Source organism: Enoplosus armatus, chromosome 16 (assembly GCF_043641665.1).
Source record: "Enoplosus armatus isolate fEnoArm2 chromosome 16, fEnoArm2.hap1, whole genome shotgun sequence".
NCBI classification, from domain to species: Eukaryota; Metazoa; Chordata; class Actinopteri; order Centrarchiformes; family Enoplosidae; genus Enoplosus; species Enoplosus armatus.
In genome coordinates, this window is record NC_092195.1 from 5,336,796 (window position 1) to 5,480,974 (window position 144,179).

A 144,179-nucleotide genomic window follows, 5' to 3' on the forward strand; every position below is an offset into this window, starting at 1 on the left:
ATCTCATTGTGTTTAAACTCCTTCTTCTTTGTGCACATGGTGAAGAGTCTCGCGGCTGGTGTGTTCAGTCATCTTGTGTGTGTGGATGCAATGCACTTTTTTTTTTTGCGACATGCTGAGAGCTGTTGTTGTGCAGTTGAAACTAAGTCATAAAAGACAAGCCATCCACATGGGAAATATCCATTTAAAGCTGTAGAAATCTGGTCCCCCAGTGGCCTTGAGTACAGCTTCAAGTTTGTTGCACTCATCTCAAATGTCAGCACGGCAAAATCAATAAAAGAAAAAAGAGGGCCGTTTATGAAGGAAAATATCCTTTATTTTGATTGTTCACGCTGCAGGGAAAGGGATTATTATTTTTAACCACATCATACAAAACTCATGTTTTGTAGTGCTGGCAATGGCAGCGAAGCAACCATTAGATTCATGGTGACAGATTGCAGAGGCCAGTACCTCAATCTGCCAACTCTGCTTCTTCTTCATCATCCTCCTCTTCCTCTCAGACCTAAATGTTCCTGTGTTTCCTCTCCAGTTCCATTTGGACCGGCTCAGGCTCCAGGTGTTTGCTCTTCCTCTTACGACTGAACACAAATGTCCTTGTTCTCTGTCTTTGATTTGTTTTTGGACTGAAGGTCTCCCCACCTCTCCTCCTTTTCCTCTGCGGTCAGTGTGGGAACTGGACCGCCAGGCCCAGCCAGACTGGGTCCCACTTTAAAATCTGCTGGCCGTCAGTCACTCGGTTCTGAACTGAACCAAAAATGACTTTATCTGTCTTTAATTAAAGGTAGAGAAGATTGTTTAGTTAGGGAAGCCAAACACTTATCATGTGATATTCCATACTGGGAAGTTTCTGTCTCAGATGGATCATGTTTCTAACAAACAAGCACACTCAATCTTGAATTCATTACATATCATTTCATTCACATCATTTTTGTTCTTACGAGAACTTTGAATAGCTCTCAGTGCAGATCTCAACTTTAAAGGAATGGTTCAACATTTTGGGAAACGCGCCTAAGCTGTTGCCTTATATACCATACAGATGGTCTCTTTAGTGGTATCGATTCTCATCCAACTCTCAGAAAGAAAGCAAATAAGCAATAGCATAAGCATGAGACTGTGTGTGACTGTGTAAGACGGAAGTAGGCTAATAATCTAGCTATCTTCTTGACATCAGATTAACTCTACGGTACCAATATCAACTTCACACTTTGCTGTGTTTATATCAATTTTTACTCAAAACACAAAGTCAAATGCTTATAATCATAAGTCATTTGATGGTCTTGTTCCAAATGCACTCCAAATGAAAGAAAACCGCTAATCTTTTCTAATAGGCTGCACTGTAAGCTTGTTCTAAACCATGTACAGTATTGGAGGATCTACCCACAACTGAGGACTTAGCACAGAGATCACTCTCTACTGCGGGATATATATATATATATCAGTTTATATCATTAGACACATGGAAGGATTACCCCATGATTGGAATTCCATATACACCCCTTCTTATGGATTTGACACATTGAACAGCATGTGCTGTTGCATTACATTCATCGTAACGTAAGCTTACCTCATAAAGTGATTTACCTCTCTGATAATAGTTGTAATACACGTCCACCTGCAATTACACACACACACACACACACACACACACGCTCACAGCTTCCCACACTCAATACTTCACCCTGTCTGCCACGACTGGTGCGGCCTATCAATCAGTGTAAGCTGACAGCTATGGCTAATGCTCCCCTTTTATTTAACCGTGCTTCATAATTTACCATTAGATTACTGCGTTTAGATCATATACGGCGTATGCTGTGCTGTTTGCGGTGCTGTTTAATTGTGATGTACACTCTGAGCCACAACACACTCTAATTCTTTTGACATTTTGAGGCATTTACTAACAACACATACCTTCTGCGCTTTGCATATTTGACATGAACGGCGTTCGAGATTACATGCTGATCCAAGAAAATGTGCTGGAAGGGATCTAATTATGTTGCTGTTTTTAAAGATTGAACACAAGGCTAAATGTTACCTGAAAGCCAAATACAATATGTGTATTTGCTCAGTATCAATATAAGTGATTTGCCACAACATCTGCGCATCGGCAGGTTAACAACTTTGACAAGTCACACTTCATAATTGGCAGGCCACAGCTTGCTTAGTTATTCAGCGATAATAAGAATCTCTCTCTCTCTCTCTCCCTCACAAACACTCACGCACAACCATTTCTTGCAGATGTTCAATAGAAACAGTGATTTAAGCCATCAGCTCGGCCCGCTGTGCCCCCCGCCCCCCACCCAACTTCAGTAAAACTTGAGTCAACATCAGTAGAATCGTCATCGTTGTCATCAGCAGAATTTCTGACTTAAGGGGAAGCACAATGCCACCTTAACTCCAGCAAACCGTGAACTTTAATCGACCTCTGGGTGGGCTTGGATCTATCATCTTAACTGAGGCGATCCGGAGATGACAGCCCCGCACATCCATCATGAGAACTGCTCAGCCCTGGCACACATAAAACCTGAAACAGCACAGAGTCGGACTCAATAGAACAGAAAAAGTTTAAATTTGATAGGTGCTGCAGTCCAACTTTTCCCGCCCTTGCAGGACATAAATCCAACCCGTATGACTTTGCTTTGACTTTTATTTATCATATGCACCCAAAACATATATATGGAAATATGCTGTTCCTTTGTAGTGCCCTCTGTTAAACTTCACTTTACATTTTAATACTTCTCTCCATTCTAGCAGGTCTATTTCTTTGTTAAACCCCCTCTGTTCTGGCTGCTGTATCCCTCCATATAGAAAGGTTAAACACACCTAAGCAGAGGCAGTGTGACTGATGCTGGGGCTGTTTCTAAATGTTAATGACACCCTCCGGGCAGAGCGCTGTACACCGCAGTATCCTACTGTAGAGTTATAGCGTGGCGGTTATGCTATAGTGGCTCCATCTGTGCACGCACACATCAGAATTTGTGTGCTAGAGCAGACACACACACACACACACACACGGGACGGCCCACTGTACAGCTGGCACGCAGCCAGTAGTCCTTCCACTGAGTGGTCAGGGAGAGAAATCAATCAAACATGGCTTGTCAGGCCCCTGAATCCATTATGGCAGAGAGAGTGGTGAGGCTTGAGTAAACAGGGATGACAAGGAGACACAATTAGCAAAAATTCAGGCTGTTGTTAGTGGCAAGCTCGGGGATTTGGTGGTCCTGCATGGCCTAGTTTGGCCCACCGCGGCTTAGCTCCGTCAACAGGCTCGGCTCGCAGCTTTATTGCTGGTAATTCACTAGCCCTCAGTGTTTTATGCCCTCTCTCTTTACAGCCTAAGCAGGCCAAATCCATTTAAATAAACACCAGTGCTGTAGAATGATGGCTGAGGTGTTTAAAAGCGCCGATGCAGGACTAGCACATACACTGCATCACAGCTAGGGCCATTACGGCATTTCAGGCCAGTATAGAGTGTAGAAGTATTAGATCAGACGCAGGAGATCTCATTGAAACCGAGAACCTCTTTGAATTTATATACCGTACAGTAGTGGTGTACATGACTGCACTGCGCTTATTGTATAGTCTGCATTGGTCATACCTGAAAATATGGTATAACACAGCGATCTATATGCAGAAGTGCTTCGCTTAAAATCATTCAACAACCTGCGAAATTAGTGGCAAGATTTGCCGCTTGGATCAGGAGAGGAACTGATTTAGAAACAATGTGCGGAGAGCTCTCTGTACCAGTAAGTGTGCAGCCATTACTCATACGTAAACTCATTACACTGGTCTAATAGCTCTGTCTCATGACTCTGCCTGTGCCTGCCTATATGGAAAGAACATTAGAGTGGCCTATGTATGGGACACAGCGCTGGAGTTCATTCATTCTTCTCTATGGTATGGATCAGACAGATAATTAACTGCAGAGACATGAAGTCATTGTTCAGTTAGAGATATGGGCCCGGTCTAATAAGAGCTCACACTGTGGAGTGGCCGAGAGAGAAAGGGACGGAATTACAGCTGCTACCGTCTGGTGAATGACCTGCACTGTCTCTCTGCACTGCATGTCACATCCTGCAGTCCCTATATTGTAATATTACACTGCACTGTGCTCACTTTTAAAGTCCCCTTCCACTCAAAAATGTGTTTTACTTATTGTTACTTCACTTGGATGCTTGACCTTGTCTGTGCGTGATGAATGATGTATGAGTTTGACTCAAGAAGGTTGTTTTCACATTCATCATGCTGAAGGGGAAAGTTTCTCTGCACCCTCCAGCCCACGTACGCAGAGTATGGACTTTTCAGTGAAGCAGCAGACGTCTTGTGTGTGGCAGTTAAAGCTGCCCTGTGAAATGGGTTCTTGTAAACAAACAAAAGTTCTGTTCACCTTCAGTGTTTCTCACCCCAGCGCATTGTGTGTGGATCCTTGAGCCCTAACAAACACTTCGAATGGATTTCTTTCCTCCTAAAACTTTTTTCCATACAATTTTCTTTAAATATTTTAAATAGTGCATTGTTTACTTCCATGTTTGCTGGCTTGCAGTCTTCTTCTTCACTGCCTTTGCTGGTGCATTGCTAAACTTCTTTGCACATTACACCACATTGCACCACTAACTGTTGATCTGTGGGACAGCGTGTAACCGTCTAAAAAACTGTGTGCCCTCATGCATGATAAGACAAAACCTCTAAACTTTTGAAATGAAAAATATTTGCGCTTTCATAGATGGATTTTGTATTGTAATGAGATAATTCAACTTTTGGAGTTAGAAACCCATATCAAATACAATCAATACAATACAATTTAAAGCATTTTCATATGTCTTAAAACTTTTTTTTCCATTTGTGAGCTTTGAATTGTAGTCTCAATTTTGCTCAATTTAAGTAAAGAATTTGTCCACCTATGATACATTATATCCCCATGCATAATATTTGAATGCTACTTTGTGGTATTATTGAGTTTTTATTTAAACATAACTGTTTTGTTTGCTGGTGTATCAAATAGCTGATGGTCATTGTCTCAATCTTATGTCTCATCTGCTGTCTAGTGAAACCAATGCAATGTGGCACAATTGATAAATGAAGCGATTGTGATTTTGACGTACATTCAAAAGAGATGGTGTGAGTGTCTAAAGAAGTTAGAAAGAGGGAGAGAATAACAGCAAGTAAAAATAAGAAGGATATAATGATGTTCTTCCTTAAATGGAATTTCACTTTTTTTAGAGCCGAGCGAGTTCCCCTCATAAAGTCAGATTTATGTCCCCTGCTCTGGTGTTGTCTGGGGCTCCCACACAAGGCCAGCCTGTGCCTGGCCTGACCCATAAATCCTAAACTCAAAATTTTTTGAATGGACCTCTGTGCTGGACCCGGGAGCCCCTGTCTGCAAGGCTGCGGAGGGAGGCCCCCCAAATTACAGAACCTCCACAAGCAGTCCAGTAGGAAAACAACTGTGAAGTTTATCACGTCATTCCAAGAACTGCAGGGAATCCTCATACTACAAGGCTGTAGAGGAAAGGCATCTAAGTTTATTTGGTATTTGAGTGTATTTGGTGTATGTATGGCTGTATAACAGGCGATTGCATGTCTCAGAGTGCATGGCTGCTACACTCGATCTGTCCCTGCGGGATAGCGTGCATGTGTGCTGGTCTCAGTGGAATAGCTAATGCATTGTATGTATACACGTCTGTGTGTGTGCATGTGTGCTAGAATATTTATCAAAGGACAACAGCACAGACTAAAAGCATCAAATAAGCAAAGACAGCATACTTTCAAATGCATACTGTCATGCATTACATTGGTCCCATAGATTCCCATCCTCTGTACGATGCTAGAGGCCAACACACAAGACAGAGGCAGGGACAAGTGGAAGATTATTCAGAATAAGATATAGCTCTCTGTGGGAGTCCTGAGAGAAGTGAGTGACAGCATCAGAACAAATCGGGATGAAATGGTTGCGTCATCCCATCTGATAGCCGTCTCTATACTCAGTATCCTTTCCTCTCACATGTATGATTCATATAGACGCATGAAGGATTTCTTCAAAGCTCTCACATGTTTATGGGTCCATAACATCTGACGCGTTCATGTTTACGCTCCCAAGCCACATTTGACATTTTCTGGATATGATGAATCATTAATGATGACCTCAATAGGCTTTCACATCTTTGGCCCACAGATCAATAAAGTGGTTAGGGGAGTAGGTCAGCGGTTCTCCAGAGGTGTCTGTCAGTGTGTGCATATGTGTGTGTGTGTGTGTGTGTGTCTTTGAGCGTGCCTCCAAACAGTCACACCCAGCAAGCGACTGTAAAATATTGGTGCTAATTGGCGGCCAAGCGTGGCCCTGTCTCCGGCGTGGCGCTCCGGGGTTGGCAGAATTGCGGCTGGTTTTCCAAGTTTTTTTTCCAAGCAATCCCTGTCTGTGAGGCTGTGGGAGTTCCATCCATTATTGATCAGATCCAAGGATGAAAGCAGGAATGCTCAGTGGGGACTGAGCATCTTTGGCCCCACACAGGAAAAAATAAATAAAAAACAGCCTTGACCGCCAACTCTGAGTGAAGAGAGACAAGGAAATAGCTTTTTTAAGTCGTATTGAACTCAGCCTGAGAACCGAACTGCCGGGAAAGCAAAAGCAAATGAGCCGAATTTATGTAAAACACGTCATGTGGTGTGAATCTTTACTCACCCCTAACATTTAGAAGCACAATCCTCAGTGAGATTTTTTGTACCCAGATGATGACATTGTGTTATGCGCTGCTTTGCCAGCCTTGGCAGCCGCTCAGCTCAGTGCTGTTCAATGATTCAGCTGTGTAGAATTGACCTCCACCTCACCTTGGCAATACTCCCCAACCAAATGGACGTTTGGCAGCCAGAACACACACTGGATATACAAGCATGTGTGCACGCCAGTGATAACACACACCGACTCGCAGAAATACACAGACACGCACACACACACACTCTGGGAAAGGTTACAATGCTGCTTGAAACAAAGGGGCAGATGGTTGACAATGATACAGTGCCAGCACTGGCAAGGTGCTTAAAATATTTTCTGTTTGTGTGTGCGCATGGATATGTCTGTATACATCTCTCTGAGGTAGTTTTTACAGGGGTAATGTACGCCTAACATCAGCCTAAACTTTTCCCAGCAGTGTGTTTTTATGATGCAGATCTGTGTGTTTGTTTTGGCCTGTTAGTGCGTCTCTCCACAGCCAAGCAAAGTGCTCTGCCAGAAGTTGCTGTTATGTGCTTTGAAATTTTATAATGAGCTATAAACTCAACCACCGCTGGTGTTGAATCATCATTTAAGGAAATAAGGGCTAATTTGCATGTATGAAACAGTTTTTGGGAAATGGAAAAAGCTTATGAAAATGCATAAAAGTGAGATTCTCTCATATTTTTCTATATTTACTTCCTATTGAGATATTTTTTGGGACCCAAACAATTTTAGTCCTGGTTGCCGACACCAAATGTGGGAATGGCAGCCTCCGCCACTAACAATGAAGACTACTGTATAGAGAGGTAGTAACTGAATTTAAATACATTGAATGGCTATTGCCGACCATAAACCGTGTCAAAAAAATGAGGTTTAAAAAGGTTTAATTCCTCTCCTCCAGCTTCTGCACCTGACTTCTCTACATGAATGAGACTGTCCACTCCATGTCATTGGCATATTCAATGGACATCCACTCTAATCTATCCTCGGTCGTTAGCCCTGTCTGCGAGGCTAATCATCATCTCCTCTGGCTCAAGTTAGCCAGAGAGAGAGCATCACCAGAATGAGACAGTTAAATATTCATGTCCCACTGCGGTGTAATATCCTCCTCAATGATGTTTGAACCTTTTGACCCGAGGTAATCAGCGGTAATCACGCGGTCACGCCGAACAGTGATGAATTTGATCTGTAGATGGTTGAGTCTGATGAGCTTTTGACACCGCTGAGCGCCGCGCATCCGGCAAAAGCCCAAACTATGATCGCCACATCCAGCACACACACACACACACACACACACACCAGACGCTCAAAGGCAAGCGCTCCTGATGACAGACAGTTCATTTCACCCCCAGGCTTGTAGGTATGACATCACTCAATTAATAATGGAGCAATTAATTATGACCTATTAGACTGATGAATTAGATTAGATAGAGAAGAGGAATGTAGCCATGTGATAATATTACACTAGGATACATTAATGACTTCTTGGGGAGCGAGGTGGGGTGGGGTGGGGGGTTTATATGTGCCAGTTTGGAATGACATACAGTCAGCTATCTAATTATATCAGTGATAAATGGTGTTATTGATATGATAATGATTCCTTGGTAATAATCTACCGTTGTAATGTGATTACACTGAAACTCGTGGATCTATTTTGTGAGACTTTGATGTCTCGCAACGTGACAGAAGACGCCATCGTAAATGAAAGTTTCATATTGATGACACACTTGGCCCCGTGGAAACCACTGGTGCATTCAAGGTATCTTTGAAGCAGCTGTGTGGAGGGTATGTAATGCATAAAGAAATGATATGACTTTTAAATATGTATGCTGTTGTTCCATTGCACTAGAAAATCAATGCAAACATGGCATTTAACTTTAATCTCTGTTGGTATGACGGCATTAAAAAATGAAATGAAAGATTATGTTTCTTGCGTAAACACATTTGACGTTTTAGACATTGCTGCTTAAAACTAAGTAAGTTTGATGTATGTGTGTTTTTATTCTACTAGAGAAAAGGATAAAAAATGAACTAGAAAATAAGACTAAAGTAAAAGTGTCAACACATCCCACTGGCGTTGTCTCCTGACATCATGGAAAACATCAGGGTCCAGGGTTCTAACTGAGGCAGCTGCATGGAGGGTTTGTAGCACATGAGGAACACATGATGTGGCTTCAAATATGTATCCTGTTATTCTAACTGTGTGAAGACTAAAGAAACAAAGGAACTTGTATTGATAAACTCAAGCTTACACAAAGCCCTGTGCTGCATTCCACTGACATCTAGTGTCAGATTTGGGAACTGAGATAACATACTGTGTCTGACCCTGGTTTGTGTCTGAGTAAACCCCCCCAGACACACACACACACACGCACACACATGTTATCCACTTGCCCATACATCAGTGTAGTCTTATTGATCTGCTCACTATGACCTTGAATGATCGGACAAGTGGAAGCGCCGCGTTGGAATGAAACCCATCCATTCCCTCTGTCTGCTATCTGCCACTGTAATGACTTGAGGGAAGACGGGGAGCAAAAGGAGCCCATTGAGATGGACCCCTGAACCAGTCAGCTCTGCAGCGGCCTTATGTCGTGGCCAGCCTCCCCTCCAGGCACAGTCTGTTCCGGGTAAAGGACGAGAAGTGGGTCAGTCTGTCTGAGATGCGAGAGATGAGACGTGAGCTGGGTAACACTGTATATCGAATCATATAGATAGATAGAGCTCAGTCCTTAGCAGGATTATGTAAGTGGATTTGTTCCCAGGATAGGTCCCACACCTGAATACAGAATATAGTTTATTAAAATGATAATCAGTAGATGAATGACGAAATTTATCCTCTTGGGGCGAAAGATGAAGAGGAGCCATGCTCCAGGGCCATATGGAAGAGGTAGCTGGGTGTGTTTCATCCTCTAACATGCAGAATCTAACAGGATATGTAAAACATTTTCCCCTGCAGCAGAAACATGACTAGCACAGTTAATAATAATGATCTTATCCTCATTTCAAGTCACTTTCATGACTACTGAAATCTGTATGTAGTGTAAAAAAGTAAGTCCCTGTGAAATTTTATCCATGATGTAAAGATTCGGAGGGTGGTACTCTGGCCCAGGCCCCTTTTTAATCCGGGTTCACTGACTCTTTGTATTCACCACACGACATTTTCTTTTTCATGTCATTTCAGAGACAAATGTTTTACCTTTAGCTTTACCACATTTACTTGGCAGCTACAGTTATTGGCTACTTTGCAGATAAACACATATAAAATGAAAATGGTCAGCTCATGAAATATGACACAGACGTAGACAATCACACGAAAAGGCCAGAACCAACAATGAATTGATCCTACTAACAAGTATTGTCTTTGTATCCAAAGCCTGATATATCGGATTCCTCTGTGCCATAGAGCTGCATCAATGAGCCACACCACTGCACTGGGTGACATGTTCCTTCATTACCAGTATATAAAGTAGTTGAAATTAGCCCCATCTTTGCCAGCTGCAGCATTGAAGTGACAATTCTGAATAATGAGTACTTTTACTTTTGGTACTTATGGTACTTTTGTGCACTGTGGTATTGCTACTTTTACTTGAGTAAAAAAAAAAATCTTCCACCACTGCTATTTACTACAGTTTGAGTGACATTTGCTGGAAAATACAAAGCTGCTTGAGCTGTTTGAAGGAATTACTCAGCCTTTTTGCAATATGAGTCTGTACATTTGTGACCCATCATTTAAGATTTCCATCTTCAGTGGGAACCAATGGGCTTGGGCCTGAGTGCCACAGACAAGGGAGGGAAGTCAAACAGTGGTGAGAGATGAACTCATGCATTGTTGGTTTTGGTCTTTTAATGGGATTTGCTGACAATAAGAAAAATGTAGAATTCACCAACCTTTTCCTTTAAAGTGCCATTTGCACAATCCAACATTTGAATATATAATAGCATTTGGCCTGAACTTTTGATACTTTAAGAACATTTAGCTGATTTTGTACTTTTACTTGCGTGTAATGTGAGCCTTTTACTAATAATGGAGTACCTAAGTAAAAAATCTAAATGGGTATCCCACCACTGACCACAGAAAACAAATCAATCACAGCCCCGGTCGAAACGTTTCTCAACAGAAGTAACTGTCTAAGTCTTGCAAAAGTATAGATGTATTATGACAGCTTTATTTTTGCCTTATGTCTCCTCCAGACTGTCTGGAAATCTAATTACAGTGAATGCTGCACATGCACTGCTTACAGTATTTTCAAAAACAGACTTTTCCCTCCTGACAAGCCCAAAATGAGAATACATTTCAAAAGGCTTTTTAAGAAAAGGTTTTATAGCCCATATTGAACGATAACGAGCAGTACGGCCATGCAGGCGCACATCAATACACAGACGATGCGCACACTCCTCTGCCTCTTCATCATAGGATGTGACACCTGACGGCCCATTAGTTCCCAAAGTGCTATTCTATTCTATGAATTCCTCTCCTTATAGAATATTTAGACTGTGTGTTTCCCTCCGCTTGTCAACATGGGATGCATTATTCATGTTAATGTGCCATTATCTGACGCTCTGCGTGATGTAACGCAGCCATTCCCTGGCCCCGCACCCACAAACACATCCAGTGACCTTCTGAACTGTGCACTGCCATCACTATGCCTGCAGCACTGTGGTGGCTCCGCTTCATATGATACACAGAGGGAGAGGAAATTTGTGCTTTACAGAGGCTTTATTGTGCAATTAAGATGTACGCTTACTAAAAGCACAGCTACATTGAAGATAACAAAAGATTTGAGGTTTTAACACAGCATGGGTGCATCCGTAACAGTGCGCCTGCAATACCTGCTTTTAAGAAAGAGATAGAGCAGCAGCAGCAGTGAATTCAACCAGCTTTTAATTATGCAATTAAAAAGGTATGTCTGTATTTGAGATAGAGTGATGTATCCTAACTGTATGCTTTAAGAGAGATATGACACAAGGGAGAAAAGAGAGGGAATTTGAGTTAACAAGCCTTTGGTGCAATTAAAAGATAAGTCAAAGCCTGCCCGCAGTTGAGATAGAATGAGAGAGCGATTTTGAGTTTTAATATGCCTTTTGTGACTGCATAAGATATGCCTGGGTTTGAGATAGAGAGAACAAAAAGGAAAAAATATATACTTTTAACAAGCTGTAAAACGGTAAGCTTACAAAACACACATGTTTGAGAAAGAGGCAGGGAGTGAATTTAAAAAACTAGTTTGACATTTTAGGGAATACACTTATATGCTTTCTTGAGTTAGATGAAAAGATCGGTACCACTCTCATGTACATGGTGAATATGTAGCAGCGGCTTAGCTTAGCTTAGCTTAGAGTAAAGACTGGCAACAGAGGGAACCAGATAGAATGGCCGCGTGCAAACGTAAAATCTACCTACCAGCACCTCTAAAGTTCACTAATTAACATGTTACATGTTCGTTTAATCAGTACAAAAACCAAAGTGTAAAAACAATAATTTGCCAACTTAATATAATACGATTAAACAAACAAGATATATCATGTTAATCAGTGAGTTTCACAGGTGCGGGTAGATGGATTTTGTTTCCTTTGGACTGAGCCAGGCTAGCTGATTCCCCACGTTTGCAGTCTTTATGCTAAGCTAAGCTAACCAGCTACTGGCTCCAGCGACATATCTATTGTACAGACATGAGAGAAGCATCGGGTCTTCTCATGTAATTCAAATGTACAAGTGCTGTTTCAAAATAAAGTGAAAAGAGAAAGAGAGCAGAAGGGTGAAGAAGAAAATTAGGTAGACTGTAAAGTTTATCCTCAAGTGCGAATGTCTCAATATTTCAATTAGCACTGAACTGCCAACTTGTCAAAAAGCGTCTTGCAGTGCTTGCTGGGATAGCGGCCACCATCCCTACCACCCTGACAAGGATTAGACAGGTGGAGAAAATGAAAGACTGTCTTCTCAGTCATCAAACCTAAATGCTGTGGCTTTGGAAAACGGTGTACACTTTCTATCTGACGAGCCAATGAATGAAAGGCTTTTCACAACTAATTAACATGATGGCTTGGATGTTCCACGATACTGACAGTGGCTTTATAGGCTGGTGTGGGCTGATGCACAGGTTATTTTTAAGATACCAGACAAGCACAATGCATAATTTATCACACCGAAGGATAACACGCCCAAGCTGGTGAATAAAGGAAGTAATAAGGGCAGCGAGGCATGCAGCTGAAATGACTGATAATGCTTTACAACCAATTCTAAATAGAGTAGATGAAAAAAAAAAAAAGCCCTGTTTGCACATCATCTTAAAGGGAAGTGTAATTATCTATCAGCCAATCAACACCTAGCACTCACTTCCTGTGTCTGACCTCGCTGGACTCGTAACCATGGAAATTTTTTTTCTTTCTCTGACAGAGCACAGCTTGGTCATACAAAGACCTGCTTGTGTGTGTGTGTGTGTGTGTGTGTGTGTGTGTGTGTGTGTGTGTGTGTGGAGACGAACAACAAACAAGAACCGTTTTCCATGTCTTTCTCTCACCAGGGCACCTTGGAAACAGTCTTCTGCCTTTCATGGCTTACCATACTGTGTCCAAATAACAAATATGCAGGGATGATGAACCACTACCCCATGCTTACACACACACACACACACACACACACTTATTCTGCCTGGTAGCAAATGTTCTTTTCACCCACAGATCGGGTAAATATGTGAAAATGACAGTATTTGTTTTCTTTTCATTTGGGATCTGTTGTGACAGTCTGCATAAATAATGCATCTTCAGGAAACACTGAAATATTTACAGAACACATATTGGCAGGATCTGACAGCGGATAGTGACTGTGTGTGTGTGTGTGTGTGTGTGTGTGTGTGTGTGTGTGTGTGTGTGTGTGTGTGAGGTTGTTTCTTTTAACATTATTTCAGCTACGCACCATGCCTTGAAGTGAGCCTGCCTTTAATGAGAGCTGCTGCTTGCAGATGCAGAAATGCTTCTTTAGTTTGGGTTCCCAGAGGCATTATCAGTTATTGACAGTGAATGCAGCACTCAATTTAGGTAGACTCTCCCGTCAGACTGGCATTTGATGGACAGTTTAGAGACTCTAGAGTTGTGCAAAAACTTACCTCACATTACAATATGTATCTCATTGTTGGTGAACAGTTCAAAGGACTCAACCATGAAACTGAGGGACTATTGCTCGTAGATGAAATGCTTTTCTCCTGTGCTGAATTTAGAAATTAATGAAAGAGTTCTGACTGATTTGGGTGTGCAAACCCTTTTCATACTTTTAGGACAAAAACGTACCTTCCAAATAAAAGGAACATGATGGTATTTCTGTAATATTCCTAGAGAATGTTGTATTTACTTATAATACTCAATACTAAGGTTGTGATAATAAATAGAGCGATCTTAATCGATAAAAAAAGGATTCAAATAGAAGCGAAAATGTATAGAAAAGAACAGCAACAGGGGGAAAAAAAAGAAAAGGTAAAGACTAAAGTAGCTATATAAAAAAGCTGAGAAAAGAATTGAAGTGTTTGTTGCTTTTGATTTTTGGGGTCACTGTCATGTTGAAACAGGTTAAAAAAAAAGTTGGCCGGCTCGCTACTTAGAGATAGTTTGCAGACGACAAGGGTTAAAGGCGAGGTCACTCAGGGAAAGTTAGAATCAATTCAAAAGCACCTGTGGCCAAACACCAAAAAGCCCTCCAGACTAAACAAATTCCAGAGGGATGATATCTAGGCAGGTGCAGAATGTGCCGGGAGGGTTCAAACAGCTCATCCCAGCTGAATGTGCAAGACCCAGACCATAAGAGCGGCAGTAAATATATAGGCAGTCTTAATCTGGCTTTCATATAATACCACTAAATATTCCTTTAGGCGTGGTGGTGAATCCACGGCACCCAGTGATGAGTGGCTGATGCTTTAATCTCCTGTGGTATATAGACACATTTTCTCTTTTATACTTTGTTCCTATAGCATTTTAAAGTGTTGCTGCGATTGCGCACATTGTGTGTCATCTGGTCGATACTGATTCACTCATAGTGTGGATGCTGACCAGAAGTCAGTGGGTGCAAAAGTGAGAAACCCCCCATCAGAAACCATCTGTGTTAAAGACATGTTATGGGTTAACAGACAGGAGCCATACATTGTCAGGTGCCATACATTACACACTTTTTTCTTTTTTTTTTTCTTTTTTTCTCTCCATCTACACGCATGCTCAGTTGTCTCCGTTCGGCTGATTCGCATCAGCAGCAGCAGCGTTGGAGATCAACCGGTCCGACAGCACATGGATCCCCAGTGAGAGGAGCGAGCACTCCGGCCAGGGGGGGGGTAAGACTGAGTCCTTCGGTGGTTGTAAACTCGGTTAGAGCGGAAAGAGGAGCTGCAGTTGTAGACAGACTGAGTCGCTGTAGATGAAGTGTGGACCGGACCGAGGCTGCATGGCCGCGATGAGTCACTGGAGTCCAGGGCCGGCGGTTGGTTTTATGTCTGCGCTCAGGTGAAGTGACCACCGTGCCCTCTGACTCTGGATGTTTGGAAAGAAAAGTCAGACGTTTTCTCGTTTTATTGCGAGCTGTTAGCATTAAAAAAACGTGACAGCCTGTTGCATTTTCAGCTAGATGCTAGAATGAGTCTTTTTCTTTAACTGGGCTCAGTCTGGACTAAACTGGCCCGTGAGTCAGGAGGAAAGTTGGGGGCAAACTTAGCAGCACCATGGACAGCGCCCTGGTGAAGCAGCCTTTGTGGGACTGAGGAATGTGTGTTCATAGACCAGGAGAAGATACCGTGCCAAGGCTTAGACCAGGTTTGATGTGTTTTATGATCATGGAAAGAAAAATCAGAAATCCATTTGTAAGCCACGTGAAAAAAAAAAAAAAAAAAAAGAAAGAAAATAAATCACATTAGTATTTCAGACCAATGGGTTTGGTGACGCACCCAACAGCTTAATCCATCATAATACCCACATAATATACACTGAGTCACCAGTCAGTGCTCCACATATTTATCCAAAAGCATATTTGCATATTAATTGGCTCTGGTGAAAGTACTCAGATTCTTTAATAGTTACTATTTGAAACGTGTAAAAAAAATACTCGATTACCAGTAAAAAAAAAGAAAAAAGTCCTGCGCTTAGAATCCTACTTCAGTAAAAGTGCAGCACAAACACAAAGTATTATAAGCAAAGTTGCCAAAAAACCTACACACATTGGTATAATTGTTTTTTGCCTTTTCTCAAGCCGCTGGTTTAAATTGAGACAATGTGTTGTATTTTATGAATTCACGGTGTGTGTTTTAATGAAACATCTTAAAGTATCTACGAACTATTGTTGCCAGATAAATAAGTGGAGTAAAAAAAAATACATTTACCTCTGAGCCGTAGTGGAGTAGAAGTATAAAGTAGCATAAAATGGAAATACTAAAGTAAAAAAACAAGTACTTAAAAATACTACTTAAGTACAGTACTTGAGTTACAGAGCTACAGTCATGAAAACAAAACGCAGAATGCCATAGCAGAGAAGAAGTTACATTGGTATTAGTATCATGACCAGCTCTGAGATGTGCATCCCACCAAATTCATCATAACGGCCTAATGGCCAAACAGTGTGAGTCACTTAGTGATGTAAGAAGTATTTAGATCCTTTACTTAAGTAAGAGTACCAATACAATCATATAAATGTACTTCTTTTCAAGTCCTGCTTTCAAAATGTTACTTAAATTAAAGTATACACTTGTACTCATTGGCCCTGTATTGGATCCAGTTATTACTGATAGAGCTGGAGCAACTTTTAACATTGTTGGGTTATAATGCATCATATTTTATAAAAAAGTAACCAGTTCTGTAAGAAGTAAAAGTATACAAATATAAAAATATAAAAGTATATTGACTTATGACATGTTGTGAGGTGGAGGTGTAAAGTAGTACAAAATGGAAATGCTCAATGTACTGGAGTCACTAATCAGTACAATCATTTATTTAAAAGCATGTTTACAAATGAGGTCATATGAAGTTGAAGTCTTCCATTGAGATGATGTTAGTTATCCTTTTCTTGTGAATTTCATGCTTCTAATTGTGTTGACATTCACCGTGAATACAACCAGAAAGGTCAGATCGTTTCCTTTATAAAGGAAAACTAAGCCAGACAAAAATGAATGGGATGTCAATACTATAAAAATGACGCTGTTGTTGTTGTTAAGTAGATGAAGTCTGGCCACAACACCCTTTATACATGTTTTGAATGCTGTTTCTGAAAGCTTTGCTCAACACGGTGAGAGCACAATCTGCAACAGATCATTTCGGACTAATTAGAGCCTCGTGAATGAAATGAAAGATTTTGGATATTCTCTTTATGTGTTTGAATAAGCTCTCTTCAGCTTGGTGCTATTACACACAGGTTCTTTTGCTGGCAGAAGAAGTTTACTTTCTTGCATTCTTGTATTAGTTTTGTTTATATCCCCACAATTTCCGGTTACAAGTAGCCAGTAACCAGGTCTTGTAAACCCAAATCACATGGACTCACAAAAAGCTTGTTTAATTGGTCAGAATTGGGTAACAAGTCATCCTGTCAGATTCAATCTTTTGGCCTTGGAGGAGGGGTACAAACATAACATTACCTGAGCAGGATGGTCTCCTTTGGTGATTTGTTTTTCAGGGTTACGTTTCGAATGGCAGTCAGGCTAAACGCACTGTACAGTACAGAGTGAGATCAGGCATGTGTGGCCGCTTAGAGATGCAGTTTGAAGGCAGAGAATGAAAGAAATCAATCAAACCGCCTCAGGAGAATAACAACAGAGGGACATGTGTGCATATGCGTATGAGGAAGAATAGAGTGTGCACGCACTTGCATTCGTGTGACTCATCCGTGGGTGGTAATAGAGCCACCTCAGGGCCATGGCAGCCGTCAATCGTTCACCTGCAGCAACAATAACTGAGGCAACCTGACGACACAGGCCAAGATTTATAACCAGCCGCTGAAGGAAGGGAGGCTGTTTATTGAGGGAAATCCATATTCAGCAGATAAACTGTGTTTGTGTTACAACAGCCTAGCAGCTGACATGTAAACATATCAATCTGGACTCTGAATATGTATTACCCACAGTGTGTGTCTGTATCTGCTACTGCAGGTGTACAAGGTGTGATGGCGCTGTGCTCCGAGGCCTGTGTCTCTGGCTCAGGAGGAGAGTCCTCCGGGAGTGAGGTGAGATTCACTTTATTTGATTTTATTACAGCTAAAAGGGTCTCATAATCAACATTAGGCAGATGTACAGAGGACATCTAACATGATTTGGTAACACTTTAGGTGACGGCCCACAAATTTCAATGTAAATATTTTGTATATAAGGGTACCTTATAGAATTTAAAAGTGGTGAACAGGGGGCTTCTTCATTTTACAGCCCACATACCCCTGACTTACCCTATTATAAGGAAGCTTTCTCACATATTTGTACCATCAGTTAGAAGTAACGGTCATCACCTCAGCGGGTAATGATAGATTTCCAGAATCTCCTACCAGTTGGATGACCCCCGTCTTCTTCCCTTGCACTTACATATCCGTACCGGTATAAGTATTTTATTGATACCCCGTATGTACTAAATAATTACACTATTTTGCGGGCTGTAGCCTGAAGTGTTAGCAAGGCTTTCTTCAAGCGTGAAAGCGAGATGATGCAGGCAAACGTAACGTGTGCACAACGTCCCTCCAGGCGGGTTCTAGCTGTCTTCAGTTTGGGGTTCGCTCCTATCTGCACCACTTCTACGAGGAGTGCTCGTCCTCCATGTGGGAGAGAGACCCGGAGGGCCGGGGCTTCGTCCAGAGCCAGAGGTCAAACCGTTGGTGGACGTCAGCAGTCTGGAAGGTAGAGCAGCAGTTCTCATCGCTCGCCATCAATTCTCCTCAAATTACTGTCTTTATATCCACTTCGACAACTTCACTGGCACAACTGTAAGCTAAAATAAGTTTTCAAAAGCAGGAGTTGGCCTTTTTTTGAGAAAGTAAGAACGAACAATTCACAAACATTTCTTCAAATTATAATCATCTATGAAGTCCAAAATGGGAACATAATAGTAAATAAATCAATAACATCCTTGAAATAGTCTGCATATCAGACATTATAGCAGTCATTGTGTCTGTTGGTGTCTTTCTGGCATTTCTTGCATTGTTTTGTAGAAAGACATATTGTGTATTTACCTTAATCAGTCCTACTCTGATATTTCACATCACTGATAGATATAACACAATAGCGATTAAATCCACCACTGGGATCTGTTAATGTCCCATGAGGAATCCCACAGGCACACAGGACGTGATCCACGTTACTTTTCAGGTTTGTTTGAAGCGTTAAGCAAAATTCCTTGGGGAGACGGGAGGTCAGGTACAATCATTGTTCACAGAAAGTTAAATCAACTGTTCACTGATGAAGTACAATCAGTGGCTGATGTCCCATAAATGTAGATTTCTTGATGTCCCATGGTCTTTCAGTCCAGTCCATGTTTCCCATTACCCTTACAAGCTTTTGAAACTGAGCATTTTATCGTATCATTCCCGAGCTGAGTCGAATGAAAAGTTGTTTCAAGCCTTTGGTTGATAGACATTTTTTTATAGTCCCAAATAATAATGCTGGCCTTTGTGTTATATTCAGTCCCTTGGACTGTAACTATAATGATGTTACTATGACTGACTGACTTCAACTGGATCCATTATTAGTCTGTTCCTTGGTAACTGGATCAATCAATTCAATTCAAGTGCAATTTTGAGGCTTACTGTGATTGATTGCCTTTAGTGCACCCCCTTTTCAACAATCATGAAGATTCGGTTTTAGAAAAGGTGTACTTCTTTCCTTCAACCTTATTTTGAGAATTTTTATCCCTTTCCGCAGAAATTAGACTTTAGACCAAATTCCCCACACACTGCTGTCCTTGCCACTGTGGCCGATTGTATTCACCTGCCAGCGGTGAGCTTCACCGGTGTAAATAACTCTCTCTGATATACTCATGTAGTATAGTGCATACAGTGCATTTTAAACTGTTGTCTCTGCATGATGAACTGCCAGCAGGGGTGTGGTGGTATTTGTAAAGGTGAGGGATTGCATGTAAGCCCCCTGCTCATTTGGCAATTTGGATTTTTTTCCTGCATCACATATAACAAAATGACCTTTCCTAACAAGAAGTGAAGAGCGCTGAGCAAAGAGTGCACCCTATAGAAAAAACGAGCAGGACGGCACAAATTACCACTTCTGGTTTCTATCTCTGTCCCACCCTCCCTCCAGGTGTCCTTGGCCCTGGGTCTCCTGATCCTGACTGCGGGTATTGCCAGCCTGTCAGTCAGTTACTCCACTCCCCATAAAATTGAGTCGTTCGGAGAGGGAGACCTGTTCTTCGTGGACAGCCAGGCCGTCAGCTTCAACAGGGGGCTGCACCTCAGCACTGAGGCCGGGATCGGGCTCTCCTGTCTCGGCTCGGCCCTGGCGGCGATGGGGGTTGTCGTTTGGATCCTCCCCCGGGCCAACTTGAAAGAGAGGCTGTTCCACAGACCAGGGGAAGGGGAAGGGGAAGGGGAACGGAGAGGAGAGTCTGGGTCAAAGTGGAGGGGATTTAGGGTTCCAGGGGATGTGGTCACTAAGCCACCAGGTATAGTGGAGGGGAAGATACCCGTCACACTGTCGAAAGTGGAAAATGTTCAGCCCGCTTCTTAAAAAAGATCTTTGTTGAGCTACTTGGTGTACAGGCTTTTGTTCTAGTCCTGGGGCCTCATTTACTTGGTCTAATTACTGTTTTTGCAGGAAAAGAGTCAAAGTCATTTTAGCATACAAATTGTTCAAATGGAGGTTGTTGTGTAACATGGGTATCACACTTAAACATAAAGGTCTGGACAGGATTTAAAATGACGAGGATTTGCACTGTTGACCGATAGCAAGCCGACAGTGCTGACCTTTGAGTGGACAGAGAGCCGGAGAGTCCAAAATAGAGTTGTCGTAGCTTATTAGCTGTGTGGCACCTTCCACCGTTATTTAACCTCCTCTGTTGGAGTAAAAAAGGTTCTTTAAAAGAGGAATGGTTTACAGACAGTTATGAGACAGGAGTAGATTGTATGTCTTTTAATTATAAACTATCTGAACTTATTATCCCGTTAGTTAGCCAGTCCCTTACTGAGCGGTAGCATGGTCTTTAGCTTGGAGAGCTTTTTTATAAATTAATATTTATTTATAGAACGCATAATGCAGAACAGTAGAGAGAAAATAGAGAGAAGCTCTGGGAGCTGTGGCTCTCGAGTGTTAGCCGGGCTGGTTAGCGAGTTAACTGTTAGCTCACCAGCTACAGCAACAAGTAGCCCTGCGAGTACGCGGACGAGCGAATGTCACATTGTGGTGTGACTGCAGCGGAAGACATAGACACGGCTCTTTAAACACCGACCAGGATTTAAAAGCACAACTTGATCTGAAAAGATCATATATTTTTATAAATCCAAATTGAAATGTATGAATGAGGCCCCAAGACTTCAACCAGAGACCGCGTGGCTCTCCGACACATCCTACAGGATGGGGATATAGTTGTTGACCATAGACTGTGTTCGTGCAGTGCTCTAGTGTTATATTTTAAAAATACAGTGAGTAATGTCTCAAAGAGAACAGAATCCCAATGACTGATGGTAGAAAATTATGTGTTTTTATCTTCCACTATTTTTTTATCAAAAAAATTTTAAATGGTGGTAGTACCTTCTTTTTAAGTAGTTAGACGAGGTGGTGATATGGCATGAATCACGTAGAAAACTAGTTAGACAAGGTGGTGATATGGCATGAATCACGTAGAAAACTAGTTAGACAAGGTGGTGATATGGCATGAATCACGTAGAAAACTAGTTAGACAAGGTGGTGATATGGCATGAATCACGTAGAAAGCGTGTCCATTCATATATACATATATAGACAAGGATCATAGGACATTCAGAAAGGTGCTCACATGCAGAAGGGGTTAAGGATAAAAAGAATCATTAATAATTCTGTACCTACATTTTCACACATGCTCACCACATGTACAGCCACTTGCACTCATCCGCTCACCCTCACACCCACACACACGCACAAATTCGTGCTCCATTGACAATATCACCTATTTTCTCCCCCACTGTAATCGGGCTCCGTAATTGCCTGCAATCTGTGTCTCTAGGCAACAGTTGGGCTTCAAGTGCTCTATTTTCAACTCCGAACAAAAACTCCTTTCTGATTGGCCCGGCACTCCCCCTCTCTTTACTTCCACACCAGTCAGATTTTTTGTTTACAGGCACACACAGTAGTAGCGAGTGAGTGGTAAAGCGCTGAGGTGAGTGGAATCTGCACCGACACCTTAGAGGCCACGTTGTTTGATAAGTTCCTCCAGTTTAGTTGAATTAGTTTGAATAATAGTGAGAACAAGTTAAAAAAACAATAGAAAAATACAATAGAATAATCATGATGTCCTGATTGGTTAACCTGATTGGATGTTATTATTGATGTTTCACTGTTTTATTGTGTTGTTGGCTATGATGAAGATAATGGAATAAAATGAGGATCAAGTGTCACTAGTGCAAAATTAATTACCAAAATTAAACTTGTGATCTGCATACCTAAATGTGTTAGGCTTCGTTCGTGTTTGGTTCCATTTTATCAGTCTGTCCCACCGTGGGAAGAATATAAACATATTCAGGCTGTGCCTGACAATTTCTGTAACCATTATGCCTATTTTTAAACGATATCACCAAAATCAGTGGGATTTATTTATTTTCTGAATGTCTGAACAAAATCCTGTGTTCAGTAGATACAGATACATGCTCAGTAGTCATGGAGTATCATATTAGCACGTTATTATATTCAATAATCGGTATCGTTATTTTATATTTACATTTTATTTTTATAGTGAGCCATCCCCATGACCACTGAGCAGCTCTATCTGCTGTTGAAAACTGAGATGCAATTGAAAAAAGTTCTTAAAAAGCTAGAAAGTGGACCTTGATTACAGATTTTGAAGTATAACCCTTGATCTTTCCTTGGTTTAAGCTGTATAAGCTGACCTTCTGGACCAAGCAAAAATTAAACGTGTTTTGGGGACAGGCCAACTAATTTCTAGCTATAACCTTTTAATCACTGAAGGTATTAAACTGCATACTTCAAAAGGTGCAGAACTATCAGTACTGCACAGTAAATTAAACAGTCAACAATAATTGCCAATGTTTTAGGAAAGAATGACTTCAAGCAGTCGACAGTCGACAAGAGCAGCATGTGTGTAGCTGACGTAAAAGCAAAAGTGAGTGTTGGATTTACAGGATATAATGTATTGCTATAATTTGCCTGTGAGATGTGACATGTGAGGTGTAGCTGTGGGTATGTGCAGGACTGTGTGTGTGTGTGTGTGAGCTGTGTTTATGTCTGTATGGGTACATCGTGTTACTTTGGGGAGATGAGTCACAGCTGTGGGTGTGATTCATCTCATCTTGTCTCCCAAGTCACACTCTAACAGGAGGGACACCTAACGTTCGCTAATCGAGACAGTTCGTACGAACACACACAAAGACACACACACTTGCTCTAGGTCACAACTTCTCCTCAGAATCATATTTGTTTTGCAGCACTTTTGGCTATATGCTGCTGTTTTGATCCGAAACATGTTAATGTAGAGTGTTTTTATTTATAAAACTCTGCATTTTGGTTGTTTTCAAGCTCTGGCATTCTGGAGGTTTATGTGACCTTTGCAGTACACAATTATTTAGCATTGTAAATTATATATTATTATAATATCATTATTTGCTTAAAGGTCAACCTTAAAAAAACGTCCTAAAAATATAAAATAATTGTAAGAAATGTTTGTCTGCATTACACCTACAGTCTTTTTTCTTTCTGTAAAAAAAAAAAAATGTCATTAACACATCATGCCTGCATATGAGCTAGCGTCAGTGTCATCACAGGTACTATTTTCTGTCCTTGTTGTCAACATGCTCCTCGCACACTCCGAGCGCATGTTTGCATGGCTGATTTGAGCATGCGGGGCTTATTAGCAAGTGTATGTAAGTGCATAATGAGATAGAAAAGTGGAAGCCGTGGCAGTGTTTCCTGCGAAGATGGAGGCTGATACGCTCCAGTAACTGCAAAGCTCGGAGTGTGAGTCACACTGCTGTGGGAGAGAACCGCACAGCCGAGGATTGGGCTGCAGTCTGCTCGGCTGATTGGCACACCAATCCATCCCAGCGAGTGTGTTTGTGTGTGTGGGAGTCTGCTGCACTGATGTGATACTGTAACATCTCATCTGCTGTGGAAAACAGATAGGAAGCTGGAATGTCTCTCAGCCAATGTGTGGGGTTTTGGGCACTCTTCGTACAAAAACACGTGTCTATTGCCAGTCTGGAAATAATAAATCAGTCCATATTTTTTTTATTATTTTTAATCTTATCATTATTTGACCAGGAAAGCTTGAGAAAAGTCATCATCATTAAGCAATGTAAAGCATATCAATAAACATGGTGTACAATGGCTAATGTGCATTTAATTTCAGTATACTGAAATTGTATATATAATTGTATATGTCTATGATAAAGACTGAAAAGTACTGAGTCAAAATGTGTTGCCAACAGATTTTTAATGAAAACAAAACTTGTGTAATGCTATGACACCATGTTGACATATTTACAGCAGAGCCTCAGTGGAGGTTAGTAGCAGAGAGAACAATTCAACTTGTAGAATCAAAAAGCTGCTATTTTTCACCAAAGCACTCCATTTTTACACCAATGGCAGACTGCAACACAGAGCAGTCACAGCACATGTTGTGTTTCAAGTAAGGCGTGTGTTTATGAGTGTTGAGATGTTTTTGACAAAAATGTGTTCATTTTATTCATTAAAATATGTTTGATGTCTTGCACAGAGATTTTGTTCTAATATAGACTAAGAGTCTACAGCCAAGCTGGCATTATCTAACATGCTAATAATGACAATACTAATATTCTGATGTTTCCCATGTTCACCATCTTGGTTTAGCGTGTTAGCATGCCAACATTTTTGCCAATTGCCAACCAGCACTAAACACACAAAGTACAGCTGAGACTGATGGGAATGTCATTAGTTTTACAGATATTTGGTCATAAACAGAGAGATGGAAAGTTAAGGGATCACCAATGTTACTACAATTCATCTTGGGGGGGGGGGGGGCATGAATGTCTGTATCAAATTTCATGGCAATCCAACCAATAGTTGTTGAGATATTTTAGCCTTGACACAAGTGGTGGACCAACTGACTGATCACCATGCCTTCCTTAGAGCCATGCCGCACCTGTGGCTACAACTCAACAGGTAGAATCAAAATGCGACAACCACAAGATGGAGAGATGTTATTCTACTGGTCTATTGGAAATAATGACTTTTTACACCAGTTCTACCCAGTGCTGTCACAGCACATTTTAAGAATGTGATGTTTATGGCCTCAAAATATGTGTGATGTCATACACAGAAATACTGTTCAAACGCATGAAAAGGTACAAAACTGAAATATTTGCTTATTGTCAACCAATCACAGCTCTTCATGCTCACTCTTCTGCACTGTTTGTTTTATTTAAGTCACATGCTTGCAGAAATCATACATTAGATTATATTTTGGGAATTCCCTGTTGCTGTGCAACACGAATGAAGCACGAAGTTAAGTCAGACAGATTCGTGCAATCACCAATCACATTCTCACAGGTCGATGAGGTGGTGTTTATCATCTGACTATCATTCATGCTGCTGCTGCCTACTACTCACGGCTGCTATCCTCGCTGCCGTCTCCACCCTCCCGCCTTCTCCTCCTTCTCTGCTAGTTTCTTATTACCATACTTAAAATGGCATCTGTTGCCTTGTGCATTTATGCGTCTCTTTATATCTCAGTGATCTGAATCTGCTCATGTGTGTCCTTTGAGGGATTTTTTTTTGCTTCCCTCAAAATCTTGTTGCTTGGTTTCATTTGGAGAGCAACCAAAGGAGTATATGGTATAAAATGGTATTAAACATTTTAACAGTAAGACAGATCAAAAACACACAAGCAGAATATTGAAATTTCATTGAATTTGATAAAGATGTAATATTTTTTTCCTTTAAAAGGCAACGTCCGACAAATGTGACCATTGTGAAGAGCTGGGCAGGGAATATGAGTCACACAAGAGAAGGGAGGCAAAGAGACGGGGGATAGCAATGGGAGAATCACTATCACTCTCATTTGTCATTACATGCCTTCAGGCTGAAATTAGCATTTTCTTTTGAAAGAACTAAACATGCACATAGCTCCATTACAAGTGAAGCAACAGCAGGCAATCACATTACCAATGAACTCATCACCATTCTAGAAATGGTTATGGTTGACCATGCTGATGTGTCACACATCACGACATGAAGAGATGTTATTTCCCTCTGCAGCCACAACTCAATTTAAGCATTTGCAATGGCCAAATTCTTATCTGGGTAGCGCAATATGCCGTCCATTTCCATGAAATACTCAAGGCCGTACACTGTATGTGTGCAGGAAGTTGACGGCAGTAATATGGAGAAAGTCATGTCAGTTAGTGAATGTTTCTATCCAGCATAATTTTACTGTAAGAGTTCTTCCAGTTTTGCACCCAAGTAGTACAACATGTACCATTTTAGACAGTATCCGCCCTCATATGGACTCTCTGCACATCCAAGATGAAGTTCTCTACATCCCACAGCCAATCAACCCTTGCTTAGTTGAGGCTCTGAAGATGAAACCTGGTGGGCAGACCAACACCCTGTTTCATCAGTCAAAAGTCTTATTACAAGAGCACACCCACCCACATCAAAAAGAAAAAAGAAAATCTGCAAAGCAGAAAAAGTTAAGATATTTATAGCTGATATATCTTCCAATAAGACCATTTATTTTAAAGAAATTGAGTGGAAATATCAACTATAAAGTCACTGATTATTGAACTTGTTCCTGGAGTAAATACACACTGAGGCTGATCCTCTTTAAGAAAACGTATTTTAGAGTAAATGAATGTTGATTCTGTACCAACCTACATTCTGTTACTCTGAGCAGCGTGAGGTTAAACCCTAATCATCATGTGGCTATTTTTAAAGTGATGTTGCTACAGCTGAAAGGAAATGAAGTTATATCAAATGAAAATGAACAAAACAATGTTTTGAATGTGAAATGTTTTAAATGTGATTGATGTTAAGACGTGATTTATAGCCATGCTAGTGGCATGGCTCTAGGGATGACAATGTCTGTCGGTTGGTCCACTGCTTTGGTCCAGATTCAAATATCTGAACGACTGTTGGATGGATTGGTGTCAAATTTCTCCTGACTTTTCCTCTGGTCCATTACTTTGATTTTGACATTCCTTTTGCTAATTAGCAAATGTTAGCATGCTAACACGCTATACTAAGATGGTGAACATTATACCTGCGAAATATCAAGCATTGCCATTGAGAAACTAGTCCTCCAAATTCAACGACACAAAACAACATTTGTCCTTCAACAAAGACACATACAAGCGTTTTCAGTACAACTGAAGTACTGAACTGTTTTCATTTCATCTTTACAAGGACAACGCACATTAATCAATATTTAGCATTGAGCTCAAAGCACCACTGTGCCAAACTAGAGCCTCACACGGCGACTTGTGTGGACTCTTATTAAGTTTGAGTTTCAAATGTTGAAAACTATAAACTAAACAAAATAGTTTCACTGATTTGTACATGTGTAGTTCAAATTCAGTCAGTCCATTACTTCTGTTTTGTTGTTTTGTCATGTTTTGTTTGTTTGTTTGATACAAATGCTTTTGCCTGTCAATGTTAGGTATGGAACCATAAGCTGAACAACAAATCTGTGCATAAATTAACACTTTGCATTTCTACCAGGTGTTTCTAAATGGTAAATGTACAGTTAAGGTCTCATTCACACCGATGGCAACCAAGCTGCTATGCAAGGTGCTGGTCTTCATCTGGAGCAACTTAGGGTTCAGTGTCTTGCTCAAGGACACTTCGACATGACGGGGGCCTTCGTGCTAACCACTGTGCCACCATGCCACCCATTTATTAGACATCTTACACAGATACATGATGTAACAAGAAAGAAGACAGATAGGACAAAGTTAAGGGTACTGAAAATAAAAAAAATTCAGAGCTCAAGATCTTAAAACCTTCCAAAACGTAGATGAAACCTTATAATTCTACTGTCGTGATATTGCGCCCAGACACCCTCTGTGATTGAAGTAACAACTCACTGCTTCTCTGGAGGTTGTCAAAAGTAATTCATTGAAAAGCAGGACGTCGCTAATGGAAGAAGAACCGTGGATTAGACGAGTTGAGGGGAAGTGGGCATGAACCTAAAAAGTAAATTAAAACACTTCATCACAAAATAACTCCAGGAATACATTAAACACTAGATATTGATGATATATAGCATTGTCGGATGATCTAAGGTGGATTTTAATTTCAATTTTAATAACTTAATTTTAATAACTAGCAAAGGTCTTGCCTTTTTTTTTTCAACAATTTCCTCTACTGTGTTGATCCATCTTGGTTAAGTATTTATGAGAGGAAGGTGGTAATAAGGTAGCTAAATTCAAGGCTGCAGGTATGCAAAGACAGATCTTAATGAAGTCATATTGGTGGTAAGTAGCATTTTGAGTGGTTATTGTGTCTTAAAAGAATTGGCTGTGTAGTAAGTGGAGGGCTCCCGTTAATGTCGAGTTATGTTGCTCTAAACTTATTTCCTCCTTTTTATATAGACTCACAAGTCGTAACAGCGTATCTGGATAAGCAGTGTTTGCATAATACTCATTTACAGGCTGTGAGTGTAAATCTATGTGATATTAAAGTAGGTATGTAAGATTGCTCCACTTAGTGTGACAACAGAAAGCAGCTCTGTCGTCCCTGATAAGAATGATGAATGTAAAATAAGGGGAGGGGAGGGTATAACAGTTTGACAGCGTTTCCTCTCCTACAGTATATTTAAAGATTATCTCTTTTTCACAATGTCAATTTAAAGTCAACTGACAGGAGAGCCCAAACATGGCACTCACCTAATCAAAAGTTTGCGTTGCGCAAAAACTTATTTTTCCCCTCTCTTTTGTCTGAAACCCATCAGGAGATTTGGCACAGTCAGACACCTCTGCATATTTGCAGTCACCATTGGTTTGTTGAGCATTAAAAATGTTAATTGGAATTTTTAAAAAGGAAAGAAAATATCGCATTACCATCCCACCTCCTCCAGTCACAGGCTGTCAAATTGCAATATTCCAAATTAGATTGTATTTGGATAATCTTTTGAACTGTAATAGGTTTCCAGCCAGCAGGCATATTACTATTGGCACATCATTATTAAACAAAAGTGACACCGAACCATCACTTTGCAGGCGGTGCCAGATAAACGTTCGACACCGTGCAAATAATATTAGTTCTGCTTCCAGAGTCACTGGCTTATCTCTGGGATGCTATATTGGGTTCATATCCCTGTCGGCTGGCGAGGGCCTTCTGACGGAAGTGTCTAAATTTATGAGTAGCCCATATGTGTGAGGTGCATGTATGAATAGGCTGCTGTGTGTGTGCACTACGTAACGTGTGTGTCGCACATTAATGCTTTTATATGTAAATGCTGTGTTTGTGTGTGTGTGTGCGTGCGTGTGTGTGTGTGTGCGTGTGTGGGTGGATAGATGAGTGTGTGCCTGCTTGTGGGTGTGTGTGCAAAACTGGATACATTCATATGTAAATAGGCAGTGTATGTGTGCCTGTATATGCAGACGCGACCCATATCATGGCATAATGAGATCCGCCACTGTTGGTTACCCTCAGACAGTGGTAATTATGGCTGCAGTGAAAGGGACTGATGCTGAAGGCAGGATGGACGCTCACACACTAACACATTCAACCACACACAGGCCTCAGTCCCACTGACAGCCTGCTGCAGGCAAAATGACGACCTGTCCATTTAGCACCGGGATGGGAATGGGATGCCGCAAACTGGATGTGATAAATTAGACCTGCATCCGCTTTCTAATCAGCTTTACCAAACCTGCATTCCTGTTATAACGTTCAACACCAGAAAGATACAGGACACTGACAGCGGTGTCAAGTCAATAAAGAACTGACAAAGAACCATCATATCAGACAGCATGATGCAAAGAGCTACCAATAAAAACAAGAAGTGTGAAAAAAAGAAAAGCTGTGTAGTTTCTTTTTTCAGCCATCTCATGGAACTCACTCAGTCTGGTGACACTTCCAGGAATGCCAAATTGAACATTGCATCTTCTAACAGCTAGTAAACAGATCTAAGGAGGATATAAAAGGATATACATCTGGTTATATACTATCCTATTGAAGACTAAACCCAGCAATGAGTTGATTCTACCAGCAAGTACTTTCTGTGTAGCTGACGCTTGATATATCTTATTTCTCTGTTCCATAGAACTCCATCGTTGTCTAAAGACAAAAAACACATCAGTGAGCTACACTGTGGGTGACGTGTTCCTACATCTCCATGAACATAAGAACTGGAGTTTCTGTTGAGTCAATCTCAAAGACATCACCCTGCTGCTTTCAATGCTCACTAAAGCACCAAATGTTTATCAATTCACAGCTGAAAATAGTCCCCAAAAGTTACAGTAACATCTACAATGTCCAGTCCAGTCTTTTAAGGAAACTACTCCTATTGTTTAACATTGAAAGTATATTTTTGTGACATATTTATATCTTCAGTAGGAAGCTGGGAACCAGTGGGTTTGGGGAAGGGTGCCACAAACAGGGTATTGAAGTATTGAGACAGGAATGGTTATGGTCTGGTATTTGCTGATGATAACAAACATATAGAATATCTCCAGCTTTATCCTTTAAAAGAACATGTCAGCTTTAAACTTCACAGTGAACATTAAATGTGAGGTTTATTCAAGTTCTATTAATGTCAATGCAGTTTAAGTGCATTACGTCATACATCAAAATGATGCTGTACTATAAAAATGTATCTTAAATGGGAGGGGTTAAACAACTCGAGCACATGTCTGTCAGTTGTTTTTAATACTGTATGGAAATGAATGGAAGTGTTTTTTTTCAAAAATCAGAAAAATTCTGGTTTGCAAAACAGTCAGCAGTAATGTATAGGATTCATGATTTGTAGTAAATGGGTGAAAACATGAAAAAAGATACGCTCCTTAAGCAACTGCACTCAAAGGGTTTGTGTGCAGGCCTGGAGTGTCCCGTCTCCATTTACAACATTTGTCATCACTGTAATTGTCCTTGTCCTGGTCCTGGTGTTCCTCCTCTATTGAGAGCCCAGCCTGCTCGCTGATGTTGCTCACAGCCTGTTCTACCTGATAGGCTCTACATCCTGTTTGCACACTGACAATCGCATCGGCCAATTTCTGATTTATTTTCTTGGTACTCGCCTTGAACCTTTCAGCCACAGTCTCGCTCTCTTCACATCTCTCCATCTCTGAACACAAGTGTCGCCTCCCTGCTTGTCTCAATGGCTAATGGAGTTCATACAGCACAGTGTCTTTTATTGTGAAGGCTCCTTGATCAAGTGCATGTTTCAATGCCACATATATGAGGCAATGAAAGGAACATAGAGGAAATACATAAGGGATGAATTATATTTGCATGGCAATATTCTATGGGCTCAACCCATTGACCATCAATATACAGCACTCAGAGAGGCGACACATGCACATTTTCAGCAGCGTTACACTTGGATACCTTTTTAAATGGCTGCAGGTTGAAAGGGTTCCTTGACATAGGCCTTTTTTTTTTTTTATTCCAAACCCACTCACTGAGCGTGTTAACACTGCTAGCTTAGTGTGTTCCCAAAGAAACAAACATATCAAGGTGCTGTGATGTACATGGAAATGAAAAAGCAACATGTAGTTCTGTAAAAAGCAGCATTGCCTCTGGTGCTCGCTTTTTGGCGGGATTTTAGTAGAATCGCTGGGACTCAAACAGCAGGGTGCCTCTTCCTTTTTCTAAGACATCAGGTTTTTTTGGGGTCTTGCTTCCGACACAAAAACAAAAAAAAATAGACATGTTTGGACATAACATGGAGGAGGGATGTTCAAAAGTGAGCAGGTTGGACTATGAAAACATGGAAGTGACTCAGAAGAATTTGATTCAAGCATGCATCCCTCCTTCAACACCTACATCACTCTGCTTTTGGAGCACGAAACCCTCATGAGGGAAAAGAGGAGTATAGTCTGTGGTGTGAGGCCAATGGCCCGAACACGACTACAGTGAGAGTGTAAAACCTCCACAGGCAGCCCACAGATGTCGTGCGGCTCTTTACACCCAACCAGAACCAAAAGTGAGATGAATCAACATCTAATCGCACCAAAGCTGCTATGTTGACTACTTTTATTAAATGTACAGCGTACCATTGACAAAAGAGGAGGTCAAGATAAACAGGTGAGGAGGCGTGCCATCCTACTTCTTGAGTAGAGTCAGCAGGCTGCATGCTCGCGTCTTTTTCTGTAACTCTCTGTTACAGTCAGTCCACCACTTTGGTCCAGACTGAAATATCTCAACAACTATAGATCCCCAGAGGAGGAATCCTAATGGCTTTGGAGACTGACTTTTCATCTAGCACCATCATGAGGACAAGTTTTCACTTAATTGAACATCTTAACATCTTTCCTACATGGATTGGCACAAAACTGCGTGCATGACTTTTCCTCTTGAGGCTGACATTTGTAGGTTTGAGGGAAATGTCTCCACAACTATTAGACCTATTGTTGTGAAATTTGGTACAGACATTCAGGTTCAGCACTGGATGATGAATTGCGACAGCTTTGATGATCCTCTGACATTTCACCCAACGCCTTCGCTGCTGGTGGTTTGCCTTTTAATTTGTCCAATACATTAGTTTGGTTGTAAGTATTTTTTGTTTGTGTTTAATTAGCAAGTGTTAGCATGCTAACAAGCTGAATTAAGAAGGTGAACATGGTATACACAATACCTGGTAAACTTCCCCATGTTGGCATTTAGCTCAAAGCACTGCTGAGGAGAGGAGCTCACCCCTCACCAGACTTCTGTCAGAAAACTAGCCAGTGGCTTATTATCAGCTGGAACCTGCTGTGCAACAACAAAGAGCAATCTATTGTATTAGTGTTGTTAACAATCTACTCACCCCCCAATTTCTAACTGCTACATATATAATGTTTTTGAACGAAAAATCACACCTAGAATGCTTTTCTTTCATGAAAAGGAAAAAGAAAGTAAAAAGATAAATGAACTCATCTTTCACAATTGTGTAAAACTTTGTGGCACATATTTCTTTCCTAACGGCTGACTTATTTCCTGAACAGCGAGACTGGCTGTGAACTAGTGCTGCCCTAGTAAAAACCGAATTTCCCTGGTGATGATTTCATGTGTATGATTTAATGTATGGTTTTTTTTTTTGTCAATGAACTCGGTGGGCTGATGAGCATGATGAAGCCACAGCGTGAAGCTGAGTGACAGCAGACATGTTTCCTCAGATGTGTCATCAATCACTCCCCCTCGAAATACATTTCACACTCGCAATAAATAGTTAAGCAGAATCAGGTCACAGCTAAAACCCACTGAAATACAGTTTGATTGAATAAAGCCAGCTGAACAGGAATTAAACAGTGAAAGCAAAAAGAAATAGCGATAATTACTGGGTCAATTAAAGGGGAGATTATCCTAATTTAAGACAAGGGTACCCATCATTTTTCAAGGTCCCTGGGATCAGTGGTTCCCGCCTTTTTTTGTCTGATGTACTCCCTCAACCCTGTCAGGTGAACTCCAGCTCCCATTTATTCATTAATTTGAGCTTTTTCAACCATGTATCCACTTTTTATCCATTTATCTATTAGCCATCTATTGCAACCATTTATCCACTACCTTTAGCTAACTATTCAAACAATGTTTATCCTTTTGTAAAGACTTCTCTGACAACTTTCCATCCAGCTACCATGCACTCACTTAATACGTGGACATATTTTTAATTTATATATTTTTCAAAAATAATTGCGCTAACTACTCCACAGTCTTTCCCTGTACCCCCTGGGGTAAAAGTACCCTTGGTATGGGAATAACAGCAGATGTTTCAGACTACAGGTCCCATCGATGAAAACCTTTACTGTCATATCATATTATCCCATATTAAACACATATAAGATCAAATGTTGATAGAAAATATTTGCCAGTTATAACTGCCAGTCAGACTTCCACAATCCGACTCAGAAAAAACAAACGGGCTAATTTCCAGGCATAGGCTGTGGAGAAGCTCACCCAGTTGGCCTGTGCAACAAAAATAAACAAGGCAACTGTTAGTGGAGCTGGATCTTTGACCCTGCAAAGTACAGTAACCACAAGAGATCTCCAGTGGATGTGCTGCGATGTTCCCTCATCTACAGTTACTGGGATCAGATCCAGGTTGTGTTTACTGTAGGGGGGAGTTTGCTTGGCCAGGATGACGGCTGGAGATGGATCCCCTATACTGTGAACAGACTCCAGCCCTCCTTTGTGGTGGGCTGCGGGCTGCAGCTGCTGTCTTTTATGGCAGATTCCTTTGAGGCAGGAGTATCTGAGAGAGACTGCAGAGAGGCAGCGCTCAATGAGCAATTTATATGTTCTCAACAAAGCTTCTTCTTTCGACCCTGAAGGCAGGTCTTAATTGTTAGACGTGATATCTCCACTCCCCCTCTCCCTCTACTCTTTCTTTGACTGTTTTCTTCTCCCTCCTCCCACCCACCCTCCCTCCAGCTATTAGGAATTGGATTTGGAGCAGAACGATCCATTTAGTCTCTCTCCTTCATCTCTATCCCTCTCTCCCTGCTTCCACACCTCCTCTGTAGGTTTCTCTCATCAAAGCCCAGGCTTAATCTGTCTATTTTTTACCTGAAGGAATGAAGGGAAGGGATGAGGTAATGCTTTTCCTGTCCATCAGGTGGGCAGTGGTGCATGGGCTCTCTGGTGTGTAAAGTTTAGGGAGCTAGCACCACCATGTGGACTCAGAACAGACAAACCAATATGAAAGGAATAGCAAGAAGGTGTAGCCAGAAAAAATTAACTGGATGATCACCAAAAGTGTTCAAAGGGAAGCATAAAGAACTTAAAGTATAGACAATAGGACAGAATCCACAGCTGAGTAAGTAAATAAAGCTATATACAAAACAATGAGGGCGTTGTGAAATCTCAGAACCACTGATTTGTGTCAGTTCTGCCAGTCGGTCTGAGGGAGTCAAAAAGTCAGACCACCTCGAGGTGAATGTGTGAAAGCAGAGCTCCACCTAGTGGATGAAGACAGTGGGTGGCAACAAGACAAAACTGAAAGCATTTTATTTGGAAAATAAAAGCAAGGCGCTTTGATTTCTGCATTTAATTGAGAAATTAAACATTACAGGAACATTGCAGCCTTAAAAAAAAAGGTACAAAAGGTGTCAGTCCAGCATAAACCATCTGAGATCAATATTTAAACCAGCAGAGAAATGCACGGGCTTAAGAAAAGAAGATACAGTATGCGTAATACCTATCTGTCGAGGGTTTAAAGGAATGATTTGCAGCTCCAAAGATGCTAGACAATCCTCCTCTTAAACGTTTTTCTAAGAAAAACTAGACTGTTATAAAATTATTTTCCTTGAAGGTGGAGAAAAAACTATTTTGGACATTAAAATTGAGCAAAATAGCCACAATATTACTCATCATATTACCAAATAAAAAAAAATGTAAAAAAAAAAACATAGATTGATGCTCCTTATCAACCGTCAATCTTTCTTTTTAGCAAGGGCTCTTGGTTTGCATATCTGTGGCAGTGACACAGCTGCTTGAAGTAAGAAATGATTTTTCTTTTTTGGTGCTTTTGCTGAGTATTTGGGAGTATTTGTTACATAGTTTGGACATCCCAGTCTTATCATAGAATGGCAGCATGGTATATATCCTGATCCCTTTTACCTGAAAGTAACATTTCTATGCACACTATGTAAATGAAGAGCAGCAGACCCCTCCCTTTTATCAACTCATTTCTTATATATCTGTACTTCAAACATAAGAAAATAAAGTTAAAATAAATAACATGTTTGCAGAGCAGGAAAAAAAAACCCTGTTTCTTTATATCATAATGAGGACAAAAAACAAAAGTTCAGAAGAGAACTGAGTGATGGAGACTCTGATTCCATCATCTGTGCTGCGCTGATCCATCCTTATTGCTCTGAACTACTTTGTTATTCTCCTTCTACTCCTCTTTTCTCTTCCTGCACTTCAAGGCACAGAGGTGGTAGGCAAGCTGCAGCATTTGGAGACGTCGATAGATCAGACAGATTAAAGTCCCTCCCTCAGTCGTCTTTGTTGTGGTTCTGGCCGTTGCAGCTCTTAGGTCGGCCGAGGCAGAATTTGCGGGGGTGATTTTTAAAATCAAGGTAATCCTGGACAAAGTGCGGGTGCTGCTCAATAAAATGATGAAGTTCATCTGGAAAAAGGGCAAAACATAGAAAATGGTGTTAAAAGTTGTCACTGCTGTTAGTTAATGTTAGGGCTTTACATTATGAAAGTCTTTTTTTGGTAAAGAGGAGACTGGAATAAAGCTTTTATTTGAAATTTAAAGTGCAACATGTAGCATTTTTACATCAATATTACAGAGAAGAGCAACAGTTTCCATGTGTCTGTACACTGCATTTTACATTATGTGCAGATGGGAAATCTGCACATAAAAGCTGGATTAAAAGGAGAAAATGCTTCATAGGACAATAGAGAAAAAAAAAAAAAAAGAGTGTAAGGAAAAGCTTTGACAGTTTCTAGAAAAGGCAGATGGTGGACCTTGGAAAAATCAACGACAGACAGTCCTCATCAGTGAAGCCAAGAAGAAATCAAATGTGATGGTGACAGCACCGTGGGACAGTGGAAAAATAAACACTGGGTCTCACTGTATGTGATCTTTGCTGCATCCGGATCGCCAAGCGCTAAAATCAGACCCGAAAGTTCCACCTCTTTCACTCCCAACATTATCTCCAAGATGGTGGCAAGCTCCTCCTCCAGGACCCCCCCGTTCTCCTCGCTCTCGTACATCTGCACAGCAACATATATTCTCAGTGCAATGACTTCAAACCTCCGTCAAACACGATTCAGTGGAAGAAGTGCTCACCTTGAAGGCCAGTTTGAGGGTCTCCATTGATTTTGATGGTCGAAGAACGGTAGACAGAGCAATGACGTAGTGTCTGACGTCTATCTGTCCATCTCCATGCTGGGAACAAAAAGGATCTTAGTGAGCGGAAGTAGCAAAGAAATGCTGAAAATGTAATTTGCTGCAAATTTGCTATCTCTAGTTTGAAATCATGTAAACTCAACTGGACAAAGAAAACATCATCACACAAAACAATAGTCACCACTGTTGAATTTGTAATTCACTTTCAAGAATTTTGTTTTCTCAACTGGTTTCACTAATAATAATCTGATTTCAGATCAGCTAAACTCTCACGCCATCACTTCTGAGAGAGAGCTGTATGAAAGTTATTAAAGCCACAACCACACAAATGTACACTTATTGACATTTAGCACATTCTCCACAAGGGGGAGCTGATCAGTCCTTGCCAGACCAGTTTAACACATGGAACACCTATACAGCATGTCTGTATTCATTTTAAAATGTGTGTTTACCTGGTCAAAGAGGCTGTGCACTTGTGTGAGTGCGTCCGCAACTGGCAGGTTGAGGAACTGGGCAAAGTCCTCCAAACCCAGCCGGTCTCCCTGCAGCTTTCTGGCTCTTTTGGCCTGCTCCTCCAGCACTTTGGTTCCTGCTCTCAGCCTGTTCATACACATAACATATGAAATCACACCATGCAACAGTGTATTAGTTTGTCATTCTGTTAACCACATGTGGCACCTTCACCTTGCTCGCCAACATCTTCAAGATTAAAGCAGATACATTTCTCAAAAGAAGGTGTATATATAATAATAACAATAATAATAATACTAATGATGAGTAAATATTGAAGTATTATCGTGAGAAGTCAAATCCAGAACAAAGACCTACTCTTACTTTGACATTATTAAAATGGCACATACAGTACATGAAATTCACGTTTTTATTCAGATTTAAGCTTTTTAGCTACAATAAACAATAAAATCACAAATACTTTGACACAACATCTTATTTTTAGGAGCATGGCTAAATAAAACTGAATCTTCCTGCATGAAAAGTAATACATAAATGTGGAAAAGAGGTAGCTGGTGAGGGGGTGTCTATGCATTCATCAACATGATGAAGAGAGTCATATGAATCAGACAGAATCATATGAGTCTCTACACAGATTCCCTCATACTCAGTATATGATCACCTACTACTAACACAGATTGTTTTAATGAGCTAATTAGCAAAGAAGGAAACAAACAAACAAAAAGATTCCTCTTGGGTATCTTCAACATTTTTGTGCTCAAATGAGAAAAACACATGCCGACAACAGATTGTATTTTTTAACTCTTTAATCAAAAAAAGAAAAACTGTGGGATCACCTCTTTATGTCACTTATATCTTTTCTATTTTGCTATTACAGATATCTGACCATTTTAATGTATCCCCTGGATATAAAACCCGCCAGCAGAGAACTAATATCTGTGGCAATCTTTAAAACTATTCAGTCTTGGCAGAACTTTTGTGCTATATAACACCAAACCTTTCCCCATTTGATTTGAATTGATCAAATATCATTCTTGAGAAAGACACATCTCCCTGTGTGTGTTTCTGCCCAAAAGGTCTTGGATTGTGCACCCACCCACCCTCCAACCAGTCTGACCAGTCAATCCAGTCTCCCTCCACTCACCCCAGGCGGCACACCAGCAGGTTGAACTCCAGCAGACTGCTATAGTCATATATGCGCAGCGGGCCCTGTGATAGGCTAATCTCACGGTCGTCAAAGGACAGGTCTGTGAGTGGCAGCTCCAGCGCCCTATGAGGATGGAGGGAAAAGGTTTACGAGGAACATTCATGTACGTCTGTGTGTTACGAACATCCAAAACAATCTGACACTTATGCAAACACACTTACTTGGCCATGAGCTTTCTGACATTGTTGGCAAACAGGGCAGGGTTTTCCTTCTCCTCATCTGATGGCGTGTAAATAGGCAAGTACTAAAGACAGAGAAAGTCAACTTAATCCTGTTGTCCTGTCACTGAACTGTGTACCGATCCGCTATACCATAAATACAGATTTCCACACATCAAATTCATTACAATAGTTGGACGGTGTCTCTGTCATTCTGAGCTAATATTTCTCTCAATTAAGAAAGATCGATGATACTGTGACAGAAAAGGAAATGGAGTTTTACTGACTTCTGGTTTACTAAATCACACACCTCTATCTCCATGGGATTATGAGGTTGGCACAGAGTGAGCCATAGGATCTTGAACCTGGAAGACAGAAGAGTTGGCTTTGTCTACACATGACGAGATCAGAATCGGTATCAGGAAGAGAAAATAATATGATGGAGACAAGGCTGAACACATAGCACTTGAGATAATGGATGTTTCCCTACAGCATCTTACCATGTATATTCTTAAAAGGTCACTGGTGTTTTAACTGCATACATAGCAGAGGGCAGTAGAAGCTGTGTGTGTGTGTGTGTGTGTGTGTGTTATAGTTTGTGGAGTGTGTAAGAAAGTAGGTGTGTGAGAGAAAGATAGAAACACTCACGCTCCGGGTCCTTGCCACGTCCATGTAACAGTATCCTGCGGAGAGGACAGAGAAAGAGGATGTGGCTCAGGACAAATATAAACACACACACACACACACACACACACACACACACACACACACACACACACACACACACACACACACACACACACACACACACACACACACACACACACACACACACACACACAGAGGCCTCACTTGAAGTCAATTTCCTACAACTTCCTGGACCCGCCGTTTGTTACAACAACTTTTAGTTAGCATCTCAAATTACACCTCCATTGTTTATGCTGCAGTCCCCGTGCAACCAAGAAACGTGTTTTGCTTATTGTCACTTCACTTGGATGTTTGACCTTCACTGCGCAGAGTTTGACACTAGAGGGCTTCATCTGCTGAAGGGGGGAAAGTTTCTCCCTTAAATCTCAGTCAAACACGCTTTATGAGTGTGACTTAGTGACGTCACAACTAGTTTGGAAGCCAATCATGATCCAGGATGGAACTTACACAAGTGTGGTGTGGAAAGTTGAAGAGGATGCACTTTACAGTCAAGTAGGAGGCACTGGAACCAATTTGATATTAGATCAGTGCTGACTTTTTCTGTCAATTTGCATCATTTAAAGGGCAATTCCACAAAGTCTGTTAACAGATCTTGGGGAGCACTAATGCATGTGTGGAAAAAGTTGTGTAAAGCTGTTTGCAACTTGTAGTTTTCCCACTATGGGTGCATGTACACAGGATGACCAATCTGTCATCAGTTACCGGTCAGTACACGTGTCTTCATATTTACCGACATGCATTTGTTCATGTGACCAGAGTGAACTGAATACTAAAACGCCTAAAGCTTAAATGCAACATATCACTTTCTGTCCTGATGTGGACTAAGGAAACCAAACAACAAGTGTGAACACAGATTAAGAGAGATAAATCAGCATACAGATACATCCAAGACAATTCAGATAACATCACATTTACAACTGGCTCATGCGGGACATGTGTGGGCACTGGGCACTTGTGATGGAAGGGAAACACTTCTGATGGTGTATATGTATATATATATATATATATATATGGAGTCTGGAGAGGAATATACCAACTATGGACACCCTGTTAGTGTGGTTTATTCCGGTTTTCTCTGCCTCACTTAACTGCCTTGCACTGCCACGTTGTCACTAAAGTCATCACAGTGACCAAACTCAGCAGAAAGGTAAACAGTGACAAAAACTTTCTAGGGAAACAAACTACAAAAACTAGGTAATAAGACCTGCATTATTCATGAGAGAGAGAAGAGGTGCCGAGAGAGAGACATGACGTGTATGTGTGTGTGTGTGTGTGTGTGTGTGTGTGTGTGTGTGTGTGTGTGTGTGTGTGTGTGAGTGAGAGAGAGAGAGAGAGAGATAGATTGAGCGAGAAAGAGGGGGATGAAATATCATCCCACTAGAACCTGAAGTCATTCAACACAAGAGGAACACATAGTAAAGCGACGGAAAGAAACCATTGCATCACAGTTGTGTGTGTGTCAGTATGTGTATGGTGTTTTTCTGGGTGTCAGGCTGAGCTTGAACTATGTCCAAGGTTACAGGTATGGAGCAGGTATCGAAAGGATTTAAATAAATAAATAAATATATAAGTGTGTTTACCAGTTTGTTTGGGTAGCGTAGCACCACAGGCTGCACTGGGAGTCCTGGTATGAAAGCACCTGAAAGACAAGAGGGGAGGGAGGAGGAGGTGAGAGGAGAAAAAGAAAGTGTGAAATGTATCAAGAACAAGATTTATAATAATCATTTACGCCAGTGAAGTAAATTAAACTGTATTAAGTAGAACAGAGGGACAGAACAATGTATTGGGCTGAGTTTAGATGAGTGACAAGCTCACAACCTCAGGATAACTTCCCGCCCTGGCAGACAAGCTCTCTATTGAGATTCTGTAATGTCCTGCTGTTGACAGACGAGCTGACAGAAGCTACATACAGTATTTATCACTGGACAAAGCCCCTATTCAAGCCTCTGTGTGAGCTTTGAATAGGTGAAAATGGGATAAGAATATTACTAATGATAATAGTTTTTTTGGCCACTTGGGGGCAGCGGACCAAGCTGTAAAGTTGATATGGCTAACGTGTTAGCAAACGGTCGCCTAATTACACAGTCAGCAGATACAGATCAACTTTATGATTGATTTGGAGTCGTGTTTGTGAATATATTCACAGGGATAAAACCAGATAAAATGTATTCACAATATAATCTGTTTCAGTGTTCTCTAGAAAAGACATATGCCGTTGTGAAATGGTGAACTACACAACAAGTTGTGTGAATCAAAGTATTGTTTTATTACATTTGAACTCTGAGCAGTTGTAATTCAACAAGGAGCCCTCATCTTCAAACATGGTGAAGTCTGACATCTGATTTCTAAAAGAATAATATTGGCCCCACATATTGGTCTAGCTGCACATGACACTGTGAAAGAACATGAAGGAGCATAAGAGTGATCACTGTCTACAGCCTCTGAATAATAATGTGGCTATAGTGAAGGGACAGACAGGGAGAGAAGGGTGAACATGAAAGTGACGGCTCTATTAAAAGGCCTTTTGAAGACTGGAGGTATCTGCAGAGCACGTCATGCACAGGTGGCACCATTCACATTAAAACACACAGACACACACACGCACACACTGTCGCTCTGTTGTGCTGGGAGCCAGTGAAGAGACATAACCAGAGGAGACACATCCAGAGAGGACTGGTAACACACAACAGACAGATCAAGCTGGACAAACACACACACACAACCACAGCAGTCCAGAGTGTGACCAACAGGGCTTACTGGGAATGACAGAATTACAGACTGGAAGAAAGGGGATTAGACAGAGCAGGCAGGGAACAATGGCTGACAGCATCACACACACACACACCACACACACCACACACACACACACACACACACACACACACACACACACACACACACACGGGATGTGAGCAGAAAAACAAGCCCAAAAAAGGTTAGGTGCAACATTTATGTGTCCTGTTGAGGTGTCCCTAAGCAAGGCACTGAACCCAAACCTGCTGGGCCAACATAAAATTAATTTGCCCAGACATCTACACCTGGAGTTGGCAGCTATGCAGTCAATCCCATGCATAAATAATCATTTACAAGTCCAGGCACATTGAATGAAATGAATACTGAGCAAAGTGATCACACACAGTCTCTCTGTTAACACACAGACACACCTCTGGCTGGCCAAGACCAAGAACCACGACCAGAAACTGTTCTGAGTTGTGGTTTGGACAATAACTGTATCAACTTCTCTGGAGAACACCTACCCCCATCTGGACCTCAATTTCAGTTACATACAAACAACTTCAGCCACTGGAACCACTTAAACTAATGCACTAATAGGTGCATCACCTCCAACAACGGGGCATTTGCTAATGTGCAGCTAAGGCTGATGTGAATATTAATAGCTTTGCAGGTCATAAACCAGAGAATTCTATAAACTGAATCTTTGACCTGAGGACAGAAGAAAACGTCAGCACACGTTGCCTGTGATCCATGACTACACAGAAAGTATCACTCATCTCGTGAAAAGTAAGTGAAAAAACTTTGACCTGCTGATGTTGAGACATTGAGATGAGTTGTTGGACCAGAGTGGTGGACCGACCGACCAAAGAACAAATATGGGAGAGCTAACTTTCTTATTTGGGTCTATAGAGATAAACACAGAAAATCAAACCTATGGAAGACGAAAAGATGCACCGCAAAGATTACATAACTACTCTTATAGTTCCATTAAAAGAACAAGACTGATTTTCCATCTATAAGAGGGGTATATCTGTGGGAAAGGGTACGTCTCTTAAAGTGGTTTTTGGACCATTTATGAAATGATGAGTGATTATGGCCCCACAGATTAATGTTATCTGGTTTTAAGTTAAGAGGAAATCAATTTTTCAGTCTCCAAGAAATAAATGCATGTTTATATGTTTTCAATACAATTTCGCTACAATAGGGTACTGACACACACACACACACGCATGCACACACAGAGCAACCTTCCACCTGGTTTCATGATGCCTAAAGCAGGAAGGGGACTGAACACATACCAGCCTTGAACAAGATGAGACCCGACCTGTTGGTGCACGTCCCCTCTGGGAATATCATGATCTGGAACAAACAAACGCACATTAAGTTGCGCACACACACGCACGCACGCACACAGGCACACGCACGCACGCACGCACACGCATCTGGCTCTTGCTCATTGTTTTAAATTGTCCTTGATCTGTTTTAACTTTGTGTGACTAACTGCGTTTATGCTATCACCTTTCACTTCCCACGTGTTGTGAGCTGAAGTTGGCTTCATGTGCATTTTCATGTACGTTACCTGAGGCCACTCCCCTCCAGACCGGGCTCTGCGCTTGATCTCCTCGACGGTTTTTCTTCTGGAGTCCTGATCCGACCGAAACACAAACACGGGCCTGATGTAGCTGATCAGAGCTGGGAGGACGATGGTGAGGAGAGAGGTTTTGGATGTATGCCAGAACAATACTATTACTACTACTACTACTACTACTACTACTACTACTACTACTACTACTACTACTGGCAAAAAAGCTAAAAGAGTGGGAGCATTAGCATTACACAAATGTTCACCCTGAGGTTACATCCGAATCCCTCCAGAAGTTCCTGCTGCAGGACGACACTGTTCACTGTAGTTTACTGTAAAGAGGTCGCCTTGAGACAAAGACAGCTCTGATTTGCTCGCAGTAATGGGGAGAATATATTATTCTACAGTAATTAAAAATATATATAAATAGTTGAATTACAGAGTGCTACAAAAAGTATTTTTTAAATCTGATATAGAGTTAGATTTTTCTATTGCAGATTTTTAATCAGATTTCAACCAATTTTTAACATGTAAATCTGCCACTGTATTATTTAAACACCTGTATGTTGAATGGATTAATTGATTTTCAGTTTTCTTAATTCAGCTCTCACAGACCATAATGTTTACATGCAGTAAAATATTACTGGAAACTGGCTGCGTCTGTAATTACTAGTCACGGACACAGCATTGTTTTTGTGAAGAAAAAATGAATGATCGTGATTTAGTCTTAGCTGTCTAGCAATCTGTAGCCAAAGTCTGTCTCAGCTACAGCATTTCATTCAATACAAACCCCAAAATATTTTTAAACCAGACCATTTAACTTCTAGTTGAGCATAAAAATATATGACAGTGTGAAATTAATGTAGTTCAAATACACTGTTTATTAAGTTCTTTTCATATTACAGTCTGGTAACATTTTTTAATTGTGTGCCAGCAGTTTGCATTAAATGGAAAATATGTTTCATGTTATTATGGCACATCCTGTAACTGTAAATGCAGGGGTCAGAGAGGTGATGGAAATGTATTACTCACTGCCCCAGACGGGAATGCTCCTGCTCTCCAGTTTGGTTACTATGGAGCACATGGTCATGGTAACTGGGATGGCGTCAAAGTAGGAGGAGTGTGGTGCCACGGTGAGGATGGGAACTTCAGAGGGCGCCGCCCGTTCGCCTTTCACCTTGATCCAATGGAAACCTCCGCAAAACCACATGGCTCGCATGATCACTCGTAGACACAGGTCTACAAACCTGCGAGAGGACACACAGACAGTTGATGCAAAGTGTGTGCGTTTAGCTTGTTAAATAAATGTTTCATCAGTGCCCAAAACTTGTCTGTTTATATACAATATCCTCAAAAATGACATGTTAATCCAGTTTCTTTAATCTGATCGTTCACACTTCAAATACGTTCATATAACTAGTATACTAGTGGACACTGTATGTTCATGACATTAACCCAGGACACACGTGCTTCACCAATGAACAATCGGCAAATGCAAGGCTGCGTTTGACAAAGGGCTTGTTTGATTAGCTCTATTTATCATAATGCTATTTATAGGGTGCTGCAATTTTCACACATTTCTGTGCAACCCCATATGTTTTAGTAGCACATACATACATACACTTTCCTACACACACACACACACCTCCTCCACCACGACTGTGGCTCGATGACAAAATCCGAACGTCCCAGGGAGGCTGTGAAGGCGAAGGGCCACGCCAGCAGCATGAGGAAGGACACCAGCAGCAGCCGCACTGGGAACACTGTGACAGACATCAGTCCTATCTGAAGAGAGAACGGAGATATGAGCAGTCACCTTGTTGTCATTCCACTGCACAACTCACTGTACCATCATGGCTTTTTAGCCAACTGTCAAACAATGACTTCAAGTCTTTAACATACTGTGCATTCCTGCACAGCAGAAGAATATAACTGCACGTCCTAAAGGGTCGAGAGGAGGAGCGGCACATTCCGTCTGTGCCTCCAGGAAGGAACAGCCACCATCTATCAGTCACACTGACAGTCATGCTCTAATCACACTTTCCAGGTTAGAAAGTAGGAACCCCTTGAGTAAAAATGTACATAAATAAACAGAAAATCAATTCCAGGAAAAAAACTTTAGATTACGCTGACATTGTGCATCTTATCTTTTACCTTTAATGTTAACTCGTGCATGTAGCTACCCATCTACCTTCACTGAAATCGAAGTCATTTCTTGCCTCACTTGCCTCAACTCGTATTTCAAGGTTAAGGGGTCAATGTTGGAGGTAAACATTTATAAAAAAAAAAAAGAAGGCATGGATGTATCACAGATATACATATACTGTACATACAGTACAGTACATGTACTCTAGTTGTGCAATATCTCTGTATGACGAGAGCCATTCTTTTATTGATTAAGAGTGTGGTGGGCTCCAGTGGCAGACCACCATCCTCTTAGCTGCAGTGAGACCAACTAGAGGAAAACATCTGCTGTTTATGTTCAACCGCAGTGCCCGTGTATCGCTGAGAGGTTGCTTGTGATAATGGGATCAGTCAGAAACGCTTTCCTTTTTGATTGGAATGACTTACCATGACACACTAAATCTGTAACATCTTATTCAAAACAAGCCTTTTGTCTTACTTGAAATCTTCTAATGTTCACTTTTACAATTATGAATTAATGTCATGACTGTCAGTGGATTTTATTATTGTTTTTGTTTGCTATTTGTCTGTGTATGTCTTTTCGTGAGCACTTCCAAACAGTTGGTTAAATGTAATGACGGCGCATCTCAGGAGGCTTCTGTAAACAATTTCAGATATGTTGGGGTTTACTGACCGTTTGGTATTATCAGACGAGGACATTTGCATAATACCAGTGGGATTTTACTGTATAAATAGTAAGGTAGGAAATAAGATACGGCAACTCCGAAAACAGTGTATGAGGCAAAGTTCAATCTCAGGTCATACAGTACAGTTAAGGTCTCGTCACTGAAATAAGTGCCACAGTAGAGATGAGAAGTCAGCTGACTGGCCTGTCATGCCTTCTCTCTTAGTGTGTAATGAGAGAGATGTGGAGTGAGAGTGTGTGTGTGTGCGTGTGTGCGTGTGTGCGTGTGTGTGTGTGTGTGTGTGTGTGTGTGTGTGTGTGTGTGTGTGTGTGTGTGTGTGTAGCAGGGTCACAAAGTCACGGCCTCCAGTGTAAATTCAGACTGTGACATTTTAAGCCTCTTCCTCCCCCCTTTGTCCGACCTCTGTCCCATCCCGCACTTTCATCCCGCTCCTTCGTTCATCAACCTCCCGGCCTGCCTTACAGTAATCTCCAATCCCGGAGGAATCCCTCTCTTCAACTATCCATCCATCCATCTCTCGCTCCCTGTGTCTATTTGCTCAGCTGCACCTTCATTTATCATGCTGCTCTCCCTTCAACTGTTTTCTTCCTACTTTGCATTGATGTGCTTTTTGTCATCACTCTGGGGAATCATATCTAACCCCCCCCCCGTCCTGTCTTTCCTTTCTTTCCTGTGTGTGTCTCTCTCTGGAGGAGCCCCCAGGTGCACACTGCAGGGCTGTATTAATAAATAAATAGTAATGGGGGTGATTTATGATGCTCTAACGCCTCTCCCTGCATCACCACCCCCATGCCTGACGCACAGTGCACTCATCATCAGAGCTTAACGAATCCATCTGGGAGGATCCACTGACATTTTCTCAGGAGGTGGTATGAGAATGAGCTGGGGCGGGGCAGAGGGGAGTAATTTCTACAGTTTTATGAGAGTACCAGCCCATCCACCGCTGATGACTTGAAATTTGCTGTAAATGTATGCTTCTCCAGTGCTGGGCTCACTTGTGTCACACATCCTCACTCTGATATAAAAATAGCTTAAATGTGTTTTTTTTGGCCACTCATTGTACACTACCCTACATTACCCATAATGCAACTCAAACGGCAGTTGGGTCAGAGAATTGGGTAAGTTATGCTAGTAGGGGCTAATGTAGCCCTTAGCTGTTAGCCTCAAGCAGACATGAGGAGCAGGCTACAGAGGTCTGGTGAGCTCTTCAGTACCAACTGACTCAAGTGACATCACATGAGGCAAATTATCAGATCTCTCTTGAGCCTCAAAAGGCTTTGTACGAATGTATATATGCAGTAGTACTCCCAAAGACCTGGTGGAGTTCCCCTTTACTGGAAGTGTGATGCTAAAATACCCCGCTTTACTTCTACCCAGAGTCAATGAACCTGTCTGAGACATTAAGACATCGTGAAAAACAACCATATGTAAAAATACAGACAAAAGATATAATAGCCCATAACTACTCAGAAATGTATATTTCAAAATGTCCATTTTCCAAATTCTGTTACTTTCCCTGTTTCTTTTTTCATAACACAGTCCAAACAAACAAAGGCCAAACAAGACAAACAAGGCCGACAGTGATACGATTAGCTGTTGACTCATTTAGACGAAAGCAACAGCCAATCACAGATGAAATAACATAAACAAAAATACTAATTGTTTATTATTTCTTACTGTAACTAATGACTAGTTCTGATGAAAAGTCACCAGATTTTGGGGACTATTTCTTATTTATAGAAGTTAAGAGTGATTACTTATGAACTATAAGTGTGATACGCAAGTAAAATCAGAAAACGTACAATAGCACAAAGAAAATGTCATATTGTCTACACTTAATGGTTATGTGGACCATAGCAGCAAATGTCTTCTGACCTGAGGGCAAGGTTCAGTGATTTCTTAGGCCATTCTGTTGTAAGTAAAATATTCAGGAGGCTCTGGGAAGCCAAGATGGTCCCATTGTCTCCAAATACACAAACACACACACACACCTTCTGTATGTACGTATAGCAACATTAAAGCTGTCACGGACCATTAAGGCCTGGAGTCACTCAGCCCATCCTACAGCCGGCCACCCCCACTTTCTAAAACACACACACATGCCGTGTCTGTCAGTCAGCTGCACTCTAATGCAAACAAGACATACAAGTAAGTACACAACATGGGAAGGCAAACATCTGACACATACCATCACCTATAAACACACACAGAGTCACACATCAGCAGGAGCAGACAGGGACGGAATAAAGCTGAGACAAAGCACAATCAATATTACTTCACTAAAGGGACGCTACATAAGGCTTCAGCTCAATGAAAGCGTTTGCATAATCAAATTATTTCTTAAACCTTATTTGAAATACCTGACTGAATTAATTATTTGAAGCATTTTCATTTGAAATGAAGCTGCTGTTGAATCACTAACAGATACAGCACAGCGATATAAAAAGGGATTAAACCAGTTCATTAAAAACGTTCTTCTGCCCACCTGCTATACAGAAAGCCTTTGTTTGGAATCAAGACAACTTACATGAGCGTTAATAGCTACCGAGAGCGAGCAGACAAAATGCACCAAAAATCAAAGAAAAATATTATAGCACAGAACACACTGACTGACAAGTGATCTCTACTCACTACAGTAACAATCTCTTAACACCAAAGGCACCAAATAGTATCTTTGTACATTAAAATACTGAGAAGACAAGACCATGCTGGTGGTTCTGTGCTTGCTCACAAGCATAATACAAACATGCTGAAGCTAAGCATAATATACATATAATGTTTACCATCTTAGATTAGCATGTTAGCATTTGCTATATTAATATAATTAGCACTAAACACATAGTTCAGCTGAGGCTGACGGGAATGATATTAGTTCCGCAGATATTTGGTCATAAACCAGAGTATTGGACAAGTTGAAATTTTGACCTGATGATTGTGCTCGATGGAAAATTGGGATCAAAGTTTGTACAGTTCATCCTCTGGGGACCAAGAATGTCACTTGCCTTTGGGAGGAGTACAGCAGTACTACACTCCTTCTGTGCATATTCCTATATGCTGTACTATCCTATACTATATTATTTTCAGACCTGCACTGACACACTATGACATACTTTTCCAAAGCCATGCCACATAACACCCAACTCCCCTGTGCAATGTGGCCCAGCACCCTTTTAACTGCTCCATACACCCTGTAGTGAAGGCTAATTGTTCTGGGTTAATTGTTTTCAATGAGCCAAGGGAAGTGCACTCCTATTTCCACCTGGGGGCCAAGGCCAGCTGACTGAGACCTGTCCTGTTTACGTAGTGTTTAGTGTCGTTGGTGTACAGATTTAGGTTGAGTGTCAGGCAGGGAGTGGTAGAACCTGTTACACACACACACACACACACACACTGTTAAAGTCACATGTGGTATTAAATATTTGTTTTTGTCTGGAAGAAAAATGTGTGCTGGTGACATTTATAATATCTTTATACTCTTTAATATTTTTACAAGGGGATCTAGCTGACACTCTTATCTAGAACAACCTACAATAGGTGCACCAGTAGATTAGGTTTTAATACTGAAACAGCTAAAAATATCTGCCATTTCTCTAGAACTATTTGAGATATTTATTGAGATTTGAGAAGGCAGCAGCTGATGTCACAGGTATTTTGTCTGCAAGCAGCAGTGTTGGCAGCCATGTCTGTATGATGTTCACTGTTCAGCAATGTGTGACTCAGCTGGAATGAGCGCTACTGTGTGTTTGTCCGGTTCACTTGCTGACCTAGTGGGTCCACAGTGTTGCTGATCATGCTTGCTGGAAGTTAGGGAGAAAAAAAATTCCAGGACGACCAAATGCCAGTGGGAGGGAGGGATGTGCGTCTGCATCAAGCAGCACCTGTCGTCTCAATATGACAAACCCACAGATTCCAAAGCACACACACATACCTAGTAAAAAATGCAGTCATACGGATCTAAAGCCTGTGGCATGTGGGAAGTAAAGTTTTTGTTCAGACAGAGCTCGTGTTTCTTTACATGAGAATGTGTGCGTGCCAGTCCACACACGTGTGTGAAGTGGAAAAACACACCTCACTGCCACATCAGAAGCAGGCAGTGGGAGGTGTGAACTAGACACATGGTCCAGTTTACATTATTATTATTACTGGACTGCTGCTGTCACCTGGCACAGACTCACAACTGTTTACAATCAACTGCAGACTCAGGCATGTGCCAATAAAGACATTCCTCCAGCAAGAACAACAGTGGGAGACATGTAGTTACAGCATTCAGCAACAGGCAAAGTGAAGTGGTTAGAAGGTCTTCACAAAGCCAAGCTTAAAAGCATGGTTTACTGCGGTGAAAGCATGCAAAACCAAACAGGCAAACGGGGCAGGGGTTTACCACTTTCCTCAGTGGAACGTAATTGTTGGGAACCGACGGTGCAAACATAGAGGCCAATTTCCTGAGACTTGTGCTTTGTATGTTCTGCCCTGAATGGAAGAAAGCACCTCTGGGCCCTGGAGCTATGGAGAAAGAGAGAAACCTGATGGGGCAGAGCAGAGGAAGTGTACTTCCTCCTCTTGTCAAATACAGTGCTCTCAGTGCAACTTGTTTCAGGGGAATTCTTTAGGGCAAAATGACAAGAGGGTAACTGAAAATGCTTTGGAGTTCATCTCACATTCATAACAAACCCTCAATAAAAAAAAGTTTCATATTTACACAAAACTAGATGAAATGGCTCATTTTGTTGGTCAGTGGGTCCACATTAGCCATCCTGTCAGCAGACCTCACCATCCACTAAGTATGAGAACCCATTGATCCACTGGTTGATTGATGAGGAGGCACTTCAGCCAGACTGCCCTCCTCCAACAGTGAAAAACCATTGATTCCAACGGCTGATTTAGGAGGTAGCCACAGCTGTCCATCGGTGGCAAAAGCAGCAGAATATCTCACCTCCCACTCCGAGTTCATGTTTGGCACACCTTGCTTTAACAGGTACTTTATCATCTTCTTTAAATGTATTACCACCAAATTTGAGTATCAGTCTTCCTGCCTAGAAGAGCCGTAACTGGAGGGATCCTGACCTTGACTTTGACGCAACCCAAACCATTAGTCACTCTTGCTATGCCTTCCTGGAAACTGATCCACTCTAATGAGGACTATCCGAGTACACATGAAACTTGGTTAGCTGCAAGCTTGTTTACCCCTGCGCTAGCACTCGACTGTAAACACTGTGCCTGTGTGTGTGTGTGTGTGTGTGTGTGTGTGTGTGTGTGTGTACGCACACACATTCAATTGGATGAGTCAAAGGAAAACAGCAAGAAATAGAGAAGTGTAGACTGACAGAGGGAGAATGTGGGAGGGAGTCAAGTGCATGTTAGCCTGTTCAGCATGTCAGTATGACAGGGGAGCAGTACACTGACGGAAAAAATAAAACAAATGGGTTTCAGTTGTTTGGAGTGCGTTTTTGTGCTTCCCAGGTGCGAAATTAAAAATCAAATGCAAAACTCTGACGTGCAAATTTGGTCCATCCAGATTCTTCTTGCTTTCTTCTTGGCTTGGCAGATCCATCCAGGAAAATGTGGGGTAGTGGCTGGCCCCATAATGACACTACATGTCTCAGATAACACTTACAAATGGAGCCTATGGGGCAGCATGGCAGTTAGGTGTTGCTGATGACCAAAAAATGATGCGTGTGAAAGCAAAAACTGCTATGAGCTATTCGTTTCCTTCCTAAAGCTGAGCTAGATATAAGGCCGCACGTGTTGCTCTTACATCTGTGGATACTGACAACCATAGTGAGGGCTAAACAGTTATTAGTTCAAAACTAAAAAAAAAAAAAAAAAAATTCCAGCAGGGCTCCCTCCGATTATAAAATCTTTAGTCTGTCTAAGAATATCCATGGATCTATTTGGTTTTTCCTCGAAACCCAAGAACGCAGAGGACAATATAAACCTCAACTAAAGTAAGAAGACTGAGTTAAATCCTAATGAAGTCAACTCCCAGCATGCATTACAGTGAGAATGTATGAAAGCTTTGCTGAGCACGTGTTTTATCTCTTCAACTTGTTTGTTGTCATCCTTTAAGGACCACTTAAGGTTGAGCCTCACTCTCCATTTCCACTGACTGGAACCAGGAAAACACTGAGGAACCACATTTCCCAGGTAGTATAGACTGCCTCACTCCTTTGAAGAACTTCTTTCCAATGTTTTTTTTTTTAATAACACACTGTTTCCATATTATATCACCAGAGTGTAAACTGGCCCACAAAGCAGAATATCACAGCCCCAACATGGTGGCTGAAGTTTAGGTGTAGTAATTTCACTCAATACACAACATACACACGGCACTTGGCAGTAGCTGTAGATGAGAGATGATGTTTAACTACAGGTAATTCATTTATCATTTGCTCTCTTAAAACGGTCTTACCTGTATTTTCTCTGTCATGGTGAATTTCAGCTCGTGGAGGAAGGGGTTTCTACCCACTCTGGAGGGGCGGCTGTTTGATGACTTCATTGCTGACGACCTGACACCCCACACGAGAAGAACAAAGACAAGTCGTGTCCAAAATGTCCTGTAACGTTAGGTGAGCTCGTCGTTGTGTGGCGCAGGAGAGGGTCTCCTTCGCTCCTTCAGTCCACCCTCCTCTGCCGAGAGGAGAGAGTGATGCTGGGCGGGGAGGAGGTGTCGCTTACAACAAGACAGCCAGTTGAAACGACGTGACTTCCGCTTATAAGATTCAAAATAAAGTTCCTGTCGCCGTGGCAGCCATGAAGAAAATGCAGCCTATTTTTTTTAATGTTGAAATGAAAAAAATATGCTCAATCGCAGTGTTTTTGCGGTGGCATAAGAAGGCAAAGCAATTATTTGAAAATGCGCACGCAAGTTTCAGTGACTGCCTCTTTATATTCAGAGCGTGGTCAGTGCTTTAAAAGAGCTTTATGTTTACAAATTCTTCTTTTTTTAAGATTTGTAATATAATTTCTCCCCAAAATTCGCCATTGGAACATTTGTGTTGTATTCTCAAACTTACATTAAGCGTATGCTCAAACACTGGAAAATACTGTAAGCAGCGTCGTGTTCAAGCTTTTATTTTGAAAGCAAAGAGCAAATCTGAAAACCTGGTGGCACGTGCACTCACATCCGCACACACGCCCGCGTCACATATGTCTCCTTATGAAAGTGTCCATTCCAACAAAGTCCCGTGATAAAATAAAACAGTGAAACTCATTACAACTATAATTACTGCGCTCCGGAGATCACTGTAACGCTGACAATCTGGAGCCCCAAAAATGGCGCAATGTGATTTGATTAAGTGCAGAATTTGTAGGACCTGGGTGAACAAATATGAGCTCATTGTTTCATGACAACATGAACCTTTTGAAGAGAAGTGGGCATTTGAAATATTTAAGTCACTCATCTAAACGACAATCACAGTCATATAACACACACTGTTGAGAGGAAGATGAAGATGATAAGAAGTATGTGACTGTGTGTGGAATGTGTGTTTGAGATGCTTGGGGTGATTTGCCTTCTGTGAGATCCAGCAATGCATTTGAAGTTGGGTTTCCTCCTGCATTTGATCCACCCATTAATTTCTGCAGTCTTTTATTTCCAGATGACAGTTCTGCCCATTTTAAAACAGACTTTGTTGTGTCTCACAATTTTGGCATTGTGAACCTCTATTGACACCTACAAATATAAAGTAGTTGCTCACTGACCCACAGTTGGGATCAGTCATTAGTATTTCACTAACTCACATCTTTGGAGCCACACACGAAGCTTCTAGCATGTATGATCCATGACTATGTATTTCAGTGAAATGCCATAGAATAGTGGCAAATATTTGATTAATACCATCCTGCTGCGCTGTCTGGAAATGTAATGTAGAAACATTAAGATTAATTCTGATGTTTTGTTGTTCCTCAGTAAACATAACCTTGAGGACAACTTTTCATGCGGGTTGGCAGGCGTAGGCTCAGTGTTTGTTGCACCTTTCAAACTGGTCAGGTTTCCATGGCTGCACAATGTCAATACATTGTGCTTTCTCCGTCTTTTAGTAATAACACAATGACACAAAGGTGGCCGTAGAATCTAGGATGAACTGCAAAACCATGCAACCATGATAACAAACAACTTTCAACACAAGATTCTGTGCAGTTTTTGTGAGTCAGCATTGTAAAGACACTGATGAAGACTGATCTGTAGGAACCGCAGGGTGTCAGGGACAAATTAGTTAGAAAAAGGGAATCACAGTCACAAAAGTGACCAAGTGTATTCCATGGCAGGTTGGATCCTGTATTCATGTAGCATAGACTTTGGCTCCCTCATGTGGAAGAATGATGGAAAGGAATCTGACATAAATCAGGCTAATGTTTGTGTGCTAAAATACTAGATCTAGGATCCAATTTGCAGAATGTTTGTGGCTTTAATCGGATGATTGCAGTGAAACGTGAATAATAATAATAATAATAATAATAATAATAACTAAACCAAGCATAGGTCCAAAGAGGAACAGATAAATGCATTTTCTTTTTCATTTCTCAGCAAACTCTTAATATTTGTGCATACACCTATAATTTACGGTATATGTTCAAGGCATTATTGACTAAGAAAACTGCTTTATGATCATTTTGGAAGTTCAACTTAACTTAAACTAATCTCATATTAGCTATGTTTACCATTTACCATTGTGGAAGTTTAAGAAAATGATGGTTAACAGAATGCCATAATAAAAATGAATGTATTTTTGGCCATTGCTACAAAAACAAGTAAACAAGTATAGGTGTGAAAAGAGCTACGTACATTCTTCAGTCAAACAATTTATTTCTGCACAGTTCCTCTAAATATCCACAATCTCAAAACAATCTTCTCAACACTCCTTCAACATTTTAGCCCTGCCTCTGTTTGTGTCTCGGATTTGTCTTGCAGAACACAAACAAACGCCCCCTCCGTCGAACAAAGAAGCAGTCTTTGCAGCGCCTCTTCAGGGCAGACTTGGTTTTCATCCCTGCAGAGGGCTGGATGCAGGAAAGATGCTGACACTGTCCCAACAGAGATGGTCCACACTGAGCAGAGGAGCCGGACGAGGGGGGCTGGATGGAGCTGATTCTGGCTGATGACAAAAGTAGTGTATGGGGACCTGTGGCGAGGGTGCAGAGACATCTGTAAGCACTAGCTGCTGGGGAGGAGAAGGTCAGATGTAACCGGCTCATCTGGGCTAGTTGGCGAGTCAGGGAGGCAGCCAGGTGCTTCAAGAGGAGAGGCGCCATGGTGTCACAGGCTGCAGAGGGGGGCAGAGAGAGACAATTCATATTCAATTACAGTTACAAAATGTATATCACAACTCTATGACATAAGGCTATACTTTTGTCTGGGGTTTGGTTAATGTCATATTGTGACGTGACTTCTTCATACTGCAATAATTACTGCATGAAAGCAAAAGTAATGACATTTTTAAAGACGGTTCCACATGTAAATGCTACAGCCCGGTGCTACTGTAGGATAGCTATGCAACATGCCAAGGAGACGAGCATGTCAGAGTTGACCTGCTAGCGCCATAAACACGGCCGACATGACGCAAAGTCGTATCACTAAATCAAAGAACATATACAAACCTCTCAGAAATTCCTCGAAGGTTTATAACAGGGGATATGGCCCTGAATATTTCGTTTTAATCGCCACTACGCGACCGCTACGATGTTCTTGCTTGTGAGCATACAAGTGCTTCCGGTTTGGATAGTAGTTGTATGCCCTCAGTTTATCCTCTCAGACACTTTCCCTCCCTGGCTTTGGACATATCTTGCTTCAGTAGGCATTAGCATAGCCTAACTCCGCAGTCTTACGTGTTATCTTTAATAACATATATCTAAATATAAGTGCTTAATGGAAAGCGTGTTGGGGGAGGTACACAGTATAGAAGTACTTTGAACCTGAGCAACAAAACTCGGGGCGTATTTCTAACACGTTAAAGTATACTCTGCAAGGCACCATGGGAAAACAGGCTGTTGTAAACATGGCGACCGCAGTGGCTAGGCTTCTGTCCTTCAGTAAAAATGCTAAGGTTCTTGCTTCACCTTTGAAGCTGTCTGCTGTACCTGTTCATCGCTACAGCTTAGATGTTTCCAGTACTGGCGAGGCCATTACTCACACCGGCCAGGTAAGCTTAAAAGTGATTTATCTTAGATTGTCTTGTAGTGGTATTACTGGGTGGCCCAACGTTAGCTTAGCTTGTGTTAGTATGGCTGATAGTTAGTATTTCCATTATGTCCATTATCGGACACATCAAGTGACTTCTCTCTTACCGGTCTCCTTTTAACATTTGAATCTCGATCATGTATTGCAACACCGCTGATATAGCGTCAACAGATATTTATGTTTAAAAGGGCGCATGCATTTGCTTCTTGTCTCAGCTAACAAAACATAGTGCTCCAAAACGGACCTCAAATCAGTAGCAAATGTGACGCTGTCTTCTACTCCAGTTCTTAACTCATTTGTGTTTTCCTCGCAGGTGTTTGATGAAAATGATCCCAGGAGAGCCAGATTCGTTGGCAGACAGAAAGAGGTAAGAAGTAAACAAACATACCAGCCTAATAAAGCTCAGATTGCAGCTAATTTAAATGTAACCACTTAACTCTGAACATATCTAGGAGTGTTGGAGGCATAACTTAATAACATATTACATATATGAAAAATGCATCACTGGTGTTGTGTGCACCTGCTATTAATCTGCATACTTCTTGGCATTGTGCGATACAGATATTTAAATCTTGTCAGCATCGACATCTTGTTCTCAAATCCATATCCCTTCCTAATTTCTCCATATGCTCAAACCAGTACACATTACCTCAAATGTTACACTAAAACAAGTTCAGCACAAATCTCTGTGTTGATCACCTGGTCCCCATTTAAACCTCGCTGTGCTAAGCCGATAATGACAGAAATCACATTGTTTGTGTCAAGGTGAATAAGAATTTTGCCATCAAGTTGGTGGCAGAGGAGCCAGTGACTGACATTGAGGCCAGAGTGGTGTCCTGTGATGGAGGTGGAGGAGCCCTGGGCCACCCCAAAGTCTACATCAACCTGGTAAAAGCCTGCATACGCTAATATGACGAAATCATGTGAAGTGGGCCATTTTGACAAAACCTGATACGTCCAGCCAGTGTCTTTTTATCAGTCATTCTGTGTCATGGTGGCTATTGTTTGCTTGTTTTCCAGCAGCCAGTACTTTGGTTACTGTGAATCAGATTAAAGTGTGGTTGAATGTGGCACATGTTCCTTGGGTTTACTGGTATGCTTGTAGATCCAGTCATCTCAGTCGGAAGGAAACATTTCAATGTAAAAATGCTGTGAAATGCATGAACCCCTTGATCCAAGAAGACAATGCCAGTACTCTGATTAAGGAAACTGGGTTTCTGGTTTAAGTAACGTTTAAGAAAATGTGGTACTGCAGAAAACTGACCCGCTTACTTAAGTGCATATAAATGTATTACCTTTGGACACATGTTTTATCTGAATGAATTAACTTTGTAGGGTGGTAAGATAGCAAAGTTCTCAGTCTAATAATCATTTATGTTATGTGAACATGGATTGTGACCTCACTCTGACAAGATCATCTCTAGTGCAGTTAATTATAAATATTAACTTTCGTTTTCTATCTCTTTCTCCAGGATAAAGACACAAAGGTGGGAACATGTGGCTACTGTGGATTACAGTTCAAGCAGAAGCATCATCACTGAAAACATTTCCTGTCTTTGCTTCTCTGTATAAATTGCCATATTGGTTAATAAATTATATGTTGCCCCTCTGTCTGAGAGTGCATTCTTCTTATTGAAGCCTGTTGAGAATCAATGTTGTACATACATGTGGTATCGATAACTATGGATAATGTGTCCACAAATATAAGGGAATATGTACAAATGTGTCTTCAAGTGTCCCAGTGTGGGTTAGTGATCCAGTTTGAATTACTGGTTGCAGTTCCCAGCTGTGACAGGCAGAGGTCAGCAGTGCCCTGCAGATGTGTTTGGTTTGGTGCTACAAAGACAGGGCTGCTCTGTACAGAAATAAAAGCCAAGTTTTTATGATTGTATTTTACTTTATTGTCATTATCTATTGCCCAAACCAAAGCTATTTGTTTTTAGAAAGGACACTGAAGGGGTTAGCATGCAATAAAACTTTAATTGGTCTGAACTATAAGAAGAAAGTTGCACTGCATGTCACCTGCCCCATTGTTATCTGCGTGAGTAGGATTTATTTATTTCCTGCATCTTGGAATACACGAATAACCGTTTGCTTGTGATTGCAGTGCTTTGAACTTGCTTTCATCAACAAGCAGGCAAGATGTGGCTCGTCTCACCGAGAGAACTTTAGCATTCCTTGTGCATCAGCCCCACACAATCTGCGCTGTAGAGTCTCGCTCTGCCAAGCCTGGAAGACATCAGGAGGGAGCCAGCCTGATAAGACACAGTAGCGCGGAACAATACATGTTTGAAGAAGATCATATATATATTTCATCAGGCTTATTCTCCATAGACCTCTGCATGCCAAATTGGCCTGCGCTTGGCTCAGGCTCCAGACAGCACTAGCCTGTTCTGTCCCCAGTGATGCAGCCAGTGGAACTGCATTTTCCACACCATAGAGCTCAGGTTGGGAGGAGTAGTCAGGCTGATATAATTGGCCCTGGTGACTCCTGGAAGTGAGGCTTATGCTGTAGTTAACCTCATCTATAGTCAGACCACTTTGGATGATTGAAGGGGAGAGAGGTGCATTGTTAAAATGAGGCAGACGAGCCGGGTCAGTGTCAGAGAGCTGACTGGTTGGTCTTGCGGTTGGTAAGTCTGAGTGGTTCAGAGGTGGTGGTTGGTTGAGTTGGAGGCATTGCCGGCGGCAAAATCTTCAGATGAAACTGAGCATATGAATTGTGCTGAATTAAACAGCCCTGTGTTTTTGTGCTGGATTTAACCGCACTGTTTAATTATTCACTGCTCTTAAATGCATCAGCCAGCATAATAGAACAACAGAATAATTCTTTACCGACATATATGTGTCAAGTAACTCCAGATTATAAAGTGGGACTCAACCAATTTGCGGACTCACATTCAACCTTAAACCTTAAAGAGGTGTCTACGGCTACATCCAGTTATCCACTTTCTTTCTGCATAATATTACATCATAATTGCAAATACAACTCTTAAGCATAAGGTGACCTGCACTGTTGGGTCAGACCATTCAGACAAAGACAAGCTCAAATGAGACTGTAACCATATTGAAAACCTCCTCACCGCAGAGCCACACAATAGATAATGGAGTTAAATGCCGTTGAATTCCTTAACACAGCGCCGCTCCACAACAATCACTCACTCTACACAAAACATCCTCCTCCTCGCTGTAATTGCCCTATTAAAATATTTCTCCTTGAAGATGTGTCATATTACAGACCCTCAGGCTCATTATGGAGCTCCCTGCAGCCAATTATCTGAACCTCCATGTCTGGAAGCCACTGTGACCAAAAGGAGCTCATAGGCAGATCTGGGAGCAGCCCGTCCTCCTCAAATCCATACTTACTGTATGAGAGGCAACAGAAAACTGACCTTTGGTCATTGTCTCGGGGCGACTCCACTCAGCTCCACTTTAGAGTCAGGTGACAGAGCTTCTGACCTTTACCATGGAAATAATGACTTGTTCTTGTGCCAGGAGCTCAGAGGGTTACCGCAGGGAGCGAGACACCTCTGGCGACATGTGACAGTTTTTGGAGGGAGAGAGTTTGCACTCAGCACTTTGATAGCCCCGGAAACCAAAGTGTGTGTGACAAGACGCAAGAGACTTAGAACTGTGTGTATATATATGCCAGAGTGTGTGTGTGTGTGTGTGTGTTTAAGTATGCGACAGAGACACAGACAGTGTTGAAAGGAAATAGGTGTCAGACGGAGGGTGCAGAGAGGAGTAATTTGAAGTTGTCAATACTTCCTGTGAAGACATTCCATCTGAAATTTTAAAAGTAGAAGTGATTCAGAAGGAGAGTAACAGAGTAGAGAATGGATAATATGAACAATTGATTTAAGACGTTCATGAGTTACTTTACTGAGTGGGAAAAAAGTCCTTTACCCATCACTCCTGTGTCCATTGTCCCTTAAGACACAAAGGGCCAAATAACTCCTGGTGGTGTGAGCCAGAGAAGTAAACAGTGGGTCTAACATTTCTCGACCTGCGCAGCAACACACTGAGGCTTAATCACATTATATGGCCCAGGGAGCAGGCCTTCGTGTCAGACCTGTGTGTTGAGAGCAGACAGAGCAGAGGTGAGACGAGTGGAGGGAAGGAGGGGGGGAGAGACGGAGGGGGGGTATGGAGGACGGGGAATGAGAATGAGATATGGGAAGGAAACGAGGAAGAAGAGAAGATGGGTGATGGCTGGAGGAGTAAGGGGGGGGGGGGGAGTGTGAGAGGTCAGTGTAAGAAGATGGAGAGTGTGAGAGAGACAATGGAGAGTAAATCTCACAAGAAGAAATGTAAATTACTGGCCAAAAATTGGTCCTATTACCAGTTTTGACAGTGTTTTGCATCATAATTCTACGTGTTGAACATCTTCACGCCACCATTTTTACACTTAACACCTTCTCGAAGCGGAATCATTTGGAAAACGCTGTAATGTAATTTAATCCTTTAACAGTCACAGGCAAGTTTTTTGAATTTTAGGTCGACTTGATTGATGTTCTTGATTTTAAAATATCCATTTTTAAAATGTTTGTGTTTAGTCAGTTATACATGTAAATGCATTTTACCAATGAATAAGAGTTAATAATAATCATTCCCTATGAAGAACACTTTGACAAGGTTCAGGGATTCTCTTAAAGTGGCTATAATCAGTATTTTTATCATAGCAATCGATCAAATTATCACGTGTAATATGGAAAGTTTATCGCTAAGGACAAACCCACAGAATTATCACCCCTCAGTTATACTGAGATTTATAGCGTCTTTCAGCTCATTGTGTTGGTTTTCTGGCCCACAGTTTAGCCTACTGTTTCGGTTGAGTCTCACCGCTCTCATAGTGTTGTTGTTGGCTACAGCAGACAGACAAAGCTGGCGACTAGCTGGTGAGCACAGATGAGCCTCAGCTAAAAAGAGTTAGTAGCGACCAACTAAAAAGGAGAGTGAGTATTGGACTTAGCATTTGCCAGGTAGCCAGAAATGTGGCTCCAAATGAATGATAATGTTGCATCATATCTGCTGGATGTGTAAATAGGCAAGTTCACCATATAATCTTAAAACGTTAGTGCTGTGATCACGGCTTCTTTCTGCTGCCCTCAAGTGGCCGAAAGAATCAGTTATCGAAGGTTTACACTTCAGGTTAAACCTGCTCTGACTTTAAAATGTAAATCTAAACAAATAGTTTTAGTTGATTATTGATTCAATGAAAACTTTGGATTGTACAAACCACGCTTTGAGATTTGAGGGATTCTCTTGAATCAAATGCCATTATTTTGAAAAAACAGAAAAAGGGTAGAATGCTGATTCAAGACAATTCTTAATTAAAACTGAAAAAGGTGAACATGCATCTTTTTTTAAACAGTTTGAATCAAAGTTGGATCGATTTAATGCTCAACACTAAATTGCAGTGTATATGTGTACTATTGCAGTTTTCCCCATGCTCTGCGCCCAAGAGACAAGTCGTGTCTCAAACAGCTAAGGGTGAGAACAAGTATAACCTTATATCTCTTAACCCCACTCAGCACTGGGTCAACCTCTTATCTGACTGCCATTCTATATCGTTCATGACACCTCCACCTCCTCTTTTGAAGTCAAATCCACCTCAAGATTTTTAAAAAGGAAACAAAATTGGTTCTAGTGCATTAGACTTAGCTAGAAACAAGGAAAAAAAACTGACAAAAAAAAAGAAAAGATACATTTGCAGCCAACCACAATGAGATCCTGTCGGACAGCGAGTGGAAGAAAGAAAACTTTACCGAAATAAGAAGTCAGATGTCATTATTTATCATCCTAAATCTTACTTATTTATGAGGCAGAAACAGAATGAAATTCTCGGTTGAATTCATCCTGAATTATTTAATCCGAAATGGTTAATTCCATACAAAGCCCAGGAAGATCCCTCCTCTGTTCTGATAAATACTTTATCACCCTTCCTAAATCGAAAACAGGAGGAGGAGAAAGATGGGGGGTGAAAAAAAATTACTTCTCACTGTTCCTTGATGTGCTTTGTTTTAGAAAGTGTTGGTTTAAATGTTTTTGGTGCTAAATTTGTGAAGTTTTCTTTCACAATTGAAACTGATGGAAATGTATTTGTCATAAAACATTTAGGCCTATTGCAGCCTCATTTCTCTGTTTATTTCAATGATGTTTCTCATTATTGGTTGTATGAAAAAAATCACCGGAGTGGATAAAGACGGGACACTTACTTAAAATTACTTAAGAGGTTTTATGAAGCATTTTGTGCGTGGTGGATTTTCTTGCAGTCCCAGGTTGACAAAGTCAAAAGCTGCCTAATGAAAAGGGACGCATCGCTGATTGCAGCTATATCTGGAGCCGAGGTGGAAGTGGCATCGATTTAACAATTTAGCAGCACCCTCCTCTGTGTGTTTCCATTAGTCACGGCTGAATACCACCCACTTCCCCCCTTTCAGCCCCTCAAAAAACACACACACGCACACAAACACTCACACACAGAGAGAGACATATCCAAAGCTGCGGAGGTATCTTCCACTATTCCTGAACAGAATTTACATCATCTAAACTGATACCAGTGGCTGCAGCACAGTGGACGGCTAACGTAGGAGCACACTCAGAGAACTTTGCCATGCTACGGAATACACCTTTTATTTTTGTGACTCAGTGCATGTGCAGACTATAGTGCAAGTGTACAATATTGTATATTTTTCATGTGCGTGAACCGTACAACCTTGCTGCAGGGACGTGTGTGGAGACACTTGTTTGCTCTAAGACATTTGACCATTAATGGGGCCCGTAAGAGTTTGCCAAATGCCAAAATAGGATCATGAATTTGTAATTGACCATTTGCTAAACCCCTACCCCGAACAACAATTGTCCAATCATACTGTAGCTTAGCAACCGTACTGGGCACACCAGGTCGGTCAAACTTTCTTTTTTTCGAACTTTTCCAACACCAGAAACACAAGGGCAAAAGTTTAAGAAATAGATTAAACAGTGTGTTTGTCTGGTCTAACATCAGCTGCAATCATTAGCATGTCTGGCTAACTAGCTTACATGCCCACAGTAACCAAGCATTACTTCCAAAGCCAAGGAGCACATCAGTAACTAGCAACATTGTTTGTGGGGGTACATTGTTACGTTACACTACATTTTCCCATTGTGTGGAAGTCAGTCCTGGATGCTATTAGAGCTTTGGCTAACGTTAGCGGCTCTGTCCTGCTCTTAATCTGAGCCAGTGTTACCTGAGATAGTGTTACATTTGCTAGATGCGTTGGTTAGTCCCATAGACTGTATATAAAGATGGATGGTGCGTCTCCACTTCCTCCCACTTTACAAATATGAAGCCAAAATATAATTTGGAGCCAGAGTCTGCGCGGTGATGATCGGCAAGTGGAGCCCATAAACCTGCCTGACCCAATTGGAAGCACACCACAGTCAATCTCAGCCAGCAATCATGACGTTTCACTAATCAGAAACACTTGAACAAACATCAGCATGATTACTGAACTACCTAAAATGATGGAAAACATCTTTGAGAAAAATGTATGTGACGTGTACTTTGATTTTTTAGTTTGGCCCATGTCCCATCCGCTAACATGGAATGGGCGGGGCTTATGAACTATACTGCAGCCAGCCACCAGGGGGCAATCCAGATGTTTTGGCCTCACTTTCAGGGAGCTGTCATGTCGTCCATCTTTATATACAGTCAATGGTTAGTCCTCATCATAAAAGCCTGCATGTCTTCTACGTGGATCATGAAGTGGTGAGGATATACTGACTTTTTGCCTGTGACGTGAAGCTTTAGCGTCGGCCTGTTTGCACAATATCATGTATGTAGCCAACAAGTGCATGTTTAAGACCCCTTCTACAAGATTCAGCCTGTTATGTCTACCCCTGTCTGGAATCAAGGACCCATTGTTTCAAAAAATTGTGTATGTGAACTACATATGTGCTCTGGGTGAATGGAAAGCTTGACAGGGGAGGCAACAGTAACAGTAAGGGGGGGTGGCGCTTAGCAAACGGTCAATTTGTCAAGTCACAACAACAAAATATAGACTTTTTGTTTTAAGTTCAGCAGTCTTTTAAGTATTCCGTTGACAATGTGTTAGTCGGACTACAAAGATGACGCAGACCTAACAAGTTCAAAGGAATGTCCGGGTGTTCTGCTGTCCATCATGGCGTCATTTAAGCCTTTCCACACCTCAGCTGGTTTGGCCTGTTGGAAAGGAGGACCATGGAAAACTCCATCCACCCATTCTCTGAGCGTGGCCACTGGTGATTCCTGTTGCCTGTCTACCTTTGTTAGCGCCATACTCGATGGATACACAGGAGAGGAGGACCCGGTTGACGCCAGCATGCAGGGAGGGTATTCTGGCTGCAAGCTGGCATCCAAAGACACAGCAGTGTGAGCGATGGACCAAATTTTCGGCTTGGTGTCTGTACTTCGAAGGTCTGGATTAGGATAGAAGGCGCTGTTTTGTTGTTGGACCGTTGTGAGTTTGGGGCAGTCTGGGGACAATCTCTCTTTTCCGTGCAGTGGGTCTGAGTTGTGTGAGAGATGCCCATGTGGGAGGTCTGTGTTTGGGTTTGGGTCATTGTCCTCAGAAAGAAACTGTGGCTTTGGTTCACATTCAGAACCATCTGACTCCAGCAGGTCGAAGTCCTCAAGGTCACTCTGCAGGTCTGCACACTGTTGGTCTGCAATCATGAAAGATACAGATCAAACTAAGTGTGTGCAGGCTGATCAAACTTTGAGCAAACCTTGAAACAAGTAAAATGTGCTGACAGATTGATTTAGGCCCTGCTTACCAGGAAGGTCTTTGTTGTTTTTAAGTGGCTTCTCAGCTTCGTCACTGTCATCGTCACAGCCCCGGTCATCAGAGCTTTTACAAGCCCGCGGTGACCACGTCACTTTGTTCTCCTTCTTCAGCCTCCTGCGTGCATTCGCAAACCAAGTAGACACCTGAGGGAGGGAAGGAATGGAGGTCAGAAAGGAACATAAAATCATAAGGACAGGAGAAGGAAGGACGAAGGCAAAAGACAGGGCAAAACATCGAATAGAAGGAAGGAAAGAAGGAAAAAAGTGTAAGAGAAAGTTTGAAATAAGTAAAGCAAACACGTAGAAAGGACAAATCTTTCAATACTACCAGAAATTGATCGAGAGAAAGCAAGACAAAGACCTGTTATCAGGCAACTAAACTTCAAGGAATATTCATCCGTAGTGCCCTAAAATCTATAATATTGCAAATGCTAAAACCTACCTGTGTAAGCGTCATCCTGGTGATGATCGCAAGCATTATCTTCTCTCCCTTTGTGGGGTAGGGGTTCTTCTGGTGTTCCTGCAGCCAAGCCTTCAGGGTGCTGGTGGTCTCTCGGGTGGCATTTTTACGACGGGAAGCACCGTCAGAGCAGGAGTACCTGAGCCAAATGGTGACAATCCAAATAATATTTAGCCATGTCAGATCAAAAATAAGTGAAGGACATTTACCATAAAGAAAGGCCTTTCTATTTTATGAGTTAACTATTGACTTTAAATCATATCTTAATGATGTCTTAGGAGAGAGACCATACCATAAAGTGCAGAAAATATAACTTTGTACCAGTTCCAGACACTAAATCCCCACAAGGATAATATAGAGTGTAATCCTTATGTAATGATGCCAAGACATAAAAGAGTATGAAGTCACTATAAATGTGCTACAGACACACTACGATTATTTTTCATCAGGGAGTCAGCAGTCCTATGTGGAAGATGTCTGACGTCGCAAAGATATTACAGTTTTGAATTGAGAAAATATGGTTTAATTTAAAGGCAATAAAAGCACCCAGTCAATATGCAGACTTTGACTTACCCATATCTGTCATAGGGATATTGTCCAAATGTGTATTCATAGGGATAGTAGGCAGGAGTCTGAGATGTCCCCACATGTACGGATCCCGCTCCATCTTTGGGATCCAGTGGCCCCTGAAATTATTGGCAAATAACTGATATAAATATATGCTTAATCACAATCCTTAAAACATTCCAACATGTTTTCACAGGAGTGCAGCCTGATACTAGACTGGCTTTAGCCTGAGGTCACCTGTTTACTTCGATTTCTTTCTACCTCATATGAGTTAAATATTCACATCTCATTCTAGAGAAAATGTGTCATCACAAAATGACAGGGAAGCCACTTCTCTTCTCGACCTTTCTCCCCGCATGTGTCTACCGAAATTAGTTATGTGCGCAATTACGCATTTTTAAATAAAGCAAAATTACAGCTATAATGAACTACAAGTGAAATGTGAAACTCACTCTGGGGTAGAGAGCGGCGCCGTCGCTGGTGCAGGTGTTATAGTAACCTTGGCTCTTTGGGTAAGGCCCGCTGTAGACTCCAATGCCGGTGCCAGGAGTGAGCTGGTGGCCCGGGGAGCGCAGCACCGTGTGTGACGGAGGCGTTCCGGGCTCCAGACAACCGGCCAGAGAGCTGGAGGTCATCAGAAACTTTGGCAAGAAAATTGCAAAATTAACCTCATTTGTCCCACTGCTTTATCAGTGGAAACAATATTGAAAGGTATTTTTCGCTTACAGTGCAAAGTCTACAGTCTACAGTAAGTCTAGTTCTTCTTCTTTTTTATTCTTATGGTTTCCTCATATAACTGAGAAACGTTGGGTGTTCTGATTTCAGGTATTTGCAGAAACAAAAGTAGAACATGACCAGAGAACAAATGCTGCCGAGCTCCTCTGTGATTTTGTTACATGTTGTAGTCTATGTGTTATCATCTACAACAACTTCCAGAACTAAAAACGTGCTAAAAGTATTGAGTGTACCTGCGGCGTGGTGGAGTAGGAGTATCCCAGCGGAGAGTAAGCCATGGCTCAAATAGGATCAAAGAAAGCAGGAGCGCAGACCCGGGGCGACATCCAACAGCATCCGTGCCAAGAGTAGACTTTCGCCTCTGACACTAGTTCAGAGCTAGTTTGCCAAGTCAGCTTCTCTGCTTTTAAAACGTTGGATCTACCACCTCATCCAAATGGGGGCGCGCAGACATTTACGCACCACTTTCATTTTACGCGCCACGATTAACAGTCTTGAAAAGTAACTTCTTGGCTTCCCCTGCAGCTCCGCCTGGTGCACCCAGCTGCTGCAGCCTCTACAGTATCCCTGCTACCTTACAATCCAAAGCGAGCGTGTGATCAAACCATGCATCTGCCGGTGATGCGCTCTTTGGTTTTAAGGCGCCTCTGTGTGACGTCAGCCCGGACTCTGTGTGTGTGTGTGTGTGTGTGTGTGTGTAGCCCGGTGTTCATATCAAGATGAGGAAACTCACTTAATTAATTCCCTCCCAGTTTTCTTTCAGCTCTTATCCGGGAGAACAGCTCCACGCAAGCGCAAGTGCAACCCCCTCCCCTAACAGTCCCGAGGCGTAATGAGAATGTGATCAATTCTCCTCTCCACATAAACACACACACACACACACAGCTGCGTACATGCTCACACGCACACACACTCCTACACACACTCCTACACACACACACACACACACACACACACACACATTGCTATGGCCAGAGGGGGGATCAGGAACGTGATGCCTTGACACCACATTGACATAAGATGATTGATGACTACAACCTGATATTAGCATAATCGTTTTGCCCTGTAGTTTAGATAACTTGTCAGCACGGAGAAATCTCCCTGTCACCCACATATTCATGAGTGGGGAAATTTCAGGTCTCCTCCAAGCAAATTAATCAAAGAATAAACACTCTCAGCGTTCCCTTGAGTAAGCACCTTTACCAAGTGAATGGCTTGTCATGTTTTTAATAACAGTCTTAAGCCGTCCTGGTGAAGTGGAAACATTTCTCTCATTTCTTCTCATTTCTTCACCTTCAGATCTGTACAGGTAGGGGAGGGTAAAGACTAGGGCGAGAGTAAAAGGGATGGAGCAAAATGTTGGAGGAGTTGGTCGTGTTAAAAGCAATTGGATATGTTTGCGCAAAAATGTCAGAAATAAAGGATTTTAGGGGTAGAATGATGAGAGACAGAGAGGAGAGGAGTTAGGGACTGTGTGAAAATTATTAGTAGGGAGAGGTGGTCAGATTTCTGGTGATGAGGTTAGTCTGAATTTCTTTGGGACAGCTGGGGAAGTTCTTTTAATCTTTTCTTCTCATTCCAGATTCATTAAACTCTTGAGATTTATTGTTAAAAAAAAATAGTTACATCACAAACATGGCTTTGATAGATATATTCGACTGCGCGCTTCAGAGAAACGTCTGACCAACAGTCAGACATCTGATCTCATACATGTCGAGCTATAGCATCATCTGATCTAATTCAGATGTTTTTATACGACGGTTGCAACCCTGTCTCCTAGAAAATACCTTTATATTGTACTAAATTGTTTTCCCAATAACGTTGTGGTGACAATCGTAATCGCTGGCTGGATTATGTTCAGAGTGAACGAGGCGCAGCATTCAAGCGAATTCAAGCAAATATGTTATTTTGAGATATTTGAAGGGAGTGTATTGTGGTGCAAAGTAGATGATGACAATGTTGGGTAGAGTCTTTTTGTTTTATAAAATTAAATATAAGAATCATCCTCCTTCCCCACCCTAATCATTGTTGTACAGCCCCTTATATTGGAGGAAATGGAGGTGAGATTCAAAATGAGAAATCCATGAGACGTTGTGGAGAGAAAGAAGGAATAAGCAAAAACAAAAGGAGGGCCGGGAAAGAAACTTTATGTGTAAGAAATCCAACATGAAGACATGAATGCGGAAAGGAGGGAAAGCCTAAAGAGGCAAACTTGGGGAGCAGAGGAAATCGTTAATAGTCAGGGGATCTGAAATGGAGCGAGGGGATGTGGAGGGGTAAAAGGACAAAATATTCCCAGTGCACCCAGAGTAGAGCTGGAACAACAGAGCTGCATCACCAGAAAGCATCTCGGGCCCCACCGGGGAGAAAGCATCTGTGTACCGGCGCTTGATTGACATTCCATTTGTCCTGTGAAAGGTGCTCATATACTGAACATGGACTAACTGTCTCTCCCTCATCTGTGCTCAAAGCTCGGAAATAAAGTCGTCTCCCCGTGCTGCCGTTGCACGTCTTCACACAAAACATATGTCACTCACAGTGAATGGCAATTTGTTTAGCCCCTGACAATGAACATGACTGTGTTCAATCTTGGTTTCATATAGTTCATGGGGAAAATAACTTGGTGTAGATGAATGAGCAGACTGTGGAGGGGCAGCGTTTAACTTCCAAGCTTTTGTTACCTTCTTCCCGGGTAAAAAGAATGAATGTAACGCATGCACTGCACATGGAGGTGCATAGATTATGTTATTTCCCTCTTTTTGAATATTCAATTGACTACTTATATATTAATATATGATGTGTTTATAAATTTATGGCATTCCTCCAGTATGTATTTCTTAAGGCTCTGCGTTCGTTAGACCGTGATTATATCTTTCTGATCCTGCTCCCCTAACATCAATCATTCATTCAAGATGCTCCTCAAGAAAAAAGAAAAAAAACCAAAGGAAACATTTTTCTTTTTCTCTCCTTCCTGCATCCAACTCTAGCTATTATGCAGTAGGTGGGGCATGGGGGTTAATGATAGAAGCATGTTAATGTGAGAGGAGGAGGAGGGCCAGGCAGCGCTGAAAGTGTTTGGAAGAGAGGGCCAAACAACTCCAATCACAAGTTCCTTCAATCACAGTGTGCCGCATTTGAATATTTTCTACCATAAAGTCTGAAATCTATGCAATTTTAATCACTGTTTAACATGTAGATGCTTTTTGAGCCTTCATCTTGGCTTTAGCTACTTTACCTTGAAAAAGTCTTTCAGTGGGTGGTGCTGAAGGGCCCAAATTGAAGTGACAATCCTTCAAACAACCGGAGTGAAAACATGACCTTATTGTTTCTTTTGGGGGAGCCAATCTTATGCTGTGTTCAAAATTGCATGCTTACATACTAACAAACTATTCGTACTAAGTGCGACTCCCATTATTCCAACTTGGGAGCGTCCACACATTATTCCAAGATGTTTGGCCCACTACTAGCCTTCCAGTCTCATAATTCAAAGAGCTTAAATTAACTACTTTTGTGGTGTCGTTCAGAGCAGTTCATCTGCAACTTAAATCAGATACAAACAAACTGTTTATAGGTCATTGAGAATGAATGGAACTGAATTAATTGCATTAGTGTTCATATTGGATTTTTGGATTATTTAGATGTAACTGCCAGTGATGGTACCTTTGCAGCCATTTTGCCGTCGGTTTGTTGACAGTTGTGTGTGTAAGTGGTAGCAATCGTCTCAGACTGATGGGAACAGCTTTTCGCACTTGGTTGCTCGTAATTAAGTTTTGAGCAACCATTATGTGCAGGACAGAGTGACTTCCTGGAGTCGCCGCTGGTTTCTGGCAACCTCAGACTCCAGGAAGTCACTGTGCCCCGTCAAGAAATAGGTGCAACACCTATGCCCCATAAAACCACAAATTGTCGCTAAGTGGCTGCTGGCAGTGGCCTTACATCTACTGGACAAATATAAGAGAGTTATCAATCTTCTCATCTCACTCTCAGCAAGAAAGCCAATTTAAGCATCCCCCCAAATGTCAAACTATTTCTTTATCATTCTCTTTATAAAACTGACAACAACAAAAGACAAGAAACGTATTCAGACAGTATTTGTGTGTTAACCTATGTGATCTTCCTCCTGAAACTTTGTTAAAACAGCTTTCTTAAGGTGTTCAGAAGCGAAGAGAAACAAAATGAAGAGAAAAGTCAATTCCATGCAAGACTTCCTCTGCTCACAGTGTTCCACCATCAGACAAATGAACACAGGGGTAAGACGAGGTAACGTTTCCACCTCTGCTCGGTGAGAAAAAGGACGGATATTCAGAGAGAAAGGAGAGGACAGAGGAGGACAGGCAATAAATGGATCATGAGGAAAGAAAACAGCCCTTTCTTTTCACCACAAGACACGGCCTACAGCGGCTGCCTCTTGTTAAGCACAATAGCACCAACCGAGAACAAGCGCAAACCGGCCTCGATCTGATCCACAAACAAGGCTGCCAACACCGAGTACCTGTCTGACCACTGAGCAGCAGCCATGCTATCTGCTGCTCCTCGGCTCCAGGCTAATAAGAGCCTCATGGAAGTTCTGGAGCTGCTGAGCTCTGAGTGGGATACTATAAATGCCCTGGTCTTCCTCATCAATGATGTAGGATACGGGAACAGAGACAAGCTAACCCTCTTAGCCGCTGTGCAGTGCGTGTGTGTAAGTGCGTGCGTGGAGAGAAGTGGACGGAGACAGACAGAGGCAGAGAGGGAGACGGGTTTAGGCTACAGGCAGCTCTTAAGAGTGTGTACAGTTTGCGTTGAGCCCTGGGAGGCCAGCCGTATTCCTCCCTATCACTTCCACTTCATTACTCCGGGAGCGGACATACATTATTCAGCTCTTCAGGCCTCAGTCCACAGGGACCGATAGAGCCTTTAACAAACACTTTAACCTATCTTAACTCTCTCACTGATCCTCTGTCTGTTACCCCATCTGTTTGTTTGTTGTTCATCTCTCTCGGTCTCTCTTGATTTCTGGTCATTTAGATTCTCTCTCTGCTCCTGTAACCCGTTTTTTAACCTGTTTTTCTGACCATTTATTTTTACAGTTTTTTTTTTTTTTTATCATCGACTTTCTGTTGTGCTTTGCTGAAATTGTCTTTACTTCCTCATTGTTTGGGTTCCCACGCTGCTGTACAGTATGTGTAAAAGTAATAATTACTTCAAAATCAACCAAATTGTTTTCTTTAAACCTGCAATAACAAGATTTTTTGGCCACTTTGGTGGCGGTGGAAACAAGTTGTGAACACAACATTGACATATCACCACCTTTTAAGTTGATATGGTGAACAGTTATTTACACATCCAGCAGTCCACAAACTGGGCTTGCACACCTGATGAAGGTGGTGAAATACAGAAATTACAGAAAGCAAATATTTTATATTTTAGATGCTTTATGTCCTGTGCATGAACAAATTCCACAGACAAAGAAATGTCCTACATAGGGACGTTACTTGTGTTTGGGGTCATTCAATCCCTGTTAGAACTTTTATTAACTGATATAAAACCTCAACAATAGAAATAGACTTGTTTGGGATTTGGGAGGCAAACCAATCACAGATACAGAACGCAATGATTTACAGCTAAGGTCTCCGAGACTCAAACAATTTACAAGCGACCTGGCAGTTTATAAAGTAGTTAAAATTAGTTCCACCTTTACAAGCTGCAACGTCAGTAATTAGAATCCAATACATTATTCTGAAATGGGCCATTCTGCCCAGTGAGTACTTTTACTCTTGGTACTTAAAGTGTATTTAGATGCTAATACTTTTGTACTTTTACTTAAGTAAAAGTCTGAATGCATGACATTTACTTGAGCTATGTCTTTGGTTTAAAAGACCAAAGATAACCAAGGAATATTTAGATTTCCTCATGAATGAACTTCAGTAAGTCAAATGGAATTTACAAAGTGAATATTTCTAGAAAATCTTAGAAAACTGTGGACCCCATTTAATCTCAGAGCATTACACCAGTGTCCTCTTTAGATTCTTAGATTGGGGAATTCCATGAAAAGGGAAATGAGAGCTACATTTTCCCCCTTCTACTGCTGCAGTACCACTGCTTAGACCTCAGATGCCATCCTCTGGTGGTTAAGGGAACTACAACCTCATTGTGGTGGTGATGAGGGGTGTGTGTGTGTGTGTGTGTGTATGTGTGTGTGTGTGGTGGTGTTAGCCTGAGGGTAGCCAGTGATCTCAACTTCAGTTGTTATTGACCGAGGTGAAAAGGTCACCCACAGTTTTGTGACCGACCAAAGACAAAGTACAGCAGGTCTGCTTGTCTGCATGCGTACATGTTCATGTTACGTCTCTCACTGGACCTCCCAGGACTTTTGGCCGCCCAACATCCTTCCCAAATGAGTTCACGCCCTTTATTTCAATGTTTTTTTTTGCCACATCTTAATCACATGCACATGATTTTTTTATGTCACATTCGTGCAGCGTTTGAATGAGGACAGACAAACTAGATTAAATACCATAATGTTCTTTGCAGATTACACAATGATTTTCTCTTGGTATCGCACAGAAAATGGTGTAAAAACAGCCTGAAGATTTTGACTATTGTATCAATCTTCATTCTCCAGTGATTATCCGTTTGTCACTTTCCCAGTAAACGCCGCTGGGTGTCTGATCTCCTGATGCCAGACAGCCTCTCACTGTGTGCCGTGACTGATCACATATCATCACACGCTATTTCACAGTATAAGTATTAATCCACACCAAATGCTCCAAAACTCGTGCTATGCGGTTGACAGAGACTTGCATGTGATAGCAGTCGATTAAGTGCTTCTTTCTGGAGCGTTGACATTCCCCTGAGAGAAGCGGGGCAATAATTTCCTCAGATTGCCCCTGTGGGAACGAGGCTGCTGGTTTTCTGTGTCCACTCCAATCACATCACTAATGGAGAGGCGGGTAAGCATCTGTGACAGTGGGAAACCAGATCTCTGCTCCCCCAGTGTGTGTGTATGTATGTGTGTGTGTGTCCCTTGCAGATAAACAGTTGGCAGGTTTCCCCTTTCCCTGTGCACGTGCATGAACACACACACACACACACACACACACACATCTTGGGGGGGACGCAAGCTGGACAGGGTTAATATACTCCATTAAGCTCTATTACCCTAAACGACTTGGGCAGATGAATGAGGAATCACATTACCCTGCAACTGTGTGTGTGTAGAATGACTGTGTGTGTGTGTGTGTGTGTGTGTGTGCATGCACATGCACGCATCTCATGTGTAATTACACTGTGAAGATATGTGACCCATGAGTCATCTATAATTATCAACACAGTGAGAGACAGCAGAGGGTTTTTTTGCACTCGGGTTACTGTACGCTGACAAAATCCTCCTCTTATCTTGTCATTTTTTTATTATCTATTATTATCTTTTAGTCCAAAATGTGTCACTTTCTTAAAACAAGTTCAACATTTTCCAGTCCGATGAGACAATTAAAATCTATTTCTAATATAAATCAATGTAGTTTGAGAATTTTCACAAAACACAACACAAAATCCTAAATTTGCATTGGAAACAGGATGAAATAGTTTTGATGCACTGGCAGATTTGTTTTTACTTATTTTAAGACAAGACTAAGAGTCTACAGCTATGCTAACATTCTCATGTTTAGCCGGTATGTTTACCAAGTTAACCATCTCAGTTTTAGCATGCTAACATTTGCTAATTAGCATTAAACACAAAGTACAGCTGAGGCTGATGGGAATGTCATTGATTTCTCAGGTAAACCAAAGTACTGGACAAGTTAACTTTTGATGATGGTGGGGCTGTATGGAGAGTTAAGGCATCACCAAAAGGCAATTCATTCTGAGGGCGAGGTGAATGTCTGTACCAAATTTCATGGCAATCCATCCAATAGTTTGTCTAGACATTACACTCAAAACCAAAAAATGTCAACCTCATGGTGGCGCGAGAGGAAAAGTCATTAGGATACATCATCTGGGTACCATGAAAGATATTTCATTGGATAAGTGAAAACACCAAAGTGCTGGACCGGCTGACCCTAGAGCCACGTCGCTAACCTGTTTGTCTGCAATGAGAACATTCTGGAACCAAGAGACCGTTTGTCTTCTTTAAAGTCACTGACACTCATTTCAAGAACATTCTTGAGACAAGCTGATTTCTATTGCAAACAGGTTGAAATAATCTTCCTGCAGTGGCAGCTTTTTTCTTTAAAGACAGACAAAAATATCGATAAAGACAGAAATCTTCTGCAGTTCAAATGCCACTAAGGTATGATTTTGGGTCAAACCAAGGGCTAATTTTCTTACTCACGTGCTAACAATGACTGTACAAACCTACAAGATGACTTTGATGAGCACATTCCCCACAACATGTCCCAGATATTTCACAAACCGAGACACAAATTGGAGAAATCGGCAAAGATCACATGAATGAATTAATTTTGTGCAGCTTCTCCGCCCTGCTCCAATACACCAGAGTGTCTCAATGGATGCTGAACAAAGACGCAGCGAGTCCTCAGCCCCCTCAGGACTCTCACAGCAGTACACTAAGCTAAGTTGCTACACTATAACAAACCAGTGGATAAACATTGTTTCAAAATGGCTGAAAGGAGCCAGCGATGCGAACGCTCAGCCACGAACCCTCCCTCTGTCCTAATCTGCTTCTTCTCTCAGATTATTGCCATGAATGGGCAGACAACAAGAGAAAAGACTTATCACTCCCACCCTTTCATAGCATTTGTTGTGTGTATTTTCCCTGTATATTAAATTTGTCCCCTTTAAAAGCCACTGACAATGTTTGCTATTTGTCTGTACGGTACTCGCAGCTGCAACGCCACAATAAAGGCAGGCTAAGAAGCAGCACTCGGTAAACTCCGAATTGTGGCGCTTGTTGAATTACCCATGAGTTTTGATACTTCGCTTTTGTGTAAACGCTTAATTCCACTAATCCCTATGGAGGAACAGTGAATGGCGTAAATTCCCTATGATATCTTGTCTAGGCTAAACATTTGCTCACTTACGTATACATTGGGTACAGAAAATTATTCTTTACAACAGATTTAACCCAGTGCCCCCTTATCCTGCGATGACATGTATTAGCTTCATTGCGTTGGGAGGTACATTTCCATTTCAAATTACAGCTCCGCAGCTAGCATGCACACACACACACACACACACACACACACACACACGCATCAAACTTTCTTTTTTCGTTGGCAGCTTGTTCTTCAGCTCCAGCAATATCGAACTAATTATAGTGAGTTGTTTTGCTGCGGGAGAAAAAACAACCTCGCTTAATTTCTCCATTCTAAGTGGAGGAAATCCATTACAAATTCAAGAAATATGAACTCGCATGTTCATTATTTCTCCTCCACAGCCTTTAACTGTGCGTCAGGCCTTTTCTTCTGCAAGCCCCTCGAGGTCAAGCTCTGTAAAGCCTATTTGCCGATCAAACACTGTCCCTCCCTAACCCTCTTTTTCCTCCTTTCTCCACACACACCTCTTTTGCCCTCTTTCTCTTCCCGTGGCCCTTTCTTTGCCTCATCGTCCCCCTTCTTTCTCCTTTCCTGCCCATGTCTCTTTCTGTCCGGCTGGCCCTCTCAGCGGGGCTATAGAGTCCTAACTTGTCTACATTTACCCCCTGCGTTGGCTGACCAATGGGGCCGTTGCGCGGCGAGTCCCTCCTTTAGCGCCCCCACCATTCTCCCCGAGTCAGCTCATGCTCTCTGTTTTCTCAACCTCTGACCCCAGGCCATGGCAACAGGGGCAGGAATGTCAGGAGTGATTGGCAGGATAAAGAGCGCAGCCCCTCTCTCCTGCACAAGCGGATTTGAGACACTTTCAGCGGCGAACAATAGCGGATTTGGGCTTGATTGGATCACTGATGAGCTGATGACTGTCAAAAGAGCACGTCGTCTTTACATAAGCCTGATTATCTCTGTGTGGCGGAGGAGCGGGGAAGAGTAGGAAGGGTAACCACTGTGGGAGGGAGGGGTGGTGGGGGGACTGGCAGGGAGCTCACCCCCATGCAGAGTGCCTCGAAAGGGGATAGATGTGCACACGAGGGCCAGGCTACGGGGCCTGGGCCTCTCTCATCCACTGGGGGCCTTTAACAAATCTATTCAGGCAACCAGGGACCCTCATACATGTGGCCATAATCACAGGAGGACGGCTGAGGGTGGGAGTGTGAGGGGGATGACACACGGAGGCAATCATTGTTCAATCCCTGACCATCCCATCAAGACAGACAGAGAGGCAGAGAGAAAAAGAGCGAGGGAAGGATATATAGAGAGATGCTGGCAGAAAAGAGCAGTGGGACAGGCAAATCAAAGACAAATCCCTTCCATAATCTACCTCTTTAATAGGGATTAGAACTCACCAAAGAGCCTATATCAGAATACCAAAGCTCCAATGAAGACTCTATTCACACTGAGAGTTTGAGGGGCTGCTGCGACTCTAGAAACTCCATAGAAAGAGTGTTATTCAGGAGCATTAGCTGTGGCTGTTGTCCCCACTTATGGCTTTTTACAGCGTGTACCAGTTCTATTTTTGAAAAGTTTTTGGGGCGGCTTGGGTGACAAACAACCGACATGAAGCACAAACTTGCAACTCTGAAGAAGTTTTCCGGCAGCACCCGCCAGAAAGCACTAATCATATTTTGGATCTGCTCACTTTTTCCACTCCTTTCATAACAAAACAACATGTTTTGGACACGCTGTGTAACTGATTAAAACGGCCATTTGATGTCATTTTCAGCCCCATCATGTTAAGCTCACTGATATCCAACTTTGAAAGAATAACATATTGTTTGGGCACTTGGAAGAACAGTAGTGTGATCTGGCTGGGATGAAGTGTGGAAAAAGTGAAGTGTGTATGAGAGAGAGAGAGTGGCTGATATCCTCCTCAGCGGTGCTGATGGCAGTCTGTCAGAGTTGGCAGAGGAAGTGAAAATGGCCTCAAGTGTCTGGCTTCCCTCCATGCTGTTCTCACATCAATGACAGCTCTCCCTGCATCATCTCTCTCCCTCTCGCTCCCTCTCTCATTTGCTCTCTTTAGACTCGGGTTTGCTCTTTCTATCTCTTGTTTTGTGACTCTTTCTCTGTCTGTGAGGGGATGTATGGGTGGATGGATTTATGAATTAAGAAATACAGACTTTTTAAGAGAGGAGAAAACCTGCAGCACCAGAAACACACCACCGACGACTTTTTCCCTATTTTCCCACACCTCATACACAACGGTCAGGTTTAAAGTAATAGTTCAGCATTTAATGAAATATGCTTATTTGTTTATTTCTTGCCGAGAGTTAGATGAGAAGATTCATACCACTGTCATGTTTGTGCGGTAAATATGCTTAGCTTAACACAAAGACTGGAAACAGGGGGAAACAGCTAGCCTGGCTCTGTCCAAAGATTTAAATCTATCTACCAGCCCCCCCTAAAGCTCACTAATTAATTAGTTAATATTTTCTTTATTTAATCCAAACATTTTGTGGTTATGTGCACCCTAACTCTCTGCAAGAAAGCAAATTAGTGTATTTCCCAATATGGCAAGCTATTCCTTTAAGGTTGTTAATAGGTAAATAAAACTGTGCCTCATCAGCAGAAGGAAATATCCAGCATCCCAAAAGAAAATCAATTATATTTTCAGAAAAAAATTACAGTAATATGTGTCGCATGAGCTCGATACTGCAGCCTGTTTACAGCGTATTTACTGTAGGTCACAGATCCCTTAGAAACAGCTTTACAGGTCCAAGCTAATGTTTTTTAAATGAATGATTCAATAAATGATACGGCCAAATGTTGAGCCTATTTGTAGCTTTTTTTTTAAGGTTTAGAGTTAGAGGAGGATGACATTTTGTGAAGTACATTTTTCACACATGTACCATGATGGGTGTAGGCCTTGGTGATGGTGAATGTATGTGTTTTGATACAAGATACAAATTGGTTTCTGGCATGAGAAGTGCAAATTTGTACTAATTATGGCTACTTACTATGTTTATTGTTCTGCACCAGTATACCAAAGCAAATTCCTAAAACCTACATGGCAAAAAACTTGATTCTGATTCTAAACTAGATGGACAATGAAGCCAGCCTGGAGCCTGATTTAGGAGTGCTTGTCGCAGCAGTACATTTTGGTAGTTTGAATCAAATAGAAGTATATGTAGAATTAATTAGTCATATTGTCATTAGCAGCATAAAATCATTTTTGTCCCTTGAAAACCATGTATCTCCAGATCATCAGTGTTTCACGAGAAAACAGCTTTTTGACAATCCAATCCAATCCAATACAAAACAATATTTTCCAATTAATCCACGGGGCCATTATCTATTCTGTTTTAAGTAGGAGAAATGTCTCATCCCTTAAAGCAACATGTAATCCTTCAGTTTATCTGAAAATTTAAAAATTGCCAAACTTGGAGAAACATGGTTTTCACTCGGCAGCGACAACGTGCAGACTGAGCAGGTTGAGCAACATTATTGGGGTTGGTGTGAGTGTTTGTCAGCTGAAATGACAACCTCACTAAGTACGTAGATTTTTACCTTAACAACTGGCAGGAATTTAAAAGTGGACTTGCAGAAAAGTTTTGCGTATTGTTCCTCAGCGGTGATAACAGACTGTACTCCATGAAGTACAACTCTGCTTTACTTTTTCTGGGAGTGAGGTGGCAGCATTGAGTTAATCTCCAGGTCCATAAACGTGGTGGCTTCTGTCAGTGTATATATATCATGCCAGCTCAAATCACCATTTGACTGTTATTGTACTGCAGACTGTTCATCTTCCCAGCCAGGGCCCCGACCAAACAAGTTTCCATTATACCGCATTGTTTAGGCAAATAATAATGAAGTACTCCTTCATTTCAGTTGTCAGCTGTTGATATTTAGCTTTTAGGTGACGGGAAGTAGTTATCCAACACATTGCCACATTCCTGCGCCTTTGCAGACCATGTAACCTTGCCCAACCTGACCCAGTTTTACTCTAATTCAAACAATTTCAGTCAGCTAATCCAAATACTGAACATCTATAGACCTCAGCAGTACTTAACCACCTGATATTCAACAAACACAGCCACTTGACAGTACGCTGACTATTAGCAAGTGAGAACCTAAAGCAGCTGCTTAAAATGTCTTGCATAGTCTGCATAGCGAGTTTAAATCTGCAATTAAATCTGAATTGTTTGGACATGAACCTGAGGCCCGTCCAGGCCCGTGAGTGGACCAGAGGACCCAAATCATGAGGCATGCATGACCTGCTGTTAATCCAAGCACATATATAGGACCACAGCTTTGAGAAACACTCACTTTTAACAGCCCTAAGACCCCCCACCATCCTCTCTCTCTCTCTCTCTCTCTGTCTCTGTCTCTCTGTCTCTCTCTCTACCGCTTCTTTGGGCCTGTGAACGTCAGGGATGGCTCGGAGTGACACACACAACCCCCTCCCTCCTTCTCCCCTCCCATCCGCCTCCCCCCCCGAGCTGCCGCCCCCATACTGGCTGCTGGCCTTTCTTGCCGTCTGATCCATATTTCAGAGGCGGCAGTGGTGGCACTGAGGGGGTATAATCCAACATTAAAGCAAGGAGGCCTGGGCTGAAAGCACAGGCGCAGGTTCACAAGGTCCTGGAAATCTTCAATTTCAATTTCCGCAGCGTTTGCAGTGGCTTCCAAGGCGCTGGCATAAGTCTCCAAGATTTGGCGAGAGTGCAGATTTCAATAAGGGTGAGACTTTTCTTGCTTAAAAAAAAAAAAAAGGGCTGACAGTGCATGGTCTAGTTGGCAGGGAGAGTGTGAAACAAACTAGACAGTGATGAAAGGGTCAATTACAAGGTGGTTACACTGTGATCATCATTAAACAAGTGGAAATCAATAATCTGTTATAGATGTATTATATGTATATTCACATAAATGTATTGATAGGCAATTCTCTGCGACTTCACACTTCATTTCTCAGGGGAAGGGAAAATAAAAAGAGAGTTTCTATGTTGGGATTAATTATAATGGTCACATTAAAATGGATATCTGTCAGATAAAAGAATATACTGTGGATGAATATCGTAAAAAATCTCAGTCAACCCTAAAAAGGAAGATAAACACTCTCAGAAAATAAACAACTGGATTCTGGCTTTAAGAAGTCACCTCTACATCCCTGTTGCACCCCTTTCCCCCCCCCCCCATGATTTCTAATAAAGTCTCCAATAATAAAATGACTATAATGACATTTATTTAGTTCCCAAAAAAATATATTCTTTAAAGACAAATTCATATCCTGTATTTACAATTTTCAAGGTTTCCATTCACAACAGAAGAAGAACAGAACAGAAGAACCGAGGACATAAAAGAGAGAGAGAGAGAGAGATACAAGCAAGTCTGTGACAAAAACGACCATCTCTTTTGCATGTAGAAGCTAAACAGTAACACTATGACAGGTTGCACTGTCACAAAATAGCCTTCATTAAACTGTTCTTCGTTAAATAAAATTATTTTTTTCTTGTTTTTCTTTTCTGCTTCGTCTTCTCATGATGTTGTTGTCAGAACTCGCTGTGGTGTCGTCCCATGGTGAGGTCTGAAGTGAGGGGAGAGGACACAAAGAAAGCGTAGGTCAGAGGTGAAATAAGTGCAACACTGGGATACATTTCCTGGGGGAGGGGGGGGGGGTATGTGTATATGCTGTATCCTAAAGTCTGTATTATAAATACAAATATATTGTCAAATATATTGGGTTGTTTTTTTAACCAGTTTTAGTGTCATTTTTAAAGACCATCTAAAACAATGTTAAACTCTATTTATGCAAATTAAAAAAACATTATAGGTAAATTGTTTTATGTCTTTTCACCCTCCACTACATCCCTGATGTTGCTATCAGCGCTTTCTTTGACATACATTAGCTGCATTCACTGAGGGGGCGTGAATAAATGGCGGCACATTATTTAAATGACATAGGTGGCGATAACTCAGCGTTGTTGGTGGGGTGTTGGGGGGGGGGGGGCGCCGCAGGATATATTAGCCTGCTGCCTGACGAGGCGTTAAAGTGGGGACTCAATCAGATGATTTATGTGCCGAGTTCTGCCTTCCGCCCAGTCAGGTGCAGCGCTGTTTACCCCTGCTGTAAGGTTCATTTAGCAGAAGACATGTGGAAATTGAGGTTGATAATGTCATAATGCCAAATTGATTTCAGATGCATGAGCTTACCTGTCAGTGATCAGCTGGAATGGGGACTTCAGGGAGTCAGGCCTGTGGTCGCTCTCCTCCTCTGTAAATACAAGAATAAGGCCAAATAAATAACAGTGTGTTGGTGAGAAGTATCTTCACAATTCCACATAATAAATTGTGCTCATGTCGTCCTGCAGTTAATTATTTTGTTGGATCACTTTTTGTTGACATGCGTCAAAGTGTTCTGAGGCCTGTTCACACACACACACACACACACACACACACACACACACACACATTCATTTCAGAGGGACGCGCAATTGAATGCAGCCCATACCATCTCTTTTTGGACTGAAGCTTCCTGACGACTCTATATCGCTGTCGTCCTCCGTCCCCGAAGTTCCGGGGCCCGCCGCCGCTGCCGCCGCCGCCGCCCGTGCGTCATGACGCGCGACCGGCACCGCGCCGTGGAGGGGCAGGTGTCCGGCCGGCGCCCCTCCGAGGAGCGACCTCATGTTCAAAAGAGAGTTGGCGTTCAGAAAAGCCGCGTTGGCCCAGTTGTGCAGCTTGCCAATCTGGCACGTATATATCCCATGACCCGGGAGTAAGGCCGGGTGGCCGGCGGAGGCCAAAGCCGCGTGGTGCGCATGGGCCGCGGGGGAAGGTTTGTGAGAGCTGTCGGGGGCCGTGGCGGTCTCAGCCAGTGACCAGATTTTGGGTTTGCTCTGCGGCGGTCTCTGGCACTCCTGTCTGCTGGGGGAATGATCCACAGCGAGTTTGACAACAGGCGATCTATTGAGAGAAATAGCCGCCTCCACTCCTCTCAGGCCCTCCACAGAAAGCGTCCTGCTGCTGTCCGAGCTCTTCGGCTCCGAGGCCTGCTCTCTGGTGGCCAGGCCTGCCTCCCCCTCTCCCTTCCCGGAGCCCTGCTCCCCTACCCGCTGCTCCTCGGGTCTCTCTATATCGACCGTTTCCAAATCGATCTCCTCCTCTTCGTCTTCGTCGTCGCTGCCGTTCTTGCCGTGCTCGTCCTCGTTGTCGCTGCTGAAGATGCGGCCGTCCCGGTCCTCGGCGCTGCGGCCCCAGGTTACCTTGTTCTCCTTCTTCAGGCGTCTGCGGGCGTTCGCGAACCACGTCGACACCTGGGAGAGAGAAAACACATTTCCACGCGTTATAAATAAAACCACACAATATTGGTTCTGCATATTCAGGGCTGCAAATATGAAATGATTAAATATGAAAAAAGGCCCTCATTAGCCCTCACCCCGCCTCCTCATAATTCCTCGTTATCATTAAACGAGCTTTGACATCAGAAATATCTGGAGACTCTCCTCTCTCGGGCTTTATTCAAGCATCAGCCACACAGCTGGATTGTCACATTAAGTCATGTAACAAGTCGTTCAATTCTGAGAGGAAGTGAGAAGTGTGACATAACTTAAAAACAAGCAAATGATAATTTATCATCCTTCTGTGTGGAGACCCACCAAAGGGTGCTCTATCAAATGTCCCCCAAGTTCTAAAGGGCCCCTAATAATTAGCACTGGGCTAATTTTTCCAGATGTTTAATAGCAGGCCGCGCAACACACTGCCCACCTGTGTGAGTGTCATCCGCGTGATGATGGCCAGCATGATCTTCTCTCCTTTGGTGGGGTACGGGTTCTTCTGGTGCTCCTGCAGCCAGGCCTTCAGGGTGCTGGTGGTCTCCCGGGTGGCCGTCTTGGCCCTCGACGGGTCCCCGTATGGATACTGGCCATACGGGTAGAAGCCTTGAGCAGCGTGGACAGGTAGGGAGGCAGGGTGGGACCCCGGGCTGTCCTTCAGGTCATACTGGGAGCCCTGGAAGGGTATCGGAGGGAGAGAGGTAACAACTTGTTGAGCGACTTCTCCTGAAAATGACTTCCTCTCCAAGTTCAGAGAATGTGAGAAAATCATTTATTTGTGCAGCAAAAAAACAAAAGTTTTTGAAAAGTTTCATTAGCTCCTCAATTTGACACCAAATGAGTTATTTATCAGGACAACAGGAATTAGACATATCCAGAATTAAGGAAAGAGCCCACAACAATTATCTATTTATGAGTTTATTATTTATAAATGGTTTCCTTTCTAAATTATATATTTTTTTCTAATTCAAATTTTGTTTCGATTTAACGAATTAATAAAGTATACAATTAATTCCTAAACTGTCCCTAAACATACATCTTATTATGTCGGTAATTATGAATTGTTGTTTTCTAATTAATAAACGCTGTTTTTCTCTAAAACATTAAGGCTACTACTATTTACGTCTAAATTACCAGTGATTTTTCCTTTAAGATTCCAATAATTTACACAAAAAAAAAATCTGAACTGGCAATTTTAACCACAAAATGACGCATTTCTGAGAAGTGTGACGATTCAATATTTTCCATACAGAACCTATAAACATATATTAAGTATTTAAACAAAAACTGTCAACTGACAACGGGCGCTTTGGACTTAATAAAATGATTATTTATTAACGATTGTAAACCCACAAATATCCCAGAAACAGAGTGGCCTGTATCATCACATCCTATCGGATAACTGATTGTAATTAGTTCACAATAAACGGGAGCCTGAGCAGTCTCTATGGTGGTCTACCACGAACACCTGAGCTGCTTCAAGTCTCAACTCTCACCATCTGGGATATGAGCGCGAGGTCTGTGGCTCCGCTGTACGGCAGAAAGGCACTGTAGTTATGAGCCGCCCATGGGCTCCCGTACATCCCCAGCATGGAGCCGACAGCCGCGGCGGTGGCGGACGAGCTCACGCCGCCCTCGGTGCCTCCTTCCCGGGCAGAGGCCGGCCGCTCGCCCCCGTACACCTCATGGGAGGCACTGAGGAACTGGGGGTACCCCAGCTGAGGGAAAGACATGTCCGGAGAACGCGTTCAGTAAATCTCTCTCTCTCAAAGTCAAACCCCACACAACAGCAAGAGGAGGCAGGGGGAGAGAGAGAGAGAAAAAAAAAAAAAAAGAGAAAGTAGGAATCCCAAGAAAGAAGGAGAAGAGGATGAAGGGGGTGTCTAAATCACCAGAGTCCCCCCTTTTGGAAACTGTCAAGCTTCTCCACTTCCACCGACCCGGAGTTGTATCAGAGCCGCAGTTTGGCACCTCGAGTGCGGAGTGATGCGTGCGTCTGGCCGCAGGAGCTTCTGGATGTGGAGCTGACTGACTGATTGGCAGCCTACTTAAGCACCAAGCTCCTCCTATGCCCGGGGCAGGCGATTAGTGCATTGGTTAGCCTAGGTCGTGTGCGTGTGTGTGTGTGTGTGTGTGTGTGTGATCTAATTTCTGCAGTCTTCACTGTGTCTATACAGAAAGGAAAACCTGTGAAGTGTGTGCAGTGTATATTTGCCTTTTTGTGGTCAGTGTGACTTTATTTAACAGATGCACCTCCTCCCTCTGCCCTTATACGCACAGTTACTTACTGTCGCGCACATATTATAGTAGTGGAAAAATAATAACATCAACAATAATAAAAAAGAATGCTTTAAACAACTGTTGCAATTTGAACATATCTAACTCGCCTATTTGAGGTGTAGTTTCCCCCCCCCCCCCCCATGCTTTGACAGCTGATCCGCAGGGTATGCCGGGACATTCTGGCCAGCAGATGGGCCGGGAGGCATCGATATGGTCGGCCAGATCCGAGAGGAATGTCCGTGATTATCGACGGAAGTCAGTGGAGCATATTTTCAGAGCGAAGATAAAGGAGGCTGAGGGTAATGACAGAGATTTACGAGGATAAGAGATAGCAGAGATATGGAGCAACACAGGGAGCTGTGGAGTGGAAAATGACAGATGTTTGTTGAGAAGAATGGACTACTGTACTCTGCTGGGCCCAGGTATAAAGTCACTGATGTTGTTTATACATTTGATAAATATATGACGTTGTGTGTTTATTTAGTAAGACAAAACAGGGGGTAAAAGTAAACATTTGAGATATGAGATGCAAGAAAATGTCATATTTTTGTGTGGAAAAGTGTATAAATGGGAGGGAAACGTTGATGTTTCCTCACAGGCTTAACTATCAAAACAGCAACTCTGTTTCAATCTGCTCCTTTGAACACACACACACACACACACACACACACACACACACACACACACACACACACACACATTCGGGCAGTGCTAATGAGGTTGAGCACCCAGCGCCCTGCTCAGTGGCCCTGTGGCCCTCCTGGGTTCCCTCAGAGGTTAGCTGTGTAATTACTCCATCCCCATAAATACAGATTCATCATTTCACACTGGAGCCCCTGATGAGCTTGGCTGAGCTGAGAGAGAGAGAGAGAGAGAGAGAGAGGGGAGAGAGGAAGGGGTGGTGGAGGGAGGGAGGGAGGGGTGGGAGGGAGGATCTAATGATTTAATTACAGTGCTTAAAGCCCACTCTGGCTAAGTGATGGTCCTCTCTGTCTCTTTCTCCGTTCTCTTCCCTCCTCAGCGCTGGCACCTAGAGGGCTTTACTCATGAATCTCAAAGCTGTTTTCCTAAACACATATTATGACGAGCGCCGCCGCCGCCGCTGCTGCTGCTGCTGCTGCTGCTGCTGTGGTGTGTGTGTGTGTGTGTGTGTGTGTGTGTGTGTGTGTGAGAAACAGAGAGAGAGAGAGAGAGGATGCTTAATCTCCATGGCATTTTAAATGGCATTCATGGAGAGCGACTCTATCCTCATTGCCAAGGTAAATGGAGCCAGGGGACTCTCCATTTCAGCTCGATAAAAGAGCAATGTTAAAGACCCTCACCATCTCTCTCTCTCTCTCTCTCTCTCTCGCTCTCTCTCGCTCTCTCTCTCCCTCCCTCTGTCTCGTTTCTCACTTAAAATTAATGTTTTTCTCATGACAGGGGAGGGAAACGAGACATATCCACCATCTAATAGGATAATATAGCCCCATTCACCACCACCACCACCACCACCACCCCTCCCTCTCCTCTCCCTCTCTCTCTCTCCCTCTCTCTCTGCCTTTGTAGCTGCCTGATTTCCATAGTGTCTCTGTGGAGAGGCAGTTAATGAATTCCTCTGAGCTGGAGAAAGGGGGAGAATGGTTTGGCGGTTTAGAGAGAGAAAGAGGCAGGGATAGGGGGAGGAAGGCTTTGAGCTATGCCATTCAACTTCACAGCCTCGGCCTGCTTGTGCATTCACCGTGTGTGTGTGTGTGTGTATGTGTGTGTGTGTGAGCTGTGTGCGTGTGTGTGTCTTTTAACATGAACCTGCTAAGACTACCAAATATTTAGACTGGCCTCAGACCTCTTTTTATGGCGACGGTGGATTGAGGGATCTCAGGAGGCAGCTTGACTCTATTTGAATCCCATTCCCTGCTATTAGCTTGGCCCAGACAAAGGAATAACTTACCGCAGGAAACATTCGAATAAAGTCCCACAATCCACTTGCACTGGCCATTTCCTCCTGGGTAATTTGCAGTGAGGTAAATGAAGATACCCAAAAACATGAGCTGATTTTGTTTGTTTGCTTCACTTCAACAAAGGGCTGGTGATGGCAGTAATGCAATACGGATTAAATAATTGAATATTTGGCATTCACCGATACTACTTGCAAGATCACAGTTCTTCTGTGTTTAAACAAAATAATCAATAAAAATGGCCCTCTAGTGTATGCATTATTTACTAATGCATTACAGTAATGTGATCACTTTCTCAGTTACAAATAGTATAAGGGATTACAATTTGAAATGTAGAAATTACATTACATTACCCCACAATATGTGGGGTGGGCTTGTTCGCTGTCTTACCAGACGTTTGATGGAGGGCTGATATCAGTTTCGTCTTTGTGCGTTCAGTGCACAGACACCTGGGAAATGTGTTAGCTTAGCACGGTATTGGAGGTGGTTAGCTTCAAACGAAATAGGAGAAATGTGACTCTCTCCAACTACAAAGTTGTTTTTGGCCGCACCCAAATCACGCTGTATACACTACGGCACTACATTTACTCTCCGCCATTTTGAGAATTCCTGCAATATAACTTTCTGTTACCAATCCCACAGTGCAATCAGTTGCATTTCATAGATAGGAAAAATTACAGCTGTGCGACTCGACACACTGATTTATGAGCATCCAAAATCTCAATTCATGCCTCACAAAAGAGCGTCTGAGATGTAGCGCTAACAAATGTCCATGCTACAACTGCAACTATATCAAAATAATACGGTACATGGTGTTACCACGATATCAATCATACTTGCTGAAACACAACTGTTAGAGGTAAAAAAAAAAAATGAGTCCCTTGTTGCTAATCAAAATAAAACTTAAGGCAGGAACACTGTGCTGTGTTCACGGCGCCCCCCCGAAAACAACGGCAGTTACGGTAATGACGTGTTGCACATTATATTCTCTCTTTTTGCCTTTTTCTTCTTGCTCAGCCAAAACCAACAAACACACTCCTTCTCCTTGATTTTTATGGCGGTTGGCAAACAACGTTAGGTGCATTAAGGCCACCAACTGGAATCGGGAAATACCCACGTGTGGACGCGGATCCTCCATTGTAGAAGGAATGGAAGCACGTTCACGTCGGCACGACTGGTTAAAGTCTGCAGCTGTCCGCAGACATGGAGCGTGGAGAGGCTTAACCAGCAATGAAACTTTTTCTGTTAAGTCATTAGTAAAGTAACATAATTACTTTTTCAATGAGAAATTACATTTTTCAAGTAACCAACATTGCTCTCTCGTCACATACACTCAAAATTCAAAATCTTCGCGAACTCCGTGAGAAATCTTGATGAGAAGGTGTAATGATTCCACTTGGTTCTGGTGTTGTTTTCCTAAAACAAATAAAAACGCGCTAACCCTAACCCTGGCAGATAAAGCCAGGCCCCTCCAGCAAAGCCAAGAAAATGACACTTGATAAGAGCTCACTCGATTGTCACATTTTGTCACCGTTGTTGTTTTATATTTTGCTAAATGAATTGTCTTCCGCAGTCTCTGGGATCAGTTTCCAGGATGTCAGAGATTGCGGAGAGAGCCGAGGCAAGGAAGGAAGGACGAGCAGCGGAGATAAAGAAAAAAAACCCTGTCCTCATCTACTTGACAGCAAAGATTAGCAGTGATAGATTCATCTCTGACCTGATGTTAAAACAGATGGATCACTCGAACACATAACAGATAAGTCTGGCAGCCCGAGGTAATACATTCAGCTACCCAAAGTTTTATGATCCCCCACACTGAGCTCGTACTTATTCCGTCACTCTGTAACACTTTTTTAATCACCACGATGTTTGACATACAGCATGGGAGATGTCATTCACAGTCTTAATGGCTTATATCACCTATTATATCAGTGGCAGCGTGACCTGACAGCCACTCGCCTGGAGATGAGTCCTGTTTTGACATTTGAACATTTTGACCCAGAGGGGAAACACTAGACAAAGAGCCTATCATTAGCAATTAACGGGCGTGCCAGTGTTTGTTTGTTAATAGCTCCTTTAGAAGTCCAATAGGACTCATTTACAGTGGATAGGGCTGATAACAAACCCTGACCTCTGGCAGGGGTCACTTTGAATCGCCCAAAATGGTCAGCCCGCTTGTGAAACTCAACCGCGTTGTCTTTTTATTTGCCGACTGCGGCCGGGAGCTGCCGTTAAATACAGTTCCATCATTCCCTGTAGAGCGAGCGATGAAAACAAGCGATGTTCAACAAGATTGCTGACTGAAAAAAAAAGGTGAATGCCCACCTCCTCCTCTTTACAGAAAGACTTAGCGGGGGGCTTTTCTCATGGCCAGGGATCTGATTGTTTTCTAAACGGATTATTAACTCTTTTGTTACAGTAGGGGTCATTTTAATGCTTCTTAGGGCCCATTAGCATTGCTTTAAAGAGCACACACACACACACACACACACACACAGATTGCTGCGTTCTAGGATTTGGCGTTTCTTGTCTTTGTTGTTCACAGTGGGAGCGGAATGATACCGTTATAATGCTGTCAAAGACAATACCTCAACTTAAAAGGGGGAGTGTGAGGGAAGGGATGTGTGTGCGTGGCTGCATGTGTGAGTGTGTGTGTGGGTTGTGATGAAAAGGTGCCCTTAGGAAGACCAGTAAGCTTAATGCAATAGTGCTGACTTCAATGGATACCTCAAAGAGAAGTGGCATTACACAGTCCTCTCCACTGAAAATCCCCTACAAGTCCTTGACTGAGAGAAGGATCAGCTCAGTCTTCACTTCAAGACTGGCAGAGATCTCCGAACTGGAGGAGTTAGGATCGGATCGAAACTTGTCGCCTATGGCAGATATTGTGTAACCATGTTTTGTTTTTTTTATATGCAATTTTTGCTTCCTGTTTCTCTATTCAAGCAAAAGTTGGTGCCAAAGCTTCAGATGCCCTTGGGAAAATCAAAAATACTCAGCTCAGGTCGAAGCAGCACGGGGCCACTGGAGCACTGAGGTGTTTGCTCTTTGGCTCATATTGACCATATGAATGCAATGCTGGAGGTGGGGGGCCCCAGAGACCCTTGGATCCTGGCTGGGTGCCTCCCCCAGTTTTGAGCTCCTGTTCTGGGGGAAGGATAAAGAGGGTATCCCTTACAGGCCTGACCTCCATCCACCCCCTCCATCAGAATGAAGGGTCAAAGGTCAGATCAATTGGCTCCCCGTGGCCCACTGTCTGCAACAGGGCTTAATCACCTATTCACTGCTAGTGAGGAGGAGATGGCAAGGAGCTGTGTGTCTCTTTCATCCAGCTGAAGCTCCTAGCTTATATAATGTTATACTCTTATAGTGTGCTACACTAAAGTCATATTCTGTGGGTGTTGCTGCGTGTTTGACCAATTACAGTATGACTATGCAGTTACAGCAGACAAAACTGAATGATATAAGCCAATACTGGCCTGTCAACACAAATGGGATAGCAGCCAATAGTGTTACCAAGAGCTGATATGATGGCAGTGAAGATGTGATTTTGTCAAACACACTCAGAGAGCGCTTTCTGCGGCTCAGGGTGTAGAGCGGGTCGTCCACTTGTCACAGGGTTGGCGGTTCGCTCCAGTCCACATGTCGAAGAGTCACTGGGAAAGACAGGGAACCCCAAGTTGCTCCCGATGGGCAGGTCAGCACACCTATCACGGCAGCTCAATGTGTGTGTGTGTGTGTGAGTGGGTGAACGAGAGGCCAATTGTAAAGCGATTTGTCCGTTAAGGTAAGCGCGACATGAGTGCAGTCCATTTACCATTCTGTAACAGTCCTGCCATAAAAGTTGTTGCACCCTGCCTTGATTTTACTCACACGGTGGTCAAATGTAGAGACTTTTCAAAAGATGTGAAATGAAGCACCAAAGTATGGCTTACATTTTGTATTTCCTTGTCATTTGCAAGTCATCATTTCATAATTTCAGCTGTAAAAAATGTAAAAAGAAAACTGACTGAAATCAAGTGTTCTATTTGTTCTATTTAAACCTGGTTTAGACTGTTCTCAACCCTTTATTATTTTGTGCTGTGGGAATGTGTAACGTTCAGTTGGGTGAAATGTCAACGATTTATTACTCAAGTCAAGTCTATTTTATTTATGTAGCCCAAAATCACAAATTTGCCTCAAAGGGCTTTAATACATCATACGACACCCTTCATCCTTCAACCTTGATTCAGATAAGGAGAAAAAAACTCTTTGATGTGGAAAAAAGGAAGAAACCTCAGGAAGATCAACCGCAGAGAGATCCCTCTTCCCGGACAGACAGACATGCAGTAGATGCCGGATGTACAGAAGTAACAATAGTAAAGTTACACTGGGGAGAAACACAAACATATATGAAGCAACTTCCAGTGCAAACACTGGTAGGAGCTGAAGGAGGAGGTCAGACTCCACACACACACACAACTATTATAGGCAGATTTAAACAGAATCTCTTTGTAATTATGGGCAATTTCTTGCATGAAAATAGTCAACTTTGCTCTGAAGTTTAGTATCAGCAAATGTTCCATTTGAAATCCATTTTAAAAACGTATCATTATCATCAGCATTGAAATCCACCCTCAATATCCATATCATTCATATCCTTGTCACAAATATTTGCACACTCCCTCAATAAACCTAAGGTACTGTAAAGCAAACAGATACATGAACTTGAACTAACTACAGAGATGTGGGTTTTTTTGTTACTTTCAGGCTTTGACCACGAGCCATTTGGGTGTGCTTCCTGCTCTTAAGCTCTATCAACTTCCTCCTAAACCCTGCACTCGCTCGAAGCATCTCCACCCTGCTACAAGCTTGGTCTGACTCAGAGGAAGAAACTTCTGCCTCCCAAAAAACGTATGTCGAATTGTCGGCTGCACACGTCTGAAATCCCCCTACGTACTTCAACGTATAAATCATGTGATTATGAAAACTTTATTAAAGTCTTATTATTATAAGATAATAAGATAAGATGAAACTTTAAAGATCTATGTGGGAAAATTGAGTTGTACAGCAGCAATATTAACTGGATACAACACAGACAAGAATGTAAATAAATGGCGGAGAAGAAATATCTGCAACATTTCATATAAATAAGTTTGTTTGCAAATAATATAATTCAGCTTACACCCAGTTTATGAATCTTTGCATTCGCTAATCTAAACACCTGGTGTCTGGTAGGGCTTTCCTGGGCGAAATCCTCTGGCACACGGGAAGTGATGGGCTTTATCTGTTTGTTTGAAATAAACAGAAGAAGAAGAAGTGGGTAGCTAGCATCAGCGGTGATAGCCACCACAGCGAAACAGATGGCGAAAGGAGCGGCATACCTGCAGAAACTCACACTTTGTCAACTTAAAGATCCAAGAAGAAGATGTCACGAGACTGGCTGCAATGTTTGGTTGATGAGTGCTTCTTGGGAAATGTAGTGTGCAAAACTTTAACCTCAAACTGTGTGCACCGACAATCAAGTCATATCAAAATACATTGTGAGAGTGAGGAACTGTAAAAAAAAAAAAAAAAAAAAAAAAAAGATAACAAACAAAACCAAACATCAATACCAATCATAGTGGAAAAGCCTAAATGAAGCACAGTGACTCAGAGCATGTGTGGATGTACACAGTCAAGCCCAACAGAAGGCCAGACTGTCACATATCTGTGCAAAGACTCAATAACAGAGAGTCTGTCTTGCTGCTGTCTGTCAAGCCTTTGAGAGGCAACAGTGGAGGTGGGGAGCGTACATTCCTCACAGCGGCTCCATGCAGCTCGGCCAATTAGCAGCTGAGTGGTTTGTTTAAGTCCAAGTGATGATGAGATGTTGTGCTGGGAGGCAGCCCAGTTCATTAAGCACACTGTTGTCTCGGGTTTACCCAGCTTGCCGGCTTTAACAGCCTCTCAGCGCTTGTTTACCAGCCGCAAATATGACAGACTGTATGTCTATTTGACCGTCTGTTTGTGTGAGCGTGCATGTGTGGAGGTGATGGAGGAGCTGGTGAGTTTGTGTGAATGTGTGTGTGTGTGTGTGTGTATGTGTGTGTGTGTGCATGTGGGGGTACAATGAAATCTAAGGTACTGCATGTACAGGAGGTGGACAGAGTAACACCTGTACAATATATGCAATTCAGTATAAAAATTCCTCAAAAATTACCATAAAGTTAAATCAACACCTGTCGAAAATGAAAACGGAACATTTTCAACTTCACAAATGTAGCGTTGACTGCAGGGCTGATATACTGGTTATTGCATTGGATAGGGATTCCTTTGAATGAATATTTATTTATTTTAATGAATAAATGTGTATTTTCCCCAGTTAACATAGAAACCCTATCGCCAGAAAAGAACATTAATATTCTTTATATAATAATTCTTCAAAACCTCGCATGAAAGTCCAGTGCCATTCTTTTTTTAAATGACTTCCTTCTACTGTGGTGAGGTTATGGCTAGAAAAAGATCTTGGAAAATTCACTTCGTTTTCCCAAGAGTTAGATGAGAAGATCAATATCGAGTCTCATCGTCACCGTGGCGTTGCAAGGAAACCAGCAGACACTCCAGGAATGAATTATCTGGCACATAATCCCCTCTTAAAACCATGACTTGATGTTTTCACACTTCGCTTTTTGTAAGTATTGAATAAACAAGATATAACTTCATTTATGGCCTTTGGAGGTGCTGGTAGGGTGATACCTCCCTGCTTTCAGACTTCATGCTAAGCTAAGCTAACTGGCCGCTGGCTGTAGCTTCATATTTAGCGGACAGACATGAGTGTGGTATCAATCCTCTCATCTAACTTTCGGCAAGAAAGTGTCACAACGTCTGCCTCAGTCCCTCAATCTGTGGAGGTGTCGTCAGAATTCTGCCTCAGCCGCTAATATACAGACTGGCCCAGATCCATTGTTCCTCTGCAAGTTTGTTAAAGTTGCCCTGTGTTTCGTGCTTTTGCTTTCTGGCCTTGCCTGAGGTTTTTTTGGGGACTTTGGATTTTCTGCCTGCCCCTTTTGCCTGTTTGGACTGCCCGATTTTCACCCTTGCCTATAAGCCATCGCATTAAAATAAATCACTGAAGTGATCCCAGGTTACGGTTAAAAAAAATAAGTGAAGATTAACTTTCAAGTCTGTAATGGGACATGAAATCCGTTCTCCCACATTTAATGTATGTGTTACATGCCTCTGCAACACTCAAACCCAAACCTCCACACCCTTAAGGGCAATGCACACCAGCAGCATATGACGTGCATCAAAACATCCACACCCATCCTTTTCTGTGCTCATAAGCCGACACAAAGGCACCGTCTTGATGGTTGCATTTGCGAGTTTGATGGGTGTTAAACCATCAATCGGCGCATCCCGGCTTTGGTATCTTGACAACTTTTTCTGCATGTGTGACACTTTCCTTGTGTGCTGCAAGTGCGTCAATTGCCAATGCTAGGTGATGCTGCCAATGTGTGTTGCGCTTTACTTTCCACGTCATTACAAAGTGGGCACACTGCTTTCTGGATTGACACTATATATTGGTACTTAAAGTGGATCAGGTATTGCAGGTTTGTCTAGTATGAAGGTAATTCCAAGGACACTGGGCTGCACTCAACTTAAAATAATAATGACCTGATAGAAACAGACCATGTCTACAGTTAATGTACCCATGTGGAAGCTGATCAAAATGACTCGCTGGAATGAGTTCAAAGGGAGAATCTCTCAAACAAAAAGGCACGCAAATAAATGAATACATAGAATTCTAACACTGACTCATATTAAGAAACACCATTGTCATTCCAACATAATGTACAGTATATACAATATTGTATATTATATAAAATCTAATAAAATCATGAGCATGGTTAAAATATGAACTCTTAAACCTAATATCAAGAGTGCACGGCTGGTCCTGCCTCAGGGACAAGTGCTGCAGTAGAAACATTAAACCAGTTTTCAAGCCTCTGAGTAGTTTATCTGATGTAAGAGAAACAGAATGATGACTTATTGGACGGGAGGAGTCTGAGCTGTTGTTCTGTTCTTTTGCAGGCTAAGGAGCTAAACACTACCATGAGAAAAGGTGTTCTTTTTTATTTGGAACATCAAATATGGACATTTGCCTTAAAGTTCCCATATTATGCTCATTTCTATATTTCTATTCTGTTTTTTTTATTCCGGGACTCCACTAGGGAAGCTTTTCATGATTGACAGTTCAAAAAAGTCCATATTTATCTTATCCTGGCCCTTTATGCAGCCCTCTCGGTTCACCTTCTGTCTGAAACAACCTCCTAAAACCTGGAGAGTAGTCCTGAGCAGAGCTGTCCAATAACTTGGACAGACTAGGCGGGTGGATGAGCATCCCTGTACTTCGTGGGTGTGTTGTGCCTGGAGCAGATAACCCGCGTGGCTGAGTGCGGTGACTTTATAGTTGTGACATCACAACCTTACGGAGGTCCTGGCAGCTCATCTAAAGGCACAGTTTCTGAAGACACAGATTGGTAAACAAATGATTCTGACTGAATAAAACTGTTCTACATGTGGTTTGTGATAGAAACCTACTAATAAAGTGTCATCTGAAAACTTACTGAGTTTTACCAACTGTGATCCTTTATGTGCAAAGACTATAACAAATATAATGTATATTCAAATAGCCTGAAAGATTTTCCATTTTTTCCACGTCATTCCACATTAGTGCTCAACATTCATCCAACGTGTGCGGCCCTCCCCCCCGCCGGTCCAATAATGACTCCTAATCAATGTGACTAATGTCTCTTTTCACCACTTGGACAAATATTAGTCCAATTGCAGCAGTTAAAGTGCAATTATACCTCCCCTCGCCCCCTTTGTTTTCTCATTCAACACAGTGTATCAACCACGCCAAATAAGCTACAATAAGACCAGAGGATGTTGACCTACTGAGACCCAAGCCCGCTCTACTCTTACTGATAAAACAGAGCCACTTCACACTCGGCAACACTCGCGCTCCTTCTCTGCAGAGACAAAGAGCGATTATGACTGACGGAGAGAGGCAGAAGACAGATTTTGCCGTGCGTCCTTTTTCATTTTTTTTCTCCCTTCCCCCGAACATTTTTTGAAGGGCGGTTTATTCAAGATGTCACAGCTGCATGCGTCTTAGCCGGAGCGTTCAGGAGGGTCACGGCTTTGTGACCGCGCGCGCGTGTGTGTGTGTGTGTGTGTGTGTGTGTGTGTCAGAGCAATTCTTAAGGCAGTAATGCAGTGGCCGATGACAGATCACTTCATTCACGCAAGACGAGGGCAATTACTTCAACCATGACAGATTGCCTCAGCAGAACTGAGTTTAGGATAAAACCTCTCTCACTCTCTCTCTCTTGCTCTTTTTCCTCCCTCTCTCTCTCTTTATATCTCCCTCACCCCCCCACCCCCGTTCAATAAGGAATCTTGTGGTTTTCCCAGCTAATGACTTCCTCCTCACTGTTACACTATTGTGTGTGTGTGTGTGTGTGTGTGTGTGTGTGTGTGTGCGCAGGGGGTGACAGTACCATCTGTCTGGCTGCTGTAGCCCTTGCCCCTGCCCAGCTGGTGGGCACTGAGTAATGGGAGAGGACTTCCTCATCTCGCCCCCCTGAGACACACACACACACACATTAGTATGCAACACCTACTGTCAGAGTGAGCGAGAGAATAAGAGGCCGAGAGAGGGTTTTTTTTTCCCTCTGTTTGAGCATTGAAACCTGAGCAACTCGGGGTGTCAAGTGATGAACGCTGAATGCTCCGAGTCTTGAAAAATTGGCACATACAGTAACAATTTCTCTGTGTGTGTCTGCTTGTGAGTGACAGTTTGAGGAATGTAAATGAGCTCACACTAAACCGCTGGATTGCTTATTGAATGGGAGGTGGAGGGAAAGGAGAAAGAGGCATGTGAGGTTTTTTTCATGTGTGTGATGTCCAAAAACAAAAATATGCCTAAATATGAATTTGCCACACATGCTGTTGATTGCATGACCTTTATTGCATGCCGTTCCCCTTCGCTCTCTCTCCCCTCAGTTATACTCGTCATGAAGAGCACTGCTCAGCCTGTATAGTGTCCTCTGTGGCTTTTAAGGAACTTTCTAAAGTCTGATAGACAACCAGGTCTGCCAGAAATGTGTTTATTGAGTCTACTACTAAACTGCAACAGCGAATACATTGTGAGAGAAATGTAATTCTAGGATACATTCATTTCACAAATGTTTTTGCAATATATGCACTTATAGCAACTGAAGCGTGATTAAACATTTAGGCACTCACTGCACTGGGTTAATGTCGGGGAAAGATGGTGGTCTTGGTTAAATATTGAAGAATTAAACAGTGACCAAAGAGCTTTTGTTGCTAACTAGTTTAAGAACGTTATTTCTAATAGACGGGGTTGGATGAAATAATCATCAGGTTTATCTCTTGCAGACTACAAACTTTCCATGGAAAGCCTGCGTTACAATCTGTGGGCGTGGCGTTTGAGAGACATGCGCATTTCCTAGGCAGGGAGGGTCTAATGAAGAGACTCAGCTGTGTTGCATCAAGGGAGATGTAGGATCCAATATTTTCAGATCTTGACACCAAACTGTGGACTAAAAGTCAGGATATCTCGGCCTCTGCTGCTTCTGCTGCGGCCGTTCATTTTTAAATCTGTCCCGCAACTTTATAAACATGCAGCAAAAAATGGAAATTTGGGATTTCTTTTTTGCGATTTCGCTTGACAATTAAATATAAACCTGACTATTGACTAATCATTTCAGGACTACAAAATAGCGATGACGCTCAAAATAGATAAACTTCTCCTCATTAAAAATTGTAATTCTATATTGAAAAGAAAGTAAAGGGAAAGTGTTGAACAAAGTAAACGAATGACACTCTCCACTCCTCCAACAATGGCTGCCTTGCTGCCTTTGAGCAAGGTGGTGAACCCCCAGCTGCCCCAGTGGTCATCTCCTATTCCAAGTTCACTGAGCTGGGGTTATTTGAAGCAGGACGCTGCAGAACAAGACGGTAGAAATGAAGGTGCAAGAAAAACTGGAGTTGGAATGAAACGTGTCCTTTTGGCATTTGACAGGAGCCATCCTGAATTAGACTCCTCCAACATGGCTGATTAATGATGTTTCTTTATCTCCACGCTGGCTTCAGGCACCGGGTTGGATCCGCAGTGCGTTGGCCCACAGAGTGTGATACTATCCCACACTGTGGCAAAAACCTCCTCTTTCTGAATCTATCTCTCTGTGTGTTTCTCTCTCCCTTCCTCACACTTCGTCCTGCTCTCGCTCTCTCTCTCTCTCTCTCTCTCTCTCTCTCCTCCATCCCTTTATGTCCCGGTATCTCTCTCTCCTCTCTCTCTCCCTGTCTCTTTCTCCTTTCAAGCGTGGAATCATTTAATTATCGCCTATAGCTTTTTTGGCAGGCTGTTGAATGCCCACCTCTCAAAGCCTGGAGGAAACAATTTACCCTGGGATATCACACACACACACACACACACACACACACACACACATGCATGCACGCACACACGCACTCTCACCCACACACATTTCAAGGGGAGGATTTATTACAGCAGGTCCATCTGCAGTTCACAGAAATCCATCACCAATTCCAGATTGAAGAAATATTTTCAGGGAAAAAATAAGATATTAGCCAGACCAAATAAAAATGTTTGGGCATTGCTCGGATCCTGCAAAATTTTTGCATATGTCCTGAATGTATTTTTTTACAGATATGGGTTGCGTTTGAGGCAACAGTTTGTGCGTGTGTGTGTGTGTGTGTGTGTGTGTGTGTGGACTGCTGCCTGTGTGAGGTAATGATTAAATGTCGTAAAGCATTTAGAGCATTTAACTCCCCATTATAGGAACAGTAGGAGGTGATTCATTTAGGACTCTCGCCTACTTGTGCATGTATGCGTGTTTGTGCGTGTGTGTGTGTGTCGAATGGACCCCTATGGGATGAATAAACCCATCCCTATAGAGCTGGAGAAGACGAACAAAACACAGCAAGCAAAAGAAAGGAGGGAAGACAGGAGAAGAGGGGAAAACAACTGGGATCCATTGAGGGGAAATTAATGGCCCATCTCATATTGTCAGCATTGTTGTTGTGTAAGAGGCTCTAGAGGGAGGAGAACCCTTTAAAATGATGTCTGTTGAGAAAAAGAGCACTAAAAATGAAGACAAGGCAAAGAGGGGGATGAAAGGCGAAGGCTGTAAATTTTCGACAGAGCTCTCAGTTCATTACAGGGTGATCAGAGACGAGGCAGGGCCAGACAAAGGGCCTCAGTGTTGTAAGCCAGCTACGTCAGTGTTACACCGGGGTCAGCTCTTTAACTCACGGGCAATGAATAACTGGGCTTTCAGCTGGGACAATGGCAGGCCAGCTTTCCCCAGCACCGGGTAGGACCTGCCTATTGTTGAGGAGTTGAACCGGGGAAGTCACCAATCTGTAGGAACGCTGAGAAGTTAAAAGACACGACGAATGAGTCGAGGAGCTGCAGAGATTTATGATGTGTGTGTGTGTGTGTGTGTGTGTGTGTGTGGGGGGGGGGGGGGGGGGGGGGGTATGGGTGTGTGCGCAAACCTGGAGGTCAAGAGTACTCCATCATCACCATGCTATTAAAGATTAAAGTGTGCGGTGCGTTTGGGGCCCACAAGAATTCGGTGGCCTCCGTGTGTCTGCGTCTCCGTCCGCTGTATGGTTTCTTTTACAGGTAGCAGCTCCAAATCTGGACTGAAACAATCGAAGAAAACCCCATAAAGGATTCCGCCCCCTCTGGGCCAGTAGCCACTTTCTAAGATGCAACCTCCTCACAGTATCACAGTCAAAAATCTGAGTACTCAGTCTGCTTCTCAGCCAAGTGAAGCAGCAGAGCCACATCCGATTAGTCAAACAGCATCATAGCAACATTGCAGTTTTGGCTAAGAGGGCTGCATTTGAATGAATGTGATCAAATGGCATGTTAGTTCTTCTTCAAACAGGTACTTATTTAAATGACAGCCATAACACATACAACAAGTCACTGTTGGTAGGCTGTTTGGTCAGATCTTTGAGGGACAGACAAACTCTGAACTTAAAGGGGTGCTCCACTTAGTCTTTTGACAAAAATGTATATTAGTTTTAGATACATTTTAGTCATTCAATTTTTTGTCATAGTTACGTTCCGTTTCCTTGTTCCCACACACAGTGTCCATGTCACTCTGCTCTGCAGTAATACAACTGACTGACACTATTAGTTCATTTGTCCGTCTTTAACATTAACATTATCGTTAAGTTTCGATTTGTTTATTGTTTAAAATCCATTTCGTCATAGTTCTCGTTTTCAGTGGTTACCTTTGTGGAGGTGCAATACTAAATCACTGGAGTGCCACTTTAAAGGTAACCTGTGGAGGCCTCGGGTAGTGCTATGGAGCAGTTTTTGTGCGGGTCCCCATTCTGTTTGTCTCAATCACACACACGAGGACTACACACATTCCTGCCTGTGGTTTCACACCATTCCACTGATCTACAGGTGGTGGTGACGCACCAAGATATGTAGCAATGTGCCCACAAAGGCAGGAAAGAAGAAGACTGCTTGCTAGTAAACACAAATGTAAACAATACAGGTTTCAAAATTTCCGACTTTGCAAGTGTTTCATGAGGAAGGAAAAGCATTCTTCGTGTTTGTTGGACCACAAAGATGTAAACAATGTGTTTTGGAGAGTAACAATGAATGTAAATATAACATGAAAACATCCACCAATTTTACATAAAAGTCTTTGAAAAATAAGCAAAATGACGAAGAACATGTGTGAAAAACCAAACAGTAAAAAAAGGAGCAATGGAGCACAAACAATGTTAGAATAGGTGAAAGACCAATATGTAAAATTAGGTTTTAAATGAAAATTGAAAAATGTCAGCCAAGTTGGGATGATTTACTGCTTGAAAGGCTAATCATTTTAGTGGTCTGATGCATCATTTCCCCCCAAATTTCAGTCATTTAGTCTAATAGATCTAAGTCTAATGGATGCTATTAGTGTAATTCTAAAAATGGCAGCAGTGAGTTGCACTATTCTCCTGAGTTCAGTTCAAATCTGATCTGTGGTATCAGAGAAACGATACAGAGCGCAGAGCCCCTGTTCCAGAGCGAATGTGAAACAGCGACTCAGGACCCAGGACATTAAGGTACAGTTAAGAGGAACAGCGCGGGAGCTCACATATAAAATGTACTGCAGATTTAACACTAAAATAGAATAGAATTTTTTTTTTAATTTGGCTTAAAATTATTCTGCAGTATAATTAATCAACTAGTGCAACATTTGATATCTTTTCCAGAAACGGGTTTGTGAACACCAGTAAAAAGTTGGCGCCATTAAGTGGGATGAACTAAATTAGCTGCCAGCTAGCGTCAATGCTACTAGAAAGTAAAATTATACATTCTCTAAAAGGGTGGACAGAAATACAACATACAGAAATAAGGCGCCCGTCAAAACCTGCCCATCCTTTTTTCCCTAGCAGCACAACTGTGTCGTCAGCTGGCGGCCAGCGGCTGCTTGTACTGTGAAGTAGCACGACAAATGAATGTGCACGCTCACTTCGTCTTGTAAAATACACCAAACAACGTCCACACATAATTCTGTTGCAAACCCCCACTTACCGGCAGTGCCCCCAAACAGTTCTTGTCTATACGTAAATCCCAAATGTCTGCTCAAGCCATAAAAGCTCATTTTGGTGGAACCTCTGTCAATGTCAAAGTATACTGTAATTGCTTATATTTTATTCATTATATACTGTACCTATATTTTTCTTATTGTTTCTCTTATGTTTTATGTAGTTTTAGGCAGCTTTTATTCTCTCAGATAAAACTGTCTATTCTGGCTGCTTGCTTCTGTTGAAAACTCATTCAAATATGTAAATGAACATAGCAGACCTGTCCCTGTTGAGCCCCCTTTTGAACCTGCACAGCAGAGTCACAGGCTCCCTCAGCTCCCATTATGTTCTCTGTGCTGATGGACACCTGCCTGCTGATGATTAACTGTCATTCACTTGATGATATTTACAGCACATTAGCAGCCAACTTCATCCCAAACACACACACACACACACACGCACACGTAGACTTCAATACATCAAATGAAAAAGGTCCTTTCATGCGTTCGTCCCTCCGATTGATTGACTGCACACTGCAGCATTACCTCTTAACACCTGACTTAATCCAGCATCTTAAACCCAGAGTCTTTAAATCTATTATTTTTTGCCAACAGCTGTGAGATCATTTAATTTGTTTCCTATGCAAATCAAATCATGTGTGGGATACCACCTGAAATCTGATGCCTGGAACATTTGACGGACGGGTGGGTGCACACACACAATTACCACACCCTCAGTGGCGGAGGAATAAAAAATGATTTCTTAAGCTGGCTATCACTCACAGTGAGTGCACGCACGCACACACACACACACACACACACACACACACACACACACACACACACACACACACACAGCAGCTGTCTGAGGCAGGCAGGGTCAAACGTTGGTTAATTAGTCCCGTCACCTGCTCGGGTCATCACACCTTCAGCTCTGCTTGGCTGAATAATAATCCTGCAATATTAACACTGTCACGTTGGCTGGGGTGTTGGAGTGAACCTGTTGTTGATACAATACGTTACATCCCGCTGTCTCGCCTCCCTGACACACACACACACACACACACACACTCTCCTCTGCTTCCCCAGCTGACTGAAGGGCCACCACAAACTGTCACTTTGCACTAATGACTGCTACAACGATGTGTGTGACAGGTCTCCTCTCCGTCTCTATCCTCGCAGCAGCAGCAGCATCACATGTGATTCCTCAACCTCACGCTTCCTATCTGTTGCTGCTCTCTGTAAATGATATCAAATGTGAGCCACAGCCGTAGTGGTCTGTCAAACCGAGGACCCGTTTTGAAATTGACTCTCTGAAATGTGTCTCATTAGCTCGAAAATTCCAGCAATGGGAGTTAATGATGTATTGAGAATATTCGCAGGTTGAGAAAAGGTAGATTTCGGCATCAAAGCGTGTGCCGGGAGGCTGTTTAGTGTTTGTTTCTTTAGTCCCTCTGCATGGAAAACAGGCAGGTGCTTCACGGACGCAGGGAAGAGCGGGAATGATTTCCCATCTGTCTGTTCCGTAGAGAGATAAGCGGACCGTCTTATCCGAGGTGGAGCGCATCTCCCTGCACTGGGAACCTTTTAATGGGGCGGAAAACCTGCCTTCCGCCCCTGAAAATCCACCTTGGAATTCCCATTTCCAGCAGCCTGTGACTACCTGTCTTTCCACAGCAGTTTTCCCATCGACCTCTGCTCTTTTTCACTGCATTCATTTGCCTATAGATGCAAAAAAATGTAATTTGTGTTAATATTTATATTGATGCAGACAAATATCATAACAAATCTATTCTGGAGATACTTAGATTGCTTACACACAGGCAGGTCTGCACACACACACACACACACACACACACACACACACAAGGGGATAGAGAGCTGGATAAACGCCAGCCAAGCCTCATTAGCTTCTTGCTGCTTTTCTGGAAAGACAGGCAGAGCGAGACAGGAGGGGGAAACAGAGAGGGGGGAGGTTAGATAAGCAGAGGGGAGTTGAAAGAGAGTGAGAGGAGGCAGAAGGAGAGGAAAACCAGGTTTATGAGGGGCGGCAGCGAGGCAGAGCCCAGCATGGTGACCTGTTGGATTAAGACTATTAGAAACCCATCTGGGGCTGCTTGACCACTTCACTGGCGGATCCTCCCCCAGCAGCCGCTCAGCTGACCCCCACTGACACAATACACCCCTGGGACACACAGACATATACACACACCTTCTCTGATGGAACAGATGAAATGCTTCATGTCAGTCCTGAAATGCTGCATGTGACTATCTATGACAGATGGAGAGGTGAGTCATAAATCAAATATGGCTCGATTTACTATTCCATGAACAGGGTGTTAATATACTAAACCCACAAAATCGTGTCATATAAACTCACCTTGGCCGCATTTGGACTTAAACACTGCTTTGCCTGATAGTCAGACTGAATTTCTGAATTCTGTTTTACTCACAAACACTGTAAAGAGGTTAAAATGACCTAAATGATTATTGTTTGCGTGTGAGATGTTGTATGGCAATTGAAGTTGATACTCCTGAAGCAGTTGAAGTGTCAGTTGAAATTGATGACCTGAAAGGGTATCAAATGTCTGGCACTGGCAGCAATTGAAAATTTAATTTGAAGTTGAAGCAACTTTAACCCATAAGAACCCATGGTGACACCAGTGTAACACACACTTCAAAGGCCCCAGAATCTTCCTTATACAGCTTTGTGCTTGATCTCAACTCATTAAGTCTCTAAGCGACATATACGTAACATCCTGGTGTGGTGGTCATGTCACAGTCATGTGACTGTGACAGGTCGGGACCTTTTCAAAATGGTGGTGTGACATGTAAACACAAGTGAAGGAAGCAACTCATTTCAAAAAGCCTGTATTTTGTTACTAAAGGTAAGTTAAAACCCATTTAACGATTCTAATGCTTTAATAGTGTGTCCTGTATACAGTCAACCTGTTTTGACCATATTTCTTGAACAAATTAATATAAAACAATAAAACAAGTAAATTTACCATAAACGCCCAACGTAACGTATATGTACCATCACAGATCTTTGACATTAAGGGGTAGTATAAAAAAAAAAACCCATCAGAAATGTCTTCAATGTGGTCCACCTGGTCTGTGGTGTATTCCCCATAATTGTCCTTTGAGGGGAAATGGGTCTGGGTTCTTATGGGTTAAGCAAGCTGAAAACAACTCCGGCTTTTGAGTCGGTATGTGTGAACGCTGAATACAGATGAACTGTCAGCTGAAGAAACTCAATATTTATCAACTAATTCCAAAGGAATTGTAAATTAGCAAATTGGTGAATTTGTTTGCAGGGGCAAAGTAAATTCACTCAACTCTACCTGACAGTCAGCAGGCTCGCTAGCTCGGGGAGCTGTTTTCCCCTTTTTAACTCTTTATTGACTGAAATTGTGTACAATCCTCAGAACAAAGTGTCAGGGGAAAGTAAACCGCTCAGAACAGAGAAAACAGAAAAACGCATGGAGAGCTAGCTAACTAACGCTAGCCCCGCCGGCTATCATCTTAGCGGTACGCCAGTTACAGTAGTTTAACAACTAGCCCTGTGAGTAGGCGCCCTCCGTCAACAAGCTTCTAGGACCACATATTTAGGCAGGAAGAGCATTTCTCGCAGAAGAATTTCGCTGTGCAACTATCCAGTGGGACCGGGCCTTAAGAGAACAAATCAGAGATTAGGGTGATATACTGGTCTGGAACCAGGCTAAAAATTGCTTCAGCTTTGTTTGTCCTGATTAATATGGCCACTTTCTGGACTGATTGGTTTTATTGTTAGATACGGAAAAGTATTTACTTAAAGATTCAATGGTATTCAATAAATCTGGTTTATTGCACCACCCTGTCACAAACTATTAGAGATAAAGACACTAAAATGTCAGTCTAGTGGGTGCATTGATTCAGAAATGAAGTGTTTAAATCGTCCAGATCTTTTAGTTGATCTGAGAAGATTTCTTTCAATATGGGCTCACAATTCCTCGCCATTTTTCTCTGTTTATCATTCTCTCTCTTCTCTGTCTCTCTCATCTCATTAGCCCATTTTGAGACGCTGACGGGTACCATCCCTTTCGGGAAACTTTTGTGGGTGGTTCCTTTGGTTTGAGTTCATCTTCGCCGGCTGTAATATATTTCCGCCGGCTTCAGTTTCCGAGTCGTGAAGAGCCTCGCTACATGAGATTATGAGCTGTGGGGCTCAACGCAGACAGACGAGCTCCCAGCTGAATCACTCCACATCAAACCCTTCAATCACTCACCATTTACTGGGCTAAGCACAGATGAGAGGGCTCCCCGCTGCTCCACACACTCTTGTGTACACACAAACCTGCCGCACAAATGCTCATGCACGAGAGAACAAAATTCGAGATGCAGAAATACACTTGGGCACGCAGACATGCACAGGCGAACACACACACACACACACACACACACACACACACACACACAATTAGATTGCATGCACTACACACACAAATGAGCAGCCTTTTAAATATGCACCACGTCTTTGAAAAAAAAATGCAAAAGAGAAATATTTATTAGGTTGATATCGCTGTTTCTGTGTGAAAGTATAGCCTGTATTACTGCAAGTGTGTGTGTGTGTGTGTGTGTGTGTGTGTGAGTGTGTGCGCGTCCCAATGGTGTCACCATAGGGACGAGGTGATTAGTGATATCTATCCAGCAAATCATGTGCAAGCACATCATTACCATACCTCCCTCTCCCCCCTCTCTCTCCCTCCTCTCCTCTCATCTCTGTCTCTCTCTGGGGTGCGTTCGCTCCCAGCGCTCCTTAAGTGTTTTAACGTGTTAATAATCATTAGGCACTGTGCAGTCAAGTGGGAGAGGAACGGGTGGTTGTGGTGGTGATGGGGTGGATTGGGGGGGGTGTAATGATTGACTGACCTCTGACCTGTGACCCCCGACTCCCATCTCCCCCCTCTGTGTTGAGTGGCTGTCCTCTCATCTTGGGGGTCCATCAGGGACCTATTAAGGGCTGTCTCACACTCCGCCACCTCACTTAACTCTGCCTTGTCAATATGCTACAGCATGTGTGTGAGGGACAGAGAGACAGAGAGTTTGTGTTTATATTCACCTCCCTGTCTAGGAAGCCAGTCTCTTCTCCCCCCTCTCTCCCCCCCTTTTTCTGTCGATCACACTTATTTTTCGCCTCATTTTTTCTCTCTCTCTCCCTCTCTCTCCCTGTATTTCTCTGTGGCTCTCCCTCTCTCTCTCTCCCTGCCTCCCTCCCTCCGTCCCTCTCGCTGCGTCTGTCTTTGGAGATGCTAATTCCTGGTCCAGGGAGACTAGATGAAACAGAGCTGAGTTTCTCTCATTAGCTGACACAGATGCCGAGGCGTGTGGACCTGAATAACAACACTCTGGCAGGCTGCTGCCTCCTCTTCCCTTCCACATGCTCTGTTGACGATCTCACATTCCAGCCATATTCCCCACAAAGCTCAGAGTGTGTGTGTGTCAGTCTGTTTGCTTATCTGTATTGCAAGTTTCCTTGAAAAGTTGCGTATGCTGTAATATCATTTTTAAAAGATGTGTGAGATTTCTTCGGGGAGTCTGACTCATTTTTTTAAAGCACCTTGTGTTACTATTTAACTTCAACAAGCATTTTTGTTTTGAGATATCAGCAGCACTCATGCAATATTTCACAGCAGTTGCACAGCCCAGGAATGGATTTCGGGGTGGGGTCCAAGGGAGGTTTATTATTTCAGAATAGGATTTAAAAAACAAACAAACTGGAAGCAGTTGATTTTTCTTAATTTGTATAATTTGGTATACCAAGCCTTATGGACAGCAAGAAAAACACCTGACAGTGCAGCAAACAAGCTCAAACACACACACAGATGTACACACAGATTAATAAAACACAACTGCATAACTCACGAAATTTCTCATTAAAAGTAGTTGCTGCCTTTTTTCATCCTGTGAAAATAACTACAGGACCTCCTGGGCCACCAAATATTAGGGTTTCAGTAACACTCTTCAGACTTTCCCTGTTCCCTGTCGTCTTTGTCCTTACCTCCAAGAACCGTTTCAAAATGTTAGCATCATATATCATATAGCATGATATTTCTTTCTTTGCTTGATCTCTAAATGCTTCTAAGGTATCTTTACAGTAGTTTGTTACATCAGTCCTGGGACCTGCTTCAGTTGTAACATTAGACTCCCTCTGCATCGATTTTCAGGTAGCGTTAGCATCCGTCTGCATCAGTTTACAGGTAGTGTTAGCAGCCAGCGGTGACGCACCTATCTGGATCACAGCACCTGTTGCGCAGCTTTTTCCACTTTTGTTATCTAAAGTTCCATCCTAGGTCAGGACAGATTTGGCAGTGTAAACAGTAAGAGGCCTTTCTTCCAGCACAAACAGAGAAAAGCTGGGTAATTGCATTTCCATCATGTTCATCCCGACGGTAAAGCCCGGGGACTTTCGACATCATCTTTATCATGAAATGCCATGGTGTCAGTTTTATGCCACCACACCAGCACTAACAACACCACTGCTGAGTGGAGGCTGCCAATTGTCGCAGGACTAGCCATGGTCTAATGTATTTACAAAACTTAATTAAGCAATTTACAAAAGCTATGTGTAGTATTGAGTCATTTTTTTTGTCTTGATTGAGGTTTCTACATTACAGCTTGTCCAAGCTTTAACCCAGCATTTTAAACAGATCCCATATATATGAATAAATGATATGTCGGTAATTCATTCTTGCATCAAGTCATTTCAGGATAAGTTTCCAGCAGTGTCAGTCTATAAAACCTGAAAGTGTCCCGTGTATTGTCCCACAGTGCTGTAAATGGTGTTTCTGTAACGAAAAGTGAGTAACTACTTAAAGTAAGCCTTTCGGAAATTACTTGAAAATATGACAACGATAATAATGATGTTAGACGTTGAATGACAGCACACAAATCATGGGAAGATTCAATTTAAAACAGTTATTGTCTTCAAAACTGCTCAACCACCCCAGTAAAGTACAGGGCATACAGAACTTAAAAAAACGTACAAGCTGTACTCCACATAGAAGACAGAACAAAGACGACTGGGAAACACAAACAGTGTGTAGAAGCGCTGCGACGGGCAGTAATCCAGTATTAAACCAGATCCACATGTTGGCCAGATGATGCTTTCTGGCGTTTGAGGGGTTTGGGGAGCTTCCCTGAGAGTCAGACATGACCTCACCGGCCAAAGCATGTCATCGTCACCATCATGTCCTACCTGATCTCCAACTCTGATAGTCACCTCTCCACGAAGGTCTCCCCTCTCACGCACACGCTGCTTTACATAATTCAACACTCATTTATGGAGGCCCAGCCCCTACCTCCCTGCATAATGGATCAAAGAATAATCTGGCTTCAGCTGCGAATTTAACTCTATTTTTCTATTTGCACACACACACACACACACACACACACAGAGGACTCTTTAACTGAGAGATTGGTCTGAAGTGACAGTAATGTAATATTAATAGCCAGGGGGGATGACAGTCTGTCCCCATTGTGTTGATAGCCGCAAGCTTGACAGAGCTTTGGTCACACATCCCACCGCTGTACATCTGCTAACACTGGTACAATAAGTCCTCTCTGTCTCTTTCAATCTCTCTCTCTCTCTCTCTCTCTCTCTCTCTCCTTCTGTTGCTGGCTCTCACATATTAAGATTCCGGGGGTCTTCTCTCTGCCCAAGAAATTTCAGAAAAATCGATGTTCACCCTTCTTCAGAATTACCTTATTGCACTGTAATTACCTCAGTCTCCCTCATACATGTTATGCTAGTTAAAACGATGTAAATAGGGTTTGACCGATCAGTTTGCCAAAATATCCCACCAATATTAACCTTTGATTAAATATTGGATACTGGATAGATTAAAAAAGGTCTGGTGATATTCTATATTTGTTTACTGTCAACAAATCCCATGGAAAGATCAAAACTATAAATGTTTTATGACCTAATCAAAAGTATTTTCTGTTCTCGCTGTGCTCTATAGCTCCAATATTGTCCAAAAACTAGAAACAGGGATGTGTTTTTATTATTCTATTCTTATTATTAAGCTGTGTTGCCAATCCCATGCCTGTATTAAGAACACACAACACACATTGTTGCACTGGGTGACATGTTCCTTACCTCCTGCTTCTATAAATACTCACTAAAGCACCAAATGTGTATTAATCTGCCACTGAAAATAGTCCCCAGCAAATACATTATTTACTCTTGTTTGAGTAACGTTTGTTAAAAACTACAGTGCCCAGCTGTTTTAAAAATTGTTAAGCCCTCTTTTCTTCTTTTTTTATATGAAACTATATATATATCTGAACGCCTTCAATAAAAGCCAGTGAGTACTGAGAGGCAGACTAACACATTGTTGGTTGTGGTCTTTATTTAGGATTTGTTGACAATAACATAAATGAAGTAGATTAGGTCACTCAAGTTTATATTTCGGAATGAAAACGGTCCAATAAAAATACGGACGTTTCTGGATATTTTGTCTCTGATTCAGTCTCCAGAAACCTTTACACTTTACCTGAAACTTTTTCAATGGAGAATACAGCGTGATCAGCTGACTCCTAACGTCCAATCATCAGCAGGTGTACACCGCAGCCTTTATAACCTGACACTTACTCTCTAACTCTACTGATGCACTTTGCTAACATCGTTTGGTGCAGCAGCTCCTTCCACTACTTTAGCCTCCACCCTATGTGCTAATATTTTGGTATTGTTGATTTCATCAGGATTTAATCTTTATGTTTGTGTTCATTAAGGGGGGGGGATTAGTTATTTGAAAGCTCCCTCAAAGCGCAGAGCCTTTTCTGTAATAGACATGTAAATGTCTGTGACTGAAGTGGAAAACAAACTCATTCAAATGGTGTCAGTGGTTCAAGTGTTACATGCTGCCCTAAATTTTGTTTTCATGCTGAAACACTGAATAATTGTATTTTTCACTCCAAAAACTTTTACAAATTGTGAATACAATTAAATTGATTTGATATACACATTGAGATATAATGAAGCTGTTATTATCATCTGATAGTTTAAGCGCTGTAACAGGACAGTGTACATAGAGTAACTGCAAAGTTTAAGCTGAACATACTGTGAAAGCAGTTTCCCCCACAGATGAAATGATGTGTCCAGGGTTCTTGGCCCTCAGCTATTCAGCGCACAGCCCTGATGTGCGTGGCCACAGCGTCCTGGCCTGAAGGATAAAGGCTCTTTTCCTTCAGAGGACTGAGAGAGAGAGAGAGAGAGAGAGAGAGGAAGGAAAGACTGCAGCGCTTTGACTTAGCAGTTCTGTGCCTGGGACAGAAGGGAGAGGGAGAAAGATGGAGTCCGTCCTGCTTCAATCAGACGAGTACAAGTCAAAATCCCCATCTGAGACACAGATGCAGACGAGTGGAGATGGAGGGAAGGGGGGTAGGCATGGGGGGAGGGGGGGTGAAGAGAGGACAAGGAGAAGAGAGGGAGAGCAGCAGGGGAAGTCATTATCACTTCCCAACCTCACTCGCCGTCTAATGTATTCAAGGGGAAACAGTTAGATTTGGTCCCTTTGGCAGCCGACCGTAAACAAATCGATTTGAATGGAAGAGATATAAAGAGCTGTTTATAGTGCCCCCGCACTTCTGAGCGTGTGTGTGCGTGTGTATTGTGAATATACATTTGTGTGACATAGTATGGAAATGCCATTATGCACGCTCACTGTTCGGCTTTAGCTTCTGCTGCAGCTTTGAACTGTATATTTCATGAAGAATAACTGATGCAGCACCTACATTCCCGCCCGTGTGTGTGTGTGTGTGTGTGTGTGTGTGTGTGTGTGTGTCTGCAAATTTGTGCACAGCCCCATGTGTTTTTTCTTCTTCTACGTGTTTTTTTTTCTACAGCACCAGTGGTGGTCTGCTGTCTGCTGTGGCCTCTTGTTTGAGCTGCAGCGAGCCAGCGTCTGGTTTAATCGAGAGTTCGAAGAGTCCCTGCTCTGCTCCCAGATCCGGACTGAGGGGGATTATTGTAATGACTTAAGGGGACGTTTGTGTGTGTGTGTGTGTGTGTGTGTGTGTGTGTGGGCAGGGGTGTTGTCCCTTGTTGAGTGAAGGTTCAACAGCCTCAAACCCGCTCAGGTAGAAGGGGCTTTACCGGTCAAACATCCGCACAGGGCGCCGCTTGTCCCGATTTGATTTCGGACATATTTGGGGATCCATCAGAAAACTGATGAAAGGAAAATATAGAGCTAATCCTTGTTAAAATTGAGGGTCTGGTGCAGTACACACACACCCACAGGCATGCAGGCGTACACACACACACACATATACATATACAGACACACACCCTGTAGGACATGTGTAACCTAAGTCTGTGTTGATTCCTTTCCTGGTGAGGCCTGGAGGAGTCTAGGAGAGGTTAAAGAAACACTGCGCAGTGTGAAAACACTCGTGAGGTGTGCGGCCTGAAATCTGACACGTACACACACACACACACACACACACACACACACACAAGGCTTTGATTAATTGCGTCTGCCTGTGTTTGCCAGTGAAACAGTATTCATTCAGGTTAGGGACCCTCTCTTAATAAAAGGTCAGTGGATAAACAGCTCGGTGAGGCAGCCATTTTGGGGCTTAATCCTCGGGTTGGCCTCGGTTACCTCTGAGACGCTGGGGTTCAGAGGTGAGGGTTATGAACTACTACAAGAGAAACACAAAATGGCTGCACACATTAACTGACTAATGAACAGAGCGGATTTGGGACTCAGTCAAGTCTCTGCAGCCGTTTTCAAACTGGGATTTAGGGATAAGAAGTGAGAGGTCACTGAGGCGGGTTCAGGAAGATGAGGATTCATTTTAATTCATTAAAATTGTATAGATTTAAAACAGTCCCAAAAGGAAATGAATAATTTCTGACTCACTAAATCATCTACAACAAAATAAAGGGGAAAAATAGTCAAATCAAATTGGGATCTGTAGTTTAAAGGTTGAGGCTTTTCTTAATGTCGACCAATTCCATGAAAAGACCCAAAATCAACAATGGATTTATATTAGAGAAGAAACAAGACTTGTCTATAAAGTCTGATATATCTTATTCCTCTGTGCCATTGAGCCCCACTGTTGTTAAAAACACTATTAAAAACACTCAATGAGCCCGTCTCACAAACACTGTCCTGCTGCCATAAATACCCAATATGCGTATTCATCCACAGGTGAAAATGGTTCCAAACATTTGCGCCATTTACTCCCATTTGAGATTACAGTGCCCAGCTGAACAAAATGTCTTAGTCTATTTTAAAAATGAAATGATATACCTGTGATTTGTTTTTAAAGATTTACGTCTTCAGTAGGAACCACAGGGCTTAGGGCCACGGAGAAGTCGGAAAGTACTGAGAGACTAACACATTGTTGGTTCAGATCTTTTGATGGGATTTATTAACAATAAGAAAAAAAATACAGAATAGCTAAAGCCTCATTCTTTAATATTTGTTTGTTTTGGGTTATTGACAATTTTAAAAATATACATTTGAGAACCCCTGCTGTTCGGTAATGATTTTCATGAAACAGTATTTTACTGCTGCTCATTACAAGAAAATGTGAAGTGTATTTTCAGTAGTGACGTGTTGTTTTCTGCATAGAAAAAGCCTTCATTTAGATTCAACTGTGCTTATGGAGCTATAACAGCTACTGTATGTGATGTGATATGATGACGGCAAAGCTAATAATGGCCCCTCAGCTGCAGCCACTCCAGCAGGTGTGTATGTGTGACCTGCTCCTAGTGTCTCTCTCAGTCCTGCCCTCACACACACACACACACACACACACACACACACACACACACACACACACACACCCCAGGACGGCTGACGCAAATGTTACTCCTCAATTATTCAACTGCTTTAAATGGCAATCTGCACGAAGGCAGCGCTGGAGGAGGAAAAAGCACAGCCACTGGAGTTCGACACTGTATACATCACATAGAAATACATGCATATACTGTACAAACTGTATTTAGACATTTTTATAATTTGACCATGGGATCAAACAATCAAAGCTCAGCAATAAACAACATGCAGCAGCACATATTTAAACAGCGACAATAACACTGATGTGCTGTGTCATTAGACTGTCACTCTGAGATTTAAGGAAGCATATTGAACACATTTAGGAAGACACCGGCATCAGCAGATTTCCTGTGTGGACAGCAGTCGTCGCCGGGCGCCTCCACTCTCACATGTTACTGATTCAGAAAGCAATAGGAGAGCGTTTCATATTCCCACCGTATGCATTCTTTTGTTCAACGCCACATGTTTATTTAGGATGATAAACAATCAAACCCCGGCGACGCTGAGGCATCAACAGATGAATAGTGATGAGGTCAGGGTAAATATTAGTGATGTGCTGATAGCAGAGATGATAAGTGGTGAGAATGCACACACACACTTTCACTCGGAGCTCTGTAGCTTGGATCGCTTTGTGGCTCCGCTGTAGGCCAGCACCGCTTGGAAACTGTGGCGACAGTGTCAGCAATGTTTTTGGATCGCTGAAATATTGAGTTTTGAGCAGTGAAATGTTGGCGTCTGAATGTGCTTCATTAATGTTTTCATTCCCAGATTTTTTCATCAGTTCAGTGATTTTGAGGGGAAAAAACATCAATAAATGCTGTTGACTTCATTAAAATGCATCTGTGATCATCTTCCAGTGACAGCATCACTTCATATCATTCACTTTCATTTACTGTTTTTGCCAAAAACCTATTATCAATTTCTCACCTTTGTATTAAGAAAAGACTGAGAGCCACTGCCATGAAGAATTTGTAGCAGTTTGTACAAAAGATATAATTTATAAGAGGTTTAAAAAAAAGCCTTTATAAATAGTTAAAATATTATTTATTAATGCTTTATGGATTGGTAATAAGCCATAAACAAAAAAAAGCCAAAGTGACTTTTAACAACCTGGCAACCCAAAAGCTTTTCTCACAAATGATGTGTTACTGATATATAAAAAGAAAAGCTGCAGTGGCATTAAAGCATTAAAGAGTAAGACTGTAGTTATTTAACATTTTTGCTATTGTCAGCAAATCCCATGAAAAGACCACAAACAACTATGCTTTCTGACTAAAAAGGGTAAAGTTAACTGTGGGTAATTTTCAAATAAAATAACACTAATTCATTTCCTTAAAAACCTGGGCACCGTAGTTTCTGGCAGACGTTACTAAAACTGGAGTTAAAAGTGCATTTTGTGGGGTCTACTTTCAATTGTGGATTAATACACGTGTGATGCTCTACTGAGTATTTACACACCAGCATGTGTATGTGCGAGTGTTTCAAAATAAACAATGGTGGCCATATGTTTGGCAATGAAGGGACATGTCACCCAGTGCAACAGTGTGGCTCGCTGGTGTGCTTTTAATTTAGTTTTTGGGCAACAACGGAGCTCAGTGGCAGAGAGGAAAGAGCTTTACCAGGCAATACATGTAATAATAATAATTCACAATAAGAAAAATATAGAATAGCATCAGACTTACCATTTACTAAATGATTTAATAAAACATGAAGTATGCCTTATTAGAAAGCGGTAGCAAAAGATCCAATGACAGTGCATCATGCTGTATGTGGTGCGGCACTGAAACCTCGCATGATGAGAGGATTTTAGAGAGTGGAGATCCAGGTCTGCTGTGGTAAAGGTGAAAGGTTGCAGTCAGGGTGGGTGCTGCTGCACCTGGTTAACTGGCCTACCGTCCCTCTCTTTGTATTTAATGCAGCGGTGATGGGATAATCCTGCCACTTCTACACGATAAAGATGTCTGTATCCTCTGGCCCTTATCACACACACACACATACATGCAGGGACATCTAAGGCACAGCCTGTGTGTTTGAGGTACCAATCTCATAGGAGCAGCTGTAGCCTACAGCCTATATGGAGATGGCGGGGACCCAGTCACCCTGACCTCGTCACCCCGCACACACTGCACAGTTCCTGCAGAACAAGAGGCGAAGGCTGGGGGAGGGCTGCAGTTCACTGGAGCTACTTCAAACAGCTCACTATAGAGACTTAGAGAGCATTATCTGATCTAGGTGTCTGCACACAGAGATGGTGAAACAGCTCTGTCCACCGCTGAGGAGGAGGTGAGAGTAAAATAGATGGTTGTTGATGGCTGTGGAGCTCATTTAATGTGCAAAATGCAGGCCTCTGCGACATGCTTCGTTTTCACATTTTTAAATATCAAACCAAACCAAAATATATCAATATATATGAAATGTATTCAGACCATTTAAAGACAAATTAAAGGAATACGATGATTTATGTTATTTCTATAATCTATCTTGCAGCGATCTGTTTGGTCAGTGTTTGTGTTTTTCAAAAAAAAGACCACATTTCCCATAAACCCTCTAATTTACTGTAGAACAGAAGATGCATCAGCTCGTGCCACCTCCTCCTCTGTAGCATTTGTTTTCGCACGGGCTTAACTGAAGAGAAGACTTTGTAAGCAGTTTTTTCAATTTTCACTCTTTCCATCGTCTGCTGCTGAGAGAAACTGAACATTTTAGTCACATTTTGCACACAAAGCGCAGCACCATCTTCCCAGTAATGTTTAAAAGTAAAAAGTTTATGTTTTGCTTTTTTGTTTTTGTTTTGAAGACTTTGACACACAAATTGACACTTTTTAATGTCTCACATAGAGGCTACTAGTCTTCTTGGCAATGTTTGTTTTTTTCATAGTCATAAAGAAGATGTCTCAAAATAGCACTGTAATGAATTCTTGCTCAACATTACATGTAGCAGCTGCAAATAACCCTAAAGACTGATTTCTGTTCCTCAAAATGAAGACCACATATCCCGTAAATCCTTTTTTTTTACTGTCATATAGACGATGGCTTTTTTGCTCCTTCCACTAAACAGAAGAGAAAAAAAAAGCTACATCTTCCTAATCTGTAGTAATATTAATGAAAAGTACTTTTAAAAAGTATTTTCTTTTGTTTTGCAGATTTTGCCACAAATGCCACAATATCAGATCTCAAATAAAGGCTACCCTTCTCTCTTATTATTTTATTGTTATTATTGTTATGATAAACAATAATAATAATAAATACATTTTTTAACACAATATGACAAGTACAAGCTGTAGGTAACCCTGCTTGTGTTGTTGCACGTATAAATATGCATTTTGAAATTGATCAGAAAGACCAAATTTCACCGCAATTATCAGCATCATTTATTAGTTATACCCATAAATAAAAGACAGTAAATTAAATCCACCATTGTCGCAATGAGACTGTATTCAGTCGGTACCCAATAATGCAATGAGAAGTTGCTCTGGCGCCCCAGTGATCAGTTCAGATTTCAGCTGATTGTTCGTGTGTCCTGTTGCGGGGATGTGGTGGGGAGAAGCTGATGTTAGCAGCAGGTGCTGGGTAGAGCTGAGCAGAGCTCCAGCTAGTTTGTATCACAGCAGAGCGGTGACTGTTGATTATAAGGCTCTGCAGTAGGGATGCTCATTAATCACCTCGCTACTGATAATCTCATTTAGTGCCGCCAAATTACCTCAGGCTATCGCATGTGTGCGTGTCTTGTGTGTGTGTGTGTGTGTGTGTGTGAGTGTGTAAACATTCACCCCTAATTATGGCCCATTACTCGCAGTCAACCTCCCATACTCGTCTCTCCCTCTCTTACTCTCGTTCTCACCATCAGCACATCCACGTGCAAACATGTACCCACACACACACACACACACACACACACACACACACACACACACAATGTTATTGATCTACAGATAATAGTCTGCCTCCACAGTTGAGGAGGATGCTTGAGGTTTAATGACTCTATAATTACTAACATAAACAGCAGTGGAAGTCAGTCCCTGGGTGTCACGCAGATGTTCTCAGATGTTGGTATCTGCTGCCACCTACCTGTCAGAGTGAAAAGTGACTGAATGAAGAGGTCATTGTCTCCTACAGCCTGCAGAGGGCGATACTTAGATCCTTTATTTAAGTAAAAGTAATGTAGAAATACTCTGTTAGTACTAAAAGTAAGTGTAGTCAGCATGCAGAATTGCCCCTTTGCATTATATTTTTGTATTATTATTATTGATTAATTTGATTGCAGCATTTTTGATGTTGTAGCATATCAAGGCGGAGCTCATTTTAACTGCTTTATATACTGTTTGGCAGTTTAATCTGCTGTCAATAGCTGTCAAATAGTTGTAGCAGGACTGAAGAGTACTATGTTTCCCACTGAAAAGTAGCATAAAATAGTAACACTCAAGTAAAGAGTACTTAGTTACTTCTCATCACTGAAATGTGGTTTGCAGGAAATACAATTGAATTTCTGTGCAACTTCATTCTGGACCTGACAATGCTGCTAAAATGTACCTGCAGCCTAATGTCTTCACAATTATTCAGCCGAGTAGATTAATTACACACACACACACACACACACACACACACACACACAATCTCTCTTGATTTATGTATTTGAGGTTCAATTTTTTTTGGACAATTTTTCCGTTCATTTGTCAAATTATTCTGTTAAAATAACTCAGTTTTAAATGGTTTGCATCCACAGCGTATCTCTTGTTTGAGTGCAAGGAAATATCCGTCATAATTTCCTTTAACGTCTTCTTTTGACCACTTGTTGTGGTCCTGATTGTTTATTGGAGCGAATCCTCCAACCTGCCTATAGTGCCATATGCATGTGGCATTTCCTTTTATATTTACTTTTAGGTGTTATTTTATTTCAGTGCCCAATTAACTTATGTTTCTAGGTTTCTTTTAAGGTGAGAAGTTTGAGTTTATTCTACACAGATTTTGTATTTCCTTTTTTTTTTTTTCATTTTCTATCTTTATAATGTGCAAAGGTACATGAAATTCTAAATGTCCTGGGTCACAGTCGTATAGTCACGCTCCTTTTCAATTCCCCGACCAACCTCAAATCTCACCTTCATTATAATTCTCATTCAGTGTCATCCACGTCTGCTGAATATCATTACCGACTTCAAAGCAGGAGACAGAGGAGGACTTTAATCAGAAAGTTCCAGCGATAGTGAGGCTCTATAACCCCGAGGTAGTTTAGTGCAGCCGATTCCAGCCAAATGAATATGGAGATGAAGTCCTGTACATGTGGGAAGACTTGTGATAAGTGGAGGATGAAGGTGTAATAGAGCTGGGAAAGTGAGCTTAGTGCTGACGTGTCTGAGTTTGTGTTGCGCTTCATCAGTTATACTTGCGTGGACAGGAGTTGTAGTTTAGAGTTCAAGAGGAGGAACGAGGGCTAGATTCTTGTTAAGAAATACTAAGAGCACAAGAATAAAACTGGATTCTTCACATCAAAATCGTCTCCTCTCCTCTACAGTGTGTGCAAGCTGCTGAATGTGACCACCGGGGGGCAATCATGTTACACCCAGTAAGTTTTCATTTTCAAGGCCAGAGAAGGACTTATAGAGAATACTTTGTGCTTTTTTTTTCAATAGATGGCAAAATGATTAGACTTCTTAATTAAGGGCATTCAAGCCAAGTGTGTAGGTGGCTTGAGAGAGGAAACACATCCAACATGAGTGTTCTCACCAGTGCTGCGCATCTCATTAGCTGAAGAGCAGCATTCAAAATCAAGGTGCTTTGACATTTAATAAAATGCATCATCTGATCAGATAAAAAACACACTCTAATAAGGAGTCTTCTGTTAGTTGCAGGGGATGGTTGGTTCAAGGCCAGCAGAGTTTTGGGAGTTCTACATGGAGGACATGGAGGGGTTGGGGGGGGGGGGGGGGGGGGGTGAAGAGACATGAAAGCTGGAGGGAAGGAGAAAGAGGCCGAGACAGAGTGATAGGGTGACAAGTTGTCCTTGCATGGTGAACCGTGTCTACAGCGTGCGTCCGTCCCCCTGGCAACTCAAACACAGACCTGACAAAAATGCAACAGGGCATCATCCTCCCTCCCCTATCTCAGCTCCTCTTGCACGCCACCCCGCTCCCCCCTCCTTATCTATTTTTCACGCTTTACTCTCCGAACACGCACTTGCCCTCCTTCCTCCTTCATCAGCCAGTTAAAACCCCCCACCACTCTCTCGCTCGCTCTCTCAGAGTCCGGGAACGCTGCAGCTCTTCTCATCCCTGTTTTCCTCTCACCCTCCTCTTGAGGAAATGTGACCCCCGGGGGCTTCATGAATGATCTCATTTCTGCTATGCAAACAACATCATGTACACGGAGGCACAGAAGCCACTTTTGAAAGAGACCACCTCTCTACGTGTGTGCATACAAGTGTGTGTCTGTATAATGGAGTGACAAATTGGCTATTTTGTTCTAATAATAACATATCGCAACGATTTTCCACACCCATCTGATTGATTACCATGCCAACATTGGCCTGGCATCCACGTAGCTTCCTTTGGCTGGCTGAAAATCACATGCGACACGATGATGCTTCACTTGGTTAACCTTTATTTAACCAGAAACAAAGTACAAACGCAACAAGGGATATGCAGAAATCAATCTCAACGTAAGTAAGCTTGAATAAAGACGTTGACTTTAATCGTGAAGGTGTTGAAAGCACTGCACTGCACTGCTTCATTAAAAACATTTAGCAAAGACTCACACAGAGCGGAAGACTGCTGCTGCAGCGCTCTTGCTGGGTCGAGACTTTCAAGCATGTTGCACTTTTCACCACACCCCAATCAGTGATGTCACAGCGGGCGCTTTCCATCACCCGTCAAAGGCAAAACACCTGCTGTGACATCACTGATTGGAGTGAGGCCAGAGGCACAAAATGCTCTAAAGTTTCAAGCCATAGAAAGCAGTTTTACACGACATGTGTTTAAGTGTTGATTTACCCTTTAAAGTTGTACTAATCAATATTTTTATATGTAACATTGTATTTATGTAAAAGGTGTAGCTCATAGTGACAAACCCACTGAGAATTATCATATTCCCCTCAGCTCCACGGAGCATTTTAGCATCTTTGAGCTCGTTGTTTTGGTTTTACTGTGCGCAACTTTACTGTTTTGTTTCCCTCTAGCGACTAGCTGGTAAACATAGCTGAGCATCTAGCAAGCTAACGGCCGAGATATGTTTCTTAGGAGTCGTGAGAACAGAGCTAAAAGGAAAGTAAACATTGTAGATTTGTCGGATCGCCACAAACCCACTAATATTGCGCCATGTCTGCTGGATGTGTTTATAGCCAATGCTTGCTAACATGTTAGCCATATCAACTTTGTGAAAAAAAAGAATACAGCTTTAATTGTATGTTAAATCACAATCTGAGAGCATGTTTCCTTCTTTTCCATCCGCAAACTAACTCAGCAGACAAAGGTGACTGCACTGCGTAGAAGTGTTTAACTGATGTCATTGAGGAAGTATTTTTAGCCAGCTTGCCTGCTCCACAGCAGTACATGAATATAAAATGCTCTAATTATCTTTGCGGACATCGATTCTAGCCGTACAAATTGCCATCATTTCCTTTGGCGGCGTTGCTAATGCAGCTAATCTGTTATGATACGGGAACGGCAGAAGTGGAATGAGAGGGCAATAAAGAGTGCGTGTCTGAATTAGCCCTTTATTTTTGTCAGGTACGTTTGCTTGAGATAATGTTTTCACGCTACAGTATCCGGTGGGTGAGAGCCCCCTGGATGGGTGCACACCTAATGGGATACCGGAAACCCGCTTCATCCGGCGGCTTTACCGCCTAGTGGCTGTGTGACTCTTGTGCCCTTGTGCTCACTGGGAATAAATTGCCCTGCAATGTATTGTGGTCCACAGAGAGCCGAGTAACATTCATTATGTACTCGCCGCAGGGTAAGTCATCAAGGTTGGAGGACCAAGGCTCAGGTTTGAAGCAAGAACTGTGCAATAAGAGTTTTTCATGCACAGCGGAGGAAGAGTCCACCCTTTCTCACCCTGCGTCCAGGCCTCCCTTCTACCCTCTCTTCAAGTCTTTATCTTCTCTTCTCCACTGCCCTCTTTCATCTTCACTTCCACGCCGCCGCCGACTCCTCCTCCCACCTCCGCCTGCTCCTCTTTTTCTCCTTCCCCTCCCACCCCCGCTCTCCTCCTTTGGTTTCTCTTCCCAGACAGACCAGAGACAGACAGAGAGAGAGAGAGAGAGAGATCCCCCAGACACATTAGATCAATGGCGATGATAGGAGCCTCCGAGAGCCAGGAAAGGAAATTACACGGCTGTGCTCACTGCCAGCAGATTTCTTATTTCCAAAAGCCTCTCATTGCAGCCTCTCATCTTGATTTCTAGAGCTCTGATAAGTTCCACTGAGGCCGACTTAAAAGGAGAGCCTGGCTGCCAACGTGATGGCGTCTGTCTCTTATTCTCTCCTCTGCTTTGTGTGAACAATATCCACTTAATAAAGCCTTTACTGCTGTCCTCAGCTGACTATTATGAAGCATGAAGTCATTGTGCTGTGAAGCAGCCATGATAACGTTTGCAGTGGTTGGGACAGCATTAGTTTTGTGCAGAAGCAAAACCTACTGTCCCCACCATGCCCTTGCGTGACCTCCGGACAGGATGCGTGTATATGTGTCGGGGAGTGGTGTGTGAGAGGGGGGCGGGTAGGCATTCAAGTGCTGGATGAGTGACAGAAGAGAGCATCTGTCATAGAAACACACTAGCAGACAACTCATACATTATTCACTAAATGGAGGCATAATACAGGCAGGAGGCGTGTGCATACACACTCGTATGTGTGTGTGTGTCTGTGTGTGCTCGCCAGGTCACGCTTGTGTTTTTCATGACTCGTGTTCGAGTGAAAGGTGAGCTAGAGAGCAATGAATGGGGGGACATAATTGACACGAAAACAAAAGAGGAACAACCAGCGGTCCTAACAAGAGGACTACCTAATGCCAAGACCCTCGTGAAAAGTAAATGTTGTTTTTCATAAAAGCATATTTACAACTTAATTTGCATCTACTATGTACATGTATTAGGGCTTTTACAAATTCCATTTACTATTCGAACAAAAAAAATTTAATATTCAACTTGTAATGATGTGCTTAACAACAGGCCGATCCATGTAAATCTGCAACGGGACATTTATGAAATGCACTGACCGTCTGACTCATGCACGCCCTGCTAGGCTGTTGTTGTTTTCTTTACTAACATAAAGTAGAGAAAGCTAGACGCATTGAGCGGATGATTATGACGCAAAACCGTCTGTAAAGTAAAGTGAGGAAGCATTTTTAACGCCTGAGCTGTAGAATATAAAGGTTGTCGATAAAAGTAAGGCTGTTAGCATCAGTTTTACAACGTAGTTTAGTATTACCCACATGGGTTGAGTTCTAATTAATTTGTGCGAATTATGTGTTAATTCAAATTCTTTCAAACTTCAATTTTTCTTGCAACAGCCCTAACATGTATGAATGTTAATGTTGGAAAAACAAGCTAATTGTTAGCAGTTTTTAATGTGGGTCCAGTTAAGCTTTGACTTTCGTCTCAAAATGTATATTTCACCATCTTAGTGATGTATTTACAGTTATGAGAGTCTGAATTGGTTCACATCTAAGAAGAAAATCTTCTCAGCATGCAAAATGGAGCTCCATGTAACTGACCAGTAGTCTGGAGGAAAAAAACACAGATCTATTAGAATTTGTACTCTGTGAGATTATGTGTTTCCGGTTTTACTCTTCTTGTAGAAGCAGTATAGGACTAACTGGAAGTCAGTGCATTTTGATGCTCACAGGTGTGGACGGGTGACGCGTCCATGCCGTCTTTAACCCTCTGTCCGTTCCCTTTCTTCTTTTCCCCAGAGACAGGCCCCGTAGCCCCTTCCTCAGCATTCCTCAGACATCGTGCGGGGGGTCGTGGTGACATTGTCGCACCGACCCTTGACCCCATCCTGTCACTAAATACATCTCCCCTTCTTCAATCCAGCAGAGCTGTTGGCTCGCTTTTTCTTCCCCTGATTCCATCCCCCACTTCCCTTCATTTCAGCCTTCGACTAGTTACGGCCTCCGAAGTCCCACTTTCTGGCTGTCCAGTTAGACCTTTTCATCGGTTTGATTAAATCTGTTTTTTATTTCATTGGAAAATGTATCATTAAACTGTATTATCTCAAAGTTCAGTTCAACTTTTCAACTGACATAATTAAGTATAATTTCTTAGTGTGAATAGATAGATGTGCAAATATGACAGTGTGACAATAACAATTGATACATTGTGCACATAGAGACATAAAATCTGTATTCCCACTGATCAATACTCCCATTATTTTTCTTCATTGTGGATGTTTCTCCAGTCTGAATTTGCAAGTGGAGCTCACTTTTATCCTATTGTGCCTCCACAGTACATTGAAGTTTTACATTTCAAAATGATTACACATACCATTTAAACTAAAACTGAGACGGCTGACATTCAGACACAACTACATTCAGCTGCTACCGCTGTCACACCTCAGTCCGTCTTCACCTGTGTTGCTTACGGACAGAAGACGGCATCCGATTTTCTGCTTGAAATCTATTTGCACACATTTGTAGATACTCACACATAAAGTTGCCTTTACATGGAACAATTTGAGTTGTCCCGTATGTAATAAATCTACCAATTCAGTGTTTAGAAAAATGATCTCTGTGAATTATCTGCAGCTGCTGTCTGTGTCCGTGTGGACGCCTACAACTGATTTCCATTGATAGAAACGAGGGGTGGACAGGAGTTCCCAGCTGTCTCCATCTTCTGCTAGAAATACTGTAGCACTGTCTGTGAATATATGGTTGGCCAGCTTTCATTTGATATTTTTAATGTTGGATATTTCTTTAACTTGTAATTATAGACACTGTCACCAATACACAGATAACAATGTAAAAATCCAATACAGATGACAAATCTATAAATCTTTGGCTGACTGTGGAGACACCAAATTGATTTCAGTTCGGTTGATGGCATTAAAAATTGATTCATTAGCTTCAATACAATTTCTAAGATACCGATTATCAACTGATTATCTTTCATTAGGTTAGCAGGTTCGTGGAGTGCCTCCCATGTGTTTAAAATAATTGTGTTTTCTGGGGGGGGGGGTTGCCACTAGTAATCAAATGATCTGTTACTATTGGGTTTCATAATCAATTCTTGCCAGTCCATTACACCAGTGATATGTACGATGTGAGTGGAGAGGAAGCCTGTGTCAAACTGGGATGAGTGAAAACATAACAGGGATTTCCATTTAAAAAAAAAAAAAAAGCTTCCATATTCCCTGATGTCATTTTGGTGCGGGCTAAGCCAGTGTCATTCGGTGGGGGCTAAGCTGTTAATTGAATTTGATGGCGCATCTGCTGCCTTATGAAATGACATGAGACGCCACGGCCTATTGCCTCGTGGCCTCGTACTCTATCAGTGCTCCGTCTCATTTGACCTCCTCTCTATTCTTTCTATATATCTATCACTCTGTCAAGATATGGAAACATATAGTATGATGGATTACAGAGCAGACAAACCAGTTTGACCCAGGTATGAACTGTGGGTCATTTACAGCTGGTTATAGAAGGGATGAAATGTAAAACACCCGCTGGCACTCTCGGCTAACAGTGACCAGTGACAGTGAACAGCTGGTTGCATTTCCAAATGTACAGAGACATGGGCTGTGTCAGAAGCCATTCACTCGCTCACTATTCACTGCATAGGGAATTATGTAGCATATTCTTTAATGGTAGCCCACACTACATTAACTGTGGACCGCATTGTGGGATAATTTGAGTACAATATACAGGGTGCAATAATGCTCACATTACTTTAGACATTCAGACAACACGACAAAATGGTGAACACAGTGGACTAGTGAATAGTGAGCCATACTTAAATGTGTGTTTAGTGTTTAGGTAATGTGGCTTGTTAGCAAACCATATCTGGTCAGCTGCCATCACTGTCCTGCTGGCGCATCTTAAATTGTACACAAGCTAATGCATCAAGTTGAGGCTGCATTAAGCTTATGTTTGCTAACAAATGTAAAAACTACAGAATACAACACATCAATTTCTAATCTATCAAGCTATTATTATTTCTAATCTATCAAGCTATTATTATTTCTAATCTATCAAGCTATTATTATTTCTAATCTATCAAGCTATTATTATTTATAATCTATCACGCTATTATTTGCAGTTCTTGCCTTTACATGATGCTGGCAGCCTTGACTGTGATGAAGAATCAATGCACAGATTACAGAAAATGCGGGTCATTATTTCTGGAATATAGCTGAATATGGAAAGCAGAGCAGAAGAAAAATGTAGGTAATCGAAGTGCTCTTGCATTTGCAATTTGAAATGATGCTTAGTTTCAGCAAGAACCCTTCCAGCCTAGGACTGTAATGTGCTGTAATGGAAGTGTAGATACGATTGTCCTCAACAGTCTCAGCAGCGTCAGTCAGCAAAATTTCGGTTGTGTCCCTCGCTGTTTTAGAGGCTTTTCAGTGATGACGGTAAATTCTGTGCCAAACACTGAGTGCTCAACATTAACATGTTTTGAAGATTATGAATGTCAACAACAGAGAGCCAGCTACCTGCAGTTTCGCTGTAGCAATATTGACATCCGCATCAGCCTTCAAAAACACATGTAAGATGAGGGATGGCAGCCTGTCCGTCTGTTTGGAAGGAACTATGCGAGGGAGGTCATAGGCACCGGCACAGGGGAAAAGACGAAAATGGCGAGGGGGGGGTGGAGATGAATGAGGCGGAGAGATCGAGATAGAGAGCGAGCGGGAAAGAGACAGAGAGATGTGGGCGCTTTGCCGTGGTTCAGCGAGTATTGATCTGGTGTCAGGTGCTAGAAGATGGATCATGAACCCTTCTGTCTTCTCCTCCTCTGCCTTCCCCCATGTCTAGTCCTCCTCCCTCCTCCCTCCTCCTTTCATTCACCCATTCATTTCAGTGCTCTTTACCCGGCGCTGGCTGTCAGTAGATCTTGAGGAGGTAAAGATTTTCGCTCCTTGCCTCTTTTGTCTCCTAACCCTCCTCTCCTCAATTCCCAGAGCATCTCTGCATCTCTGTCCATTTAGATCGCGCCACATTTATCCATCTGATGTCCAAATGAAAGAGGACAGCCAAGAAACACCCGGCCCTTTATTGTGTGGACGTGCAAAAAAAGCAATATGTCACGTTGTGGTTGCCATGGTAACCATAAGCATCTAGAGTCATTTGTTTCCATTCCTTGTTCGCAACACTGCCTCATCGTGGACAAGTTCCCATCCACCTCTCTGTGTTTTTCTCTCTCTGTCTCGTTATCTGTGCCTCACACCCCGCCTCATGTTCATCATGCTCTGACACTTACAGGAAAGGACTAATGACTCAATTATGTCCTTCCGTCTTCTCCCCGTCCCTCTCGCCCCAGCCTCATTTCTCAGCACACGAAGCCACATATGACCCCGGTCGTGCAGCCGGGGCTTGACCCAATTATCGACCGGCCGCAGGACTAGGAATCTCCTCAGAGGATGCTGACTGGCTGCAGCCCTGTCAATCACAGCACCCCTCTGCTGCACTCGCACGTTTAAGGCCACGACTGGACAGAGACTGAAAGAGACAGGCGGACCTGCATTAAAAAAAGAGGGTGAGATGTGGGCATCTCAAGCAGAGACAAAGGCAGGTTACAAATGCTTGGAAAAAAATGAAACAGACAAAATTTAGGGACACATATTCATCCCAAACTGTTGAGTACAGGACATCGGGGTCGGTATGCGACGTTCAGTTCAGTATGTGACTTCCTCGCCCTGTGACCCAAATAATTACTGTCAAAATACTATCTCGACTACTTGCACATGTGGAACAGAAATTCTAGACTGCAAGATTTACCCGGAACGCTTAGGCAGTGCACCAGTTGTTGTCTATCAGCTGTAGCATGCTAGTCGTAAGGTATAAGAATTCTCCTCCCCCTCAGTTATTTGTGTGTTACCGTTTTGCAAGGGCATGACACAAAAGAGAGACCAGAGCTGGAAGATTCTATCATGACATTTAGATCAAGTCTTAAATGTTCACTTGATGGTTACCTGCATAATATTATGTTAAAAGACTTAAGAGTAAAGCTGCATGATAGGAAAAATGTCAGCCTGTTGATAATCTGTGCAGACGAGATAGAGGACAAGGCACTGATTTGTTATTGTATTGCATAGTAGAGCTACTTTATTGATTGAACGAGCAAGACAGCGGTTAGAGGTCAAACAGTATGTTCCACTTTTAACATTATAAAAGAAAAAAAGGATGAGAACTAACAATTTGGCTAACGTAACATATCTCTGGCGTTTGGTTGGTGTTGCTGAGTGTAAACTTCCTCAAATCCATTTAAGAGCAAGACTGTCGTTCCATCACGCTCTGATATAGTATCATCCAGGACTGACTTCCACACAGAGGGGAAATACTATACAGTGGATGTGCAGTTTTGTTTTTGCCCCTCAAAATGTAGTTAGCTGGTGATGTGCTTGGAAGTAACGGTGGGTTACTGCTGTAGGTAGTAAGGGAGTAGGCGAGACATGCTAACAGCAGCTGTTTAATGCGTTCCGTACACTTTTGCTCTTGTGTTTTTGATTTTGGCAAAACTATCGCTCTTCGTACAGTCCCATGAACACCATTTTGGCATGTGGAGAAATCCAATGCTTGACAAACCTCTTATTGGATAATAGCTGTTTGGGACATAATCCTGCTGTTATGGGATATTTTGAATCTGCACATGTCCGTATGTGCTTGCTAGTAATCCTGGGGGAGTGCTGATATGAAAAATGAGGTGTTCACAACGAACTTGTAACCTTCAAGAGATCTGCAAAGTCAGAGCGACAGAATAAGAAAGAAAGAAAGAAAGAAAGAAAGAAAGAAAGAAAGAAAGAAAGGGAGGGAGGGTGGTGTGGAGATGAGACACACAAGAACATACGCACATATATATGCACACATACACACACATACAGGTAATCAGCAAAGTCAAAGTGCAGGCCCCGAGCTAACGTTGTGTCCTGCAGTGGGCCGAGAGCACCGAGAAGGCCGGCTCAGCTCCAGATGACACGGGGAGATGGATGTAGAGGACTAAAAAAGGAAAGGGAAGACGTGAGTCTCTGCAGTTCTGCCGACACAACACACTGCTCTGCATGTATAACAGGAGGAAAGAGAGGAGAGAGGAGAGGAAGAAGACGGAAAAGGCGGGGGAGGGAGGGCAAAGAGGAAGAGGTGGGGTGCTGTGTCTGATAATGTTTTTAGAGCCCCTGTGTCCTCTGGATGTCTGTGTGTGTGTATTCCTGCCATCCTCTGTTACAAAATGTTTGGTTGTCATTCGAGCAGTATTTCATCAATTTGCGGTGTTTCTGTCAATAAACGTGTCATAATCAAATATGCAGGCTCACAGTGGCAACAGGGGAAAAGACCCAGGACCACTTTTATAGACCGGGGACACAAAATGGTATGAGTAAGTGTCATCTGTCGCATTTATATCCTCGCAATTTACTAAACGTATGTGTCATGTCAAGTGTGCACTTGGCTCGGCTCATTCATTCACCTCATTCTTCAATGTGTGTAGTTCAGTGTGTGTAGCTTCCTCAGCTGAATGGAACAGAGTCCAGGCCTTCTAGGGAGGCTAGTCCTCACTGTGAGAGAGGCCGTATGAGTACACCATTTGCTGTGTGGTTGTGTGCTGGGAAACACGTGTGTGCAAAATACCTGGTGGCAAACCTGGACACACACATGCATGTCGTATAGAAGTAATGCTAATTGGGTAAATGCATACTATTTGTAGCCCCACGTGGACAACCCCATCATACAACTGTGTTCATTCAATGTGTACATGACAGACATTATTATCACCGAGCCTTGGAAGTTGAGTCCTAACAATGAAAATGTTTCACGTCTATGATCTTGGTTTTAGCATCATTTGGCTCTGAATTCATCTTTTAAACATTTTAAAGCTGCTCTAATCAATGTTTTATGTTAACAATGGATCAAATGACTCAAAAGCAGCAAAAAAAACTAAAGCTCTGATAAACCCATTTTACCTTACCTATCCAACAGCAAACCAAACAGTTAGCGACTATAGCTAATGAACATAGTGGAGCATTGAGCAGCTAAAGAGCCAAATATTTTTCTCGGTAGTTTTAGGGGGAAAAAATTAGAGTGAATAATGGAATTACATTTGTCAGGTGTCAGAAACGTGACACACACAATGAATACTAATGTCGCTCTGCGTCAACTGGTTGTTTAAAGATGCAACTGTTTGCAATTTTATAATACGTCAGTGTGTGTTTTTAACCTATTCTGCTTCCCCAAGTGGGCACAAAAATCAATTACTGCTGTTTTAACAGAAAACGTGTGTGATATTGAATGATGAGTAATATGAAGTGTTTTTGTGTGTGTGTGTCCATGCACGTTTCTGTTGTGTTTGTCAGTGAGCATTGCAGCCATGCATGTGCACACAGAGGTAGTTATGTATGTGCCCATATTAATGTGTGTGTGCATGTTGATGCGTGAAGATGTAACGTGAGTCAAGTCTAAATCACACAAAGAAAACTGACGGTAACATTCAACACACACGCGGGAAAATGACGCACACTGGCAGAGTCATATGTTCTGTGTGAGCACATGGTGTCACATCCTTCACATGGTCATACTGTGTGTGTCACATGTTATGCAATAGTCCTGTTGCAGCCTTGAAATGACAGATCGCAGCATCACACACACAGAATTTGTGTCACTCTTAACATTTGCATGATTTAACAATATAGAGCATGTGCTTGTTTTGCTTACAATCTTTCCTACTTATTGATGCGTTTCATATAGAAAGTGACTTTTTTATCAGTTGAAAAAGTCCCCACAGTGATCCATCTACTGAAGGCCGCGTCGCATAAAGACAGCCAAACCCTCTCTCTATCTGCTTTTGTTGCATTTGTCTCTGTTCCACCTAATCATCCTCATCCATCTTGCTGACGTTAAGACAGGAAATTAATTATGAGGCCCACTTCCTGTTTAATGAATTTGCAGACACGCAGACACACACACGCACACACACACGCACACACACACATGCGTTAGAATGAAGAGCGAGGGAACAAAATCATGGCGGGAGTCCACGTGCTCGGCACATTAATGCACTGCGTACGCGCTCGCATTGTGATGAAGCTTTTCTGTGCAACAGGAGGGCACAGGGTGGAGGGTTTGTTGGGGCACACGGGCTGACACATGGAGACATAAGACAGAAGGCAGAGGCAAGAAAGCAGACATATTCGCACAAGAAGAGAAGAGGGGAAAGACAGATAGAGTCTTACATAATGACACGGCAAACTATGATAAATGGAATATCCGTGTTTACTGTTTTCTATGAATAATGTACTGTGTGTGTGTGTGTGTGTGTGTGTGTGTCTCTGTAAGTTTGCATGTTTTGTGAGTGGATATATGTACTTCTGAATGGTGTCCCCTTGAGATGGTGAATATTTGGGCATGTTTAAGAGTCTGTATATATATGTGTGTGTGTGTGTGTGTGTGTGTGAGATCAAACAACCCCAGACAGACATGGGCGAGGCAGGGTTCTTAGGATTTGCTTTGAACTGGCAAAGTAAAGGAGAGCGAGGGAGAGCGAGCTAGAAAAGGAGGAAGAGGACGAGGGAGAGAGAGAGAGAGAGAGAGAGAGAGAAATCAAAGAGCCGGCCTTCACTTTCCATGTGTCATTTTCTCACCCTGTGATCTTTCACTTCACTTGTTCAAACTCCTCCACATCGTGGATGATGAAGACTTCCTCATTCCAAGGTTCACACTCCACACACCTCCAGGAATCTTCAACTTATTGGGTTCTGTAATTAGAGCTGCTCCATGTGCACTGTTTCCATCAATAAGTAACACCACAATCATTCAGAGAGTGCATAAAGATAACAACAGCGAAATGATTGCCAGCCTCCAGGAGCATAAGCCTATAAGCACCAGCCAAATGTCACATAATTAGAACGGAGGCTAACTTGGTTTTCTTAGTTCTCTTTGCTGTTCCAAATACAATTTGCATTGACAACATCATGTTCAATATAGCCGCTATTTCTATCTTGGCTCGTCCATCTGTAAAACTGGAACTGGGTCAAACATTCACTGAGTGACACATAAAAGTGGCCACGAACAAAATCAATCATTTAGTGGACACCAGAGTCGCTCATGTTTGTGGTCCCCTCACAGTGTGGTGCCTCTGCCTGCACAACTAAATGACTTGTTAAGCCTGAAACAAATGTTTTCACACGGCAACTAAGCAACGCTAAAGCAACCGAACTGCTCCAAAGTCAGGCTTGTACAGTTTCAGACTCGCGCCAAGAAATCATATTTAGTTGGCCAGTCAAGTAAAGAAAAAACAACAAGAAACAAGAACGTATTTGTTGTAGCAGCTGTTGATGTACTTCTACTTTTTGGAGAGAGGCCAATCAGCAGCCTATTTTCATGTTGCTCACAATGTCCTGGGAAAAAGACCAGCATGTCAGATTTCTTTAGCCGTCTCTGCTCCCTGACCTTGACTCACAGAGCGCTCAGGTCAGGATTAAACCACACCTGTGGGTACAATATCTCCCTCTGGATTCATACAGTATGTATGCTGTGCATCCAAACACCCTATCTCCACCTATTGGGGAGGAAAAAGACGGAGCCAACCTTCACTGCTGAGTGACAGTGAATGGCTCCAGATTCACCTTCATTCATCCATACGTATGAATAGATTTGTTGTATTTGCTGTTGGGTGGAACAGTCAAGCCAGTCCCTTACCGATCACCTCTGTTACCACATTTACACCATCTGTGTACGTTATCTGGATAAGGGAAAACACGTGTTTATCATTACACAGTGTATGATAATGTCTCAAGTTACTGGTTCCCATAGTGTATTCCTACTCTCCTGAGCTTGATTTAAGACTCACAACTCAACACTTCCTGTAGATATTTCACCTTTAAAGCCTTGCAGGGAAAGCTTTTAATTTGAACCAGGTGGAGGAAGTGTGGACTTTTCATTAACAGCAAAGAGCAGCAACAGAAACGTGAAAACAGGTCAGGTTTCATACTAAATTATAATCCAATTTAATTATAAAACAGTAATATTAGAAACTTCCCAGTGATCTTAATTTTACTCCTCCATTTTCAACACTTATGGTCAATATGTAATAATATAATACACAGTTGTATATAATAATAAAATAAATGTGGCGCCGGCTGCTGTGGTCACAGATTATCTAATATGAAATTAATTAAGATGATGATCCCACAAACACACCACACGCAAACATTCACACATATGCATGTACACAGAAAGACTGCTCCCACATACGCACATAGATAAGAGGGAGCACACATGCTCCTCTACCCACACATGCGATGACAGATGTACAAAAACACACACAGGAGAGATGAGCGATGCTCGTCCATCTGGACCGCAGACTGCTGTGTGTCATGAAAATCACAGGAGGATGACGTGGACACAGAGAGACGGAACTACAGCGAAACAGGAGATAAGACAAAAGGAAAGGGGCTAACAGATCAAGGCGAGAGAGCAGGAGTGTGTCTCGGCATGTGAGCAATCTTCTCGCTCGGTCCAAAATGCATATTTTAATCTCTCTCCCAGCTCGTTCCACACAGCAGGTGCACAAACGCGCTCTCTCATTTTTTTTCCCCCCACATTTTTTCCTTCCCTTTGTTTTGCCTGTCCTTGTTCTATCATTCCTTTTTACTGCTGACCTCCCTTGTTTCCATGCTCTCAGATGCTTTGGCCATACTGAAAGCCGAGAAAATAGACATCTCCAGAGCCCACCCCCCCGGTCTCTCTCACTCCACTGTGCTGAAAAATAGAAAGAAATAGACATCAGAATGGCTCTGCGCTGTCATCGCGCGGCTTTTACGCTCACTGAAGGCTTCTCAGGGTCAAGGTCTCGCAGTGTGAGGTGTTTTTTTTTATAGAGGCTGTAATGATGAGCAAGTAAGAGCTTTAGCTCCGCTACCTGCTCTGTTAAAGGGGGACAAAGGAAAAAAGAAGCACACACACATATATATAAAGGCAACAGTCCCAGTGTGACCTTTATTTGCCCCTTCAATAGAAGTGTGGATTGCAGATGGGGGCATTTTTCACGGTGCATGAGCACACAAACCAAACACACACGCTGGGTTTGCTCTCAGTAGGAGAGCTGGTGGTCAAATACTTCCAGCTGAGGAAGCCACCCCACCACCATATGTCACACAAATCCCAGATAGTCACCCAACCTTTCCCTTCTTCAGCCGGCACCACCCTCAAAACCCAAACCATCCTTGTTCCTCATTCGCCAGAAAATGAAACTATTCTCCGACGTGGTGACATCATCTCCATGCAACCTGACACTGCACTGCAGCATGACTGCTCTGTGCATAAGTAACCCGAGCGCGCCGACTGTCTGCGACACTGACACCCAAAACGCCAGCCGACCTGTGACTCAACTGCCCGTTCCACTCGTTGGTGGTGGCGAGAGGACCAGAAATACAATCTGACTCAAGGTCTCTGACTTTGCTCAAATTTAGCCGAAGTGAAAAGGTAACTATGAGTAATAATAAGTATTAAAACCAAATGCCAGTTTTAAACAGAGTAAAGGCCAGCGAGAGCCAGAAATGAGTGACTCATGAACTTCTAGTAATGTAATCTTATTATTTCCACAGAGGTATCATCTACAGGCTCATGCACATCCATAAATTCTTTGCAGGTGCAGGGTAACAAGAATCTACACAAAAAAGCAAAAAAGCAACAAAAAAAACAACATGCACACTGCTGTTGCATTCTCAGTTCTTCTTTTATTCCACATGGACTAGTCCTGGCAAAAACTGAATGGACAAATCATTTCTAGTGAGGCTTTTTGTACCTGGTACTGGCAGCTACTGCCTCCAGGAAATAGCCACATCCTCAAACTCTGCCGAGGCAACATAACACTTCACTACACTACATGGACATGAAAATATTTCCTCCAAAAATCCACTTGTGGTTGAAATGTTAAACAAAGTCCATGGTTTTTCACACCAGGCAGTGTAGTCCTCACATAGCCCTGAAATTAGATGAATACATTGAGATAAGAAATGAAATTAATTTGCAACTATTACAGTTACTGCAACTTTTAGAGGGCTCGCAGTGGAGCTACTTTAATAGGGCTTTATTGCATCTTATTACATCATTGTTACAAAAAAATGATGAGAGGCTGGAGAGTTCAAACATGGTCCGATTGATCTGAAGAACATGTTGCTTTTTGGTTAAAAAAGGATTAATGACAAGATGAACATCCATCACACAAGCTGATGGCGTCGGTATGTATACCCCCCCCCCCCCCCCACCCCCCACCCCCACCTCCTCTGTACATATGGAAAAGGTTCAGCAGGCTAACTCAGTGAAGTGCGGTGGATTGTGGTGCTGATGGGACTGAAGTGAGCATTTAGAAGAAGAGGGCAGAGTGGGAGACTTGCTTTCTTCCCTCTTTTGTCCCATTTATGACCATAATTCATTCCAGCATCACTATGGAAACGGAGAGGCCATAATCAGCCAGCGTCGTCCTAAGTGGTGCCTGAACAAAAACACAATAATGATAGTAAAGGCTGGAAAAACACTGTTGACTTTGTTAGAAGATGGGAATGAAGCGGAAAAAAAATACAAGCAATGATTTTGTATTGTTCGCAGTGAAAGATTGGATAAATTAAGTATTGAATTTAAGTGCAATTTAGGATCTTTGATAATTTGAGGGTTATTATCCCAGAGACAATAAATAAGAGGCAATCAGTCATCACTAATGACGCTGTGATTGGGAGCACTTTAGTGAATAAACGCTAAAGCAGCTTTGCGAAGACTTAAATGTCTTTTCAATGGCCTGGGTGATTTCAGCAGCGCCAGTGTGTATCGTGAAGACAAAACCATTTGTAAAGCCAGCAATAAGACATACACACACACACACACTTAAACACTGCCTTCACAGCTATGGACACCTTTGAGATAGGAGGAGGCTGGTTGCACATCATGTGGTGTGAGGAGGAGGGCGTTTTAAGATAATGAGCATGAACTCATGTTGAATGAATGCATTCTTCTGGCTTCTTCCCAGTTAGATTATTCAGGATGAATGTTACTTATTTACTAGGGATGCAAACTAAGACAAATACATTATTCATCTTGTCCAATACTTTATAGCCAAATATTTGCAAAACGTGACAACATTCAGCCTCAGATGTACTTTGTGTTTAGCATGCTAAGATGCTAAATTAAGATCGTGGTCATGGTAAAGATTACACACGATTAGTATCAGCATGTTAGCATTGTCATTGTGAGCATGTTAGCATGCTGATATTAGCATTTAGCTCAAAGCACTGTTGTGCCTAGGTAGTGCCTCACAGAGCTGCTAGCATTGAGTCTGGGTCTTGTTTGTCAATACGTTTCTCATTTTTTGTCAAAGACATTTCAGACCAACTTTACATTCATCTCTCTCTTCTCCAACTTTATAGACAACTTTTTTCAAGTTTTAAAAGAGAAATTCTCACTTGTAATTTCGCCACTGTTAAAACATTTATTTGACCTCGGCTTAGAAATACTTTTTCCTTGGTGGGGCACATTTACAAATGATGGTACATGAAACATTATGATCTTGTATATTTGTGAGCAGCTTAACGTAAATAAGATTATATGAAGATGTCAGCATTGGAGGCAACTTTTTTTTTTAAAAGAAAATCAAATTCATAAGATCTGCTGATTCTAAACTATTTTATGAATGACCGTAGTATCAACTTAATCTTTCATATTATTTACACTAATCACAATGACCACACCCAAACTGGCAACCCAGATAACCAGAACTTCACCCTCTCAGCTGAGTGGGCAGAGTGACGAAACATGGACAGACGCCCCCTCACCTTGGTGAGCAGATCGGTACCACAGCAGGACAGAGCGATGTCCAACGCACCCTGGGGAGGTGTGTGTGTGTGTTGTGCGTTCATGTTTGGGCGTGTGTGTGTACGTGTGTGTGTGTGTGTGTGTGTGTGCACTCAGCAGCAAGACAGACTGGCAGCCTCAAGCTCCCTGTAGAGAAAGGAGAAGAAGAAAGAGCCAGAGAGAAAAGTAACAGTGGGTGAGGGGCTGAGACAGTACAGTATAGAGAGAGAGACACCTAGAGAGGAGGAGAGAGATGGATGATCCTGAAGGATGATGGAGGGGGGATAAACCCGGCGATGATGCTGGGTCTGAGGCGGAAAAGAAGCAGATGACAGCAGAATGAAGGCAGGGGGTGAGAGAAAGAGGGAGATGAAAGTAAGATGAAAGAGAAGCTGTACTGTGGGGAAAAGGGAATGAAGAAAGAAAGGGGGGAGGGGAGGTGATGTGAGAGGGAGGTGTAAGCGTGTGGATGGCTGGACGAGGTGGTTTAGAAGATGACTCCCCTCATCTGTGCTTTTGTCTGGGTGAGAACATCATCAGTGAAAAAGTCCTTGTTGAATTATGAACGCCAGCCGGGCGCCATTACAGCAAAGAGCAAGGAAGTCAGTTTACCCACCTTTTCAGGGCTGATGTGAATCATTGATGATCTGAATTACAACACGCAGACGCACTAAGACACAGAGGCAGGATCTAGGGTCTTTTAAGGTGACACAAATGTGCGTTTTGGCAACAGTATATTAGTTATTTGTTCGCACTAAAAGGTTTTTGCCTTGCAATGATGCCAAAGTAGAGGTAAAGAGGTACACACCTCCCCACCTCTGGCCTAGCAAAGCCTCTGAGGGACCCCATGACCTTATGTTGATATCACACGCCCCTCAGGTCCAGATAGCCTTTGTGGCCAAATGTCATTTTTCTTGTTTCCTGTGTGTGTTTTGTTCTGCTGCTCCGACCTTTTGTGCCCCATGTTTGTTTTACTATGCCATTGTTGACTCTGTGAAGTATTATCACAGTGATATTATTATCCTGTTGCCGCAGTTCCAATCTCAGGGTTTTGCCATCACTGTCAAGACCTCTGTGTTTGATGTCGTCATGACCCTATAGTCGTATTACAGCACATATTTTAGCATTAATAAGGTTAATGGGATATTTGGGCACTGAAATGCAGAAAAAAATCCAGCACAAAGCGTTTTATTGAAAGCTGATCCGGAAAAATGTCATTCTAGATGTGATTCTAACCGCGATGCCTTGTTACGTGTGTAACTGTGACCGTGTGTGTGTGTGTGTGTGTGTGTGTGTGATCACGTGACTGTATATGTGACTAATGTTTTTTTGATTGCTTGTGATTAACAAGCAAAGCAAGCACGGCATCTGTGATCATATTGTTCCTGAAGCCAACCGCCTCCTACCACACTGGCAGGAGTCCCCGCGCTGTAGCTTGTAATGAGGAAGCATTGCAGCAATTCAAAACACACACACACACACTGATGGTGTGGTCACACTGCGAGCAGCACGATTCATCCATCGCTCTATTCTGACCAATTATGGACAGTGTGAAAGGCTATTATTGCATCTATGTTGTGATTTGCGCCTGCAAAATCCAGACCAAGCGTACTGTCTATTTGTTGGTGCTCTGGCAAAATATGATTATTTATAATACATTTATTACATCATATCATTATGTTAATCTACCAATTATTAAAGGGTAACTTTACTCAAATTACAAAAATGTTAAGCTTGAAGGTTCATTCTTGATTATTGGAAATGGAGACAAAAAGATCTTGACACTTTTGAGATATTTGAGTGTATTTCTGCCTCCATCTTCATACAATGGAGGTGAAAAAAATGTAATTTGCGGTGCTCAAAGCATTGAAAACTTTCCCGGTTACCCTAGATATTCTGCAGAACGTCGACAAAATTCGGCATCTTCTATTTCCCGTGGTTGTGTGCTTTCTCATCTCTCTCCTTCCTTTGCTTTCTGCAGGTATTTCACTAAAGATGATTTGGGTTAGCGTCACCCTTAACGAAGCATGCTAAAATTGTCCATGCAAGTGTTTGAGTTGCACTCTCCCCTCTCTGAGAAGCTTTGACCGCCAGCACACTCAGCTTCTCATCTTGGCAGGCCTCACCCTCGCTGACACAATCAGAAGTTGTTGATGGCTGGTGACCAGGAAAAAGTTTAGAAACAACAGCTGATAAGCTTGGGGACTGTCCAGATATCAGTGAAGTTTTCCTGTTCTCTCAGCCGGTACTGCCAATTGTTTTTTCTAGTAAAGTAGCTACTGGCTGCTTACAAAGCTGGAGGAAGCATTCAGATCTTTTACTTTAGTGAAGTGGCAATACCAATACCAAAGATATCCTCCACTACTACTACTCCACACATCCAGTACTGATGTTCATTTTGTATATATTGTACTATATTATTATATTACAGCATCATTTCCTTGTATTAAAAGTATTCATTATGCAGAATGGTCACGGTTATAGTATTATGTATTACATTACTACTTATTACTATGGATGCATTACCATGTAGGCAGCATTATAATAATTGATGGGTTTCTGACATCATCAATGAGATGCGCACACATGTAGGTGCAAAAAACAAACCAGAATGACTGACGGGCTCATGAGATTGTCATGAAAAGTTTTTTTTGTGCCATAAACTGCACGAATCACAAAAGTAACAGGTGGGACATGATTAACTAAACCTCCTGCTTAGCTCAAAATGAGCTATTAGCTCCAGTGATTTGGTCAGAGGTCTGAATTTATATGATGCAAAGTACTGGGAGATGGTGGATAGTTTTGCAAGGAACCCGATGAGGAGGAAGCACCTGTTTTCAGGTAAGACAGCTGTGTGTGTGTGTGTGTGTGTGTGTGTGTTATGGCTACTGCTTTTTTGATCAGTTTGCCGTGTGAGTAGAGTTGCAGTGTTGGACCCTGTGACAGCTCATAGAGGTGCAGACTGAAGGCGTTGGATGGAAAACGCATCACGTTATTATGATTCAAATGTTCCAGAGAAGAAACTGAAACAGGTGTACAGAGTCTCTTTTCATGATCCTGTGTTCATTCCGCGTACGTATTCTGGATTATTCACCGACAGTATGTTGCAACAGGAAGTGAATCTCATTAACACTTTGATACACTGTTATGTAGTTTAATCTAGTGTATAACAAAGCATTTATCTATCTTAATCTGCAAAGAACCTAGTAACAGTAACTGTCACATGAATGATGTGAACTACTGCAACATTTGCATCAGAAATGTGGTGAAGTAAAGTAGCATAGAATTGAAGTATCTCATAATTTGTGACTGTACTGTGCATGTCTTATGCAATGCAGTCAACAAAGCAATATTCACCTGAAAAAGCATCCAAAGTAAAGAAATACCACAAAATATACCTGTGCCCATACCCGACAGTGTCACGGTAAAGTGCCGCTCTCTGGTCCCCTGAAATAAAAAAAAAACACTTTCAACTGTTTTATTACAGCCGAGGACAATGAAATTGATTTTCTCTCCATCAGAAAACCTTTGAAGCAGACCTGGATGTAATCTCGTGCTGAATTCTAGACATCAGCCAGGCAGGAGTTTCCGCTAAAGGCTGCACACGTACACACACACACACACACACACACACACACACACACACACGTCTACACACTTGAACACACGTGAAATGGTGGAATGGTGTTACACTGTACACGGAGAACCTTTTACACTTTCTTCCCTTTCTTGGCTCAGTTAATGGTCTTATCTAACAGAAATCAAGGCAGGGAGGAGGGGAGGTGATTCAGACCACTCTGTGTGTGTGCTACCGTCACAAGGTTGAGTCTGCTTAGATTGCTCTGATCAATAATGCAGTGAGAGAGAGGGAGAGAGAGAGAGCATCATCTCTGATTCAGATGACTCACAAGGATACACTGGAACAAAAGACAGGAGAGGATAAAGAGAATGAGGAGAGATGAAAGGTGGGAGGACCGAGCACACAGGAAGCAGAGAAACTAGTGTGACAAAGAATCGCTGAAACACACAACGATAGCGTCAACATAAGCAGTATTCAATTAGTCCACAATTAGCTGAATATTAATGACTCTATTATCACTGTGTGAACTCTACTCTAGATGGTAAATATACACTTTTTTTCCTGAGATTGTGTTCCTCTGTAACGTTTTTATCCGGACGCGCAAACACTCACACAATTCACATTGATGGATACTGTTATATAGGCACTGAAGGAGTCCGACACAAGCTTGAATTACTCACAGAATATTGCCTCATGCCCACAAGGGATCATTTGGAAGATTCAAACTTGCTCATCTGTTGTCATCTAGTTAGAAGGCGCAATGATCTGCAACCAGCATATGACTTGAACACATTCATCTTGTCATTGAGTGTGAGATACTGTTTCCAAAAGCAGTTTATATATCCACTTTTAAATATCAAATTCATGGTTTTAGTATGTTTTGCTGTGGTGGGTTGACAGTCACAGTGCACTCCGCCGCCTCCTAAACCGCCTCTGTCAATTGTGTGCTGAGTATTTGAAGGATTTAAAGTAATGCTCACCAAAACACTCGAACCCCTAAGGCTTGAAAGGTGGCTGCAAAATGTTTGCTCGCCGACCGAGAACATTCACAGTGGTTACGACGGATCGTCATGCGTGGTCCCGACGATGATGTCAAGCACGCAAGCAGGTGCATTGGCTTGCACACATTAGAGCACCAGTGCTTTTTTCCATTAACATTTCATTTGTTTGAATTATTATCGTCATTTGGGCTCCCCAGGGTATGTCTCAACAATTACATCCTCTATAAATGAAGAACTAGACTCAAGGCAGCTGGTTACACGGCTGGAACCTTATTAAATTTTTGACTTTGACCAACATCGCAAAGCCATGAAAATTACGATCCATTGCACACAGCTATGAATCTGTCTGAGTCTCTGCAACCCTCTACAGCCACCTCTCAAGCCTGCAGCGTTGAGAGTTTCATACTCGAATAATAGATTGTGGGTGATGTATTACTTTAAAACCTTGAAAGACTCAGCAAGTGTTTGACTTTAGTGGATGTGCAGGAGGCGGAGTTCGCCTTCAACGCACCACAGCACACGATGTTCACAACATGGATTCATGACAAGGCAAAAGTTGATATTTAAACAGCTTTGGGAACTGTTTTCATATGCTTTCAAAGTGATTTATAGGTCCTAATGTGATGAAGGAAGCAGCTGTGGAGAAATGTGTTGTGTCAGCTTTCATTTTGGTGTGCAGCCATCATCATCGCTACAGGCAATCAAACTGACTATTCAAGAGTTTAAGCATGTGCTAGTGTCTGTCACAACAGCACAGCATTGTGTTATTGATGAACACTGGTTGCTGGATATTAGCATTTTCTATTTCTCCACACACCAAAGGGTTTGTCAGTGTTGTGAATCTATACACACACACAGAGACACATGCAATGGATTCAGACACTCAGTTTGCATCTGAGATCCTGCTGGATATCTGCAGAGGTGTAACACACCCTGAGAGGACAAGCACTAGTTTTCAACAGGAAGTGTGTCACAGGAGCACTGAGGTGCGTCCAGCCTGCCAGGACATCGGCGGACAGTTCTCATAGACACATACATACATTTACACACAGCAGTGTTCAAACGGCAAAAACACTTTCGAGTCACGCCGCTCCTTCTCTGTCTGTCTATCACCCTGACCCAGATACAGTAGCTAAAGGAGCAGAGAGGGGGCGGGGGGGGGGGGGGGGGGGGGGGAGCCTGCATTCACACAAAAGGAACAAGAATCACTGTGGGTTGTGCACATCATCAGGGCGTCTGAATTTCATCTCATCACCGGCTGCATCGACACTTTTACTGAGGCCGCTTCTCCATGGTGGATTTGTCACACTGCAGAGTGAACATATGTCTAAGTGTGTCACCTTTTTTATACCAAACCTGCTTTGAAGTTCTAATAAGACACTGACTGGCTGGGGCTTCTTTGCAGCAGGGGAACATGCAGATTTCAGCAGTGGGGATGAAAGGAGCGCTCAGGTGTCTTCGCTAAACTTGTGGCTCTAGAAGCTCAGTGATGTGGGGACTGTGCGTAGGGCGTAACTTCCTAGAGTCTCTGCTCAGAGCCAAGTAATAGTCCTAAAACTGCAAATTGTTGTTTTTACACTTCAGTTTAAACCAACAGGAAATAACGTGTTAATAAGTGAGCTGTAGAGGTGCTGGTAGGCAGATTTGGTTACCATTTGACAGAGCCCGGCACGCTGTTTCTTCCTGTTTCCAGCCTTTATGCTCGGCAAAGCTAACCAGTAGCTGTAACCTTGTATTTAATGGACAGATGTGAGAGTTGTATCAAAATGTGCTGATAAGCATATTTTTGACTCTAAAGCCTCCCTGTTGTTGCAGTTCATCACTGCAGACCCAGTGGAGAATTCGATTCAAAACACAAGTAAACTTTTCCTCTTTAAATCCCCCTCCATCCACCTCTTGCTTCTCTGTCTGGCCTGGTCTCCGCCCTGCCGGCTCCTGTGTGTTCCCAAATACAGTTAGAGGGGTTTAAACAGCCAGGCGTGAGATTAGGTTCAGAGGGATGATTACTGTGTGCCCTTGTTTTCCTTAGTCCCCATGTTCTCACTGCCCCCCGGGGGTCAGGGGTCACCGGTAACCCGCAGCGGTATTGTGACACCTCATTACTCTTCTCCCCACTGCCCGGTCACCATGTTGCGTTGTTATGGCAACAACAAGACAGAAAGCTTATCTTGATGCTGAGAAAATTGCACCTAAGCACCGAACCCCAGGGTGTAGCCTGTGCACATTGTGTGTGTGTGTGTGTGTGTGTGTGTGTGTGTGTGTGTGTGTGTGTGTGTACGTGGCATATGGTCTACGCTGCATGGGGAGGTTGTGGGCACTGATGAGAGGAGAGTTCCTCTCATGCTGTGTAATGTTCATACA

At 42.4% G+C, this 144,179-nt stretch overlaps 5 protein-coding genes across 5 annotated transcripts; 2 read left to right on the plus strand and 3 right to left on the minus strand.

Moving 5' to 3' along the window:
- The first annotated feature begins 17,828 nt into the window (after positions 1–17,828).
- On the plus strand, positions 17,829–20,382 carry nrsn1l (neurensin 1-like). The gene is made up of 3 exons (XM_070922403.1): positions 17,829–17,888; positions 18,394–18,546; positions 19,957–20,382. The coding sequence occupies exons 1-3, from the start codon at positions 17,829–17,831 to the stop codon at positions 20,380–20,382; spliced, it is 639 nt and encodes a 212-aa protein (XP_070778504.1).
- Positions 20,383–35,022: 14,640 nt separating this feature from the next.
- On the minus strand, positions 35,023–53,104 carry lpcat1 (lysophosphatidylcholine acyltransferase 1). Its single transcript, XM_070921615.1, has 14 exons — positions 52,944–53,104; positions 45,349–45,488; positions 44,736–44,950; positions 43,701–43,813; positions 43,420–43,480; positions 40,966–41,024; positions 39,326–39,360; positions 38,988–39,042; positions 38,681–38,763; positions 38,457–38,582; positions 37,294–37,441; positions 36,782–36,880; positions 36,564–36,705; positions 35,023–36,109 (listed from the first exon to the last, which is right to left on the minus strand). Exons 1-14 carry the CDS (start codon positions 53,028–53,030, stop codon positions 35,976–35,978), a joined length of 1,497 nt encoding a protein of 498 aa, XP_070777716.1. The 5' UTR covers positions 53,031–53,104; the 3' UTR covers positions 35,023–35,975.
- Positions 53,105–56,529: 3,425 nt separating this feature from the next.
- ndufs6 (NADH:ubiquinone oxidoreductase subunit S6) lies at positions 56,530–58,320 on the plus strand. The gene is made up of 4 exons (XM_070922059.1): positions 56,530–56,673; positions 57,025–57,078; positions 57,477–57,599; positions 58,184–58,320. The coding sequence occupies exons 1-4, from the start codon at positions 56,530–56,532 to the stop codon at positions 58,250–58,252; spliced, it is 390 nt and encodes a 129-aa protein (XP_070778160.1). The 3' UTR covers positions 58,253–58,320.
- Positions 58,321–64,815: 6,495 nt separating this feature from the next.
- On the minus strand, positions 64,816–67,560 carry irx4b (iroquois homeobox 4b). The gene is made up of 6 exons (XM_070922257.1): positions 67,516–67,560; positions 67,000–67,188; positions 66,554–66,666; positions 65,963–66,119; positions 65,511–65,664; positions 64,816–65,399 (listed from the first exon to the last, which is right to left on the minus strand). Exons 1-6 carry the CDS (start codon positions 67,558–67,560, stop codon positions 64,816–64,818), a joined length of 1,242 nt encoding a protein of 413 aa, XP_070778358.1.
- Positions 67,561–81,792: 14,232 nt separating this feature from the next.
- On the minus strand, positions 81,793–85,321 carry irx1b (iroquois homeobox 1b). The gene is made up of 5 exons (XM_070921996.1): positions 85,085–85,321; positions 84,022–84,264; positions 82,766–83,570; positions 82,468–82,528; positions 81,793–81,841 (listed from the first exon to the last, which is right to left on the minus strand). The coding sequence occupies exons 1-5, from the start codon at positions 85,319–85,321 to the stop codon at positions 81,793–81,795; spliced, it is 1,395 nt and encodes a 464-aa protein (XP_070778097.1).
- Between the last annotated feature and the right edge of the window lie 58,858 nt (positions 85,322–144,179).

Excerpts from the sequence above, each read along its gene's own strand:
- nrsn1l (XM_070922403.1), top strand. The coding sequence starts at position 17,829 with ATGGCGCTGTGCTCCGAGGCCTGTGTCTCTGGCTCAGGAGGAGAGTCC. Across the intron at positions 17,889-18,393 it reads GAGAGTCCTCCGGGAGTGAG|GCGGGTTCTAGCTGTCTTCA; the intron begins GTGAGATTCACT and ends ACGTCCCTCCAG. Across the intron at positions 18,547-19,956 it reads GGACGTCAGCAGTCTGGAAG|GTGTCCTTGGCCCTGGGTCT; the intron begins GTAGAGCAGCAG and ends CCCTCCCTCCAG.
- lpcat1 (XM_070921615.1), bottom strand. The coding sequence starts at position 53,030 with ATGAAGTCATCAAACAGCCGCCCCTCCAGAGTGGGTAGAAACCCCTTC. Across the intron at positions 44,951-45,348 it reads CCACAGTCGTGGTGGAGGAG|GTTTGTAGACCTGTGTCTAC; the intron begins GTGTGTGTGTGT and ends GTCCTCTCGCAG. Across the intron at positions 38,583-38,680 it reads GTCAGAAAGCTCATGGCCAA|GGCGCTGGAGCTGCCACTCA; the intron begins GTAAGTGTGTTT and ends CCATCCTCATAG.
- ndufs6 (XM_070922059.1), top strand. The coding sequence starts at position 56,530 with ATGGCGACCGCAGTGGCTAGGCTTCTGTCCTTCAGTAAAAATGCTAAG. Across the intron at positions 56,674-57,024 it reads CCATTACTCACACCGGCCAG|GTGTTTGATGAAAATGATCC; the intron begins GTAAGCTTAAAA and ends TTTTCCTCGCAG. Across the intron at positions 57,600-58,183 it reads CCAAAGTCTACATCAACCTG|GATAAAGACACAAAGGTGGG; the intron begins GTAAAAGCCTGC and ends CTCTTTCTCCAG.
- irx4b (XM_070922257.1), bottom strand. The coding sequence starts at position 67,560 with ATGGCTTACTCTCCGCTGGGATACTCCTACTCCACCACGCCGCAG. Across the intron at positions 66,667-66,999 it reads GCGCCGCTCTCTACCCCAGA|GGGCCACTGGATCCCAAAGA; the intron begins GTGAGTTTCACA and ends CAATAATTTCAG. Across the intron at positions 66,120-66,553 it reads TATCCCTATGACAGATATGG|GTACTCCTGCTCTGACGGTG; the intron begins GTAAGTCAAAGT and ends CATTTGGCTCAG.
- irx1b (XM_070921996.1), bottom strand. The coding sequence starts at position 85,321 with ATGTCTTTCCCTCAGCTGGGGTACCCCCAGTTCCTCAGTGCCTCCCAT. Across the intron at positions 82,529-82,765 it reads CTTCAGTCCAAAAAGAGATG|AGGAGGAGAGCGACCACAGG; the intron begins GTATGGGCTGCA and ends TTGTATTTACAG. Across the intron at positions 81,842-82,467 it reads TTCCAGCTGATCACTGACAG|ACCTCACCATGGGACGACAC; the intron begins GTAAGCTCATGC and ends CCCTCACTTCAG.